General features: G+C 41.4%; 2 protein-coding genes, 1 long non-coding RNA gene and 1 other non-coding gene across 9 annotated transcripts; 2 read left to right on the top strand and 2 right to left on the bottom strand.

Moving 5' to 3' along the window:
* Positions 1–614: 614 nt before the first annotated feature.
* TP53INP1 (tumor protein p53 inducible nuclear protein 1) lies at positions 615–10141 on the bottom strand. 2 transcript variants are annotated; one of them, XM_031691171.2, is made up of 4 exons: positions 10010–10141; positions 9107–9467; positions 6634–6671; positions 5384–5518 (listed from the first exon to the last, which is right to left on the bottom strand). In XM_031691171.2, the coding sequence occupies exons 1-3, from the start codon at positions 10119–10121 to the stop codon at positions 6650–6652; spliced, it is 495 nt and encodes a 164-aa protein (XP_031547031.2). In that variant the 5' UTR covers positions 10122–10141; the 3' UTR covers positions 5384–5518; positions 6634–6649. The 2 variants fall into 2 exon arrangements, with proteins under 2 accessions (XP_031547030.2, XP_031547031.2); XM_031691170.2 differs by lacking the exon at positions 6634–6671 and having other exon boundaries at positions 615–5518.
* Positions 10142–49077: 38936 nt separating this feature from the next.
* Positions 49078–84145, bottom strand: LOC107034104 (uncharacterized). Its single transcript, XR_001459633.3, has 3 exons — positions 83950–84145; positions 52278–52351; positions 49078–50538 (listed from the first exon to the last, which is right to left on the bottom strand). It is a non-coding gene; the product is annotated as an uncharacterized lncRNA (long non-coding RNA).
* An 80-nt stretch (positions 84146–84225) lies between these two features.
* Positions 84226–114593, top strand: NDUFAF6 (NADH:ubiquinone oxidoreductase complex assembly factor 6). Of its 5 annotated transcripts, none has more exons than XM_031691173.2 (9): positions 84226–84442; positions 88627–88730; positions 96246–96368; positions 100389–100445; positions 101999–102101; positions 104017–104150; positions 104786–104887; positions 107773–107829; positions 110064–114593. In XM_031691173.2, exons 2-9 carry the CDS (start codon positions 88710–88712, stop codon positions 110190–110192), a joined length of 726 nt encoding a protein of 241 aa, XP_031547033.1. In that variant the 5' UTR covers positions 84226–84442; positions 88627–88709; the 3' UTR covers positions 110193–114593. The 5 variants fall into 5 exon arrangements, with proteins under 5 accessions (XP_031547033.1, XP_006209740.1, XP_072805582.1 ...); XM_006209678.4 differs by having other exon boundaries at positions 88627–88726; XM_072949481.1 differs by lacking the exon at positions 88627–88730.
* On the top strand, positions 105769–105902 carry LOC116285637 (small nucleolar RNA SNORA14). Its single transcript, XR_004195329.1, has one exon. It is a non-coding gene; the product is annotated as a small nucleolar RNA SNORA14 (small nucleolar RNA).
* Positions 114594–144179: the final 29586 nt, after the last annotated feature.

Genomic DNA, 144179 nt, shown 5'->3' on the forward strand with positions numbered 1-144179 from the left:
GGTGACCCCTCTTCACCCCTTTCCCCAATCTTTTCATCTCAGCCCAAAGTCTCAGAGGTGATATAAATGTGTCTTGAAATAAGCTACAGTTCTTCTACAGAAGGCTGCTCTTCCTCAAGGATCCATTAACACAGGAGTTATTCTCTGTGCTCCTGTTCAAGTGCTCTGAAGGTTTACTGGCCTGTTTAAACTGCAGCGCCCCAACAGGGCATCAGGGGACCGCAGGGATGCCCGAGGTGTCCTAAAATGTTTATGTAAGATTGTGTCTGCATTTATCTGGCAGAGGAGCCATCAAGAATTCACCAAGCTTGCTTTAAAAAGGCTAAGAATCAGTGTATTAAATTCTATATTTGTTTTTTAACAAGGATTGGCTGGAGGGAAAAGGTCCCGGCTGGGAGTCACCCTCCAACTCATGTTCACGCAAATGATTATTGATTTTAGGTGAAAATTTAAATATACTAATTCTACACAAGTTTTTTGTACAGTATTTATTTTAAAGTGCATCTTAAACATATCTTTTGGACAAGTAAAACTAAAAAGCAAGTATTTAAGTTAGCTGTACCTAGTTTTAAGACTAATGACTATAAAGATAAAATAAGAGAATTTGACAAATGTGAAGTTAAAGAACATTTTATTTACTGACAGATTAAAAACCGTGACTCCAGGTAGTGCAAAATACACCACTGAACCCAATTACAAAGAAATGGTGTTAATATACAATATTTAAGCGATGCTACACTTATTTTTGGCAAAGTGCTGTATTGTTTAGTCTGTGTATAAAACTGACCATCTGTGAAACAATCAGTATAAAAATTTTCTATAAAAACAGAAAAAAAATTTAGACAGTGGCTCAAGAAGACGAGCTGCCATTTATGCATAGATTGATGTACAGTATAGAACCTAATTAGACATCCCTTTTGAGTTTTCAAGTTGTCAAAAAAAAAATTGTGTCCAGAAACACAACAAGAAGGCACATGGTACAACCTGCAATACGCTTCAGTCTCTAGTACTGATGCCCTGCCCTTGAAAAGCAAATGTGTTCACAATTTTACTTGAGGAAAAAAACAAAGCCGCTTTAAAAATATATATATATAACACACACAATTATTGATTAAAGTTCCAAACCTCTGGAGGGAAATACAACCAAAAAGCAAGCAAAACCACTCACACACACCAAGCCTGGAAACACACACATCTAACCTCACCAAGTACTGGTTCAGTTTTTGGAAGTCCACCTAGAAAACAAATACTAAAACTTCAGGCAAATACAGAGCAAAACTGGACATTTAACAATTACACTATTAAAAAAATGTTTTAAGGAAAATCCTCAATGATACACAAAACATTATCCACTTAAGCTGCCTTCCTTCTAACAGTAACTTCTCCTCCCACATAACGGATACTGTTGCAAATAGAAAAAGATACCCTTATCTGTATGCTTTCCAGGACCGCATTCTCCGTCCCAAACCACTGTAACTGGTGTCAAATTTCAAGTGAAACTGGTACATGGCAAGGCAAGGCTGACACCATTGTATTAAATGTAAGTTTTCTAAATAAAGCATTTTATATAAAACTTTAAGCATTAAAATAAGTAGCTAAGGATGCCATTTCTAATACATCAAGATGGCTGATGGCGGTGAAACCATCCATGATAGTAGCCCAACTTCTTAAAGACTTTAACCAGTGGGCATGAGACTTGTAAAATAAAAAGATGATTTTAAGTAACATTACAAACATATGCTAGTCTCTCCAGGACAAGGAGCAGTCTCTGAACTGATTCTAGGAACGAAAGCTAATACTTGGAACCTCTTACAACTCTCTCCACTAATCTATTTAAACTTAAATGTCTATCTTCTAGTTGGATTCCTTCATTTTTTTGTTTGTTTCCAACTCAAAGAAAACGAGAATAAGAAAGATACCCTTCTTTGCTCTTTTTTCTTAAGAGTATATAAAGAATATATTTTCTTGAGGAAGAGAAATAGCAAAGACATTCAGATTCAACGAAGACATAAAGATTATAAACCAGTGTACTACACAGATTTGAGAAGTAAAAACATTAGGCAATGCTGAATGGCCCTCTCACGTTTTAAGTAAACTGTCATCTCAACTAGAATCAAAGCACTGATACAACACAGAAGGTATGTAAACAGGAAGTTTGCCTGGGAACTGGAAAAATGCGCAGGAAATGAATACAAAAAAAGCTCCCTGGAACAGTAAGTAAAAAAATCCAATCACTTTGCACCTTCTGCAAAAAATTCCCTACCCATTCAACCATATAAATTGCCAGAGAAGATAAACAATGGATGGTTAATCTTCAACTTTACGGTACAGTTCACAAACAAATTAGTTGAGAAAGAAAAAGTAATAAACATAGGATATACATTATAAAATGTTTTATTAACGAAAAACACAAACTTTGAGAAACTGGTGCATTATAAAAACGAAGAAACTCATTCATGAAGCAGTGCTGCGTGCACCACGTATTCCAGACTTTTTCCAAGTAACATTCTATATTATCAGTTTAGAAACAGTCAGAGCACTAAGTTCAGATGGGTCTTATTTCTCACTGCTTGAATTTTTAAGGGATATGCTTTGAAGCACATTGTAAACCACTACTATTTACAACAGCAAAAATAATAATTAACTTATAATAAGTTGCATTTCAGCCATGCTTCAAAGAACACTTATCAGGTCAGCATCACTCTGTTATTCCTGGTCTCGTGTCTTGCACGTAGAAGATCCCTAACAAGCGTTGAATGACCAAGAACTTCAACTGCCGTATGCAACTGCTTTCTTCAATCCTTACATGTGCCAATTTTAGACAGAAACCTTAGATACTGATACAGAAACCACAGTATATCACAGACGGTGTGTGGTAACCCTTCCCCTGGAAAAATATCCCCAAGGCTGAAATCGTTTGTTTTCCAGGTCTAACGCATTAAAAACTTGGCCCAAGTAAGGCAAACAAAAAGTCAATAACTGATAGAGATGTAAATGTATTTAAGGTATCAGGAAATCTGAAAAAAATAATAGTAAAAAAAGACCATTGCAGTTTTATACACAAATCTGTTCATGCTGCCAAACAAACTCTCATGGCTGAACTTCTGCAGCGCGTGAGGTACTAACAACTTGCATTTAATATATGGAAAAGGAGAGCCCCGTGTATTCAGAGGCTTACACCCAGAAAGCACTGAGCTGGTCTATGCTCAAGTTAGCAACACACGGCCCTTTAACAGTCGGTGCGCGAAACGAACACACTGTCACGAAAACTCTACCTTAGCTCCCAACTGCCGTAAACACAAATGGTAACGAAAGGACACCCAGCTGTTTGACAAGACTTCACAGACTTGGCCCCGAATCAGAAAACAAATAAATAAAGGGGCGGTCGAAATGGAGGGGGAATAATGAGGAAAGAAGGGGCACCCAGACTCCTGTTCTGAAGAGACATTCCCGGCCTTCATCACGGCCAGTGGAGGAGCAACCTGACGGCCACCATCTGACTAAGCTATTTGACCTCTTCCGACCCCACACATCGCAGTCTAGACAGGAAAGAGCACAGCTCTTCACTTAAAAAAGCAAAAAGTCTCCCATGCTTCCCTGCATCCAACTGCTACAGGGTTACTGAAGAATATAATACTTCACATAACTGTACGCTGCTTTCTCCCTTGACAACATTGTACAGACGTGTACTTATGTAACTGGGGTTGCAGAGGAGATGGAAAAGTAAGCTATTTGATTATGAAGGTGACACTACCGCTCTGTCAGTAGAATGTGCTTTGGACTGTAAATGTGTTTAACTTAATTTCAGAGGAACTCAGTGAGAGTGGATGGCTCAGCAAAACCCATCACAACTGCTGAAAGATAAAGTGACTGGCTAGAGGTAAGGAAATCGATTTTCTCTGTGTCGAGTTAACTGGCCTCTGTGTGACTCGAACCTTGCACCCTGGCCTCATTAGCACCAACGGTCTGAAGAACGGCTGCGGTGGGCCGGTCACCCCCGGCCCCACCCCATCACTCGATTCAGTAGAGAGGCCCTGGGAACTTCACGCAGGGCTCAGTTCGGGACAGCCCCACTTCAGATCAGCACGCAGGCCTCCCAGCGCCCGTGAGGGAGGTCCGTGCTGCTCCCCCCACCCGCCCCGCTGGTGGAGGGAACAGAGGCCAAAGTGGTTAAAGATTTTGCCTGAAGCCCGAGTTAAAACAAGGAAATGAAAACTCAAGGAAGCCAACCTGTCCCTCTTCACTTAGATGCTATGAAAAGATGTCATCAGGAACCCCCCTCACCCGCGCTGGCCACTTGGCAGGACAGGCTCCACGGCAGAGGATCTGTCCCTGTATCAGATGCAGCCCAGCTCCTTTCCCTTGGGCAGATGATATAAACGTGAAGTCACTCAGGTGCCAGGACCAGGACTTCTGAATTTACAGCTGACGCGAGGTGGCGAGTGGGCAGAGCTGGCAGGAAAGAATCCAGGCCACTTAAGCAGTGGACTACTGGGTTATAGACATACATTTTTCCAAATACAATTTCACAGGTTTAATTTAATCCCTCTGCACGTGAGACGAGTGCTTCTGTCCTACGATACCTGTAATGTCTGTACCACGTCACACAGTCACATCGGAATTACTGAATGCACTGTTCACTAACACTTAATGTACCTGAATTCCAAAATGAACTGCATGGCTAATCTGGGAAATAAAAAACCCATACACACAGAAATATATCAAGTTTTCTTCCAAAAGAAAGTTCAGCCATAATTCCATTATATCCATGGCAACCATCACTTGTTAATGCTCATGTTAGTGTGTAAAAATGTATCCGTTATATACAGAAAAGAGTATCAAGTACTGGTCAATAAAGTGTATGGCTGACCCTGAGAATACATTTCTGCTTACTCAGAAGATTAATACCAAATCAAATGAAATCAAAAGATGCCTATTCTCGTACTTGGGAAGAAGTCTTTAAACTGCTAACTCATGTACACTCTAATAGATTTAAAGACATCCCCAAACACCAAACACTGTAACTGTATTGATATGTTTCCAAAAAGAGTCTGAAAAATTTACAAAAAAAGTAAATGTTAAGAGCAAGGCATTACGTGATACACAGCATGTAAATCTGGTTTTCAAGATAGTGTCTAAACACACTGATAAAACTATGTGATTGGTCAACAGTTGGCTGTAAAGAGACAGCATCTTCATCGTCCACACACACACATCCACACACATATGCACAAACCAAGAGAAACCAACCAACTGAACTTGAAATTCTTAGTAATTGTACTGACGTGGGCAGGGCTGATGGACAGCCCAGCCGCTGTGCTTGACTTGCCGAGAGTGGCAATCCCTGGTAAGGTTTTGGCGACGAAGGCTATTTCTGTTCAGAGACTGTCTCTCACTGTGTTCTTTTATCCACTGGGAAGGGCGAAAGCTCTTGGGTTGTTCCAGAAAAGCTGTATGAGCAGCGAGAGCTGCAACATAGCAATGAATGTGCTGCCCCACTTCATTCTCCGCTTCCACTCTGAAACAGAGATGAGGAGCATTAAGTGACAGAGCACGTCATTAATGAAACTGAAAAGAGTTACTCAGCAATTTACTTTGGCCACACTAATTTGTTTATGGTTGACGTTTATGCTTTGTGACCACCTTGACTGACAATGGCAGAAAAGAGAAGCCAACTTACAATCGAAATATGCCTTATGATCCACAGGTGGTTAATTAAGTGGACTGTATTTTTTAAAAAAACGCTTTACACTTGGAGTGAATTTCAGTTACGTAGCAAACACATTTATATACGCTTTCCTGGGAGGGGAACTAACATTTTTTGAGTATCTGCATTTGCCAGCTATTTTGCAAATTTTATGTATTTTCATTGTCACCATGACTTAAAAGGGAACTATTTTAATTCCCAAGTTTTACTGATCAGAAAACTCAGGCTCAGAAATATTAAGGTCACAGTTATTAACTGATTCAGCCAAGATTCTAACACAGGTCCTGCCCTGAAGACCACGGTTAAGAGGCGGTGTTCACACTCATGCGTTGTGCCAACAGCACCTTCACAGCCTTGTTGTGCCTATAAATCAAATGTTCTAGGAAACTAGTTTTAAGTCTATATTTAATAAAAATATGCATACAGAAATTCTACTCATTGACAATTTTTCTCGGTAAAAAGTTACTTGCTTATTATACAAGACAACACTAAGATTTAATTTATATCACAACAGGGCACATTTTGGAATGGCATTTGCAGAGCAATGTTATAAAGACCCCTGGAGAACACATAATCTTAAAACAGGGCTACAAATCATGTAGTTATTATATGTTTTCTATGTTAAAAGCTAATCAAATAGATCTAAACTATATTAACACAGAACATGAAGAACTAAGATTTTCAAGGGTTATTTTATAGAGGAAGGCAGTTACATACTCTGCCTATACTTACTGGAGGAAAACGCTATTATTTTTTAATATATTGTTTTTATTAAATAGTAGAATTAAAGCCTGTCACTTTAAGAAACTTCATTAAGAGAGAGCAGTTAAAGACAGTAGTTTTGAAAAGGTCAGAGCCTTGAGTCCTTAGCCTCCCTGCTCAGACTGGTAACATACACCACACGGTCTCAAAGAGGACATACTTACTCTGCGCCAGGGAGTCTTATAAGCAGCTTTTCCTGGCCCTACAAACGTTAAATGGCGAACTATTAAATCACTAGTAAGGTTTAAAGTGCTCTTTAATTTTACTGTTAGGATGTGGTCAACTTCTCTTCATTATAACTGGTTTAGCAAGTGTCATTAACAGCACATGTATTACTTAAAACTCTGATAGCATGTAAACCTTCACAAACAGCATTCATAAAGGCTAAATGCAAAAAAGTACCTACTGCAAAGCCCCGCTGTAATTACGAAGCATCTCACTTTAATGTGCTTTATGGGAATATCTCCAAGGACAGACAGGATGGAAACTAGCTTTTGAAAAATATATGCTTCATTTCCTACTCAGAAAATACAGACGTTTACTATATAGCCACTCTCCTAATTTTGGCAACACCTGATTGCTGTCTTGATTTAGTGGGCCTTTCTTAGAAGAATTTCAAATTCAAAAATAAAGACGTTAAAATTTTTTTAGTTACTATAAAACTATAATAATTTATAGTACTTTCTTATGTTCAGAAGAATTCATATAAAATTGTGTTTTTTTGATCCTTTGCCCTGCATGCTTAACTATCCTATGTGTTACATCAAAACATACAACCAGATACAAAAACAAACAAAATACTAAAAAAACAAACATTTTCACTGCATCAAAACTGCAAACACATAACCGGATGCAGTGCAAGGTCTGGAACTGGATGCTGGTTTGGAAAAACTAGACAAAATATTCTGGGCTCTAGTGGGCAAATCTGAGTATAGCTTGTGTAGCTGATTAAGTGAAATTTCACTGCAAAAAAAAAAAGGTAGAGATCATTGCCTAAGGAGGCAGATTATAAAACAGTATATACAGCTTGGCCCCATTTAGGTAAAACGTGGTACAGTGCGTGTGTGGGGGCACATCTCGAAAAAACAATCTTGAAGGACATGCCCAAGGGTATTAACAGCGTTCATCTCTCAGTAGTGACAGCGTCATTTGAAAGGTTTTAATTTCTGCATTTTCTCATTTTCTGCAGTGCATATGTACTGCTTCTGTTATAATAAGTTGTTTTACAAAGCTGCTGAATATATATATATATGTGTGTGTGTGTGTGTGTGTGTACACGCACTTAAATACTGAAAAGTAAACACACACATGCCAGTAAGTTTAAAGTGGCTTTTGATCATGCTAAATTCTTGAGTGGAATTTCTCAAAGATGAGATCAAAATCAGGCAGGAACAATTTCTAAGAACTGAAGAAATTAATCTGAACCAACTGTAAAGCAATTAAATCGAAACCACCCCCAAAAGACTGTATTTTAAACTTTGTCGCAATGACTGAAACATTAACCTCTTGATAAATTTATAGTGCTGAATAAAGTGCCAGTTAAAGTAACATTTCCCATCAAAGATCTTAACCAGTATAAAGCCTAGGTAATTACAAAAGCAAATTGCTCTTCAATTTGGTACAAGCATATGTTTATCCTCATTCAAGATCACCTACAACACTGAGACTTGGGAGTGTAGCAGACTCTGGTAAAGTTAACAAATTCATGAGCTGCCTGAGCTTCGTTTATGTTTGGCAAACAGGAAACAGTAGAAGAAAAACACAAAAGAGGCCTTTGGATGACAGCACTAACCAGAGGAATCCTGTGAAACGCTGCAGAGACCCCAGTTCACCTGCACCCCTCACAGGTGTAAGGGAATTAAGTCAGTGCCAGCATCTTTCAAATACTTTAATACCATAAGGAACTTTCCACTAACATGCGTCATGGTGAGCTGGACTCTGAGCTAACTGACCTGGCCGTGGGCTTTATTTCAGTGGGAGGGAGCAGTCTTGAAGGCAGTCCCCGGGTAAAGGCCACAGGCTGTAAGTCTGTTTTGGGGCATATCACTGACCAGGCACCTCCCTGAACCCTCCCGGGTTCTCAGCTCATCTGCTTCAAGCAGAGCCTTCCGGACTGCTTGTGACACCCATGTAACAGCAAAACACTGTTTGGGTGTGAGATCTTTCCTTTGCAAGGCGGGAAATGACTCTTTGAGAAACACGTGTTTTGGTAAAACTGCCGCTTTACTTCATGCTCAAGATTTCTTCGGTTTTCAAGGTTCAGCATCATTCGATGTGACCTAGCTAGGACTACGTGCAAGAAAGTAAGAGATTTATTTCCAGGTATACTATTCTTGTCAAATTCGATACCCCAACTAATCCAGCCTATAAAGCGTAGAGTTCTGTTCTAAGGTAGTAGAATATTATAAACGAGGCGGCTCTCCATTACTTAACCAGGGCCCATGCTATAACTAACTTATTTGAAAATCTAAAATGAACACGTTTTTTCATACTATCAACCGCCCAGTACACCAGGCACATACTCTCATAAATCTGTAACAATACTACTTTGCATCTTCTAATACCTTAGCTTTGAATTGTACTAGAATAAATAAAATGCATGCTAAATAGACGATGCCTGTGGAGACAGGGACATACCTGGGACTACTTGGGTTATGAAATTCCTCGGTCCCACAGCGGGCCTCACTGAGGCTGGGGCAGGAGTTATGCACAGCGTAGACAGACATGCTGGGATGTTCGATGAGAAGGTTTTCCATTGGACTGGTTTCCACCTTGATAGTGGTTAATCCACCTGCAGTAAAACACGGGGGAGGGGTGATAAACCAGCTCTCCTCCATTGGGCAGGACTCAAACTGGAGGAAGCAGGAATCACTTGTATCAGCTAAGCAGTCAAGGGACGCAGGTAAACAGGAAAAGACTGAAGAGTGCTCGGCGGGTGACTCTTCACTGGTATCTTCTTCTTCCTCGTCTTCCACTGCTGAGAAACCAGTGCAAGTGTCTAGATCGTGGTCCACGTGTGTTGTTGAAATCCCACGGGACATTAAGTATCCCATTGATAGCACATCAGAGCACAGAAAAAGAAGAGATGACACTGTTAGCTGATACATTCCTCTCTTTATTTAGGTCAGAAACAAAACCGTTTATATTCACTCATAATGATTATAAAATAATTTCTGAGCATCTAGTATCTGTATGTGTGTGGCAGGGTTGAGGGATGTATCACTATATGGGATGGATTATGTTGGTTTTGCAGGAATGGTTTTAAGACTGTTTCTGAGCCAAATGGGTTACGGTTTCTCTAGTATGAGTTTCCTCTTAAAGTGCCTCTGATTTGATCAGGGTGTCAAGAGTTGCAAAACTGGAAAGTCTGACGTCAATCAGTTTCACCAGTCATCTGGCACAGAATGTTTCCTGCAATTTTTTTTGAGATAAATTCTTGTTTATTTACTTTTAAGGCTTAAAAACCTTCAGAGTTACTGGTAACTAGATGCAAGAGCTTCTACTTTTGCTGTGACGATTAATGGCTAAGAATAACCTTACCTATGAAGTCAACAAGGATCCATTCATCATCTTCTTTCTCACTGAACTCTGGTTCTTGGTTGGAAGAAGTACTGACTTCACCCACAAACATTTTATTCAGTCTCTGGAACATTGTTAAGGCAAGATTGAGACTTTGGCTGGATGTCTTTATAGCTGAGATCTCAAAAACCTGTCTTCAGTCAGCCCGATGGCACTGACAGGGGATTAAAGTGCACAAGGTGCTTATTCAACTTAGGCGAGAAGCAAGAAGAGTCATGATCCCTAAAATAAAACAGAAAAAAAAGGTTATTTTAAATCAGCAGATGTTTATATGTGTATGCGGGTTTAAAATACAGACACACATCCCCACCCTGAGAAAAAAGCACATCCCTTCCTGCAGGCGTCAAACACAAGAAATGCAGTATCTCTTTTCTACAGCCACTATGAATTGAGTACTCAGATGCAACCAGCAGAAGGGAAGGAGTTGGTTCTTTTTCACATCTGTGATTTTATAGTAAGGGATAAATCTGAATAACGTACTTCAAGCTGAAACACTGCTCTTCTGTAAGTAAAGCAAATACTAGATATTCGCAGTCAACTGCCCAGAAGCTGCCAAGTGAACCCAGCAACGGTGGCCAGTGACCGCGACTGCACCAGGCCCTCACCATTCCCTGGCACCTTTTCTTCTGCTCTGTTCTGGTTGGACTGTAAGCATACCTGATTACACTGAAAATCTCTAAGTACAGCATACTTCGACCTTCAAAGCAATTCCAACTGCTGGCGTGGAGAAAGCCACACTGGAAAATTGAGGGCACCTAGAACTGGAGACAATCAGTGTGCCTGGGTTCAAGTGCTGGCTGTGTAGCAGGTGCCCTGAAACAGGAAGGAAGTCACACGACCTCAGTTGCTCTACTTCATGGAGTTCTGGGAAGTTCTAAATGGGGAACTCCAGCCTCATCTGATCTTATTCCAGAGTTCCCCATTTATATATCCATTTCTGCCTCGCTACCTGATGGGCATATGAAACCTAACCCATAGCAAAGAGATCTTTTAAACACCTCCCCTCGCTCCCCAAACACACCCAGGCACACCGCCCTTCATCCTCTGCTCAGGAAGGAGAGGCAGGAGCATCCAGTAGTTACTCCAGCCAAAAACCTAGCCCTTATCCTTGACTCCTTTTGATTCTCGCCTTCCCTGCTCCTCTTCCCTAGACCCGTCAGTCAAACTATCAGCAAAGTCCTGCTGACTCTGGCTGTATTCGGGGCTCAAATCTGCCCACTTCTCTCCACCACTCTCATCCTAGTTGAAGCCAACTGGTGTCCCTCCAGACTTTGACAGTCATCACGTCCTAGACGGTCTCCCAGATCCTACTCTTGTGAAATGAGGTCGTGCAGGCAACCTACTGAGCAAGGCACTTGGTGCAAAGTTCTCTGTCAATGTCAACCATTATTCTGCAAATATTTACTGAGCACCTATTATCCATCAGGCATAGTGCTAAGTGCAGGGGAGATGGTACTGGATGGGGCCCTCCCAGGACAAGGGCAACAAGCCAGTGTGATGAGTACCATGTTAGTACTGGATGTTCCTCAGATCCACATGGGCAGAGGTCGGGGGAGGACTCCTGCAATCAATGCCTTTAACCTTGAATGGTTGAGAGGATCAAGAATGGAGGAAGGAACACTGTGGAAACCTGCAGATGAGTGGGAATGTGGTGCTTTCCATATGGCTCAAGATCCAGGTGTATGGTTGTGAGCGCATGCTCGGGGGCTAAGCGGGAGCCAGATCCTGCAGGACTTTGTAAGTCAGAAGCAGAGGGGAGGGAAAAGTCACAAATGCCCCAGACTTTCAGCTTGGTCATCTCGGGGTGGGGGGGATTGTTTAGTGGAACAGCAACACTGCAGAGGGGCAGGTTGCGGATTCTGGTCAGGTGGAAGTGGGGAAACCTGCAAGTCCTGCACTGGGATATCAGGAAGGCAGCTGAATACAGGGCTCTGCACTTCAAGAGCACAGTGTCAGCACAGGGAACTATATTCACTATCTTGTAACAACCTTTAATGAAAAAAAATATGAAAACAAATATATGTTATGTATATGCATGACTGGGCCACTATGCTGTACACCAGACACTGACATATTGTAATTGACAATACTTCAGTTAAAAAAAAGAGCACAGTGTCCACTGGGGGCACAGATTTGGGGGCTGTCAACAAACACAGGAACCACAAGAGGGTGAGACCATCCAGGGAGCATCAGCCTTGAATCCCTAACTTCTGACTCTTGACATCTTGCTTTCCAAACAATCATCTTTAGCTGTAAATGGACTTAGAATCTGTGGCTGCTGCGACTCCTGGTTCAATCCTTTGTGTGCAAATTGGACCGCTAGAGTTGTCTGGCGTGCTACTACCCACGTGAGTACTACAAATGTGGGCTCAAAGGAATGACATTTGAACACTTTTGCGGTCACAATCTGTCATCCTCAGCCATTAATTATGAAAAGCGGGTAAACAGGAAGTTTCACTTGCATAACCAGTGTTCCTGAAACCCTTCTGAAAAGCACCAGGGCCAAATCATGAAGGCTGGAGCTCTACTATGGGAACTCAAAGTCAGCTCTATGTTCCATGTAAGAGAGTTTAGAAGGGAAGTGGGCTGTGTAGTTGGCTTGGCTTATATCCCAAGATGAGCTATCACAAGGGCTGATGTAAATAAAGGTTTTGAGCATACGAGCTAAGGAGGGAAAAGGGGTATTTTCAAAATCTATTCCCCATTTCTCTTAAATTATGGAGGCAGATATTGGCCTCAAATACAATTCTGTGTTTGCTGACCCATTTGGGAGAACGATCCCAATTCTCCTTAGAACAGGGCTGGACTCAGGCCCTGCACCAGCGAGGAAGCTGGAGCTGCTGCGTGGGGAGGAAGCACTCCACAGGGGAACCCTTGCCTGCCCTGAATAAGCACCTTGTCCCCCCAGCTGTGCTGGGACATGAGGTCGGTCACTGGGGCCCAGGCCAATTAAGGGGCAGCAACACGGCAGGAAACACTGCTGGGGCCCCTGTGGCTGGGCAGCTGCGGGTTCCCAACTGCAAACTGCACCCCCTGGCTGCAGCTCCAAAACCACAGGATGGAAGCCAGCTCCTGCCTGGAACATACACAGCGCTGCACCAGGGAAGGTGTCTCAGGAGGAGCTTTCCACAGGGATCACAAGTCAATCTTCTTTTTGGTTCCCCGAAATGAGGTTGGTCTAACTTGGCAAAATTCCTCTGGCCCTGCTTTCTGTATTAGTCACAAAGGACGAGGAGCTGTTGGAAAGACCCCAATACACTAAAACACACTAAAATATCAGTGGGGTGGCTGCCAGGCACATCAGGCGAATGAACAGTCTGATTGAGAAAGTAAATTTTTAATCTTACCTAATTTGGGATATATTAGGCTCAATTAAATACATTAATAAAATTAATTTCACCTGTTTTTCCTTTTTTTAAAATGTGGCTACTAAAAAATTTAAATGTACATATAGCTTACATTATATTTCTCTGGACAATGCTGTTCTAAAAAAGTCTCTCCAATGCCTTGATAGCATATCCTCCCAAAGACCCAGAGACTGTCCCTATCAAGTCACTCTGCTGCTCTTGACCTTGGCTCCCGCCCAGGAATGGAGGCTCTGCATGGGGCTGGTTCTATGTGGGGCTAAAAGGCAAAACAGAACTTTAGACTTCACACCTCACCACATGTCACTGACTTTTTGATATTTACAATCCTGGTACAATGATAAAACTAAAGTGAAAAGTCCAGAGAAAGCAAGTGTCCTGAGAGGACAAATGTGCAAATACAGCTGTGGAACTGAGCAGAGGTAGGGAATGAAGGCTAGGTGGGGTGATGCTGTGTTTCCAGGACACCAGCCATCCCTGCAGTCTCACCCCAGCGGAGAAAAGAAACAAAGTGTCTGGGCCCCAGCATTTCAAGCAGGCAGCTCTTCTGCTTGGCTTAAAATACTTCCCTCCCTCCCTTAAAAAAATGTCTTTTTCATTATAAAATGAATCAAACCACATTATAGAAAGTTTGGAAAATAAGGAAAATAGTTACTATTCTGTGCTTTGTTGCAATCATTGTTAGTATATTGTGGATCTTCTCCTACAAGTATGCTTTCTTTCTATAACTGCTAGTGAATACAAAATTTTGTATTCTGCTTTTCTAACATTTTATCATCAATGTTTTTCATATTACATGAGTAGAAATGCTCTGTGGGCAGACAAAGGTGGCTGAGTTTAATGCTTATGGGGTAGAGCATTCCAGTTTGAGAACTCAGGAGTTACTCATCTGGAAGGGCTGGTATGATTTGTTTTTGAGACAGGTAACCAACCTAGAGGCAGCATGGCTCTGGAGTTAGCCAGCTCTGTTTGAAATCTTGATTCTGCTCCTTGCAACTTAGGTGAATTGAGGATCCTTAGTAACTTCTGGATGCCTCAGCTTTCTCATCCCTAAAATGGGGAGGGTAGTGTCAATGTGAGGATGAGGTATGTATCACTCGGACGAGTGCCTGACATACAGCAGACACCCAGTAAGTATTAATCATAAGTTCACTTCAAACCAGTTGTGTGACTGTGAGCAAGTCACCTAGCATATTTGGGTCTCAGTGTCTTTATCTGCAAAATATTTATGTAATAATTAGAGCTACAATTTACTGTGCTTATTGTATGTGACAGATTTGAGGTAGTTATTTCTCTCATTTGACTAATACGGAAATTGAGGTTCAGAAATTAAGTAACTTGCTCAGAAGCGACAGAACTGGTCAGGGTTGGAGTCAGCATTAGAGCTTAAGTCTGTCTGGTTCCAAAGACCATGCTCCCTACCTACCTCCACCCCGGGGTGTCTCAGGCTCCTTTCAGCCTCAGCTCTGGCTCTATGAACTTCAGAGAACAGCACTTTTCAGTTAGTTTTGGCTGCCAGTAGGCGGCTCCAAAAACAACATTTTAAATTAAAAAAAAAAATCCCACAACTTTGATGATCTAACTTCTAACTATGTGTACAATTGTGGCTTCTTGACAGTTTCGAAATATCAGGTGACTAAACACATCATCATCAAAAAGCGGCCTCAGAATGATCTTTCTCTTAGATCCCACCCTTTCTCACTAGTTTAGAAAAATAAATACGCTGATTCAAGTAATTTAAAATCGACTTTCAACTGCAAAAAACCAAGCCAAGAAAGTTGTCTTTGCTTGTGCCACTCTCCCCACCCTACTCAGCTGGCTACCAGGGGGTTCTTCTCCCAGGGATGGATCCACCAGGATCGGATCTAAAGGCTGTGACAGTGGACAGTGACGGCAGTAAGTGATAATTCATAGCCTGTTAACCTTGAATTTTGAAAGTGGGGCCATTCCCAAGAGAACTATAAGAGAGAAATCGATGGCGCATTCACAGAAAAGAACAAAAGACAGGATGAAAAAACAAACGAGACCTTGGTTATGGAAATTAGTTAAGGTCCTGTTTCCAGGCAGGAGCCTTTGAAAATTATGCTGCCAGTTCAGGATTATAGTGGCTGTGACTTAGAAGCAAAAGCTTCCCAGTGCTTTTCACATCTCAATGAAAACTATACTTCAACTACCAAACAAGTGATTTCAAGATCTTGGGGCACCTCATTATCACCTCTGTTCAATGACCCCATGGGTCACTTTGCACCTCCCTTTCCCAAAACTTACTTTGTATTCAGAAAAGGCTCTTTTCTGAATGATGGGGGTAGAGGGGGTGGTACTTCCTTAACCTACTCTAAATTGGAATTTACATAGACGCCAGTGAGCAGACGTAATTAGGAAATAACAATAAAAACGAGGACTCCCCATGTAAAATTCATCTCCAACTTTTAAAGAGGAAATACAGGTTTCCTTTTAACCGGCTGTGCGGCCTTGAGTAAGTTACTTAACCTCTCTGGGCCTCAAGTTTCCTACCCATAAGATAATAAAGCCTACTTCATAGGGTTATTGCGGGGATCAACTGGGAGAACGCATGTAAAGCCCTCGCATAGTACACGGCACATAGTTAGCACTCAGCTTGAGTGATCAAGATGATGAGGATTTTCATCATGACGGGCAAGAACACTGCTCTTTCCACAGGTGCAAACCCAAACAGGGTAAGATCAAGCAGGGTCAAGCAACATGCAACGGACAGGCGGACACTTGGGTCAGCGCGGGTCTCCGGGTAACAGAGCCAGCCAGACTCCCGGGAGCCGCCGCGCTACCGGGCGCGACCCTGAGCGGGGCGCGCTGCCGGAGGAGCAGCGGCGGCGCCGCGGGCCTGGAAGGATGCGGCCCGGGGCCGCGGGCGCGGTCCTCCTCCGGAGCCCGGGGCCCCGACGCCGCGCCCCCAGGGGGCAGCCCCAGTCCGACGGCGGAGGGCAGTGAGGAGGAGGAGAGAGGAGGACGTCCCGCCGCGGCCAAGAAAACAGGCCACGCTCGGGGGAGGAGGCAGAAACCAAACACCCAACCGCCGCCCCGCGTCCGCCCCGCCCGCACCCCGGGGCCGCGAGAGTCCGCCGAGCGGGTGGGCGGCTGCCCCGCGACGGCGAGCGGAGGCAGCGGAGGTCGGGGCGCGCAGCGGCGGCGGCTCGCGGGCCGGCCCGAGGGCAGGGAGCGCGGGCCGGGCAGCGCCGCGGGGCGGCCGGGGGCGAGCGGCCCCGGACGCCGGCCCCGCCCGCACTTACGTGGGCCCGACCTGCGGCGGCACGGGCGGCGAAGGCGGCGGGGACCGGCGCGGGGCGGCGCGCGGGGCGGCTGAGGTAGCTGCGGCTCCCAGACGGCGGGCTCGGGGCTCGGGGCTCGGGGCCGGTCCAGCACTCCTGGGGCCGCGCCGCTGGCCGCCGCCGGCCCGTCTCGCTCCTTTTGTTGTTGTGCAGCCTCGGAACAGCTGATCGGCCGCTGCGCCCGCCCGTCGGGCCCGCCCGCCCGGCCGCCCCGCCCCGGGGCCGCGCCAGGCCCGGCGCACCAATCGGCGGCGCGGGGGCCCCGGGGCCGCCCTGCGAGAGGTTGTCACTAACGCACGTGACCTGGCGCCGAGCCGGGCGACGCTCTCGAGTTAGAAACAAGCCCGGGCAACAAAGCGGAGAGAAGAGAGGCGAACGGAAGGCGGGGAGGGGCGGGGGCGGGAGTGGGGGCGGGAGTGGGGGGACTGGGGCAAGTGGCGAGAGGAAGGCTGGGGGCGAGCAGAAATGGGAACCCCCAGGAGTGTGAGGACGAACTGGACCAGGAGCGGCGAGAGGAAAAGCCCTGACCCCAGGTGTCCCTTTGGCCTAATTCGGGGCCCAGGGTTTGGGGTACAAAGAGACACAAAGCCGTTTTTTGCTGTGCGATGAAAATTGAGGGCATTGAGAGTGATGGAGGCCAAAGACCCCGAGAGGCCCATTCAGGCCAATGCAGGGGTAAAACCATAGACGAGGTGCTGTAAGGCAGGCCCGCTTAACTTCTTGACCTTCTTGGGAGGAAAAGTCTGGGCTCCAGATACAGGGATGCCGTCCACCCAACGTCCTTTTTAAAACAAGGAGCCAGGGCGCACCTCGCTGTGGGAGCTAACCTGGGAGCTGACTGAACGGTCCCACGGGCTCAGCATTCCACCTACAGGCCGGCGAGGCAGAAAAGGCCGTCTCTCTAGACCTGAAGCGAGGAAGTCAGGAGCCTGGGGGACCCTCTGCTCCAGCAGCCCAGGAAAACCCTGGAGGAAGGAGATACAGGAGAGCTGCGTCTTCCCCAGGCTCTGCTTCCGAGCTCTCGTGTGACCGAGGGAGGTTATGACCTCTCTTCTGTACACGTAGTGCATAGTGGGGGCATTCACACGGGGCCTACCTACCGACCCGGGTACTTATAGTGAGCGGCACATAAGACAGTGGGCTTTAAAATGTTTCCAAACCAAAGCTCTGGACAGGTATAGACGAAGTAGCTGTCTGGCGAAGGCAAGGGAGTCATTTGGATGTATCTCCACTCTTATGTGGCTCTTCTTTGGACTGAGATGCAGTTCTCTGGCCTAAGATGAAATTTATCGCAGCCCTGACAAGTGTATCATACATTACAGTATATGAAAGATTCACATTCTGGCCCTCAGAAGTATCCTGTGGTCAGTCTGCTGCTAACAATACCGGTTTTAAAGGGTGTAAATCAAAGTGCAGGGATTGTCTGACACACCCAGGAGTAACAGCCAAAATACAGAGACCGTTTGACTTTTTCTTAGGAGGTAGACCAAGTGTGTACCTTGTAGACTGGACAATCTCACAGAATCAGGCTCATCTCCTGTTTTCTCTCAGATGTCATTACTGTGTTAGGGGCCCCATAATCTGTTTCTTCTTAGGAATTCATGAAGAGGCTGTCTTCCCCCTCAGGACCAAGGCATAATGATAATTTTGTGTCTAATTTTTGAAAGGTCACATTGAGACCTACCTTTTCCAAACTTGATAAGATTTATCACCATTGAAGGCCAAGTGTGAAAGCATACAATACCTTGTCATGATAGTGAAAACAGTGTGAAATATCTCCTTCATGATGTAGTGAAGTCTGTTTATTCTTCCTTTTGAACCTGAGCTGGCCCTTTGACTGCTTTGACCAACAGAATGTGGCAGAAATAATGTTCTAGGTCTTCGAAGACCACATGTTAAGCAAGCCTGACAGCTTCTGCTTCGTACTCTGGGGAAGGCCAGCCACCACTTAAGAGGAGACCACCATGCTGTGAGGAAGTCCAAGGTATGTGGAGAGGCCACATGGAAGGAGAGATGCTTGGCCAGCCCCAGGATGTTGGGCTTACTTCAGCTGAGGTACCAGCCTGAAGAAGCCCTCTAGGAAGGTCCAAGCCCAGCAGACACCACATGGGACAGAGATGAACCATCCTCACTGAGCCCTGTCAAAGTGGCAGAATCGTAAGCAAATAATGATTGTTGATTTAAGGCACTAAATGTTGGGGTGGGTTTAAAAGCAGCAACAGGTAACCGAAACACAAAGCTAAATAAGAGAAAGGCCCAGAACAAACAGATCAACCTTCTCTAACCTCCACAAAGCAGAGTTTTGGGGATACTTTTTAAAAATCTTAGGAGTTATTTGCTTTCTGTTTACTCTCTTGCTGAGTGTAATCTTCCCACCTGGTGCTTGTTTATTCCATGTTAAGGGTGGGGGAGGGGGTGTGGGAGAAGTCTGCCCCTACAAGGGAGGGGTATTTTATTGTTATTGCACATTGTTGGTAACTGTTGGAGCATGAAAATAATAATAAAAAAATGACTTTTAGTCAGTTTTATTATTGTTTTAAAATTCCCTACAGGCACACACACACAGAGAAATTGACCGTTTACTGTCTGCACCCAGAGTGGATGGATAGTACCACTGCCCACCTCCTTGATGTGCCACTGGTTTACATGCATACATGCAGGGAGACTCAGGAGCAATGTCATCTCCACAACACAGAGCTGTCTGAACACAACCAAACTGTCAAATTACACAGCTGCAAACCAGCCTCTGGTCTGTTAGCCGACAAAGACCCAGCCAGGTTCCCTGCCTGGGCAGACCCGGTGAATCCAAGCATCCCTTAATTCACAGTATAATTCTCAGTGGGTTGCTATAGTACCCACTTCCAGGCTGACCTCCTGCCGTAGGGGTGACCCTTTCCCCATCTGTCAGCGTCCTCCTGTCCGTTTTCCACGGAGCTCAATACACTGCCTTATCCATCCCAACAAAAGGGATTCAACCTCGTTTTGTTCCAAAGGAACACAGAGCAGGACCACATTTCTGCCAACATCCACAAACAATACGGCTAATGCCTCTGCCTCCTGTTGACAAAGGCAGGCTGTGGCCATTGCCCTGCCAGTTGCATCAAGGCTGCTAAAGAATGTTGTTTCCTACCAACATGCTGCAGATGGGGAACCCCAGAGGGTGGCTACTCAGGGCAACCTCCAAACAAAGCAACAAGTCCTCCAGTCTGTACTAAGGAGACTCCAAAAGTGACGTCTGCCTGGGCAATTTTCTATCTACCCATCAACAAATACGGTCGGCTGGGCTTCTGCGACCCATCCAGCATGCTGTCAAGTGTCTGGGAAAGACAGAATTTTTTTTTTTTTGCACATTTTAGAAGAACAATCACTTGAAATCTCAGTGAAATCTACTGCCCTAAGAGAAGGAAAGAAAAGCTCTGTCCTGATCTCCAGAAAGCCTGGAACAGAAGGAAGCGAGGTTTGATGAACTCCACTTTCTGACGTAAAAACAGAAAACACATTTTTTTTACTTCCAAATAATTTATTAATAAATACCAGGGAATCAACTATATGGTATTCTGAATTACAACTACAAGTGATTTTCTTTTTCTTTTTTTAAAATTAAAAAAAATGTTTTTATTGAAGTGCAGTCAGTTACAGTGTGTCAGTTTCTGGTGTACAGCACAATGTCCCAGTCATGCACATACATATATATATATATATATATATATATATATATATAGAGAGAGAGAGAGAGAGAGAGAGAGAGAGAGAGAGAGAGAGAACAGAAATTTATCTGGGCTTATTTATGAAACCAACGCAATAGTGTACTTGTTTTTCACGATTCTGGAACCTTTGTTAACTCTAGCAGATTAGTTTTTAATCTAATCATGATGATTAGAAATAAAATCCTTAAAATGCAAAGGGTCTGTGTTCTGGCTGACGCACCAGAAAGGAGAAGGGAGGTGGGACCAGACCACCTCATTCAGCTCCCAGTGTGTGGGGAGAAGAGCCCTCAAGAGCTGTGGTTGCATTTGCTGGATTGTGAGTGGTTGATGATAGTCCCCCGGACTTAGTGTGGTTTCTTTAGTTTCTGTGAAGTCCTGACTTTAAAGGCTTTTTAGTTTCTAGGTGAATGCACAGGTAAGTATCCAATTATTTTAAATTATATTAAAATTAAATTATATCCTTACAGCAGAGCAGAAAACAAGTCATCCCTAAATGGATGTGGCCTAGATCCATGATGTCGGATGGCCCCCATGCACCACCACACACCCCAGGGAGCCACGAAGCTCCAAGAGACCCCCTGGGTGGGGCAGACGCGACTGGTCCTGGGGCAGTGGCAGCCGTTATATGGTGTGTGAGCAAAGGTCTCTCATGGCTCCTGCTACTTAAGCTACCTCTTCACTCACATGGCTCCTTCTGGGTCATTGCCCAACAGCCCGCATGTGTTAGAGGCAGCCCCAGGGGGGTCTGTAACCGTGATTCGCTCTGTTATGGGGACAGCTTGAGCAGAACGTGTCTTGCTGCCTTTCTTAAAAGGATGACGCAGACAATATGGTTGCTGCCTTTGTAAACTGCACGCTACCTACATAATCTGCCTATTGAAGGAAACCTTGTTTATTGGGTTATTCTTTCTGGTGGACTTACCTACCTTGAATAGCTATTACATTTTGCAAGATTAACTTGTGTTCTTAAATGTCCAACTTTTTCATGGCTTTGGCCATGGAAGTCTTGATGGTCAGAGGTGGGAGAGTTTTTGACTTCTGTTCTTTTGGGCCTCTACTCCTGTTTACTCCTCTGATAGGAGTAGTCAGTTCTCTCTCTCCGTAGCTCAGACAGAGGAGAGATGTGAACAGTCAGCCTCATAAAGACTGAACATCATTCACCCATTCACCAACACAGGCCTACTGCGTTTGTGTTCACAGCATCCATTCATTCATTCAGTGATTATTTAATGAGCACCTACTGTACGCCAAGCACTGGAGACACTGCAGTGAACAAAACAAAGTCTCAGAGCTTAAGAAGCTTCCCTCTAGTGGAGGGGAGACAAGCAGATAAACAGAACGTAATGAGTGCTGGGAAGAAAAACAAAGCTGGAAAAAGACTTCGAGAGAGGCTGGCGGGGGAGGCAGGATGGTCAGGAGGGCTTCTCTGAGGACAGAAGAATAAGAGGGGAAGAGGCGCCCAGGCAGCCAGCAGAGCCAGTGCACAGGCTGGAAAGAAGAGTCCATGTGCTCAAGGACTAGCGCCATCTTGTGCTGAAGGGAACTGGGCCCCCTCTGGTACCTGACGCTTACCTGAGCAGACCCGTAGGTCGAGGGTTGGAGAAGACTGGCCCAGAAACTTAAATTCCTTTGTAGTCTTTTGGGTTTTGGCCACACTTCCAGAAAGGCATATAGGTCCCTGAGAAGTAACTTTTCAGGTTTACCATGGTATCATGGAACTAAATTTCAGAGCCCTGGAAACAGGTGTCACAGAATAGCTCCCAGGTAGTCAATCGTGTAGCGTGCTGGGGAGGCAAAAGCTGTCGGGGCACGTGCTGTCTGGTAAAGAAGGAGGGAACAGGAGCCTGCAGGTCTCCTGTGCTGTAGTGCGGACACTTATTTATCTTCTGAGCCCCTCAGTTTCCTCAGATGTAAAAGAGGGAAAATGATACCAACTCAGAGAGACAGTCAAAGCAGAGAAGTGCCCGGGACTCGCAAGGATTCCATAAATGTTTGTTCTCACCAGCACACTGGCCTTTTTCTAAGGATTCTATTTTAAGAATTTTATTTCTAATCACCTTGTGGAAATAGGATTTTTTTTAAAAGAAAAAAATGGAAGCTTAAAAGCATTAATAGCTTCTGAGAACTTCAGCCCCAAGAAACAACTAAGTTAAGAGCAAAATACCCTCCTCTTCTTTAATAAATCTATAAGCAAGAACCACAGAGGTGGTCTAGACCCATGTTTGAATTTGTCCCTACAAGACCTGCATTTTGTATTATCTGAATGTTTAAAACCAGAGTTTGGAAAATGAGCCCCGCCCTAGTACACACTGACACACCTGAGCTACTTTACCTGCTCAAACACAAGTGCAATTGAAACTAGTTAATCCTGGAAAGTAAACTCCTGGAAGTCATATTGTCCATAATTAAGAATAGCATTTAAAGAGAGAAGCAGCTGAATTTAATGGTTAAGAGCACTAGTTTTGAAGTCAGACCTTAGTGCAAGCTATATGACCTTGGGTTTGACCTCTCTTAGCCTCGGTTTCCTCTCATGTAAAATGGGGATGGTAAGAAAGTCTCATTAGATGGTTCTAAGGATTAAGTGAGATCATGCATATCAAGCATATACTATAATGTTTGGCATTATAGTATGAGCTTATTAAAATGTTATGGGTGTACCCTGAGTGTACTGAGGTCTACAACCTTCAAGAGAGTCACATGAGACAGTGGGTCAAGAAAAGTCTTTCTAGAGGGTGAATTTTGAGCCAAGCCCTGAGTGATGTAAAGAAGCAAGTAGGCTCTGTGAAGCTCTAACTGGTGACTCACAGTAGAGGCAGAAGGGACAGTAAGTCTAAGGGCCACCACAGGTGTGCACAGAGGACTAGCTGTCCGGCTGGAGGGCTGGGGGAGGGGCGGGCAGTGGAAGATGAGATAAGAAAGGTATGAGAAACTTGCAAGCAGGGATGAGAAATTTGGGTGTCATTTTAAATGTGATGGGAAATTAGAGCCTGGAGTTTCTGACGTGTTGAGTTTGGAATGCTCTCGGATATCTAGGGGAAATGTTCTGAGCAATTGAATATTTGACCCTGGAGCTCTAGAGACAGGTGGGGGCTGGTGATGCAAATGTGTGACTTATCAGCTTTTTAGTAATGTTTAAAGCCATAGACCTGCATGGAATGCCTAGGGAAAGACTATGGACAGCGAAGAGGGCTGAGGCCTGGGCCTGGGTCCCGGGGGCCCTGACTTTTGCAAGACAGAAGGATAAGGAATATTCAGCCAAGAAGACTGAGAAGCAGCAGCCAATGAGGTGAGTGAAAACTTAGAGTGAAGTGACTTGGAACCCAAGTGCTGCAAATGCTGTCAGAAGGCAAGTGTGACCTCCTGCAGAGAGGCTGAATCTGATACAGACAGTGAAGTGGCCTCTGGATCCAGCAAGGTGGCGGTCAGCAGTAGCCTTGGCTGAACAAGTCTGGTGGATTGAGGGCGACAGAATCCTGGTTAACAAGAGAATAGATTAACAAGAGAGAGGAAAATCATGAGGGGACTCGGAGAGGAGGAAGCAGAGACAGAAAGTCTAAGCGTATTAGTTTGCTAGGGCCCCCATAAAAAGTGCCACCGACAGGGAGGCTTAAACACCAGACATTTATTTTCTCACAGGCTAGAAGTCCAAGATCAAGGTGTCAGCAGGCAGGACTGGTTTTGAGAATGGAGGGAAGGGGGAAAGGCACAGACATTAAAAGAATGACACAACAGTTAGCACTGAGATGGTGGAAGATTCAACTCCCTGTAGACCTTGGGCTTCAATAAACTCTCATTAAAATGCAGTCGCGTGCTCAATGGCGCTCCCACGGGCGCCATGACAGTCACAAGGCTGACCATAAAAGGTCAAAAAGTGGGTAATGGTCTAATTCCTGGGAATCCGGCCCCTTCCCCAAAGTAGTTGGAATACTCCTCCCACTTGATAGCATATGAAGTTCTCTGTCTCTCTTTTGAGATGGCCCGCACCCTGTCTATGGAGTGTGTACCTACTTTTACTTCAACCACCTCCACGCCTCGTGGCCTCTCTGGCCTCTGAGACAACCTAACCTCTGCCTACGGAGTGTGCATCTCTCTGACTAAATCCACTTTTACTCGACCATGGCTTGCTCTTGAATTCTTTCCTGTGAGAAGCCAAGGATCCTCAATTGTCAGGGTGCATCCTAGGGACTCACCTAGGACCTGGGACATGGCCATCCTCTTGCGACCCATTTTTCCTGTACCAGTTTCTCCTGAGGCCCCTCTTCTTGACTTACAGATTCCCCTGTCTTACATGGTCTTCCCTCTGTGTTGTCTGTGCCCTAATATTTTCTTCCAGTAAAGACACCAGTCATATTAGAATGGCACCCCCTCAGACCACCTCAGTTGAACCTAATCACCCCTCTAAAGGCTCTGTTCCCAAATACAGTCACATTCTGGGGTGCTGGGAGTTATGGCTTCAACATATGAATTTCAGGGAGGGAGACGCATAACACTAAGCAATTCTCTTTTTTTAAGAATTTGGCTGTGAAGAAGATCAAAGGGTTGAGGTGGAACCAGAGGTGATGGGGGAGAGAGGGAGGTTTTGTCCTTATTTTGGATTTTTACTCTGGGAGCAGTTCTGGACACGGGTGCCGCTGGAGATTGGCTGTAGGAGAGAGTGGGCTGTTACAGAGGCAAAGTCCTTGCCTACCTTGAGCAGGGATGGGACCAAGAGAGGTGCAATGACTTACCCAGTCACCAGCTTGTGTGTGGTAGGGCTTGCACCTGACCCTGGGAACGTAAGCCCTGAGACTCACTGTCTTGCCAATTACATTTCAATACCAGCAAAACTGTAATAATTCTCCAAGAAAGCAGCAGAGGGACATAGTGGTGGAAACATGCTCATGTCTGGAATTACAGCTGTCCTGGCTCCCTACTCCCACTGCACTCGGGGCTCGGCTGGGGTGAGGGCGGTTTTAGGTCCATGGAAGGGGAAGGAGGAGAAATAGGTGAGGCTCTGTCTGACTGATCGATGACCTGAAATACCCCCACGAATCCAGTTCCAAAAGTGCCTGAACCTTTGGAACCTGTGACCCACGTTGGCCTGCTTATTTGACCTGAGCTGGGCTTCAGGTCACCGCCAGTTTCAGACAGTTGCATCATCAGCTTCTCCCGTGCAGATTGCTGCCCTCTTTCACCAGCCCCAAGGAGCACGTGGCTTTGTGATTTTGCTTCGACAAGCTCTCTTATCAGAGCACAGTGTGTGTTGGAGCCCAGATGTTAAACAAATCAGTCAGTAAACAAACCTTGGCTTCACATTTTGTACAAAGTGAACTGACACACATACGCACTGTCTCTGACCTGCTCACGGCCTCAGTGTCATGGTGTCTCTGACTGCAAACACTTCTTGTTTAAAAACAGCTTTATTGAGATAGAATTCAGCTGTCATAGAATCCACTCATTTAAACTGTGCACCCGTTGGTTTTTAGCGTATTCACCTTTCCTTCTTGACACTGTGGTTTTCACCTGAGTAGACAGGTCAAGCCTCCAGCGTCAGCACAGCTTTGCTATTTCAGTCACGGCCAGTCCCTAACCTGACAAGGTTATCTGAAGGCAAATGTAGATCTGACCGTGACTTCCCTGGTGCCTAGTGAGCAGCTGATGAACTGGCCAATGAAAACCACTCAGTGACCGTGACTGTTGTGGAATAAGTAGATACACCTGAGTGAGCAGGTTTTAATACAGCGAGGGATGGACACTCTACTTGGAGCTCAGACAATGGGGTCTCAGTATATTTAATGGCAAAGCACCAAGTCCCTTACGTTTGTTCCACATCTTCTTACCAACCCTAAATGCTCCACTTCATTATCCTCCAAAGTATTTGTTTTGAAACCACGCATGTCCTCCTTCCTCTCATGGAAACCACCTGTAGCAGCAACCACTGGGGCTGCTGCAAACATTTGTTTTTGATAACAGTGTATTTTGAACATCTGTGGTTTCAATTTCTATTTTTGTCCCTTACTGTCATAACTTTTCGGTCTCTTCATACCTTTTATGGCTGATTTTGCTTTTTCCAGGCATTTGCAGTCTGCTGTCTATGTCAGCTACATAAACTGCGCACTGAGAAATTTTACAATTTCAAAATCAGTCTAATTGTCCAATGACTTACAGCTCTTAATATGTTTTCATCTACCATATTTAATTGGTCCTCTCAACAATTCAGTGATCAGAAAATCAAGGTTTCCTGGCTAACCAGTAACAAAAGTTATAGTAACAAATGAGTGATTTGAATTTTAGTCTAGGGTTTTCCCTACCAGAACACTGGCCAACATGTATAACTGTGGTTCTTCGACTTCAGGTGAATTAGAATTGTTTAGGGGGCTTGATACAACGCATCTGTGAGCTCCACCCCCAGCATTTCTGATTCAGTAGGTCTGGGCTGGGGCTCAAGAATGTCCTCATTCACACTCAGGCTCCTCCGCTTTCTCCCTTGCCTTCCCCGTCTCAGCCTCCCTTGCAGCTAGGGGTGGTCATGTGATGTATTCTGGCCAGTGAGAGGTAAGCAGGAGTCTGGGGAAGCCCGTGCTTTCCTGAGGAAAGGGGACATACTTGGCTCTTCAACCTTCCCATTTCTTCCTGCTTAGAACTTACGGGTAATGCTTGGAAATACAAGAGTCATCTGAGACTGACACATTAAAACTAGCACATACAAACTACTGTATATAAATAGATAAACAACAAGTTCCTCCTGTATAGCACAAGGAACTATAGTCAATATTCTGTAATAAACCATAATGGAAAATAATACAAAAAAGAATATATATATATGTATAACTGAATCACTATGCTGTACACCAGAAACTAACACAACATTGTAAATCAATTATACTTGAATTAAAAAAAAAAACTGGCAGGATAGGAAGGCTGGGTCTCTGATAGCCCTAGGTTGCTTACCACCAGACTTGCGTGAGAAAAATAAATCTCTATTTAAGCTGCTGTAGTCAGGTTCTCTGTTACTTGCAGCTGAATGCATGCCCACCTGATATAGAGAAAAAGAAGGATAGAATGGTGTGTCAGAGTTTGGAGGGCTGCATGAGAAATGGCATTTAACAAACACTTGTGAGGCCCTATTCTGTAGGTGACATTGTGCAAGGTGAATGAGATGAGGTTTCTGTCCCCAAGGTGTTCAACAGTTGGTGAAAAGACCACCATGTAAATACACAACAGTACATTGTGAAAAGCACAGAAGTATAAGCAAAATGTTGTGGTGACCCAGAGAAGGAACACTGCCCAGAGGGGTCAGGGAAGGTTTCCAGGAGGTGACATTTGAGCAAGGTCCTGAGGATGAATAAAGTTGTCAGGTAGAGAAGAAGGGGAAAAAAATGCCTTCCGCACTATGTCCTTCCTCACCTCTACCCTTGGGGGCCACAGGCTGGACTTGCTGGTTGGCATATTGGGACAAGGTGTCAGCAGAGTCAACAGCTATACAGGAAACTCAAAGTCCAAAGAACCAGGAGGAAACTTGTCAGGACTGGCAAAAACTCCTGCCAGCAGTCTACGGAGCCAGCAACCTGGGGCTGAAAGACAATAGCAAGAGATCAGAGAGCACGTAGGAAGGAGAGCAGGGCAGGAGCTGGAGAAGATGAGTGGAGACTTGCTTCTCAAGCAATAAGAAACTCAGGGCACTAAGTACCCCATTTCATGATTTCTTATCATTCAGCTTCATTTTCACTCTCAGCCCCCATCCTGTTAGACTAGTAGGAAATTCAGTCTTCGTCCTTCCTGGGGCTTTCCCCTTACACCCAAGGCTGTGCTAAAATCCTGGTGTGTTACTCAGCCTGTGGGGGCCTGCGGTCCCCTGTGCTGCTCTTCTGTGACACAGGAACCCTGGCTGTAGGATTCCATCTCCCTGATGCATCATGGGTATTTCCACAGAGTGCCTGGTACAACCTCTGATGCTTCTAGAGAGCGGGGCACAGGTCCCTGCTGCTGGTGGGCCCCAGTGACCACTCTTTCCTCTCCCCAGGTCCAGGCATCTCTTCTTCATTTGAGGGAAATATCTCCCTCTGGCCCTGTTTCCACCAGGGACAGACCCTCTCACCTCAAGCCCTATTCAGATCAGGGGGCGTGGGATATACAAGCCAGGAAGGGAAGTGTCTCCGATCCAACACCGCTCTCCACCTTCCCCAGGACTAAGAACAGATCGTTTCAGAATGGGTGTAGGAAAAGGGAAGTGCAGGAAGAAAAGTTTAAACTCTCAAACAATGATTGGGCCACAGATTGATGATGATGATGTGATTTAACGGCTCAGGGAGAGAAGACGCACATCCAACAGGTGTGGAGACGCAGTCAGGGAAGGCCTGACCCTGGAGAATGGTGGGTGCCTGGGGAGGGAGAGCAAGGGGCTGCAGGGGACACCTTGGTGACTGCAGAACTGGGCTTTATTCTGTGGGCAACAATTCAAGAAAGATCAATATGCTATGTTGAGGCAAGGTCCTGTTTTGTTCTGTTTTGCTTTGTTTTGTTTTAAAGGGACAACTCGGATAGAAGATAAGCTGTGAAGAGCCTGTGGTTGGCTATGGGAATAAGCCGGGCAACAGCCAGTAGGAGTTTAGACCAGGGAGCAATAATGGAGATAGAAAAGCATGGTCACAATTCCGGGATAAAAGCAACAGAATTCGGTCATTGACTGGCTGTGAGGGGATAATGAGGAGTGACAGACAGAGAAGCTGAAGGGGATGCCCAGATTTCTAGCTTGGGACACGAGGGTGTTGGTAAAGCCATTTACCTGAAGGTGAGAGGACAGAAGGCAGCAGGGAAGGTGGGGAGGGGTGATGGGGAGGAAACAACTGAACAGATCTAATACTGGTTACATGCCAGGCACTGTTTCACATGTATTTTTGTCATAAAAATCCTATGAAGTAGCATTATTATGTTCGTATCACAGACAAGAAAACTGAGGCTCAGAGGTGCAGCTGTTTACCCAAGGTTGGAGCAGGATTGGAAACTGTATCTCCCTGACTTCACAGTCCATGCTATCTTCCAACATGCTTCTAAGTGCCCCCTAGCTGGGATCTCTTGGAGACACTGGGAGGTTAGGAGATAGGCAGGAGATGTAGACACCAATTTGGGAGTCTGTATTATGCAGACAGTTCCTGAAGTCATGGGAGCAGATGAGATCAGCTGGGAGAAGTGTGTGGCATAAATGGAGAAGGATGGACCCTGGGGAAGTTCATGTTTAAGGGTTACATCAGTTACATTACAGATAACAGAAAAAAAAACAACAAAACAGGACTAAGATTAGGATTTGTCACTTCTTATCACGGAAGTTCTGAGGTGGGGTTCTCAGGGTAAGTGTGTTGGCTTCATCAGAGAGCCAGGCTCTCTCTTTTTCTTCCACCATATTTAGCGTGTGTATTTCACACCAAATGGCCACTTTAGGTCCTACCATCCCATTTCAGGCAGCGGGAAAGTGGAAGAGGCCAAGGAAACTGTATCTGCAGTGCCAAGTGTGCCTGCTTTTAAGGAAGTCTTTCCAGAAAACCCACTCCATAATTTCTTGCTTACATTGGTCAGAAATTAGTCACATGACCTACGTTCAAGGAAGGCTGGGAGATGTAGTTCTTTAGCTAGCACCCTTACTGCTCCAACCAAACCAAGGTTCTCTCAGTAGAGAAGGGAGAACAGAAACTGGTGAAGAGGATTGAGAAGGAGCACCAATGAGAAAGAGTGGATGATGCTAGGGAGGCAGTCAACAGGGTCCACCTTGGAGACCAGGGGAGAGAGGTGCTCTCCACTTTCCAGATACCTCCAGGGGATCTGGTGGGGCCACGGGACTTGAAAGATGGTAGAAGGTCATGGTGATGTTAGAGAGGGCAGCTTGCAAAGAGTCCTGGCATCAACAACTGGAAGGTGGTGGATTTGGAGAGAGTGAAGTTTAGAAAGAGACCTACTGGGTATGGGCCTCTCTTTCAAGAATTTCGATGTTAGAAACAATAGAAGCATGAGGGAAAAACACTTACTGAGTTATAAAAAGTTGGTAAATATCCATGTTAATAAACAAACACTGTAACATTAAAACCCAGACCACAGAAAGAGGGAGGCTGTTACTAGTAAATATGACAAGGGTTAGAATCTTTTTAACGGGAAAAAAAGCTCATGCAGATTGGTAAGAAAAATAGTAAGACTTGAATAGGTAAGTGGACAAAGGATGTGAACAGGCAATTCACAAAAAGGAACTGTAACTAGTAAACAAAGATAAAGAAAAATGTTTGGCACCATTAGCCAGGAAAGAAACTCAGGTTAAAACCACAAGATGACGTGTTTTAAACTATCAAATAAGCAAAAAGCTGTTCATACCCTTTAACCCAGTAACTCCAGCTCAGGGAATCCTAAGAAACGAAGCCAAAATGCAGATGAAAGAGCTGGCCATAGTTTTATTTACAATAGTTAGCAAGAGGAAATAATCCAAATGCTGAACATCAAAAGAATGGCTTAGGAAATTCTGGTACCTTCATACAATGGAATATTAATCAACCACATATATATATACCCCAAAATGGGAAGAATTTATGGTAAACGTGTCTTCGCCCATTCGGACTGTTACAACAAAATACCAGACACTAAGGAGTTTATAAACAACGGAAATTTAATTCCCACAGCTCTGGAGGCTTGGAAACCTGAGATTGGCCTGGCTAGGTGAGGGCCTTCTGGGTCTCAGACTTCCTGTAGCATCCTCACATGGTGGAAGGGGGCAAGCCACTCTTTGAGACCTTCTGTAAGAGCACTAAGTCCATTCATGAGGGCTTTACCGTCGGGGCCTAATCACCTCCCAGATCAATCGCTTCACCTCCTACTGCCATCACTTTGGAAATAGGTTTTCAACATATGGATTTTGAGGAGGGGGAAACAAACATTCAGACTATAGCTCACAGGATAATGCCCACACCATGTTAATTGGAAAAAAAAAAGTAGAATTGTAAATTTTATCTACCTTATAGTCTCACTCAGGAGAAAAGTACTTCTAGAATAAAGGAAACGCATCACAGTGTGGCCCGCAGGTCACACAGGAAGACTGGCGACCCTCTTTCCTGCAGCGCGCCTTTGTTGAGCTCTGTGCTGACCTCCCTGTGCAAAGTTCTGGGATTGCAAAGATATTCAGAAAGTTCTGCCCTCAAGGCGTTTGCATTTAACTAAAATTTGAAAAACTCTTCTGTGGGAGGAAACAATACAGTCTCAGAAGATATAAAAATAATTGGGACCCCAAAACATCACAGCAAAAATGAGCCCGACCACAAGTGAATGTCAGCCACACAGCTGGGTTTTTGGTGGCCCCTCTCCAGATCTGAGGTCCCAGGGTCAAAGGTCAGAGGGCATTGGGTGGGCAGATTTAGATGTCAGTTGATTGAGACCCCAGTACTGGAGCTGAAGTGGCCTTGACTCCGAAGGAGTGAAAGTCAAGGACAGCTAATGGAATTAGAAAAGGAAGCTGATGCATCTAGACAGAATGTGCTCTCCAACTTCCTGCTGTAAGAGGTTTGGTGCCTGTTGTGTCTAATGCACGTTTTAATGTGATAGACGCAATGCATTGTGTAGCTACAGTTTTCTGGAAAAGTCAATCTTTTAGAAATTGTTTTTCAGATCTTCAATAAATTTTTTCTTTAAAAGAGTACCAGAAGCAAAGGGTGGGTCACTTTTTTTCCCCTTCCCTATGGGGCTGCTTCTCCATCCCATCTACTTGGCAAAGACTGGCTTGGAGGTTCCTGCTGTGCCATCAGGTTCATGCTTCTGTTGAACAGAATGCTTCTGTTTTCAGGTTTGCTTCTGTTTTCAGATTTCTCATGGATGGAGAAGACAGAGAACCACACCTTCCATTTTTAGAGTCCTTTACCATATTAAAAAAAAAAAATTCTGACTCACCAGCAAATTGAAGAACGGTGTCATTGACTGTGAAACCAACCGTGTTATTTATTTTCTAGCAGTGCCACCTCGACCTTGATTCCTTCACCTATCAAATTGCAGCAGCCTGACAAAGGCTAAAACAAAAATAATGGCTCTGATAGCATCGGAGAGAAAGCTCTCCTGGAAAGCTGCTTTCTGAAAAGTTGAAAGAGGTTATTTCAAAATGGGTAAGTGTTTTAGTCAGTGGCATAGCAAGACAAATTTAGAGAGGAAAGGTGTGATCTTTAAAAGAGATCCTAAAAATCAACCGAAAGGAAAATGAATTTCTGATGGTAAAAATAAGTTACATTGAAAACATTCATTTCTTGAAAGGAACTCCTAGTAATTACCACATAATCAGGACTGCAAGGTCTAGAGACAAACTGCGTGGGTTCAAATCCTGGCTCTACCACTTAATAGCTGTGTGACCTTGAGAAAGTTACTTAATTTCTCTGTCTCAGTTTTTCCCTCATCTGTAAAATGGGGACAATGATAGGATCTACCTCATAAGGTTGTTGTGAGAACTAAATGAATTAGTATTTGTACAAAACAGAAACAGAATCATAGACATAGAATACAAACTTGTGGTTGCCAAGCGGGTCGGGAGTGGGAAGGGACAGACTGGAGTTCAAAATTTGTAGATACTGACAGGCACATGCAGAATAGATAAACAAGATTATACTGTATAGCACAGGGAAATATATACAAGATCTTGTGGTAGCTCACAGAGAAAAAGATGTGACAATGAATATATATATGTTCATGTATAACTGAAAAATTGTGCTCTACACTGGAATTTGACACAACATTGTAAAATGACTATAATTCAAAAAAAAATGTTAAAAAAATGAATTAGTATTTGTAAACAGCTCCCAGCAGTACCTGGTATGTGACACCCACTGTATGAGTGCTTGTTAAATAAAACCATTAAAATAAAAGTAAATGCTAATTTTCCTTATGATCACTTGTTAAAAAAGCACTCATCACAAGTAAAAACAAGCACATAAAATAGTTCTGTGACAACGCACTGAAGTAGTCATCTGGCCTTCTTCCTCCTCTGGCTGTCCTGCTCTCCCCCTTTTTAAACAGATAGCCGTGCTTTCCTGTCACCGTGGCTTGAAGGATTCTTTCGAGGGATTTCCACTGACGTGATGGTTGATGCTGACTGTCCCAGGAGGGGTGGAGCTGGGTGAGGCCTGTGGGTGTAAGAAGAGAGGAGATGGGGGGAGAGTTCCCGGAGGAGGCCCCCAGCGGTGGCACCACCATGGGGGAGGGCTGTGCTGTGTGCTAAGGAAGGCAGCACCCATCTTCCCAGGCCCTGTGGCCCAGAAGCAAGGAGCTTCAGTCTCCTGGGGTCTTGGACTAAGACGATGTCAGCCTTGATGATGCAATTGTAATGGTTAGAGCAGTGCTGACCAGTAAAATACAATCCGAGCCACATATGTAATTTCACATTTTCTAGGTACTAGAATTTCGTAGCCACATTAAAAGCCATAAAGGACACAGATGAAATTAATTTTAATAATCTATTTTATTATCATTTCAACATGTAATCAATATAAAAACATTACAGCACCAATTTACATTCCCACCAACCGTGTAGAAGTGTTTCCTTTCATCACACCCTCCGTAGCATTTATTATTTGTACACTTTTTGATGATATTTACGTAACATTCTCCAAGTGACAAGAATGAATGAAATTATAAATACGGAGAACAGATAAGCGGTTGCCAGGGGTTAAGGAGGGGATGAAGGTGGGTATGGATTTAAAAGGGCAACAAGAGGGATCCTTGTGGTGATGGAAAAATTCTGTTTTTTGACTGTCTCAGCATCAATATCCCAGTTCTGATACACTGATGTACTACAGTTTTGTAAGATGTTACCATTGGGGGAAACTGGTCAAGGATATCTGAGATCTCTCTGTATTATAAACTGCATGTGATCTCAAAATTTAAAAGTTTAAGTAAAAGATTATTGCAAGGGATGTCTGCTATACTTCCAGATAGAAGTTTTATGCAGATTAATAAGTTATCAGCCCTCGTCCTGGCCCAGGATCCCTCAGGTGCAAGTTTACTGGTGGATGGAACTACCTTTTTCAGAAGGTCTTGGTAGATGAAAAGTGCTAATAGTCTTCCAAAACTAAATTTACTCTCTCTATCACTGCCAAATGAAATCCAATGTATGTAAAAATATCTGGAGAAATAGTATAAATCCAGATGTTCTTACAGTGCTAAAAATGGATATCAAGAGTATTGTAAATATGCAAAACATATGCATGTAGCAAGGGCGCATGCTTATAAAGTCGTCTGGAGAATGCCCCACCTGTGCGTTTCAGCTCTCAGTTCCCAGAAAGAGAGCAACATCCAGTTAGTAACCGAGACGTGGTTGCAGTGGTTGGTTCCTTTAGGAGGGCAGATTGAGTGACCATCTGTTGAGCACCTCCCCTGCACTAGGGGCTTTATATTATCCAGTTTAATCTTTAGCTCTGAACTAAGGAGGTGGGTAATATTAACCCCAGAACAGACACTATGTCTTTGAGTGCCTCAGTGAGGACTTTTGCCTCAAGCATTGACCCGGAATTCAAACCCAAGGCATGATAGGCTAAAAAGGAGGAAGTGCCAGCCAGGACGTCAAATGCAGGTCTGTCTCCAAAATGCCAGCTCCTTGCTGCTACCCCTCCTGGCCTACTGAGGTCACCACTCGTGGGCTTTGCCAGCCCCAGCTGTGTCAGCCAAATGCCGAGTCGCCCCACGACAGGGCAAGTCTTTCTCTGTCCTTCCTGAAGCCGCTGGGGTCAGGCAGAGACAGAGAGGTGGGTGGGATGGAGGGCCCCCTCTCATTCACATCCTGCAGGTGGCTTTCTTGAGTCTATTTTTCCTGGTAAAGCTGTTCTAATTGGTCCTTTTGGCCAGACTGTACCTTCCTAGGAGGGAGGTAGGGGAGGGGAGAGAAGGTGAAGGCACAGTGAGGTGTCTACTCAACTATTCCTTCTTCCAAGGCCTCTCACTAAAGTTCCAGGTGTCCCTTCCAGGCCCAGAGTTCAAATCCTGCCAAGGCTCAGGCAGAGGTGAGCCAGGGCCGTCAGGAAGAGCGCGTGCACAGAACCCCTGTGACCCACAGCTGCTGGTCTCCCGGAAACTTTCTTCTTTGCTCTTGCCTGCTAGCCTTCTGTATGGTGCTCTCTGACTACATTTACAGGGTGTAGGGCCGGGAATAGAGAGAGAGGGAGAAAGGGCAGGTGGGAGAAAAGAGGCTGAATGAACTCCGGGAAGTGACTTACCTGAAGAGACTGTCTTCAAGGTCATGTCCAGTCTGATATTCAGGTCATTATTATTTCTCTTTCTGTCAACAATGATTTGTGTTTTATTTTCAACATCTTTAGCTGATTCTTCCCTATGGTCATGTGTTGTCTTACAGCCTCCCATTTTCATGTCATGGAAACGATTCATGATTGAACAGCTGAGATCAACCTTGGTTGCACACTGGAATCACCTAGGAACTTTACAACTGCTGATGCTTGGGTCCCATCCCCCAGAATTCTGACTTCTCTGTGGGGCTGTGAAGTCTGCAGAGCAGCAAAGTCTGGTCTGGGGGGTTGAGAGCATCCGACCTGTAAAAGCTTCCTGGTGATTCCAGCTCACAGCTGAGACTGAGAACGTTGTCTAAGAGGATCTGAAATATCCCATTTTCAAGTTCTCGTTGGTGTGGTAACTGTTTTCTCAGGTGCAAGTTCTTCCCTGTGTTGAGGTTTTCAGATGGTGTTGGCCTTTTTGAGAGGCTGGGTGAGCTCACCTACTGTGACCTGGGCTACACCTCTGCCTGTGAACACCCGGGGCTCCCCCTGTGCCTGGCGCACTAACTCCTACGTGGAAGTTACGAGAGGGGCTGACTTGCTTACCACGTGGTTTCCTGCTCCACGTCCTTAAGGGATGCGCTCAGCCATTTTGGAGAGGGCTCTTTCTCATTTTCAACAGTGCCTACTTTATCTTTCACTTCCGCACCCCTTCCTCCCTCCCTCCCTTCCTTCTTTCCTTCCTTCCTTTTCATAGCTTCAAAAATCTCTTCTCAGTGTCTCATAAGGAAGTGGAGATTTCAGCATGAGTTTCATCCACATTCTTAAACTCCGGTTGATTTTACTTTTTAATTGTATGCACTTCTGTGTTATTTGAATTATTTCCCCAGGAATATATTCCTTTTGTAATAACCCTTTAAAAAATTTCTATGGAAAGGTATTATATTCATAAAGTCTATGTAATAATCTGGAAAAATGTTTATGATATAATGCTAAGAAAAAGTAGGAATATGTGCAGGGTGAAGACAACATGGTAAAATAAGATGGTGACAAAAAACAGACTTTATCCATGGAGGGCAGACTGGGATGAAATACATAAGAAATAGTGATTTTGTTTACATGGTGAGACTATGGAGAGTAAGTATTTTGTTCTTCATATGTTTTTATATTTTTATAAATATATAATTTATATATATATATATATTTAAGGGGTATATTCTTTTTTCATAATGGATGGGGAAATTGAACCACTCATGTTAAAGGAGTTGCTCATGGTAAGAAGTGATTTGTGGGGGACACCCAAAGAAGCTGACTGGGGTGTATCCTGAAGAAGGTGTGCCTGAAATGAGGTTAAATTGTCAGAAGAAAACAAACACTGTCAACTATACTTTACTATATTGAGCATGAAACCCTAGTTTAGGGGACATTTGTTTGCCTCTATTCCCCGTTTTTCCAGCAAGAGTGCCTTTTATGGCTGTTCGGGCATCCTCAACAGCCCATGATATATCTGGGCTCCACCTGTGCATCGTGAGTAACAGCACAAGAACCAGGCCCATGGCAGTCAGCACGTCACATTCTGCCTCATGATTGGCCAAAACTGAGCAAGTAAATTACGCCAGTTAAATTGAAGCCACTACAAAGGGGCTCTTTTTCTTTCTTGTTGCACTTGAACTTTACCCTTGTGGCCGCAGGAGCTGCAACCATCTTACTTCCGCGTGGAGCCTGAGAATTAAGCAACACATGGAGAGGCGACATCATTTGAACCCCAGTCTGGCCTTGGTGAGGCCAGGTCTTCTGCCTTGGGATTTTTCATTTATGTGAGCCAATACATTTCCTAAGTCAGGCTGAGCTGGCCTAATAGACACTTAAAACCAAAATGGTTCTACAAACTGTCCTTATGGAGATTCACTTTAAAAGGAGGACTAGAGAGGAAGAATGTGTTGCCTTTTATCCAGTGCTTTAAAAAGAAAATTGGGGGGGTTGGGGGCTAATTAGGTTTGTTTATTATTATTATTATTTTTTAAAGTTTTACATTTTATTGTGTTTCTTATCATCTCAACAGTAATTGTGACCTTTTTGTTTATTATTTTTAATGGAGGTACTGGGGATTAAACCCAGGGCCTTATGAATGCTAAGAAAGTACTGTGCCACTGAGCTGTGCCCTCCTCTCAGTGCTTCCTTGAGAGAGTGATGCTCTGAGTCCTGGCCTCTACCCCTACTCCTTGGGCAGCTCTCTCTCTCCCCTGGAGAAACAGTCACACTTGGTTTGCCTAGCTTAATGGAAATATCTCACCATGGCACCCAACTCCTATTTCTGATTCCAGATTTACCAAACTGTCCTCTGACCTGTCATTTGGCCCCTGGACTGGGTTGATGACCAGGAAGGCACCCTCCCACTGCCAATGAAAACACTAGCATTAGGTGTGCTCGGTCAGCCTCCTGTGAGGATGGTGAAGCAATTAGTTGCTTAACCTTGAGATTCTGGCTACAAAGCTGAGCACAGTCCCAGCTCCCTGCTGTCTCACCGTGATACAGAGAAGCCAATCAGCTTAAGCCTCTTTATATCTCTCTATAACTTTGACAAGGTCATTCTCATGAAAAGAGGATTAATAAAGGAAGAGCCTGCATATCCAGCATGTGGTCCTGACAACACTCGTGGGCTCTGGGATATGGTAGACCCGGGTTTGCATTGCCGCTGTTTTTGGTACAGTCTCGGTGCAGATGGGCAGGACTCCATCCCCCTCAGCCTCTGTTTTGATTCCTCTACTACAGAGATAATAATACCCTTCTCGCAGAGCCATTGCAAAACCTAAATGGAACAATACACACAAAGCCTGAGCACAACAAAACAACAGCTACTTTGCAGGAGACTGTCCGTGAAGCTCGTAAAACCTCAGGGCCCCGGGAGGGGCCCCAGTAATGTGTTCACACGGTTTTGTGAAATTTGCAAATTTAAGATAGTTTTGCAATTATTTATCTTAATTTGGGTCCCCCAAATCTTGTACTGGTTTTATCCTGTTTAAACCTCACCACAATGCCGTGAGCTAGGTACTGTTATTATTATTTTACAAATGAGAAAACGGAGACTTATGGATGTAAGTAACTTTTCTAAGACCACACTGTGAGTGGTGGAGCCAAGATTCAGATGTAGACAGTCTGCATCCAGGGGGTGTCCGGGGCCCATGGCTTAACCATTCTATCTGGTTTCCCAGACTTACCTGGGCTGAAGAATCACCAGCAGAATCTATTAAAGTTCAGATTCAGGGCTCACCACACAACTACCAAAATAGGATCTCTAGGGGAGGGACTTGGGAATCTATTTTTAATATTTCTCCCAAATGAATCTGGTGAGTAGGCAGATAATTGCTTTTCAACCTATTGCTTCCATATAATAAGGGTTCAATACAAGTTGGCTAAGATTGTAATAAAAATAGTTTTTATTGTAACAGCAACCTCAGTCTTGAAGGTTTCACAGAGGAGGCAGAATTTAAACCAAGCCTGGAGAACAGACAGAACTTTTCAAGGAGGAAACAAGGAAGGAAGCTCCACTGTGTATATCTTGTACCAAAAAATGTGATAAAATGCAGTCTCTCTAGTTCCTTGTTTATGAACTGAAACAGACATTTACTGAGATCACTTGAGCAGTAAACTTATTATCTCAACTGAAAGAATTTTGCTTAATTTTGCTCTTAGTTACTGTTGTTGCCAAATTTTGATGTCAGCTGAGTCAAAGTTATTTGTTTTAAATAAAAGTTCTCTAGGGGGTGGGTATAGCTCAGTGGTAGAGTGCACGCTTAGCATTAGGTCCTGGGTTCAATCCCCAGTACCTCCATTAAATTTGTTTTTCAAAACTAAAATAAAATATAAACAGAAAAAGAAAAAGAAAAAAAGAGAAATCGCTCTGGTTTGTTTGAGCAAATGTGGAACCAGACTGACAAAGACCCCAAATGGCCCAGGAAGTATGTAACTGAAAGAAAATAAGTGCATATAAAAAGTGATGAACTTTAACATCACTGATGAGCTGGCATATGTTCACAAACTACACTAGTACTCTTTTCGCAAAAGTAAATGGAAGAATAACTAAGCAAAACAAAACAACAACCTACAGAATGGGAGAAAATATTTGCAAAAGATGTGACTGACAAAGGCTTAATTTCCAGAATATATAAACAGCTCATACAACTTAATAATAACAACAAAAAAACCCCCAAAAAACCCAATCCAAAAATGGGCAGAAGACCTAAACAAGCAATTCTCCAATGAAGACATACGAATGGCCAACAGGCACATGAAAAAATGCTCAATATCGCTAATTATCAGAAAAATGAAAAACAAAATTACAATGAGGTATCACCTCACACCAGTCAGAATGGCCATCTTTAAAAAGTCCATGAACAATAAATTGCTGGAGAGAGTGTGGAGAAAATGGAACACTCCTACACTGTTTGTAGGAATGTAAATTGGTGCAGCCATTATGGAAAACATGATGGAGATTCCTCAAAAAACTAAAAATAGATTTAGCCTATGATCCAGAAATCCTACTCCTAGGCATATATCCAGAGGGAACTCTAATTGAAAAGATACATGCACCCCAATGTTCATAGCAGCACTATATACAATAGTCAAGACATGGAAACAACCTAAATGTATATTGACAGATGACTGGATGAAGAAGCTGTGGTATATTTATACAACGGAATACTACTCAGCCATTACAAAAGAATAAAATAATGCCATTTGCAGCAACATGGATGGACCTGGAGATCATCATTCTAAGACAAGTAACCAGAAAGAGAAAGAAAAATACTGTATGATATCACTCATATGTGGAATCTAAAAAAGAGAAAAGAACACACTAGTGAACTTATCTACAGAAGAGAAACAGACTCACAGACATAGTAAACAAACCTATGGTTACTGGTGGGTAAGAGGGTAGGAAGGGATAAATTGGGAGTTCGAGATTTGCAAATATTAACCACTATATATAAAATAGATAAGTAACAAGTTTCTGTATAGCACAGGGAACTATATTCAATATCTTGTAGTAACCTATAATGAAAAAGAATATGAAAATGAATATATGTATGTGTATATATGACTGAAGCATTATGCTGTACACCAGAAATTGACACGTTGTAAACTGAGTACACTTCAGTTAAAAAAAAAAAGTAAACAGGAGAATAAAGCTTCATGACTCATTGAGTCTGGGGAAGCAAAGAAGAAAACTCTACTAAAGGGCCTGCAGATTTTGTGTTTGAATTGAGTGGAAATTAATTTCCCATATGTAACATCCAATTTCAATGTCTACTATTCTACTAAATACAAAGCCATAGGATTCAAAGGTTCTGAACATGGAGAACCAATTCATTTTTTATTTTACACATGGAAATTCTAAACATAGACAAAAATTGAGTAGTGTAATGAATTTTCATGCTTTCACCCAGCTTCAATGATTATTAACATTTTACTAACTTTGAGAAGCAGTTTAAAAATCCATAAAAATCACTGCTTGGAAGTTAAAAGAATTTGAAAGGGTTAAAATAGTCATTCAAATAATTTGGGAGAGGAAAATAACTACTTTGGGGTAAACTTCCTACATGATTTGGGTAAGAAATCTTTTTTTTTTAATAGTTAAAACACAGTGTAAAACAGAATAAAGGTAATGTTAATCTTCAGGGTGGCTCTTTTGTGTAATAGTACTTCATTGAAATCCCCCCAAACACTATTCCATGTGAACCCGTTTTCTATTATACCTTCTTCTGCAGCCCAGAGGCCAAAACGGTGCAATTCAATTCACCAGACTTAAGCATTTGCAGACACTGTGCTAGACCCCATGGGGGAGTTTCCTAGCTATAGGAGACTGAAAGAAGAGCTTCAAAGTTTGATCAGTTATTGGGAAGGCATTATGGAGACAGTGGTATTTGAGTGGCATCTTTAAGAGTGAACTCTATGTCTAAATGCAGATATGGAAGGAGACAGAATCCCAGGCTAAGGGAACAGCATGTACAAAGATGGGAGGCAGGAAGGTACAGGGTAAGTTTGAGGGTGTGGTTATATTATAGTGTTTGCGATGGAACACAACTTAAGAGCTGGAAGACTTTTAGAGGTGACATCATGGAGCAGAGGTTAAAGGCATAAGTGCTGTCTGCAGACAGACTTGTTTGGTTGGTTACCTACTGCCTTAGCTGACAGTGCTGGATGACAACCCAAGAGTCATTCCCAACGTGTTTTCCTTGCTGGTAGAGCTGCCTCCCTCTTAAAGGCTAAAATTGCCAGGTATTCATTTACCAGACTCTCTTGCAGCTAGGGCATGGCCATGTAATCCAACTCTGGCCAAAGGGACCTAAAGGGAAATCTGCAGGGGAACTTCTGGAAAGAGTTTTCTCCCTAATAAAAAAAAAAAAAAAGACTCTAAAGCAAAAACTTCTTTTTGCCTTTGAACATACTTGTGTGGCAGTGTGAGCTTTGGAGCTGTGGCAGCCATCTTGTGACCATGAGGAAACAAACTGAGGGTGAGAACCAAGGTGCTGAGGATGGCAGAGAAGAAAGATGGAAAGTAATTCAGTCCTTGAAAACATCATTATGCCACTCTACATATGCCACCGTATGTTTGGAACTTGATACATACTGTGAAATTGATACATTTTCCTTATTGTTTAAGCCATTTGATTTGCTTAGCCCCTGGATTAACATCAGCCCAGAAAGCAAGAAAGAAAATACAGCTGTCCTTTGTACCTGCGTGGGATTGGTTCAGGACCTCGCCCCCTACCATTGCCCACCAAACTCTGGGATGTTCAAGTCTGTTATACAAAAAGGTGTAGTATTTGTATATAACCTATGCACATCCTCCTGTACACTGTAAATCATCTCTAGATTCCTTATATTACTTAACACAATGTAAATGCCAGTTCATGGGAAATTCAAGTTTCACTTTTTGTAATTCTCTCCAATTTTTGTTTTCATATATTTTTGCTCCACAGTTGGTTGAAATCCGTGGATACAGAACAGTGGATATGGAAGGCTGACTATAAATAATTCCCCTACTTAGGTTATTTCTCCTTCACAGCCTTTTCTTAATTTTTTTAAATCAAGTATTTAGAACATATAAGTGTATGTAGAGAGTAACAAAAATTCTTTAGTATTTTTGAAACATTTCATGTCTAGGCAAATCATGCACTAAAAGTCAAAGGGGTTATGCAAAAAACAGAGTTGGGAACAGGTCACTCAAAATCTTCAGAAGTTTGTAAGCAGAGCCCTGATAAAAAGGCTAACCATCCCGACAAATACCCCGGCACAGTTCACCCTCCACCGGCACCAGCAGCCAACCACATGGCCGGGCCTTTCTTGGCAGCCTTATATCCTGGCACTCCTGCTTCCTCCTTAGAGGTGAGAGTCCTCAAAGACATTTGTTTCCAAAGAGACTATTTTCACGAAAATGAAAAATACAATCTAGAGGTGGCTTTCCTAAGGTACTTTATTTGAACATGAGAAGTGTCTTCATAATTTGTCATCTGTACTCTCAGCCTCCCCAGAGAGATTAATAGAGTGAAAAACATAGAGGTTCTTGAAGCCACTAGATCAGCCACTAAATGTGGAAGGCACTCCTGTGGGATTCTCAGCTTTCTGCTACGATCTTCAAATATGAAGAAAGCTTTCTCTTCGGGAGGAAGCTTGCCCTGATGCTTCAAAATATTAACATACTGGAAAAATGGCATATACACCAACCTGGTTTCTGTGTTACGTTGATACCATTCCCTATTCATCTATCCAATGTCAGCCAGTAGCATTAAAAGAATACCAATGTGGTTAAAATCGTAAATTTTATGTCATGTATATTCTACCACAATTAAAAAAAAAAAAAAGACTACCCAGCCACAGGAAACAGAGGACTGAAAAGAGCTTTTGTTTGCGTAGCTTGTCTCTATCAGTGTTTACTTTATTAGTCATTAAAACCGAGAAATTAAAATAAAACAAACACTGTTGTGAACAAACGGTGCTACTAACACTTGTGTACCCACCACTCAGTTTCAAAACTAAAACGCCTTGAATGAAAACTCCTTCTGTGTCTGTCCCTGAATGCATTGCTTCTCTGCCACCCAGAACTAACAGTTATTCAGGATTTAATGTTTTATTATTCTTCATTTTTTTTTAATTTAGATACATCTCTGAGAACATACAGTTTAAAATTCTGAAGCCAGTGCAATCATACTATATGTAGTATTATGCAACTTTTGTTGGTTATTCTTGGTTCGTTCACCCTTACAGGTGCCCTTGGTCACGCACCCCTCCCAGATCTGGGGTGCAGTTCTTACCAGTACTTGATTAGTTTGCCTTGATGTCTTGCTTCTAGTTCCTTTCACTGTGAGATAATGGGAAATACACAACGGTCTGTGCTCCTGGTTTCTGACACAGAGCTCCTGAAAGCTCTGCAACTTCCTGGGTGACAGGAGTGTTGTTTATTCTAATGAGGCTCCTCTGGGTGGGCTCCTGGATGGCTCCTGGTTCAGGGCTGGTCACCAGAAAGACTAAGCCATGATTAGAAGCTTGGAATTTTCAGCCCGGCTCCCCATTCTCTTTAGAAAGGAGAAGAGCTGAAAATGGAGTTAATGATCTGTCACCCCTACATGATGAAACCTCCATAAAATCCCCACAGCGCAGGGCTCAGAGAGGGTGACACACTCTCACTCAGCAGGGACAGAAGCTCCTCACCCTCTGTATCTCTTTATCTGGCTGTTCCTCTGCATCTTTTATCATATCCTTTCACAAACTGGTGAATATAGCATTTCTGAATTCTGAGTTGCTCTAGCAAATTAACTGAACTCAAGGAGTAGGTTGTTGAACCCTCCAATCTATAACTGGTTGGTCAGAAGCACAGAAAGCACCTGGGCTTTCAACTGCTTTCAGCTGAAGTGTGCCTGTGTGCGTGTGCATGCGTGTGTATGTGTGCGTGTGTGTCTGTGTGTGTGTGTGTGTGTGGTGGGGAGTCGGGGGCAGTGTTGTGGGATGGAGCCCTTACCCTGTGGGATCTGATGCTATCTCTGGGTAGACAGTGTCAGAATTGAGTTAAACTGTAGGACTCCCAGCTGGTGCTGGAGACTTGCTCGTTGTTGTGGAGAAAATGCCCCCTCCCCACATTTGGTGACTAGAAGTGTCAGAAGTGAAGTGTTTTGCACAAGTAGTAAAATAAATACACAGGAGATAGACTGAACTGAGGCTTTCCCTTAAAATAGGAGGAAAAGACTGGGTTTTCCACTGCAGACACACACAGACCTTTCCCCACAACCCCACCCATATATACCCTTCTCTCCTCTCCCTTGGAGCTGCACCCCCTGGAAGAGGTCCACTGTCCAGAGATGCTTATCTGTGGGGGGCGGTATGTCCCTAGCCATGCCGGGACAGAGCATTACATTAGGAGATGCACTAGAACCAGAACAGGTTTAGAATTAGATCTTAGCACCCACATTTCATAAAAGGAGCAGCAGCCACTGTTGACTGGAACAGGTCTAGCTAGTAGATTCGCCCAGTTTCAGCTGGTTAGCTAACTGAGGTCCTGGAAGAGGAAGCCCCAGTCCTGTTCATGAAGAGAGGAAAGCTGGAGACAACAGAGAAGTGAGAGGTGAACTGCATAAAACTCACTGAGGTTGAAACCTCAACCTGGTATTCTGCATAATAGGGTCTGACAATGTTTTCTTGTTTAATTTATCAGCCTCCTTCTCTGAGCCTGGCTATCTCGGCTGGTACTTAATTTTGAATCCTCTGAGTTAATTTATTCACTTTGTTATCCTTAGTATATGGTATAGGCTGAATGTTTTGTGTCCCCGCAAGTTCTTATGTTAAATTCTAATCCCCAATGTGATGTTATTTGGGGGTGGGGACTTTGGGAGGTGATTATGTCATGAGGATGGAGACCTCGTGAATGGAATCAATGCTCTTATAAAAGAGACCCTGAGAGCTCCCTTGCCCTCTTCTGCCATCTGAGGGCACGAGAAGATGGCCATCCACGAACCGTGGGGTGGATCCTTGTCACTGAATCTGCCAGAGCCTTGATGTCAGCCTTCCTAGACTCCAGAACTGTGAAAAGTACGTTTCTGTTATTTACAAGCCACCAGCCTCTGGTATGCTATTACAGTGGCCTGAACACGTCTTGGTGCTGTGATTGTTGCAACCAGATTGTTTTCCTAACATTTCCAGGTTAAAACCTGTGGACTGCTTCATTTGCATATAGACTGATTTCCATAACGTAGAACACTGGTAGACTGTTCACAGAAGACTCACCACCAGGCCCAGCACTGCTGCACGTTACAGTAAAGCTATCTGGAGAGAACACAAAGGTGATTTTGGCATACCATTAGAGAAACCATCTGTGAAACTCAAATGACCACATAAAGCTTATCAATGAGCGTGAATTGGTTTTGTTCTATATTGTATGGGATGAAGAAAAGAGAAATGTCAACAGAGCTCATTAAGGGTGCCCTTGCCAGCTGCTGAAAATAGAAGTTGGCTGCTCTTGGGATTTGGCTTAAAGCTGGACAGATTTGCTTGTTATAAGGTCAAAGTTTTGTCTAAAGCCATCATTTCTTTTAAAATTGGAAAAAAAAACCCTCTACATACAAAAAAACCCCTTGTTCTATTACAGTACTTTTCATTAGGCTATCCCCCCCCCTACCAGGGGCCTCATCTAAGTGTATAAAACTATTAGGGAGGCAAGAGTGATCAGGATGAATTTCATAATATTTGCATATGGCCTGTGGCTTTTGGAGCCCATATGTTGGCAACTGAGGTTGAGTGGTGATGGCTGTCCACTTTGGACGCGCTCCTTCTTAATGAGGAACTTATCCTTCCTCTCTCAGCCCCACAGGCCTGTTCCAGTGACTGACGACTTGTGCTCAGACAACAACAGAGAAGAGAGACATAGAGTCAGAGAAAGAGACAGGAGCAACGGTGAAGGCAAGGTCCTATGAAGAACTGTTTCTTATTGTCTTCTTTTTCACCCTCAAAATTTTCCCCTGCAAAGTGGGAAAACCCCTAAAATAGCAACAGCAAACAATAAGGAAGCCTCCAAGACTTCCTAGGCGGCGGTCCTAGAAGGTAAGTTGAATTTTTTAGCTTCATTCCTTATTTTAGATTTTCTTACATAAATGTGTTTTGAAAGTAGAAATGAACATGTACTTTTAAATTAGGGGACCCAGTGGATTGAATAGAATGAACACTGGATCAGGAGCCAGGAGACTTGGCTTTGAATGGTTTCAACCCAGCCATTTATTTGCTTTAGTTTCTTCACTTATAAAGTAAAATATACCACCTAATGATGCATGGATAAATACAATGTGAAATATCCACATAATAAAATATTATTCAGCCATAAAAAGGAAGGAGGTACTGACACATTCTACAGCATGGATGAGCTGTAAAAACACTATACTAAGTGAACGAAGCCAGACACAAAAGATTATGTGTCATATGAGTCCATTTATGTGAAATGTACAAAAGAGCTAAACCTATAAGGACAGAAAGTAGATTAGTATATTAGCTAATGAGTATGGCAGGGTGATGAAAGTGTTCTAAAATTAACTGTGGTGATGTCTGTATTCACAACTCTGTGAATGTACTAAAAACCATTGAATTGTACCCTTTAAATGGTAAGTTGTATGGTATGTGAATTATATCTCAATAAAGCTATCATTAAACAAAGAAGAAAGCGAACAATAATTTCTACCCACCTCAGATATGTTGTGAGGCTCAGAGGAGTTGTTTTATAAGTAAGAAAAGTAGTTCAAACTATGCAATAATAATTATTTTTAGACTTAATTATTTCCTTAAGTTAGAAGCTGATATACTAAATGAGTTCTCCAATGATAACTGGTATTTACGGAGATCAGAGAGGCAGAGCTGCTTACTGCTCTGTGCGTAAAGGTCAAATAAAAGGGAGCAGTGGGGGAGGGTTTAGCTCAAGTGGCAGATAGAGCACATGTTTAAAATGCACGAGGTCCTGGGTTCAATCCCCAATACCTCCTCTAAAAATAAGCAAACCTAATTACCACCCCCAACCAAAATAAAATATTTAAATAATACAATAATAAATAAAATACATTTTTTAAAGGGAGCAGCTCATGAGAGTGACGAGGGGAGGGAACAAGAGCTGGACTGTAAGCTCCCTGAGGTCAGGCATTGTTTCTTGTTCTCTTTTTAATCCCAGTGCCTAATACAATGTTTTCTCAATAAGCGTAAACAAGTGAATATATGAATAATGAATGAATAAACAGTGAAACTAATGAATGAAAATGATGAGACACTGTCTTCTAGCCAGCCAGTAAACATTTTACCAGTCAGCACATTCAGGCGCTTGCCCTGAGGCTGACAGTGACTGGGGGATTTCGGTATTGCAGTCATCCCACTGCCAAGGAAGCAGTAATTCTCTTTCAGGTGCTACAGATCAAAACGGTTCTTGTTTCTCCTCCAGTCTGCAGACAGGGGAAAGTTTTACTCTATAAAGAGTTTACCAGTGTCATGGCTAAGATTTGTTTCTTCTTCTGTTAGCTGTGATGAGCCAAGAAGAGGGTTGGTCTCCAGAATAAAAGATCATAAGGTCTGGTCTAGTATGCTTGGAGCACTGAGGGCTCGGGGGCAAGCTTGGAGGCCTGCTTTGCTACAAGATGAGGGCAAAGCATTCATAAGGTTGTCTGCAGTTAGGGCAACAAGTTTGGGTGGTCCTGGCATTGTGACTCACTGTGATGGGGACAGGAGTCAGCAGCCTTGGGGAGAAGCAACTATTCTATTTTTCCATTTTTACCCGTTGGGAAAGGAGTCATGGGTTTGGCCCAAGTTGGCATCAAGGCAAACCTGTATCACTTGCAGCTGAAATCAAGGGGAAAGTAATCTAAGGAAAGAACTCTTAATTTCCTACTATGTGTTCTTGGGGTTTCCCTTTCACTTTCTAATTTGAACCCCCAAAGCTCTATTGAGAACCCCTCTGAAGGACCATTCAGGTCTTACATGTAAGTAACAGCCATTAGTACATAACTGAAGGACTTTAGGATCTGGACTGCTCAGAGCAAGAGCTATTTCATTTAAGGCCTGGATATCCTATTTAGAAAATAAATCTAGTTTAAGAGACATTTCCTCATAACAGGGCAAAAAAGACAAAATGAGTTAAGAAAAGATCTAGAACACACAGTTAACTTAACTGGGTGCCAGAGCCTTCTTGTGCATGAACAAACTCCAGAGTTTTCCATTTATTCTCAGACAGATCCAGGAGACTTGGCAGCAGAGGTGGCAGACTTACCCAGGAAGGGACTTTTCTTCATCTTTCATTTCCCTTCCTATACCTCTAGTCACTTTCTTGGACAACATGTCCAGGAACTAAACAGCATAAACCCTGAACTTCAAAAGCCTCAACAAAAAATTACTTGCCTGAGGAAACTTATGTACCACATAAAGTAGATCAACTTTCCACCCCCTCCTCCACTTATTTATTCCAAAATAGACATCTGAAAAGCCAGGAAGTCAACAAAGGAACAAATACAGAAATACAAACTGCCAGTAAAACCAGTCCACTTGATAAAAAATGTCTCCTGATCTCTAGTCCCTTGTATTTGTATAAACACCTTAAAATGTGTTTGCCTCTGACCTTTGATTATTCTGCCTTTGATGTCATTTACTTCAGATCATAAATCTGAAGACAAGGGGCCCACGTTTATTCAGGGCACAGTGTGAACGATGTTGCAGCATGGACTTTGGAGTTAGGCAGAGCTATGCTGGAACTGGGCTCCATGTTCACCAGCTGTGTAAGTTGGTAACCGGGCAAGTAAGTGACTTAGTCTTTCCAGTCTTCTTCTGTAAAATCAGGAGAATAATACTTGCCTCAGATTTGCTTTAAGGATCTAATGACACTGTGTACATAAATGAGAAAGTGATCTAGAATAATCCCACCTGTCTCCGTCTACACCCTTCACTCCAGATAAACAATTCCATTTGTTTCTTATCACTCTAGAGTTTCTTTATGCAAACATATGTAAATTAAAATATATTACACTACTATGTATAAGCGTATTCTTCTTCTGCCTCCTTGCTTACATAAAAGGAGCATACAACTGCTCTGTATCTTGTTTTTTTCATTTAATCTATTTTGGAAATCTTTCCATATCACTATAGGGAGAGCTTCCTTCTCTCTTTTTTTCTTTTTTCTTTTAGTAGTAGCATGAGATTCCATTGTGTGACTGTAGCACAGTTTATTTAACTATCCCTTATTGGAAGACACAGATTATTCCTAGACTCTTCCTGTAACAAATAAAGTTACAGTGAATATCTTTGTACACAGTATCATTTCGCATGTTTGTGAATGTATCTAGAGGGTTTATGCATTTGTAACTTTTTAAAAGAACTTTATTGAGGTATCATTTAAATGTTTTTTTCTTTTTTGTTGCCAAATTGCCCTCCCTGGGGCTGTGCCATTTTGCACTCCTAGCCGTGTACAAGCATGTGCTCTAAACTCCCAGAAGTGGGTACTTGCAGAAAGCAGGGGTGGAAGGCCCAGAGAGGATTCTGACTTTTTTCTTTAAAAATTACTATATGTTAAAAATTTTTACATGAGGATATATTCTTATGGTAAAATATTTCAAGAAGTAGAAATAGATGGTAAGAATATAAAGTTCTCCTTGGCCAACACTTCCCTGCCAGCAATCCCAGCTCCTCCCACCTTGTGAACTGTTTGGTGTGCGGTTACTGACTTAACTCCAGTGGCCATTTCTCAGTCCCCATCCTCCTTGAGATTTCCAAAGATCTCTTTCCAAGATTCTCTCTCCCTTTGGCTTCCATGACACAAACATTCTTCTGGGTCTCTCATATTTCTCTGATCTTTCACCATCTTGTCTGGCTTCTCTCTCTTCTCTTGCCTTGAAAAACAGCCTAAAAACAAGGGACATTTATCGAAGCTGATGATGCACAAGAATAACAGAACCCCAAACCACAGGGAGCTTAAGGTCTCGGGCGTGTGGCAGAAAAGATAGCTGCAGCAGTTCCTCCTGTCCCTCTCAGTGTGTGAGTTGGCTAAAGCTGCCGTAACAAAATACCACAGACTGAGTGGCTTACAAAACAGGAATTTATTTTCTCACAATCACAGAGGCTAGAAGTCTGGGATCCAGGTGTCAGCCGTGCTGGTCTCTTCGGAGGCCTTTCTCCTTGGCATGTAGATGGCTGTCTTCGTGTTCATGAATGTTCTTCATGACATGACATGCCTTCATGTTCATATGACTTTCTCTCTCTATGTATGTCTGTGTCCTAATCCCTTCTTTTAACAAGGGCACCAGTCATACTGGGTAGAGCCTACTTTGATGGAAAGGACAGCAAAGTCACATTGTGAACAAGCATGCTTAGTGTCACGAGCTGAACTGCGTCCCCTACAATTCATATGTTGCAGTCCTAATCCCCAGTACTGCAGAATGTAACTGTATTTGGAGACAGTCTTTAAGGAGCTAATGAAGTTAAAGTGAGGTCTCTGCAGAGGGGTGGGGGGGCTGACCCAGGATGACTCATGTCCTTATAAGAAGAGGAGATCAGCACACAGACTCACACAGAGGGAACACCATGTGCAGGTGTCCATCTACAAGCTGAGGAGAGAGACCTCAGAAGAAACAACTGTGCCTCCACCTTGCTCTGGGACTTCCAGCCTCCAGAATTGTCAGAAAGTAAGTGTTTGCTGTTTTAGGCAACCATTCTGTGGCAGTCATTATAGCAGCCCTAGCGAACTAACACAAAGGGTCACGCCGTCTGCTTTACAGTAAATCAACAGAAGAACTTATTTCAGAAAAAAACTAATGTTCAAAAACATGAACCAGGTAGGGCCCATCTCAGGGACACTGTTTGAAGCTGAACTCTGCCTGGAGTTCATCCCCCATTCTGAGGAGAGGAACATGGCAGAGGCAGCAGAGCGGAGGATGTTCCCTGTGCTTTCACACCCGGCCACAGGGCAGGCCCCAACCTGGGGCCAAGATCGCCCCTGCCAGGAACTCAGCAAGCACTGAAGCAAAAAATAAATAAATAAATAAAAAAGAGAGAAAAAATGCGAGATGATATGCTAGAGAGAAACATGATAGATTTTTGAGCATATACTGTAAAAGGGAAAATGATCTTTTCTTCCACTAACAGATACACTTGGAACATATATTTTGATTCAGAATCATTTCAGTGACTTTACAGTGGATGTTTTGCTGGGTTTCAAAAAGTTTGCAGATCTCGGCAGCCATTCTCGTTTCAACATGTAGAGTAGCTGACTCTCAATTAGTTGTCATATTAAAAGGATTCACAGGGCTACCTATTATTAGTGTATATTATTTTTCTCAATGCTTCAGACACTGTGGCGTTTATTTTTACAGTTGCCATAGAAACCCAAGTCTGTAATAAGCAGCTCTTTTAATTCTAACAATTAGGCTTATATAAAAGAATATTTTAAAGAGATGAAATTTGGAAAGCCCAGCCAGAGGACTGGCAGAAGAACCTTGTTCTTCAAAGGGTTACAAAATTAGCTTAGATTATCCCTTGTTACAACTGCCTTTTTTGACAACTGCTAGAATGCTCATTAGTCAGGCCTTCCTAGGATCTGCATTTTCCACAAAGACTGGAGGTTTGCTTATTTCACAGAAACTTACTTTCATCCGCCCCAATCTCCCTCTTACACCTGGGCTGCTCTCTTGGTTATGGGAGATGCCAATTCTCCTTTTTGCTGTAAAACAGAAAATGTTACTTGAAGCTTCACAAAAGAATAAAGGCCTTAAAAGAATCAGTCAAGAAAAACCAATTATGCCTTTTTACATTATGGGATGTTTGGAAGCCATAAATTTTGCCTTTCTTATATTCATTGCCTATAAAAGTATTTTGGAGTAATATATATTAGTTCATTTTAGTGATTAGTAATGCATGCACCTGGCACAAAAATCAAGAGGCAGATAGTTAAATATTAGTCTCGTTTCTATGCCTGTCCCCGGGGGGCAACCATTGTTACCACTTTCCTTTGTATTCTTTCTATTCTTCCAAAGCTGTTCTCTGCAATCAAATGGGTGCATGCGCGCGCGTCCGTGCACACACACACACACACACACACACGCAGTATATTGTGCATGTTGTACTGCACCATGCTTTTTTTCACTTACTACTGAAAATTTGGATGCTATTCTATTTCATTACATAAAGAGTCATCTTGGTCCTCATAAAGGTCTGTCCCTGTAATTATTTAACAGTCATGTACTGAGTGTTACAGGCATTGTGTGGGGCCCTGGCAATACTGAGGGGAAGATCACAAAGTCCCCAGTCTCAGGAGCCCACACTAGGAGAAGAGGCGGCCACCTGGGAAGTGACCACCACCCAGAGCGCAGCACTGCGATGCCTCAGGTGGAAGTGGGGGTGGAAGCACGTAGGAGGGAGTCTGGCTTTGCTCACAAGGGGGACAGAGCACATTCAGGCAAGATACTTGAGAAGCATCTTGAAAAATAAGCCAGGGGCCTCAGGTAGACAAGGAGGGCAAGTCCATTTCAGGTACAGTAAGTGCCATGTCCTCTGGAGTAGAAAACGGCCTGGTGTTTTGGGGAACTGACAGTGGTTTGTTATGGCTGGACAGCAGGGCGTGTCTGTGTTAAGACTAGATCAGTGGCTCTCAAACTTTTTGACCACGATCCAGAGTTAAGAAATATGTTTTACAACATCACACAGTGTGTGCAAAACGGAAACAAAATTTTATGAAACAATACCCTCATTAAATGCACTGTTTTTTTCCTATTGAATTCTAGGCTATTTTTTTAAATGCCAGTGATGACTCACTACACTGATTTCACAAACCACTAACAGGCACTATCCTTCAAGTTGGGAAATTATGAAGTATTCAGTGTCTAAAGATCTAATAGTCTATACAGTTATCAGCCTTCCTCTGATTTACACGACTGTGATCATTTTTTAAATAAGACTAGATTGACAAGAGTCAAGGAGCTTATTTGCTCCCACACACCATACAAACAAATAAACTCAAAATGGTTTAAACAGCTGAACATTAGATAGGACACCATAAATCTCCTAGAAGAGAACATAGTCAAAACATTCTCTGACATAAATCATAGCAATGTTCTCCTAGGGCAGTCTACCCAGGCAACAGAAATAAAAGCAAAAATAAACAAATAGGACCTAATCAACATTATAAACTTCTACACAGAAAAGAAAACTATAAACAAAATGAAAAGACAACCTATGGAAACATCTGCAAACAATGTGACAGACAAGGGCTTAATTTTCAGAACATAAACTGCTCATACAATTCAATAACAAGAAAACAAAGAACCCTATCAAAGAATGCTGAGAAGAAGACCTAAACAGATATATCTCTAATGAAGATATACAGATGGCCAACAGGCACATGAAAGATGCCCAATATCATTAATATTCAGAGAAATGCAAATCAAAACTACATTGCACATGGGTCACAATGACCATCATTAAAAAGTCCACAAACGATAAATGCTGGAGAAGGTGTAGATAAAAGGGAACTCTCCTACACTGTTGGTGGGAATGCAATTTGGTACAGCCGTTATGGAAAACAGTATGGAGATTCCTCAAAAAACTAAAAATAGACTTATCATGAGATCCAGCAATCCCACTCCTGGGTGTATATTCAGAGAGAACTCTAATTTGACAAGACACATGCACCCCAATGTTCACAGCAGCACTATTTACAATAACCAAGACACAGAAATAACCTAAATATCCATCGACAGATGACTGCATAAAGAAGCTGTGGTATATTTATACAACAGAATATTACTCAGCCATAAAAAAGAATAAAATAATGCCATTTGCAGCAACACGGATGGACCTGGAGATCATCATACTAAGTAAAGTAAGCCAGAAAAAGAAAGAAAAATACCATATGATATCACTTATATGTGGAATCTAAAACAACACAAATGAACTTATTTACAAAACAGAAACAGACTCACAGACATAGAAAACAAACTTATGGTTACAGGGGGTAAGGGGATGGGATGGGGATAAATCGAGAGTTTGGGATTTGCAGATACTAACTAACATATATAAAAAAGATAAACAACAAGGACTTACTGTATAGCACAAGGAATCACAGTCAATATCTTGTAGTAACCTCTAATGAGAAAGAATATGAAAGGGAATGTATATTTAAGTGAGTCATTCTGCTGTACACCAGAAACTAACACAACATTGTAAATCAACTATACTTCAAATAAAGAAAGGAGGAAGGAAAGAGAGAGAAAGAGAGAAAGAGAGAAAGAGAGAAAGAAAGAAAGAAAGAAAGAAAGAAAGAAAGAAGGAAGGAAAGAAGGAAAGAAGGAAAGAAGGAAAGAAGGAAAGAAGGAAAGAAAGAAAGACATTTAAAAATATATATATATAACAGCTCCTGGGCATATATCCAGAAGGAACCCTACTTCAAAAAGACACCTGCACCCCAATGTTCATAGCAGCACTATTTACAATAGCCAAGACATGGAAGCAGCCTAAATGTCCATCAACAGATGACTGGATAAAGAAGCCACGGTATATTTATATAATGGAATACTATTCAGCCACAAAAATGACTACTTAACGCCATTTTCAGCAACATGGATGTCCCTGGAGAACGTCATTCTAAGTGAAAAAAGCCAGAAAGAGAAAGAAAAATACCGTATGAGATCTCTCATATGTGGAATCTAAACAAAAAAAAATTGAAAGAACATAAATACAAAAGAGAAACAGACTCATAGACATAGAATACAAACTTGTGGTTGCCAAGGTGGGGTGGGTGGGAAGGGATAGACTGGGAGTTCAAAATTTGTAGGTACTGACAGGCATATGTAGAATAGATAAACAAGATTATACTGTATAGCACAGGGAAACATATACAAGATCTTGTGGTAGCTCACAGTGAAAAAAAATGTGACAATGAATATATGTATGTTCATGTATAACTGAAAAATTGTGCTCTACACTGGAATTTGACACAACATTGTAAAATCACTATAACTCAATAAAAAATGTTAAAAAAATAAAAAATATATAAATAACATAAAATTTGTGTTTTTAACTATTTTTAAGTGTACAATTCAATGACATTAATTACATTCATGATGTTGTACAATAATCACCACTAACACTTTCTGTAACTTTTTAATAGAAACTCTGTACCCACTAAGCAATAACTCCCATCTCGCTCTCCCCCAGCCCCCGGTAACTTTTCATTTACTTTCTATCTCTATGAACTTGCCTATTCTAGACACCTCATGTAAGTGGAATTGTGCAATATTTGTCCTTTGTAGCTAGCATATTTCACTTATCATGATGCTTTCAAGGTTCATCCATGATGTAGCATGTAATAAAAATCCATTTCTTTTTACGGCTGAATAATATTCCATTGTATGCATATATCACATCTGTTGATGACCACTTGGGTTGTTTCCATCTTTTGGCTACTGCAAATAACACTGCAAAGAACATTGGCATGCAAGTATCTGTTTGAGTCTTTCTTTGCAATTATCTTAGATATACACCTGGGAGTGGAAATGCTGGGTCATGTGATAATTATATTTTTAGCTTTTTGAGGACACCACATAATGCATTCCACAGTGGCTGCACCATTTTACAATCCAACCAGCAATGCATGAAGGTTCCAATTTCTCCACATTCTCACCAACACTTACTACGTTCTACTCTTTAAATTATAGCCAAAATTAATTTGCTTGGGCTGCCATAACAGAATGCAAGACTAGTGGCTTAAACAACAGAATTTTATTTTCTCCCAGTTCTGCCAGCAGTGTTGGTTTCTGATTAGGCCTCTCTTCCTGGCTTGCAGACAGAACCTTCTTACCGTGTCCACAAATGGACTTTTCTCTGTGTATGTGGGTAGAAAGAGAGATTTCTGGTGTCTCTTCCTCTTCTTATAAGAACATTAGTGCTATTGGACTAAGGCCCCACCCTTATTACTTCATTTAAGTTAATTACCTCCTTAAAGGCCCTATCTCCAAATACAGTTACATTGGAAGTTAGGGCTTCAACACATGAAGTCTTGGGGACATAAGTCAGTCCCTAACAACCATTCTGGTAGCCGTGAGATGGTATCTCACTGTGGTTTTTCTTTCATCATTTTTCTGTCTCCTTTGATGATTCAATCTCCTCTACCCAGCCATTAAATGTTGGAGATGTCAAGACTTGGCCAGAAGCCCTAATCTCTGTTCATCCCACACTCTCTCTCTAGGCCACTGTGTACTTCCCGACAGTGTCAGTTACATGCCAGTGACCCCCAATTTTAAAGTGCAGAACTCTCTTCTGAATTCAACTCCTAACCAACTCTGTTCAATACTTGGGTGCTTTATGTATTTGTCTACACCTAAATAAACTCTTCTATAGTGCTTACTATGTGCCAGGCACTGTTTTAAGTGCTTTATAACCAGTTCATTCGCTTCTCGTAACTCCATGAGAAAGGTAGTAGTATTCCTGGTTACAGATGAGGAGACTGATGGATGTTAACTTGAGTGTGCTCCCACAGCAGGTAAACAGCAGAGCTAGGTTTACAACCAAGCAGATGGCTCCCTAGTCCATGCTTTCAACCATTTTGCTATACTGCTTCTCAAATAGCCCCTTAAACTCAGTTTGTATAGGGACAAATTCTTGATTTCCATTCCTGTATCAGTTTGCTAGAGCTGCTATAACAAAGTACCACAAACGGGGTGGCTTCAACAACAGAAATTTATTGTCTCACAGTTCTGAAGGCTAGAAGCCCAAAACTAAGGTATTGGCAGGGTTGGTCCCATCCGAGAGTGATGAGTCCCATGCCTCTCTCCTAACTTCTGGTAGTCTCAGACATTCCTTGACTTGTTTCCACATGGTGTTTTCCTTGTGTTTTCACATGGTCTACCCTCTGCACATTCTCTATGTCCAAATTTCCCCTTTTTAAAAGGACATCAGACATTCTGGATTAGGGCTCACCCTAATGCCCTCATTTTAACTTGGTCATCTCTGGAAAGTCCCTATTTCCAAATAAGGTCACACTCTGAGGTACTGGGGTTAGGACTTTAACATACCTTTTTGAGGGGACACAATTCAACTGACAACAATCCCCAAACCCGGCCTACTATGTTTTCCTAGCTCAGTGAATATCTTAGTATTTGTACCAGGTGGAGACCCAGGAGTCATCCTGGCACTTTATTTACATCCAGCCGCATGCACAATGCACTGCCAAGTCCTCCTGGGGCTCCTGAATCACTCTTTTTTAACTGAAGTATAGTTGATTAATGTTGTGTTAGTTTCTGGTGTACAGCAGAATGATTCAATTATACATTAATATATATATATATTCCTTTTCATATTCTTTTCCAATGTAGGTTATTAGAAGATATTAAGTATAGTTCCCTGTGCTATATAGTAGGACCTTGTTGTTTATCTATAGTAGTTAGTTTCTGTAAATCCCAAACTCCCAATTTATCCCTCCCCACCCCCTTTCCCCCTGGTAAACAAATAAGTCTGTGAGTCTGTTTCTATTTTGTAAATAAGTTCATTTATGTCATTTTTCTTTTTTTTTTTTTGATTCCACATATAAGTGGTAGCATATAGTATTTTTCTTTCCTTTTCTGGCTTACTTCACATAGTATGATGATCTCTAAGTCCATCCATGTTGCTGCAAACAACATTATTTAATTTTTTTATGGCTGAGAAATATATATGTGTGTGTGTGTGTATATGTATATGTGTGTGTGTGTGTGTGTGTGTATACACACACCCCACAACTTCTTTATCCATTCATCTGTTGATGGACATTTGGGTTGCTTCCATGTCTTGGCTATTGTAATTAGTGCTGCTATGAATATTAGGGTGCATGTATCTTTTCGAATTTGAGTTCCCTCCTATATGCCCAGGAGTGGGATTGCTGGATCACAGGGTAGTCTATTTTCTGTTTTTTAAGGACTCTCCATACTGGTTTCCTTGGTGATTGCACCAAACTACATTCCCTCCCGAATCACTCTTAACACCTTCACTGCCCTCCATCTCCATTGCCACCATCATAGGTTGTGCCCTCCTTCTCTACCCACTGGACTTTCACAATAGCCTAGAGCTGGTCTCTATCTCCCTCCACTTTAGTCTCCGTATTGCAGCCAGAGTGATCTCCCCAAACAGTTCTGACATCTGACTGTGTCCGCTTCCCATCCTTATTCCCTCTCTGAACGAAAACTGTTGGTTTCCCACTTGCTGTTAAGATATAAACCCAAATCCTTAACCTGGCCCACAAAGCCTCCCCTGATCTGCCCTAGCTCTGGCTCCTAGCTTCACTAAGGCCACTGTCCTTCCAGCATTCCTGTTTCTCACACCACATTTCTCTTTGTTCCTCAGATGAGCCTTGCTCCCTCCTACCACAGGCAGACACTTTGACCTATGCTGCCCTCTGCTTAAATGAGCTCTCCAGTTCTTTCTTTCCTCTCTAATGTCCTCCTTCATCTCTTAGTTACTGTCCCTTACTTGAGGAAGCCTTCCTGGCTCTCAAAGTTGATTCAGTTTCCTTCATTATACTCTCTTATTGAACTGGGTTCCGTTCCTTCATAGCTCTACTTCCATTTGAATCAGGCTCATTAGTGTTTTATTTGATTTTTCTTGGTGGCCATCACCAAACTATAAGCTCCGTGAAGGAAAGATCCATTCTGCTCACTATAGTGATGGTGCCTGTCATGAAATACACATTCAGTATGTATTTTTTGATGAATGAATAGATAGAGAGCTGGTTATTCTCCATTTGCTGCTCCTTCATTCATTCCGCACTTCTCTGCACAGGGAGGCTGACCTCTGCAGACTGCAGACCTGGATCATCTGGCTTCTGAGTTTAAGCAGAGGGCAGCACCAGCAACTCAGAGGGCAAGAGAAGAGAGGCTTCTTAGCTGCCTCCCTCCGTGACTATAGCTCCGAAGGGGTGGCAGCTCCGGAACAGTCTGGCTCTAGGCGTGGTCACTGCTTCCCACCACTGCTAGTTTCTGAATGTCTCCTCATTACTTTAAAAAAATTCTCCACATTGCTCACAACTCTGTGAGTGGTTCTCCTGTGACCTCTGCTAATAACAGATAGAGACCAGTATGGGACTACAGTCCACGCAGCAGGGAGTGAGGTCCTGAACAGGGGGAGACATTCAGAAAAGAAAGACAGGAACAGCTGTGTGATAAACGAACCCTACAGGGTTAAGTAACTGATTCCATGTATGAGCTGTATACTTTCTGAAAGCAGGCATTATATTTCATCCATTCTTTAACCCTAATGCCTAACTTGTAGTAGGTATTCAATAAATACTTGTGGGATAATTGATTCGAAGGGTCAAAGACGATTCCAAGGTTCAAGCCTGGGTGATTCCCATTGAAGAAAGGGGAAGTCAGGTTAATTTCTGAGCAGTCCTTAAAGTAACAGTAAGAATGACACAGAGTAATATTGAAGATACAGCATCATTTTTAGGGTCAGAAGGATCTAAAGCCCAACTTTCCCACCCAGTCTTCGGCAAATGACTTGACATTTCTCTTTGAGACCATTTCATTACCTGTAAAATGGGAATAAAAATCCCCAACTCATAGTGCTGCTATGAGGAATACCTGAAATCACTTATGTAGAGCATACCCCGACCCTGAGACCCTCACCAAGCTAGACGCGTTGAGCTGTGACGCAGAGACCCAGGGACATCGGAGGCCATTCACAGAGCTTTCCTTTTAAGTATAGTTCTTGTCACCATAAAACAAGTCATTAGTTACCTGTGACTGTTACACTCTTTCCTGGACTATCACTGTGGATTTTTACATCTTCTTTCCACCTGCCTTTTGTGGAATACTAGAAAGTTACAACTTGTACCATCTTTACTCAATTTTAGTATGTAGAGCTCTGGGCTCCCCAGGGTCTCGCTAATGATATGAGCCTTTCTCCTTTCATCTGCTTTTACTTTAAGCACTTGAGTTAAGACCATCAGGGATATGTTAACCCTGTAGCAGAAATGGAATTCAGACTCAAATCCTCCTTTCACAGTTGGTGCTGTTTGTATCTTTTTCTCCCCTATTCCTCTTTAAATGTCCATAGAACAATCCCCATTGGTCTCAAAGATGTAATTTCCCCACCCCAGTTGGACAGCTGGCTTCATATTTCAGTTCCCAAACGGTTGTCTGCAGCACTCTGTACTGGATTTGCTGAAATAACCATGACTGCTTCCCCAGGAGACAATGCAGTTGCGGGAACGGGGCAGACAAGAGGAAGAAGTTCCCTTTCAAGATATTTATAATTCAAACAGTGACCTCGGTTGACCTGCTACCCAGAATTAACCTTCCCTTCTAATTCATGAGAGTTGACTTTCCTATTGTTTTAACTGTCATTCCTTCCTCCTTTAAGACATCTCTGTAAGACTTGTCTTTCAAAGAACCTTACGTATCAGGTTTTATTAGCACTCCAGGCCTCAGTGTCCAAGAACCCTTGTTCATCATGCTGTTTACTCTGGCTGAACACTCACGACTTCACAAACATGTTATTTCTACAAGATCACCATGGTGAGTTAGTGACTTCAGACTGAGAAAGCACACTTTAAAGGTGCAAATACTGTGTATTTTAAATATGTATTAGTAGGTTAGAGTAGTAAGACTTGTTGATGTCCACAAAATTCAGTGTAGAGGAAAAACAAAAACATATGCATTTCATTTGAAACATGCAACTCATTCTTTTCTATAATTTTCTTATTTTCAGATTTCTTAGTCACAGTTTCTTAGGCTTACATGAAAATGTTCCTGCCACCTCACGGAAATATTTGCATTCTAATGTCAGGGCTTCTCAAAGGCTGACAGAGATTCAAGCCGCCTCCGTTATTTTTGAGGTTCCTAGTGTACTAAACTTTTTTTAAATGCTAAAATACAGTTTAAAAACTGGTGGTGCTTTGAATGTTTACATTTTAATTATTGATACCTTTAACACACACTAAAAATGTAACAAAACAGCTTTGCTAGTTAAAGAAGATAATTAAAAGGTTTAATTTTTATTTTTAAAATTAAATTTTATTTTTGATTAATATAATTAAATTTTATTTTTAAATTAAATAACTAAAATTTAATGTTTAAAATCAATTTTTAAATTTAATTTAAAATTTTAATTTTAAAAATCTATAGTACACAAAAGGTGATGTAGCTTAGTCAGGGAATCTCAATTTTAAATTTGGATGGGGGTGTCTGTTTTCAATCCCATCAAAATACCTTTGTGTAGCCTCCTCTGGAGGTAATTCCAGGCCCTTTATAAATGTGGGCCCTGAGCCAGTTAGCCTTCCGGCTCTGTGCCCTCTCATCCTCCTCCTTGCGCTCACATTATTATTTAGTAATACATCATGAATTAAAGATGACCATCATCAAGTCTCATCTATTTCGGTGGTGAAAAGAAAAACTCTGAATAATCCTAGCTTGGGTAAATGCAACCAAGGGCAAATTCTAAGGCCAGTTTCTTCCCTAAACGTTGAAGACTCGATTTTTCTGAGCTAATTTTATAGTTGTTGGTTTGTTATGTCTTGTTTAGCTTATAAGCTCCTTACAAAGAATCTCTACCTTGAGCTATTACTAAAAATGGTAATTAATATTATTGGGTAATTCCCACTTAAACTACTATTTTAAGATTTAAATAGAAAAGCAAATTTCCATTTATGATATAGACAACATGAACATTTACACATATACGTTTAGAGATGTGGAAATATCCTGAACTCCATGCTTCTGAACACAGACACCATCGCTGTTAGCCAACATACAATATATATATATATATACATACATACATCAGTAAATACCAATCACTCATGTGATTGCTTCTGATTTGGAAAATCCTGTCTCACTTTTAGTAGCACAGAAAAGATATTCAACCATCTGTATGTAATTTGTAGCTGAAACCACGCTTTTGTGTATACAAGTCGGCTGTTCCACGGTGTTGAAAGAAACCAGATATAGTTGGACTCAGATCAACAGCCACCTTGCGCTGGGCACTACTGGGTCAGTGGGTCACAGACGAGAGAGGGTGGATGGTGCAGCAAGATCCCCAAAGGAGCAACAGAGAAGTGTAGGCACTGTGGTCTTCTTAAAAGCCTGAGAAATCTCACCACAACCTCATCTGCTCTAGGCCAGCACCAGCAGACAGTAGATTAATGAAGGTTAAGCAGCCTGGGTCTGAAGGTGAGCTTCTCCTGTTTGTAAAGGAGAAAGAGCCAAGTGGAGATGTAATTTCAGCAGAGATCGCAAAAGAGGGCAGAGAAAGGAGTGTTTAGAATAAAGGGGATGGACAAGTGTATTCCACTATTAAGCACACAAAGCCATTTTGAAAGTCAACTTCATTTAAAAGTTTATTAAACAAGTAATAATTATCTGTTAATGTTTCCTTTAAAAGTTACACAATTTTAAAGCTTTTTCGTTCTTCTTAACCAAACACAGAATGCCCTTCCCTCAGTAAATACACTGCACTGAACTCACATGATTGCAATTTCCCCGGCACATAGACCAGAAAGGCCAAGTGGTCTCATGTGTTGCTTTTCTGAAAATGAAAATGGAATTGTCCTTTGAAGAAACACAACGGGTAAGTTGAAAACAATGAAAAGAAAAACACATCCAACTGAAAAAAAAATTGGATCCTAAACACTGAACTAAAAATCATCTACTCTAACAACATAAATTCTAGTTTATCTAGATGGGCGTTACCACCTAGTATTACGGTAATTCTGAACAATGCAAACACAAGTTATAATTACTGGAATGGTTAACTGTTTTTATTAAGATGGTTGCAGAATTGTTTTTTGTTGTTCGTTTGTTTGCTTTTGTAACTGGAGATCTAGATTAGAATTTTCAAGGGCTCCACGGGCCAACCTTCTGATGCAAAGTGAGGGGTTTTAATTAGAATAAATTTGGGGGTCTTTTCTTATTCTAAAACTAGGACTCTGTAGTTTATAAAAGTTAGATTTTTTTTTTTATCAATAGTTGCAGGTTTTCTCCCCCCGGAATGTCTTTCATTTCTCTTTAACAACAAGAAAGAAAAGGAGTATGTTCCCGAGGGACTCTGCTATTGTTCACTTGGACAAAGCCAGTCAGCATCTACAGTTAAGCGTGACTGTGTGGCAGAGAAAAAACTGGCATTATTTGGTTTTAATTCTCAAACTTGAAATTAAAATGAGAAATAGTTCCTTTCAGAGTCTTAAAAAAAAATCCCACTGGTGTGAAACTTGGGCAGTGGCCAACGAGGGGTCTCTGGCTGTGCCAGTCAAGGCTTTCCGAGGCGAGCAGGTGCTGACACAGCGAAGGGGTAGGAGAGGTTTCTGGGGAGCAGAAGTTAAGAAGACAAAGGGGAGGGAAGCGGCCTGGGCAGGGGAGTCATCTGACCCAGACGAACTTGACAAAAGCTTTGTCAAAACAAGGGGCGCTCGAGCACAGCTTGTACAGTAAAGGAGTCCTCTATTTGGCGGAAATATCTGGGCCCTGTCCACCACCGACCTGTCACTGCTGGGGGCTGCCCAGGAAAGAGCTGATCTCCTCTCAAAAGTGGGAGCATTTCTGGGAGGGGCAGTTAGCTGGAGGCTGTCAGCCAACCGTGCTGCTCTGGGCAGGGAGCAGGGAGCACCCCCAGGGTCCCCGCTGGGCCCACTTTCATCACACGTCTAAGGGAGCCTTTCCTGTCACTCCCCAGACCCCTCAGAGCTCACTCATTTCCCTGACCCTCACCTTCTCCCTATCCCTAGGAAAAGTCTAGTTCTTACTTCGTCACACAGAGCACTTCAGCGCGATAAGAATAACTTGTCTTTCTTAGTGGGAGGAGTCATCTGTTTTATTCAAAGAGGCCTATGCGGCATTTTCCCTGGATGTAAATATAAAATATTAAGCCACTCCCTCGGTATGAGAAAAGGGCTATGGCAATTCTTCCTCTAAGTTGCACTTTCCCCTTCTTATTACAAACAGAAATAACTAGGGATGGTGAGAGTACAGAGTGAAATTTGGGAGCAAAAGCTTAGAATTTTACTGCCTAGGTGCATGCCCTTCTAACCTTCTAAGGGTAAATTTCACAGCTTCTAAGCTCATCCTTGGGGTTTAATGGCTTATGTACATCAGAGACTGGTTTAGGGTGGAAGTGGTAGACGCTGAGAAGTTATTTTCTTAACTATTAATGACTAACCTCTGAAAACAGAATTGTAGGGAGTGAGACAACATCCCTGTGCCTCCAGCTGACATTTGATAAATGCTGCTTGTGCTATTTAATTGATAATTAATTCTACAGAGAGCAGGAATTTTACTCTAAAAACTCAGAAGCACAAAAAACATCATATTCTTGATTTTTTTTTTAAAACTAAGTGGGCACCTCTATGTCTTTTCTATATTCAAATTCTGGAGACTTTTTTATTTATATGTATTATTTTGAAGGCTGTCTTTTTTTTGGAGGATAGACTCCTAAAGGTAGGATTTTTAGGTCAAAAGGTCAGTGTATTTTAAATTTGAACATGTAGTTCCACACAGTGTCCCACAACCAGAAGTATGAGAGTGACTGATTACCCAAACACTCACAAGCCTGGAAGTTATCGATCCTTTCAACTTTTGCCAAGTAGATGGGCAAAAATTCAATTTTGCCATTATTTTAATTTGCATTTTCCTGGCTGCTGGCAAGATTGAGCAACTTGTTCTGTTTATATGGCATCAGCACTTCCTTTGATCCACTGGGTCAACTGTCTTACTGATTTCTAAAAGTCTAATGTAAGTAACAGCTCTTTAACTCTTCTTTTGTATCTGTGTATACTGCACACCCATATATATATATTTAATTTTTCACTTGTCTTTCGACTGCTTGTGGTTTAGCAAAGATGCAGTCCCCTACCCCTCAGCTCATACTGCAGTGGGGCCATCTGATGAAAGACAGACAATGATAATACAACTTGATAAAGACATGCACAGACAGTACATCTCAGTAGATGCCAGAGGGGGCACTTCTAATACCTGCAGCAGGCAAAATTTGTTTTCACATTAAAATTACTTTTCAATGGGTGATGAAAACAATGTAACTCCACTGAAGGCCACGGGCATACGTTCATCATGAAGTCAGGCAAAAAGATCACTACTTTTAGATTCTGCAGGAGCTGGACCACTCAGCCTTATTCAACTTCCACCACTTCTCACATGTCCCCTCTCAACCTACCACTCCCAAATTCCATTCCTCCTCTGAGTGTTTCTATCCTACCCACCCTTCTATTTTCAGAGGAATTGTATTTGTTAGCTTGTGACAGATTTTTTATAGATCTCCAGTGAATCTCAGATTCTTAATACGCACATTCAAGACATCTGAGAAGCCTTAGTTTCTTCAAATAGTTGACTATGCAGAAAGAAGTTTCAGACTTTATATCTTAAAATAGGAGAGCCCGTTTTCTTGTTTAGTATTCACTCATTTGACAAATTTTAATTGCACACCTCCTATATACGAGGCACTGGGTTTAAAACTGTGGCTATAACATTACATCTCAATGTTCATGGAACTTACATCCTAGTTGAGGGAGAGAAGACATTAAATCGGTAAGAACATAAGTTTATAACATGTCAGGTGGTGATATATACTATAAAAAAAATCAGACAGCATAAGACGAGTGTTGTGGGTTGAACTGTGTCCCCCTAAAAGATGCTGAAGCCCCAGTATCTGTGAATGTGACCTTATCTGGAAACAGGATCTTCACAGATGATCAAGTCAACATCAGGTCATTAGAGTGGGCCCTAACCCAATATGCCTGGTGTCCTTATGAAAAGGAGAAATTAGGACACAGTAACAGACACACACACAGGGAGAATGCCATGTGAAGATGAAGGCCGAGATCTGGATGATGCTTCTACAACCCAAGGAATGCCCACTATTGCCAGCAAACCACCAGAATCTAGGAGCAAGGCATGGAACAGAATCTTCTTCACAGTCTTCAGAACCAACAAAATCTGCCCGCATCCCGATCTCAGACTTCTAGCCTCCAGAACTGTGAAACAATGAATTTCTGTTGAATCAGCCACCCAGTTTGTGGTACTCTGCTGTGGTACCCCAAGGAAACTAATACAGGGAGGGGAAGTAAGATTTTTAGATGGGGTGATGAGGGAAGTTCACATATAAGCCGACAACAGAATACAGTCAGGGAGACACCTGGGAGAAGCACATACCAGGCAGAGGAGCAGCAAGTACAAACGCCCTCCGGGGGGAGAAGGCTTGGCAAGTACAAGGATCACCAAGGTCAGGATTCCTGATGCACAGTGAGCAAAGTGGGGGGAAGTGGGAGGAGATAAGGTCACACCATGTAGGACCTACTGGCCATGTGTGGACAGTGGGCTTTTTCTCTGGGAAAATGAGAAGCCACCAGAAAGCTGTAGGTGCAGAAATGACATCATTATTGTCACAAGTAGCATATTCAGTTTTCAAAGTTCCTAACTCATGGTTTCACTTATGCATCTGTATTACCTAGGACTCTTGGGGTTCCAAGTGACAGGGGTCCAATTTAAACCATCCTAAGCAAGGGAGGGAACTTACTAGCTCACATAACCAAAAAGCCCCTGAGTAGCTTAGGCAGAGCAACTCCTATCATCAAAAATCTGTTTTCTTTTCTCCTTCTCTCAGTTCTGCTTTCCTTTATGTTTTCTTCATTGCAGGAGGGTTTTTTGTTATATGGCAAAAGAAGCCCTACCAGCTCTATACGTTCATGCTTCTTAGTACTGGAAATCTCAGGAGGGAGGCTGAGGTCCACATAATCCCCCAAAGGGTGCTGGTCGGCTTCCTTGGGTCATGTGCCTCGTCCCACAGTAATCAATGGTGATTTCTAGAGATAGTTCTCTGATTGACTGTCCTGGATCACATGGCCGCTTCTTTGGCAAGGGAGCCACCCTATAGGTTGGACAATCTGGTGAAGGAGGAACGTTTACCAACAGAACAAGTTATGTCAGGGCCACCATGCTGCACAGCTTCAGAACTCTGATACAGTTACAGTGTATGTGAATGGGACCCCCTAGAGTTGGGGAGCGCACAGCCCCAGAGAGGCCATACATGGCGGTCCTCGGTTCTGTAACTTAAGGAAGGCGGAAAAGAAGTTGTGCGGGCAAAAAGAGCAGGCATCCCCTAGTACATCTAATTATAACTTTAAGAAAGGACTTATCTTTTGTTTGTTTGTTTAAGGACTTATTTTTTTAAAGGCTATTTACGGCAAGGTCTTGGCTGGGCTTTTGCTTTCCTGGAACAAAATATGACTCATAAAATGCAAATCTACAGTAGATATAGCAATAGATTTATTTTAATTTATCTAGAGAACAATATTCAATAGCCCTATCTGAGACATACTCTTAAACTTAAGGGGAATGAATAATTCACATTTGATAACAGTAGTATAAATGGAGTTATAGTTCATAAATGCAATGGTTCTTCCTTTCTAAGAACTTTGTGCATTCATTTGTTTTATGACTATTGGCTGGGACCCTAACATTGATAGGCACTGTGTTAGGAATTGTGAATATAGTGGGTAACCAAACAAATCTGGTTTCTGTCCTCATGGGTGACACGGACATTGGACAATGAACATATATATAAATATATACTTTATATTGTGATAAGGATGGTAAGTTTTCTATTAAAGAAAACTGACCAGAGGTGGGGGGTTAATTTAGATTGGGACCAGGGATTTATGTGAGGCTGTGACATTGCTTCAGAGCGCTGAAGGATAAATAGGAATTAGCCAGATGAAGAGTGGGAGAGGGAGGGAGAGTGTTCCTGGCAGAAGGAATAATATGTGCAAAGGCTTTAAGTAGCTTTGGATATCACCAGACATCCTTGGCCAGGCCCAGGGACATTATCCCAGACACTTCCATTTCTATTGTTTGTTCTTTCCATAATATTGCAAATTAACTAAGTCACACAAATTATCTTTTCATCATTGCATGATTGATAGAATGAATGTTTAGATTTCCCCCTCTGATTATTACTTGCATATATTAATAAATGAAGGTCACAAAATGACCAAAAGTGATCAGAAGGTGGAATTTCTTAAAGCATGATTGCAATTATTTCATGCCAACAATGTTTTCAACTGTTTCGCAGTAATTTAACATTTCTGTTTCTGTAAGTTCATGGTAGGAAAGAAGAAGACAAAAGGATTTAGAAAGAGCTGAAGATGCCAGGTATAGATAGGAGTTTAGTATTTAAAGACAATTCTCTGAAGTTAAGTTAAGCTAAGTGAAGGACAGAAACCTGGGTGCTAACTACTGGTGAGGAGGTAAAACTTGGATGTCATGTTCCAAGCTTTTGATTAATCCAAGTCTCAATAGAAAGCAGATGGCACACGCAGAAGAGGCTAACTTGGGGTGTTTTATATACAAATGGACTGTTTTCAAAGGTGTATACGTGCAGACATCTCATGCTTCTTAATGAGCCCTAAATACCCAGGCACAAAGCGGTGAGGAGAAGAGATGGTTCTTGGACCACAGAGAGAGAGAGAGAGGCAGAGTCATGTGGAATTTCTACTGTATATGAAAAGATCAATGACCTTTAGTGGAGGGACACAGCCAGCTGGAGGCAACTTTACAGGAAGCGAACAAAGGGATTAAAAACTTGATCTTCCTCTCCTTCTTTCCTCCCTTTGACTTCTAGCTGAACCCAACTAGAAGGCAGAGTCATGAGCATCCACTGATATGGTCCATACAGGGTAATATTCCAGGAAGAGAGGAGGATGGAGAAGAAGAGTGATCTGGCTTGAAGGAGCAGACAGAGATATTTTGCAACAGTTTTCAACAGGCTTTCTACCAACACCCCCCCCCCCCCAGTATTTAGCTAGCCAATACTGATGCAGGAAAAAACGGATGTGGGCGTGAGGTGGGCCAAGTCCCAGGTCTTGGCTGAGCTCCTGGGGCTTGCCCTGCCAACTGTGGGTCCTTGGCTTCGTGCAGGAAAGAATTCAAGAGTGAGCCACAGTTGAATAAAGATAGATTTATTTAGAGAGATACACATTGCATAGAATGTAGGCTGTTTCAAAAGGCAAGAGAAAAGCAAGGAAAGAGGTGTGGGGGTTGGATGCTCAGGTTACAGTAAAAGTAGGTACACACTCCATAGGCAGAGTGCAGGCCGTCTCTAAAGAGGAGAGAGTGAAAAAGGGCGGCCAGGCGTGGTGTTGCCAGGTTTTTATGGGCTCAGTAGCTTCACACGCCTACAGGTGGGACCATTACAACTACCCTGGGGAGGGGACTGGGATTCCCAGGAACTTGGCCACTGCCCACTCTGACCTTTTGTGGCTAGCCTTGGGACTGTCATGGTGCCTGCGGGCATGTTATCTATCACACTGATACATTACAATGAGCATATAATGAAGCTCAAGGTCTACTAGAAGTCAAATCTCCCGCTATCTTAATCCTGAAGGCCAACTGGGAGTTGAATCTTCCACCACGCTGGTGTTAATTGCTGTCATTCCTTGAATGGCCGTGCCCTGCCCCTTTCCATCCTGTTTCAACACATGTAGCCTAGGTCCATCCAGTTCTTGACCACATTTCATAGTTCACAGAGGCTGGGTATGTGTTAAAAATACCAGAAGTGCTTATCTGCTGATTCACAGGATATCCTGCAAACTGGACAAGCAGTGTCAACTCCTGCTTTTCTAGGTTTAGAGTTATTTGCTGCTTTTTTTCTTTAACAGCTTGCCAGTCAAGTCCTAAAAATGTACAGTCCAACAGGCTTCTGCAATCACATGCCCTTGGAACAACTCCCTGACTGAGTGGTGAGACCCCTGAAGAGAGGCATTACTTGTCATACCGCTACCACCTTCATTTGTCAGCTTGGTTTTCAAATATTACAGAAACTTTCAAATATGAAAAATAGTATGGAGAGTAAGATAAATGTATACTCAAATCTACAACCTTGGTTTAGAAAATGTTAATGTTTTGACATATTTGTTTTGGAGTTTTTAAGCAAACAAAATATCACAGAAGAGACAATTTCTTGTCACATATTATCTCCATTTATCCATTAATGCCTTCATTCTTTAACTGTCATTTTAAAAAGATGTATTGAGCAACTACGTACTCTACTATAAATCCAGAGAGTAAAAACAAACAAGAATTGAGATTTGTTTCCTAAAGAAAGAAGACAAGAAGAAAGAGAAGTGATATCAGAAGCCCTTGAGCTTCTAACCATATTCACACAGTGAGTGATGCTCACAGAGACGCCACTCCCCCCAGGGCACTTGACGCAGGGGCTGTGGCTTAGATAAGGCATTTACAAAACTCTAATTCCACCCTTTTCTCTCCCATATTGGAATGACATTATCATAGGGATAACCTGGAACCATCTCTAACATATATGAAAAGGAATCTATTTTCAAGCTTTGGTTCTTTAATTCTGATTCAAAACAATCTGTGCAGAGGCAGCCCTCCACAACCACAAGACAACCACGACAGGTCTTGTCTGTGTCTTGTGCAGGGACCACCATCAATCTTCATTCTTCACAGACATGATTTTGTGGAGCATTTAGCAGTGTGATCCCCAGAATGGCTGATGGTCTACTTGTGGTAGATGGGTGGGAACAGACAGAGAAACAAACAGAAAAACTGAAAAAAATAACAGCTTCTGCGTTGAATAATTGGCCATGTAAGAGCACAGTGGAAACTGAAGAGCGAAATGGATGAGACTCCATCTGCACTAACACAGTGACCACTTTGCTTCTTCTTGGTTCTGACAGAAATGACAGACACCCTTTTAGCAAATGAGAAACCCGCCACCCATGAGGTATGTGACATCAGCCAATTTTATTCGTTTCTAGTGCCTATTCCATACTAAGCTTACAGCCAGTATTAAATGCTCTCAAAAAAAATCAATAGATAACTTTCTTTCAAGTCTAAAACTGCACACTTGTGTATTTTATAAAATAGTAACTGAGGATAAATACATTACACTGAGAAGCATGATGCATTCAAGTTCTTCTTACTCATAATTGAGAACAAGTTCTCCAAAATCAGGTAACCGGAAGGCTTGACTATTAAATGAGTAGTGGAAACTTTTCACAAGGGGAACTGTTCCTTTCAAGTCTGAATTTCTTCATACTCTGCCATCCTTAGAGTGGCTGGTTTGCTCTTCCAATAGGGAGGAGTGCGAGTCTATACAGTGTCTTGGTGCAAATTAGGAGGTGCCCCCTCAGGGCTCATGCAGCCTTACCGACTTGTGCCTCTATGAGAAGAGGAAGGCTCCCCTCGCTCTGGGCAGCTCCAGACCACGGTACACCTGCCCCACTCACCCCCACACCTGGGCAGGTTTGTGCAGTGTACAAACTGCACAACCAGGTGTCTTGATTTCAGTGCCAAAAAACTATGGCTTCCAGAACAATATACTGAACACCTCCCAGTGCTGGGCACTCAGCCAGGTACTGGAAATAAAAAGGGGAATAAAACTTCTGGAGCCTGGGAAGAGGGCCATGTAAACAGGTTACCACAGTAAGACCTAGTCAAGCAATCAAAGAGAAACACACAGATCGCTGTTGAATCACAAACGAAAGAACAACTCATTTCTCTCAGATCAGGCTGTGGTCAAGGAAAATTCAGAAAGGAAGAGGCATTTGAATTGGGGTTCAGTGGGTGATGAGTATAAGTTTATGAGGTGGGAAAAGGGCGCTGCGGACTTTCGCTGACAAGGACAAGCTTTCTGATATCCCAGGCTTTCAGGAAAGCCTCAGCTACAGTTTTATCACTTTGATCAACATCGTGTGCCCCACCGTTTTTGTTAGGTTTGTCTACGTCTCTTTCTGCCTTTGAAGTGATCCAGACAAGCTCAGCAGTGGGGCTTGTACAAACAGGGTATTAATAAACAGTGTCCACTTGCCAGGACTGTCCCCATGCATAGCTCTCTCGGGAGTCTGAGGAGGCAGGAGGTGACTGGTCAAAGGCTGGGGATTTGGGAGCGTGGCCAAATGGCCTCTCTGAAGATACAGCACACAAGGACATTCCAGGAAGAGGGAACAGCACAATCCCACAGTGTTTTGTTTGCCAAATGGAAATATCCTTAGTGACAAACATTTAATTTGCTTGCAGGTGTGACCTTTGGTTATGCAACAGAACTGTGGATTAGCTAGAATGTAATTTTTGAAAGACCTAGGCTGCTTATGTCCCTAGAAGGATCAGTTAGTTTTGCCTGGAACAGCTGTTCCAAGACCACAGACTACATTTCTAACTCTAGCAAAACTTTTCCCTTGTTGGCACATGTTACCGGTTGCTGGAAGACTCAGAAGGGAGCATGTGCATAGCATAGCTCTACACAAGCCACCTTCACTCTCAGAGAAGCAACTCAGGGTGTGTCCTTTTGGCAGAAAGCCAGAGACATCTTTTCTGGGTCATTAAGGGAGAGAAGTCATACACAGGCATCAGGCTGATTGTACTGGATGACTCTGTACAAGAGTCAGAGGCAATGAACTTAATTTCTTCCCCTATGTAGGCGCTCTGACATTGCTGTGATGTTCTGAAATGACCGTGTGCTCTGAACCTCTTTGTGAAGTTCAAGGCAGACTCAAAGCTTCACAGGGCACTGTTCTGCACAACAGCAACATCAACAACAAATCCGCAGACTACGCTTTTACTCATTAGTTCCAACTAGCTATTCCAGGCCACACACTCATAAATCAAGTTCTCCTCTGATGACCCTGATGTTGAAATACAAGGTGGTGTTGAGTTATACAGCACGAAAGCTCAGGAACTGCCCAAGGGCCCTCATTGCAACAATCTGATAATCCATAGAAAGCACTGAGGAGTGCCTCCCACCTGTGTTTGTGATCCTCTGGTGCCCAAGACACTCCTTCTCAAGCTCCCACTGACTGGGGAAGGTAAAAGTCTAGCCCATATTTAATATCTAGGAAGAAGTCATCAAAGAGAATGCGTGACAAACACAAGAACACTTTGTAAACACAAAAAGAACATTCCTACAAAGTAGGCAGGCACATTAAAACATGGCAGGTCAAAGAATAAAGACCAAGGGCAGCCACAGGGAGCCAAGGGGTGTGCCGGCCATACTTCAGGATCCTGCTAAAGGGGATCACATGCTGGTGAGTATTACTGGGAAAGTATCATGTACCAAAGTATCCTCAGTCACCCATAAAGACTTCACATTCTTCAGCTCACAAACATGAAAAAGATACCTTCATTCTACCATTCACTAATGCTAAAAATCTAGGCCACCATTTATTTTTCTCTTTTCTCCATCAATCTTTCTGTAAGTCAACCTCCAAATTATACATTGATCTATCCACCTCTTTTTATCTCTGTGCCACAGTCCCAGTCCAAGCCATGATAATCTCTTGCCCAGATAACCCTCCTGGTTTCTCTATAATCACTCTGGCTCCCTTCCACCTGATTTTTGTATGGGAAGGTGTTACTAAGTATAAACAAATGAAGTAAATTAACAAAGGAAAAGTTCTGTAGATTTGACAAGATAAAAAGCTTAAAATTTTGAATGTCTAAAAAATCACCACACTTACTCTTAGCAGTATGAGTGAGACAGTTTAGTATATATATATATATATATATATATATATATATATATATAGTTATTTAGTATATATGGTTCTGTATTATTTAACTTATTCAGTGACTATACACAACTTTTAAACAAAAAAATTACATGCAATAAAATATGTTATAAACAACTAAAAGTAAACAACAAGCCAGAAAAGTATTTGGCACAAATATGATAAACACTTAAAATAGATTTGATAGGCTTAACACATAAAAGCTCATACAGATCAAAAAGAGAAAATATTAAAGACCATCATCAGTAAAATGCATAAGGGAAAAAACTCTACTTTGAAATAAACTACCAAATAATGCGTAATTATGTTAATAATTAATCACTGAGAATTAAATACAAATATGTAGCAAAGAAAAAATGCTCTATCTCATTAATAATCAGATAAGCAAAAATTAAGTGAGATATCACTTTTCACCTACTAGAGGAGAAAGACTTTTTAAAAATTTAATAACCCTATCATTTTCCTCCATAGTTTGTGGGAGTACAAAATTTCTTCGGTAAGACTTTTGACAATGACAGATATCTCAAAAGCTCCCATTTTACTGTTAGGAATTTATCATAAGGTAATAATCATAGCTATAGAAAAAGCTCCAACTATAATGGTTTATCTAAGAATTATTTATAAAATCAAAAATTGGAGAAAATATAAGGATTGAATAATGAGAGCACAGTTAAACTGATGGTGTTACATCTGTCAGTAAGATGAATTATTATGTTGTCATCAAAAATGTTCATGAAAGTTCAATATAAAAGTAACTGTTTTCCATAGGTTAGCTATAAATTTAACATAATTCCAATAAAAATACCTTCAGAGTTTTTTTTAATAGAAAAAATTGATCCAAAAAGTCAAATGAAAAGAAAAAACCAACAGGAATGGTCAGGTACAATCTACAGATTTAATGTGATCGCTACAAATTACCCACGTCATTTTTCACAGAACTAGAACAAATAATCCTAAAATGTATATGGAATCACAAAAGACCCAGAACTGCCAAAGCAATACTGAAGAAAAAGAACGAAGCTGAAGGAATAACCCTCCCAGACTTCAGACAATACTACAGAGCTACAGTAATCAAAACAGCATGGTATTGGCACAAAAACAGACATATGGATCAATGGAACAGAATAGAGAGCCCAGAAATAAAACCACAGGCCTACAGTCAATTAATCTTTGACGAAGGAGGCAAGAATATACAATGGAGAAAAGACAGTCTCTTCAGCAAGTGATGTTGGGGAAACTGGACAGCCTCATGTAAATTAATGAAGTTAAAACATTCCCTCACACCATACACAGAAATAAATTCAAAATGCCTTAAAGACTTAAATATAAGACAAGACACTATAAACCTCCTAGAATAAAATAAAGGCAAAACATTCTCTGACATAAATCTTAGCAATGTTTTCCTAGGGCAGTCTACCCAGGCAATAGAAATAAAAGCAAAAATAAACAAATGGGACCTAATTAAACTTACAAGCTTTTGTACAGTACTGGAAACCATAGCGAAACAAAACAACAACCTACAGAATGGGAGAAAATATTTGCAAAAGATGTGACTGACAAAGGCTTAATTTCCAGAATATATAAACAGTTCATACCACTTCATAACAAAAAAACCCCCCAAAAACCCAATTCAGAAATGGGCAGAAGACCTAAACAAGCAATTCTCCAATGAAGACATACAAATGGCAACAGGCACATGAAAAAATGCTCAATATTGCTAATCATCAGAGAAATGAAAATCAAAATTACAATGAGGTATCACCTAACACCAATCATTCAAAAGTCCATGAATGATAAATGCTGGAGAGGCTGTGGAGAAAAGGGAACCCTCCTACACTGCTGGTGGGAATGTAGTTTGGTGCAGTCATTATGGAAAACAGTAAGGAGATTCCTCAAAAAATTAAAAATAGGCTTACCATATGATCCAGTAATCCCACTCCTGGGCATATATCTGGAGAAACTCTGATTCGAAAAGATACGTGCACCTCAATGTTCATAGCAGCACTATATACAATAGACAAGACATGGAAACAACCTAAATGTCCATCGACAGATGACTGGATAAAGAAGCTGTGTTATATTTATACATGGAATACTACTCAGCCATAAAAAAGAATAAAATAGTGCCATTTGCAGCAACATGGATAAACCTAGAGACTGTCATTCTAAGTGACAGAGAGAGAAAGAAAAATGCCACATGTTATCACTCATATGTGGAATTAAAAAAAAAAAAAGAAAAAAGATGACACTAATGAAGTCATCTACAGAACAGAAACAGACTCACAGACATAGTAAACTATCTTATGGTTACTAGGTGAAAGGGGGTGGGAAGGGTAAACTTGGGAGTTTGAGATTTGCAAATGTTAACCACTATATATATATTTTTTTTCACTGTATATAAAGATAGATAAAAAATTTTCTTCTGTAGAGCACAGGGAATTATATTCAATATCTTGTAATAACCTTTAATGAAGCAGAATATGAAAATGAATATATGTATATTATATATATGCATAACTTGGACATTATGCTGTACACCAGAAATTGATACATTGTAACTGATTATACTTCCAAAAAAAAAAAAAAAGAGAGCAAGATAATGAGAAAAAAAAAGAAAGAGATGGCCAGGTAAACTCTGGGAGGGGATGAGAGCAATGAGGACTGACTAATACTACCAGATACAGATCAAAATATTTGAAACCCTCAATAGTTGAAAGTGCAGCACTAGAATGGTAATAGACAAATGGAACAGTATAGACACAAAATACATACATCTGTTTATTCTGTGAAAAAGGAAGTATCTCAAGTCAAAGGAGGAAAACGTGGGCTATTGAATAAATGATGGTAAGACAATTAGATAGACAAATGAAAAAAGTTAGATCCACGCCTTTGTAAAAGAAAGAAATATAAAAACTGAACCTACAGAAGTACTAAAGTACTACAGAAGAAAGCAGAAGTACTAGAAGAAAACAAGAGGGAAAAACTCTTTAAAATTTCTTCTTAAATCAGGAAGACTTTTCTAATAATGACATAAAAGAAGCCATAAAAGTAAATATTGGTAAGTTTGACTATATAAACATATATTATGAAATTTCTATATGTCAAGATTCTACAAGAAAAGTCAAAACAAAAACAACCTGGGAAAGAGTTGTGATCTACCATCTTAATCATTTTTAAGCACACAGTTCTTTGGCACTAAGTACATTCACAATGTTGTGCAACCTTTACCACCATCCATCTCCAGAATTCTTTTCATTTTGCAAAACAAACTCTGTACCCACTAAACAATTACGCCCCATTCCTCCCTCTCCGTTCCACTTACTATCACTATGAATTCGACTACTCCAGGTACCTCATGTAAGAGGAATCATATAGCATGCGTCCTTCTGTGACAGGCTTATTTCACTTAACATAATGCCCTCAAGGTTCATCCATGCTGTAGCATGTGTCAGAATTTCCTTTCTTTTTAAGGCGTAATAACATTCCATTGTATGCATATATACCACATCTTTAATCCATCCATCAGTCATTGAACATGTGGGTTGCTTCCACCTCTTGGCAATTTTGAAAAATGCAGCTCTGAACATGGGTGTAAAAATATCTCTTCACGTCCTCACTTGTATATTTTTATATTTAAAGTTGTTTGTACCATGGAAATTACATTAGTAATACAATTGCATTAGTAATACTAATTGCATTAGTAAACAAACCACTCCAAAACTGGATGACTTATAACAAAAATTTATGATTTGTCCCAGTTCTGTGGGTTGGCTGGGTTGTTCTGCTTGTTTCCCTGGCCTCAGTCACACGAGAGAATTCAACTGGGAGAACTGGTGGGCCCAAAGGTCCAAGCTGACCTCATTCACACGTCTGGCAGTTGGTCTTGGCTCTTTCCTGGTTTTCTACCGTGTGACCTCTTACCTGTAGGTTAGACCAGCTGCCTTCATGGCAGACTCAGAGAAGTGCTCAAGAGGGGATAGCAGCAGCGGCGAGGTTTCTGTAGTGCAGGCTCTGGAACTTGCACCATGTCACTTCTGTTATCTTCTATTGGTCAAAGCAAATGTCAAAGACGGCTTAGACTCAAGGGGTGGGAAACAGAAAGACTCCACCTCTTGATGAGAGTAGCTGCATAAAAATCTATGGCCACATTTACTCTACCACAGGAATATATTACCTGTGCAAACATATCAAATAAAAATGTTTACAAATAAACTATAATGGTATGGGAGAATTCACATGACAATACTTTTAAAAGCAGAGGGCAAAACTGCATGTGAATTAGGATTTGTATCTGTAACATCACTTCTCCTGGCTTCTGGGCTACCTCCTTGGCTTCTCTACTTTCAGTCTTTTTTCCTGCCTCCACAGAGATCATGGCTCAACTTAAAATGGCTTAAGTAGTAAGGAATATGGATTATTTCACATAATAAAAAGTTCTGAGGAAGGGCAGCTCCAGGGGTTGAAAATGCATCTACTGGCTGATGTCAGCAGGGACCCAGAGCCACATCAGCATCTCCGCTCGATCCTCAGACTCGTCTCCCTCATGGCTACAAGACGGCTGCTTCAGTTACAGGGGTCATGTTCAGAAGTCCAGAGGAAAAGGAGGTATTATTTTGAAAAATTGCAAACATATTGAAAAGTTGAGGGTGGTACAATGACTAACCATACGCTCTCCACCTAGATTCAGCAATTGGTAACATTTCGCCACATGCCACAATTACTTAATCTCTCTCCTTCACTTGGTGATTAATATATGTATATGTGTTCATACTTTTTTCCTGTATCATTTGAAAATAAGTTGCAGATATTACACTTTACAATTCAGCCTGTATTTCCTAAGAGTAAAGATATCTCCTGTAGAACCACATATCATCATACTTGAGAAACATTAACAGAAATTCTCTTACACCACTTAATGTTCAGCCTTAAGTTCAAATTTCCTCAGTTGTCCCTAAAACATGTCTTATAGCTTATCCTTTTCAAGCCAGAATCCAACCAAGTTTCCCACATTGCATTTGGTTTTATATTTCTTTGGTCCTTTTATTACATTTAGAACAGTCCCCCATTTGTTTTCTCCTTGAATTTTTCTTTTGAATTATTCTGATATGCTTCCCCATGGTGTCATTTATCTTGTTCCTCTCGTCTTTGTATTTCTTGTAAACTTCAAAATTCGATTTAGAAGCTTAATTAGACTTATGCTAAACCTTCTTGGCAAGAATGTTTCATAAGTAGTAGACTGCACCTTGTGTCTCCTTTCGTTGGTGAGGGAGTTTTCTCAGAAGCCCCAGAGTGGACTTTGCCACAAGTGTCCTTGGCCAGAGTTGGGAAACACGCATGGTCCTGGACCAGTCACTGGCGATGGAAGTGGAAACACCGTGCTCTGGTTTGTTTGCTCACTGAATGGACCTCTGTGGGCTGAGGATGGGGCCCAGCTCCTCTGATACATACACAAAAAGGGTTCTCCCAGGTGGAGGAGGCAGGCAGTATCTTTCTCCTGACAACTTCTGTGCATCAGCAAGTTCCGTTGTTGCTACCTGCACCAAATGTCTAATATCCACCCACTTTTCTCCATCTCCACTACTACACCTGTCCAAGTCACCAACAATTCTGCCTCAGTCTGCAGTCATAAACTCCTAACCCATCTCTCTGCTTCACATCTATTCTCCAAACAGTCATCAGAGTTGTCTTTTAAAATCCAAGTCGCATTATGTCAAACCCTTGCTTTAATTCTTTCAGTGGCTCCCCAGGGCACTTCAACCTAGGCTACAAAATGGCACATCATTTGGCTCCTGTTTACCTCTCCAGCCTCAGACAGTCCACTCAACAAAAGCTTTCACTTTGTTCTTTGAGTGCGCTGAACCCTTTACTGATTCAGGAATTGGGTACATGCAATTCCCTCTTGCAGAACACTGCCCCACCCCCACCCCTTTGCCTGGCAGTAGAATATAGTGGTTGTTACGGGCTGAACTGAGTCCTCCCCAAAATTCGTATATTGAGGCCCTAACCTCCAGTACCTCAGAATGTGACTGCTACTTCAAGAGAGGGTCTTTAATGAGGTAATTCAAGGTAAAATGGGATCATTAGGGTTCCAGTATGACTGGTGTCCTTATAAAAGATGAGATGAGGACACAGACACACATGGAGGGAAGACCATGTAAAGACACAGGAGAAGGTGGCCATCTAGAAGCCAAGGAGAGAGACCTCAGAAGAAACCAACTCTGGTAACACTTTGACCTTGGACATCCAGCCTCCAGAATTGTGCGAAAATCAATTTCTGCTGTTTAAGCCACCCCATCTGTAGTACTTTGTTAAGGCCGCCCTAGTAAACCAACACAGTAGTTAAGCAGGTGAGTTCTGGAGCAGCCTTCCTAGGTATAAACCCTGCCTCTGCCAATTACTAGCAAATTACTTAACCTTTTCATGCCTTAGTTTCCTTTTCTGTAAAATGGGGGTGATAACAAGAGTATCAACAGAGTGACAGTCATCTGGTTTGCCCCAGACCAAGCGATTTACTGGGTTGCAGGACTTCCAATGCTATAACCGAACGGTCACTCTAAACTGAATATGGCTGCTGTGAGACTGAATTAATACCGGCAGCATACCAGAAGAATGCCGAGCACGTGGTAGGCACTCGATAGGTAACAGGTATCCTTACTATTTTTATTAATTATACTTCAGATTTCAGCTTAACTGTCACCTCCTCAGAGATACTTTTCCTGTCCATGATCTGGATTAGGACTCACTGTTAAAAATTCTTTCATAGTATCTGGTTCTTTTTGGTTAGTGGTTCCCCAATATCCATTCTCCTCATTTTCAGTAATAATAGGACCCCTGATTTCTAACTGGGCACATGGCTCCCTGGAATAAAGACTATTTCCAGATGCAGTTGTGGAAAACTAAGTTCTGACCAATGGGATATGAGCAGATATGATATGTTCAAATCCAGGGTTTTTCCCCTAAAGCAGGAGATTCTTAACCCAGGGAAGCTATGGATAGAGTTCACAGGGGTCTGTGAATTTGAATAGGAAAAAAAAACTACACCTGTATTTTCATTAACTGCTAACTAAAATTTAGCATTGCCTTCAATTATGAATCTAGGCAACAAAGCCCAAAAGTGTTAGGAGTAACCGTGGTCTCGTCACCAGCTGAAATCACAAATAACTTTTCAGTATTGTTTATGTTCATCACCACTATGAAACTTGAAATTAGACTCATTTCTAGATCTTATTATTTAAAGCTCAAAATAGCACATACACTGTGAAATGTCATGGCACAAAAATGATTAAGGAACTCCTGTCTTAAAGAGAAGAGTTTCTAGCCCTTCACCCTTTCACGCTCGCTGCTGGCTGGCATAGGGAACTAGCAGTGGGAAATCCTGGACACGCAGGTGAGGGCAATACCCCTCAAGTGGCGGAACAATCAGACTGAAGGAGCCTAGGTCTCCAGGACCTGAGAACCTCCATGCAACCCTAAATCGCTTTCACCGAACTGCTCCTCCGAAAAGGAATAAACGTCTACTTTGTTTACAACAGTGTTATTTCGTGTCTTTATTTGAGCAGCTGAACCTATCTCCTTACTATACTAATACAACATAAGTTATCACATTTTGTAATTACATACTTATATGTGATGATTTTTGTTTGTTTAAATGTCTTTACCACTAAAGAATAAGTTCTTTGAGGACATAGACCACATGCACTTGTTTACTCTTGAATCCAAAAAATGTATGTATATTTCAAATATATTGATTTGGATATCAAGAAATTGCTCATAATTGTACAAGAAAATTAACTTCAAGATTAGCAAATTATAGATGTTCAAAAAATGTTAGTTGGTGGGGAGGGGAGAGCTCAGTGGTAGAGTACATGCCTAGTATGCACGAGGTCGTGGTTCAATCACCCGTACCTCCTTCAAAATAACTAAATAAATAAACCTAATTACCCTGCCCCCCCCAAAACCCACCAACAAAATAAAATAAAATATTAAAAACAAACAAACAAAAAACAAAAAATGTTAGATGGTGACAGTGAACACCTATAGAATAATTTTAAAAGTTCTTAATTTTTCCTCTATTGCCATAAATTGGAATTCTGCTTTCAGGTTTACATACCTAAAGGCTCATAATACTTCTAGTATGCATCTAGAATTACTAGAATTACTAGAAGTGGTTGTATTTTTTTATATAGATTGATCGGCCTGGAGACAGGAAAACAAATAAATAGGTCCATCAGAAAGATGTGAAACTGGGGTACTGGAAATAAAACAAATGAAAAGCTAATAATAATTAACGATACTTGTTAAAAATAATTTTTAACAAAACTGTATAATCATGGCTTTCATACAGACGTAAAGTCAACATCAACACATGTCAAAAATTTCACTTAGCTCATTAATTAGTGAGGGAACCAGCAAAATGTTGCAACCAATTCAAAGAAGTAATCGAACTACCAGACATATAGGGAGTCAGGAATGCCGAAGTAAATCTGCTCCATAGATATGAAACTGGTAAAACTGGTCGGTATCCACAGAACATAATCAACTGAATCTCCCATGGGTGTAACTTGCATATTTATGGACAAGAATCACTTGCATTATTGTCAATATTCTGCGATTTACAGAATTGTAAAATATTTCAAAGACAATGAAAGACACAAACACCCCATAATCAGGACAATGTCTAACTTTTCACTGCGCAGACCGAGCAGTCTTCTTTAATGTTTTCCCTACATAGCTGACTTGTTTTGAGTGCTACTTATGAGCCAGGCACTGCCCTAGGTGCCTTAAATGTATTAACTCATTGAATTCTCACAAGAACCTTCATCAGTAGGTTCTATTCTTATTTCCATTTCATAGGGGAGGAATCGGAGGCAAGAGAAACGGTAAGTCTGTCACCCAAGGTCACAGAGGTAGTAGTAGGTAAAGCCAGGACCTGAATTGACGTAGTTTTGCACCAGCTCTGCCGCCATGGATGTGAGTTTGTGAAGGAAAAAGAATTGCTAGGACCTGTCCAGCTAGATTACATTAGATACAGAAGAGGGAAGAGGTAAGGATGACTTCAAAGTGTTTACCCTGGTAGTTAAGAAGGCAGACACCGTCATTGTCCAAACAGATAAAGAGACTAAGAAGAGGAGTTATTTTGATGTGGTTTTTAGGCATATGGACTTTGAAGTAATGGCATCAGGGAACAGTTCAGCTAGGCACGAGACCAGAACTAGAGATGTAGATGAGGGATTTTTTTTTTTTAACAGAGCAGGTTTAAATTGTTGTATCCAAAACACTAGCGTGTGTCTGTCAGAGCTAAAGGACAGAAACCCAGAGCCGAAAGAGAGCTATGCACGAGAGCCTGCGGGCCTGCCAGGCTGAAGACAGGCAGTCTTAGGGAGTAACACCAAAGCGAGGTGAATTGGCTGGAGTTACCAGGTCGAGACAACACAGTACTCTCCCTTTTGTTCAAGGAGAAACATTAAGCTGAGCCACAAATGCAAACACAGTTGAGGCTGCAAGGTAAAGAGAGGCTACTATCCTGGAGGGGCTTTACTGCAGCTCGAAAAGTCTGGGCAATTCTGGAGCTAAGAGGTGTCACTGGATCCAGATGTAGGCAGCTGCTGGCTTGGACCAGGTCAGGTCGTGGTAACTAGACCCAACTGTAATATCTGAGGGATCTGAGGGGAGTACCAAAAGAGGCTCACACACCAAGTGAATAAATATTTAAAAGTTTAAAAAATCAAGCTAGTAAACTGTCAAATTATTCTCTATCCTCCTACCTTGATAAATAATACATCTTCAGAAGGACCTGGAAGGGAGGAGAGCATGGGTGGGATTCGCCGGATTTAGGCAGGGCTTTCCTGGCACCTACGAGGCCCAAGAGCGCGGCGGCGGCCTACATGCAGAGGACCACAGCGACCCCTGGCTCTTCTCTGGGCGGCGCTCGGCGGTCCCTTCCCGCCGCTGAGAGGTGCGCAGAAGGACCTGCCGGGGGCGTGGCGGGGCGTGGCGGGGCGTGGCGGGGCGTGGCCGCGCACCAACTGCGCGGGGTCGAAGGGCACGCGGCGTCTGTGTCATGGCGGCCTCCACGCTGGGCTCGGCATGGGGCCCGCTACGGCTTGGCGTCCCCGGCCTGTGCAGCCGCAGGCCGCCCCAAGGCCTATGGATCCGCGCACGGCGGCTCCCGGAGCCCGCGGGGTCCGGGCGGAGCGTGGCTGCAGCCAGCGGACCGGGCGCCTCGGGCACTGACCGCTACTGCTTGGAGCTGCTGCGGTGAGTGAGCCGGGCCTGCCGGGCGGCAGGTCGGAGAGCAGTTCAAAGGGCCTCGGGGCAGGCCGGGACATGCGGACCTGCACCTTCCTCGCGTCCCTTTGCATGTGCTCTCGGGTTGGCGCGGAGTACCGGTGCGGGGGGCAGTGAGGCAATTTTTCACACCGATCTCGAAATTGTGGTCAATCAGGTCACCTGGCATGTCTGAACAGGGGCCTAACTTGGAATCCAGGCCTAACTGCGGGATCTTAACCCTACGCTGCCCTTCTGCTGCCCTTGATTCGTAACAGTGGTAAAAAGACCCGGAATACCTGGTCTCGAGGACTGTTGAGAAGTGCTAGAATAATTTAACTACCTTGGATTTAATTGGGCTAGTAAATCCAACTTTTTTTGAATTCCGTTGTAGCAAAATGTAGCGTAGGGACAAAATTCCCATGCATTTGTGTATTTTGTTTTGTTTTTAATCACTTTTTAAAATAGCTCTTAAATATGTATTTATTATTATTTTTAATTGATAATCAATTTTTTTTTAATAGTGTTCCTACCCCACCTTATTTACTTGTTGATTACTTCCAGGAGAAACAAGGTAACATTGATTGGAGATCAAGGGCATTAAGAATTGTAAAACGCCAAAAAAGATTATAAATTTTTTTTAAATTATCATTTTTTTGTTGATAAGTTCAAGTTACCAAAACGTATACCACCCATATCCACTTGTTCAGTTTAGTTTTTCTTTGACACCGTTAGTGTCCTAACTTTCCTATCCAGGTTGAATTATCACTCTTACTAATTTCTTTCGTATTCTTCTAGTAATAGTCTGTGGATATCACATGACAGTTTTTCTCAAATATGTATTTATGAATGGCCAGATACTTATTCTGTCCATTTTAGTATTTAAGTGAAATGGAGGCTGCTGTTGCTAGTGATTTATTTAATTTGGCAGGCAGACCTTATCTGAGTTTATTAATGCTAGCTCTGTCACCTGGGAAAGTGAGTTTCTTTAAGATTCAGCCATTTCCTCTTTTGTAGATTCCTACTCGTACTTTATAGCATGGTTGTGATGAGTAAATTACATGATGTATATAAAAATGCTGGTTCATAACAAACGCTCAATAAATAGTCAAGAATAAGAACAAAATGAAACTTGAAAGGAAGATTAGAACTTTTAGCTTTTAGTTGTCCTTTAATCTTTGCAAGATTTGGCCTCTGAAATTATGTATGCGGGGTTTTAAACATGTATCTCATGCAAGGCATCCAAATATCAAAAAAGATACCAGACCATAACTTCAGGTTAGGCAGCCGGAGTTCTTCTGGAAATCCAGGTTCCTGGGAAGATCTCAGGCCTACTTTACATAGGCCTCTTGGGGTTTGGTTTTGGGGAACGCTGCCTCAGGCCTTGGGAGTGCTAAAATAAGGAGATGGAGAGGTACTGGTGGTGACATCTGGAAGCACACTTGTCCTCCAGCCTCACTGAGGAACCACTTCTTCCCCTGTGCCTTGATGGCTCAGGTCCATGGAAATAGCACAGCAGCCCTAGATATGCTACCAGATACGCTTATTTCTCATATGTTCGTTTCTCCCTGCTAGACCAAAGTCTATACCTATCTTCTGTGTCTAATGCAGTGCCTGTATAAAACCATCATAGTATTGCATTTCTGTCTGGAACTGTTCCCAGGTAACTGGACCTTGGTTAGCTGCTTGAAGGATATCCTTATATACCAATAAGCAACATTTATAATAATGATCCTGATTAATGAAATGGTTAAATAGTATATCCTATTTAATATAAAGAAGTGGGTAATATTGTTTAGAAAAACTTCCAGCCAAAATAATTTTAAAAAATTAACAGAGCAGACTCTTAGCTGTGTAGAATATCTTATTTCCCAAAGATTGTTAGACTTCTGTTACGTCTTCATTTCATTTTTTGTTTTCCTTTAAGAAACTTGAAGTACTTCACATATTGGTTATTTTTAGGAGATATGAGGCGGGTAAGTTATCAAGCCTCGTTTTGCAAATTAGGAAATAGACGTGACTGGTGTCATTTCTGTCGATACCTAGTTGAATGATGGAAATTAACATTGTAGTTTTGAATCCTATTCAGTGTTTTATCACAGTTTCATGTTAACTTTAAAGTGTTTTAAACACTTGAAATTCAGAGACTTTCTATAATAAAATAAAATTTAGAAATATTTACATCTCTATATATTTCAAAGTATAAGCTATGAAGCTGTTTACCTGAACTGTCCATTTTGTGGCTGAAACCACATATGGTGAGATTCTTTTTTTTTGGTAGAGCTGTATTGTGATAGAAAGGTACTACTCCATCTTCTCTTCCTTTCGTTCATGTGGAAGTTGGGGGAAATTGTGAAGGTTTGTCTGTTAGCCACATGACAAAGTGTGAATCAGTTGAAAAGTGGGAGTAGTCTGAATTTCGGAATCTAAACTTCATGGAATGAGGTTGGACCCATTTTATATCGAATACTGTTTTGTAGAGGGTAATGTTACAGTAAAATTCTAGTGTATTACAGTGAAGGTGGCCTTGTTGATAGGCAGTCTGATAAGTCTGAAGACTTTATACTTAGATCGTCCTAGAATGAATATAGTAAGGACTTTATTTTTTAACTTTTAATTTTAAAGTAATTTTAAATTCATATAAAAATTACAGAAGTAGTACATAGAGCTCCAATATATTCTTCACCCAAGTTCTCTCATTGTCAACATTCGGAACCATTTGAGGATAAGATGTATATGTGGTGCCCTGTTACCCTGCTTAATATTTTGGTGTGTACTTCTTAACACCAGTATTCCCTCCCATCTAACATAGTACAGCCATGAAAATCAGGATATTAAAATTGATCCAATATTACCATCTAATTCAGACTCCATTCAAATTTTACTAATTATTTTATTATGGATTTCATAAATCCAGGACCATGTGCTACTTTTAGCTGTCATATGTCTTTAGTCTTCTCCAGTCTGGAACAGTTTCTCAGTCTTATCTTTTATGAGCTTGACAATTTTTTTTAAGGGAACAGGCCAGATTACTTTGTAAACTCTCAATTTGGCTTTATTTAGTATTTCCTCATGGTTTATACAGTTTTTGCAGGAATATTACACAAATTACGCTGTGCTTTTCACAGTATCATGATGTTGATTTATCCTATTACCATGGGGTAAACTTTTTGTTACTTGGTTGAGAAGGTGTCTTTCAGGTTTCTCCCTTGTAAATTTAATTAATAAGAATGTTAAATTAGCAAATACTTATTTTGTGAGGAGATACTTTAATACCATGTAAATACTCTTTTTTCTGTCACTTTCACCTATGTAACATTTTCAGACATTTATTGATATTTGCCTGAATTAGTTATGACTTTGATAGTTATCAAATGGTGATTTTAAAAAAATTCAATCATGTCTTCTAGGTTTATCAGTTGGCATTGTACTGGTTAAGTGTTTCCTTCTCTTTATTTATTTATTCATTCATTTATATTAGTATGGGCTCGTGGAGTCCTGTTACAATCTCTTACTGTCATTATTTTTTTGGTGCTCAGTTGTCCCAGACTTGGTCAGTGAAAACTTTGTCAAGCCAATTTCTTTGTCCTTTTGGCAAGTCCCTCCATTCTTTGAATATTTCTTTACTTTCTGCTTAAGATGTTTCAAGCTTATCTTGTATTTTCCCTGCACCAGCCCTGAAGCCAGTTATTCCTCCAAAGAGCCCTCATTTCTTTCAGTGGAGGAACCGAGATCTAGGTGTTAGGTCTGACACTAGGGGTATTGGAGGGGGATATCATTGCTTCTAGGCTCTCTCAGCAGACGCTGTAACAACCACCCCCCTCCCCCCGCCGCCCATATTGTTCTCTGTTTTTACATCTATGCATTCAAAACCATGAGTTCATGTGTCTGTAGCTCATTTGAATTCTTACTAAAAGCAAAGTGATTCTGAAACAGGTAAATGTGTACATATTATGTAAGTCAGAATAAATTAATAGAGATTGATTTCTTTTTCACTGGGCTAGGATTGGGGGCAGATACATTTTTCGTAATTGTAGAGAAACAGATATAAAATATAAGAAATTTTAGGCCTATTTTGAATTGAAGCCTTGTTTTCAGTTCATTTTGGTCAGCATTTTTTTGTGTGCAGTTTGAAAAGTGAAAAGTAATTATCTTTTTTTGCTTATTTGTTATAGGAAACGAGATTATGAAGGCTATTTATGTTCCCTGCTGCTCCCTGCAGAATCCAGAGGCTCTGCGTTTGCACTGAGAGCCTTTAATGTGGAACTGGCTCAGGCTGGTATTAAAATAACTTAAAAATTATTTGCAAAAAATCGTGATGCAATATGTTTAATGCTGAACAATAAAGAAATGTAGTTGTAATTTATATGTTAGATGTGTTTAAGGTCTCTCCTGATGATTTCTTTCTCCTGCTGCTTAGGCTTAACAGTTCAATTCCAAAAATGAAACTAGCTGATGAACTTAATGTTTCTGGAAATGCCATTCTGGAATTTTAAATTTCTTTTTCTAAGGATATTATAAAACTGTGCAATGCTAATTTGTTAATTGAATAGGTTGATCAGAGTATTACTGCTTATCTTCTCCAACATTTGCATGATTTACATGTATTTAGCAGTTTTTCAAAGCACTTTTTAAATTGAGTTTTAGCTTTAATGGAAAATGGAAGCAATTACAGCAAATAGATCTTATGTCATACTAACACACTTTTGTCTAAAGGGTAACAAAGGAAGGAGAGACCCTTTTTCTTAGAATGGAAAGAATGTGTGCTGGTATAAACCGAAATGGAGGATGGAAATGAGGGAATTGAAATAGAATAACCTTGATCTTCTTGGTAAATTAAATGGAGAGGTCAGTTATTGAGAGTCAGGGAGCATGGGAGGATTTGGAGTCTTCAAGAGAATGGCAAGTTTTGACACAGCCTCTCTGGTGATTATTGATAGGAAGTGAACTACGAATGCATAAAAGGATGTGAGTATAGTACTGAGGCACGATTGAAGCTAGATACTGTGAATCTGCAGAGTATAATACAGTCTGGCTATTTGTCCTTGGTGTATTTTCAGGTGTGTGCAAAAGCTTTTAAGTTTAATTAGGCCCCATTTGTTTATTTGTGCTTTTGTTTTCTTTGCCCAAGGAGAAAGATTAAAAAAAATACTGCTGTGACTTATGTCAGAGAATGATCTGCCTGTGTTCTCTTCTAGGAGTTTATGGTTTCTGGTCTTACATTTATTTATTTATTTATTTTTTAATCAAGTTTTTTTTTTGGCATGGGGAGGTAATTAGGTTTATTTATTTATTTTTAGAGGAAGTGCTGGGGATTGAACCCAGGACTTTGAGCATGCTAAGTATGTGTTCTACTGCTTGAGCTACACCCTCCCTCCTTGGTCTTACATTTAGGTTTTTAATCCATTTCAAGTTTATTTCTGTATATGGTGTGAGAGAGTGTTCTAATTTCATTTTTTTATATGTAGCTGTCCAATTTTTCCAGCATTACTTAACTGAAGAGATTTTCTTTTCCCCACTGTATATTTTTGCTTTCTTTGTCATAAATTAATTGACCATAAGTGCTTGAGTTTATTCCTAGGCTTTCTATTCTGTTTCACTGATCTATGTGTCTGTTTTAGTGCCAGTGCCATACTGTTTTGACTATTGTACCTTTGTAGTATAGCCTGAAGCCAGGAAGCATGATACCTCCAGCTTTATCCTTTTTTATCAAAATTGCTTTGGCTGTTCAGGGTCTTTTGTGGTTCCCTATAAATTTTAGGATTGTTCCAGTTCTGTGAAAAAGGTCATGGATGTTTTGATAGGGATTACATTAAATCTGTAGATTGTTTTGGGTAGTATGGACATTTTAACAATATTGATTCTTATAATCCATGAACATGGGATATCTTTCAGTTTTTTTGTATCTTCAATTTTCTTCATTGCTATTTTTAGTTTTCAGAATATAAGTCTTTTTTTTTACCTCCTTGGTTAAGTTTATACCTAGGTATTTTATTCTTTTTGATGTGATTTTAAACAGGATTTTTTCTTGCTCTCTCTTTCTTATAGTTCATTATTGGTGCATAGAAAAGCAAAAGATTTCTGTATACTAATTTTATATCCTGTAATTTTGTTGAATTCATTTATTAGTTCTAATAGTTTTTTGGTAGAGACTTTAGAGTTTTCTATATGTAGTATCATGTTATCTGAAAATAGTTAACAGTTTTACTTCTTCAGTCCCAATTTGGATTCCTTTTATTTCTTTTTCTTGTCTGCCATGGCTAGGACTTCTAGTACTATGTTAAGTACAAGTGGTCAGAGTGGGTATCCTTGTCTTGTTCCTGATTTTAGAAAAAAAGCTTTTCACCAATGAGTATGTTAGCTATGGGTTTGTCATAATTGGCCTTTATTATGTTGAGATATGTCCCCTCTATATCAACTTTGATGAGAGTTTTTGTCATGAATGAATATTGAATTTTGTCAGATGCTTTTTCTGAGTTTATTGAGATGATCGTGTGATTTTTATACCTTGTTTTATTATTGTGGTATATCACATTAATTGATTTGTGGTTATTGAACCATCCTTTCATCATTTGAATCAATCTAACTTGGCTATGATATATGATCCTTTTTATATATTGTTGAATTTGGCTTACCAGTACTTTGTTGAGGATTTTTACATCTATATTCATCGGAGATATTGGCTTGTAATTTTCTTTTTTTGTAGTGTCTTTGTCTAGTTTTGGTATCAGGGTAATGGTGGCCTCAGAATAATATGGAAATGTTCCCTCTTCTTTAGTGTTTTGGAATAGTTTGAGAAGGATAGGTATTAACTCCTCTTTATATATTCGATAGAATTTCTTTGTGAAGCTGTCCAATCCTGGACTTTTGTTTGCTGGGAGTTTTTTAATTACTGATTGAACTTCATGATCAGTCTGTTCAGATTATCTATTTCTCTTGATCCAGTTTTAGAAGAGTATAGTTTCTAGGAATTCGTCCTTTTTTAATTTTTTGGTTGTACAATTTGTTGGCATGTAACTGTTCATAGTATTCCCTTCTGCTTTTTTTGTACTGTGATAGCAATTGTAATTTCTCGTTTTGTTTATTTGCATCCTCTCTTTTTCTTAATAAGCTTGGCCAAAGGCTTATCAACTTGTTTATCTTTTCAAAAAAACAGCTCTTGGTTTCTTTGATCCTTCCCCCTTCCCTCCCCTCCCCTCCCTTTCTCTGCCCTTCTCTCTATTTTATTTATTTCCACTCTGATCTTTATTATTTCCTTTCTTCTGACTTTGGGCTTTGTTCTTCTTTTTCTAATTCATTTAGATCATTGGTTAGGTTTTGAGATTTTTCTGGTTTCTTGAGGTGAGCCTGTATCACTACACAGTTTCTTAGAACTTCTTTTGTTGTGCCCTATAGATTTCAGAAAGTTGGACATTTATTTTCATTTGTCTTGGGGTATTTTCTGATTTCTGCATTGATCCATTGGTTTTTTTAGTCTTGATGTTTGTATTTTTCCTAATTTTCTTCCTGTAATTGACCTCTAGTTTCATACTGTTGTGATTCGGAAAGATGCTTGATATAATTTCTGTCCTCTTAAATTTGTTGAGACTCATTTTGTGGCCTAGCATGTGATCTGTCCTGGAGAATGTTCCATGTGCACTTGAAAAGAATTTGTATCCTGCTGTTTTGGGATGGAATGTCCTAGAGATACCTAGTAATTCTAACTGGTCTAATGTGTCATTCAAGGCCACTGTTTCCTTAGTGATTTTCTGTCTGCATGATCTGTCCATTGACATAAATGGGGTGTTAAAAGTCTCCTACTGTTGTTGTGCTTTTGGCAATTTCTGCCTTTATGTCCGTTGATATTTGCTTTATATATTTAGATGCTCCTATATTATGTATATGTATTAATTAATCTTATGTCCTCTTCCTGTATTGTTCCTTTTATCATTATATAATGGTCTTTTTTTTGTCATAGCCTTTGTTTTAAGGTCTTTTTTATCTAATATGTATTACTACTCCCACTTTCTTGTCGTTTCTGTTTGCGTAAAATATCTTTTTCCATCCCCTCACTGTCACTCTGTTTGTGTCTTTAGCCCTGAAGTGAGTCTCTGTAGGCAGCATATTTAAAGGTCTTGTTTTTTTTTTATCCAGTCAGCCATCTATGTCTTTTGATTGGAGCATTTAGTCCATTGACATTTAAAGTAATTATTGATAGGTATGTACTTAGTGCCATTTTATTACTTGTTTTCCAGTTGTTTTTGTAATTCTTCTCTGTTCATTTCTTCTCCTTGTTGTTTCTTCTGTTGTGGTTTGATGATTTTCTTTTGTAAAATGCTGGGGTTCCTTTTGTACCGGTTTTTGTGTATCTATTCTGGGTTTTTGATTTGTGGTTACCATGGGGTTCATATACGTTGTCCCATAATTATATCTACTTGATTTAAACTGATGTGTTATAAGTTCAGATATGTTTCAAAAGATATACATTTTTGCTCCCCTCTCCCGTGTTTTGTGTTTTTGATATCATATTTTGCATCTTCATGTCTCCCTTTACTGTGTGTTGTAGTTATGGTTGCTTTTATAGTGTTTTTGGTTTTTGTTCCTCATACTAGCTTATTTAAGTGATTGATCCACAGCCTTTAGTATATGTTTGCCTTTACTAGTGGGATTTTTTCCCCTATAAATTCTTCTTGTATCCTTCTCTTTTCCACTTAAGGAAGACCTTTTTAAATTTCCTGTAAGGTTGGTTTAGTATTGATGAACCTTTTTCATTTTTGCTTGTCTGAGAAGTTCTTTATCTGTACTTCACTTCTGAATGATAACCTTGCTTGATAGAGCATCCCAGGTTGTGGGTTTTTTCCTTTCAGCACTTTAAATATATCATGCCACTCCCTTCTGGCCTGTAAAGTGTCTGCAGAAAAGGCAGCTGGTAGCCTTATGGGGATTCCCTTGTATGTGACTGTCTGGTTTTCTCTTGCAGCCTTTAAATTTTTCGTCTTTAACTTTGACATTTTAATATGTCTTGGTGTGGGTCTATTTGGACTCATCTTGTTTGAGACTCTCTGTACTCTCTGTACTTCCTGTACTTGGAAATCTGTTTCTTTCATCAGTTTCAGGAAGTTTTCAGCCATAATTTCATCAGATATATTTTTTACCCCTTTCTCACTCTCTTCTCCTTCTAGGACCTGTGTGATGTGAATGTTAGTACACTTGATGTTTCAGAGGTCTCTTAAACTATCATTATTTTTTAAAATGTGTTTTTCTTTTTGCTGTTTGATTGAGTGATCTTTATTGTTCTGTCTTCCAGATCACTTATGTGTTTTCTATCACCTAATCTGCTGTTCATTCCTTCTAGTGTATTTTTCATTTCAGTTTTTGTGTTCTTCAGTTCTGACTAGTTCTTTTCTATATTTTCTTGTTCCTTGTTAAAATTCTCAGTGTGTTCATCTATTCTTTCCCCAGGTTCAGTTAGCATTCTTTTTACTATTGCTTTGAACACTTACTTAATCTGATAAGTTATTTATCTCTGTTTCATTAGAGTTTGTTTCAGGTTTTTTTCTTATTCTTTCATTTGAAAAATATTCGTCTTCTCATTTTGTTTAACTTTCTCTTTCTTTATGAAATTATGTGAAACAGTTACCTATCACAATCTTGAAGGAGTGTCCTTGTGTGGGACCATCCCTATACAGTCTGCTTGTGCCCAGTTGCTTTGATGGGAGAGCTAGATCTGAAGTGAACACAGGTCATGACTTTTCCTGGGGCGTGCTGGCAGCTACCACCTTGATGGGAGGTAGGGCTGGAGGTGAAGGGGCTACAGCCAGAGCCAGGTGTGAGCTGGGGCTTTTCCTGTGTTCCTTCAAAGGCAGTCACTACTCTATCTAAGGTGCCGGAGCACAAGCCCTGAGGGTCAGTCTGAGCTAGCTCCTATCCCTGTAGGTGTGTGCAGTCCCCTGACAACAGCATCTCAGCCCTAGTAAAAGGCAAAGCTGGAGCAAGAGGTGCTGGAACGGGCAGCTGGTCAGAGTCCCAGGATGGACTTTGAGGGTTTGATGCCAAGTAAGAAAAGTTAGATAGAGAAAGACAAATACCATATGATCTGACTATATGTGGAATCCCAACCAAAACCAAAACCAAAACCAAAAAACCCGCCACACTCATAGGTGCAGAGAACAGATTTGTAGTTGCCAGAGACAGGAGGTGGGAAATGAATGAAATGGGTGAGGGTGATCAGAAGGTACAAACTTCCAGTTATAAAATAAATAAAATAAGCCTTGAGAATGTAACATACAGTATAGTGACTGTAGCTACTAATACTGTATTCTGTATTTGAACGTAGCTAATACAGTAGATCTTAAAAGTTCTCAACACACACAGAAATTTCTAATGATGTGTGGTGACAGATGTTGACTACTGATTGTTTCATAATATATACATAATATCAAATCATGTTGTACATTTGAAACTAAGATACTATTATGTGTCAATTATAGCGCAATTAAAAATAAAAAATTTATCTTCTAGATTTAGCATGCATTGCTGATTCTTGCCTGAATCTAACAAGGCCATTTTTAATCAGTAGTAAATGAGGGAGATAGTCTAGTAATCTTCTTTTAAAAAATTACTTGATGAATGAATGAGTTTATTTAAATGTACATACAGTAAAATTCAGTTTTTGTGGTGTACAGTTCTATAGGTTTTGAAAAATGCTTAGAGTCATGTGTTCACCACCACAGTCATGATACACAACAATTCTGTCAACCCAAGAGATGCTCTCATCCACAATCTTTTACCTGTCCTCCAATTCCATTGTAAGAGTTGTGAGTATACAGAGCATGGGATAAACTTCTACATTTTTGAGCCATAATTTCTGTATTTGTAAAATGGGTGTTGATAAGGACCCTGTGAGTTTGTTGTAAGGATTGTGATCAGGTAATCTCTGGAACAGTACCTAGCACAGGGCTGGTACTTGTAGACATTTGATAAATGTCTACTTCCTTCCCTGTTTCCTCTAAAAATCCTTTGGTTCTATTTCCTAGGTTTATCTTCAGCCTTAAAAATACTTTTACTATCACTAACGAAGTGAAGATTGTTTTTCTTCTCTTCCAACTTTTTAAAAAAATTTATTGGAAAATTTTAGTCATATACAGAATTAGAGAGAGTAGTATAATGGACCTCCATATAACCCTGTCCCCGAGCTCCAACTGTTGCTAACTCATGGTCAGTCTTGTTTTTCATCTTTATTCCCTATCCACCTCATCCTCACCTTCAGGTTATTTTGAAGTAAGTCTCGGATAAATTTTTCCATCTGCAAATATTTCAGTATGTATCTCTAAAAGATAACTCACTAAAAAAAAATAACCACAATACCATTATTATAGATGAAAAATTTAACAGTAATTCCTTAATATCATTAAACACCTGGTATTCATATTTTCCTAATATTTTCTCTCTCTTTATAAATTAGGATTCAAATAGGTCTGCATGTTGTGACTGATTGATCTCTCTCTTAAATTTCTTTTAAACTAAATATCCCCCCCTTTGTTTTTTCTTGCAATTTTTATTTTTCTAGAAGAATGTCTCCTATTTTTAAATGCAGATCTTAGAAATACTTTTGAATAAGCACCAAGTGCTTTGCAGCTTTTACTTAGGGAACTCATGATGGTGACAATTTAACCAATATTTATCAAAGGAAAAAGAAAACAAGTGTATAGAATTAAACTTACTTCTTGGCTGAATTATATGGCTGTACAGTTACAAATACTGATTTTTGAGACTATGAATTACATTTATTAAAGGTTTTAAACCTCATTTACAGGTTAAGGACTCAGTCTCTGAGAAAACGATTGGACTGATGCGAATGCAGTTTTGGAAGAAAACTGTGGACGATATTTACTGTGACAATCCACCACACCAGCCTGTGGCCATTGAACTATGGAAGGTAAAAAAAAAAAGAAAGAAAGAAAGAGAAAGCTACTTTTCACTTGTAAGAATGTTATTTGAGCATACTTTTTGTTATGTACAATTTGGATAATGGCAATGGGGAATCTATTCTGAAACTATTCTTAGGCTCATGTAGTGTTCAGACATATGTTAGTTTTGACAGAAGAGTTAAAAATCATCCACTAATAATTTGCACTAATCTTCGGTGTATTTTTTTATTAAAAGAAGAAAGAGGAATCTGGTCTCTTTATCTTATAAATTATTTTCCACATATTTGGTTGCAGAATTTAAACCCTGTAAATTTTGAAGCAATGGCAGGTACATTTTCTGTTCTGTCTACCCTGCACTCTGGGCTGTAGAAAAACATGCATTGATCTTTTGTGAAGGGAGACCTGCTCTCATCATTGTCCAGACATAAATCTGACACTATCTTGTCTAATTTGATAAAGTTGCCTATTTGTTGATTAATTTTAGACATTCAAGAATGGAAACCTTTGGGCTAGAGTATTATTTGTAAGCTAGATGTACGTAGTAATTAGTTTTACGTTAAAGCAGCTGTATGGATTCCTCATTCGTAAACAGCCATGCAATTTGGAAATACGCTGAACTATGAACAGACTAAGGGAATTAGGTGCCTTTCATCCCTGAGCTGCGTCCCCACTGTACTACGATGAGTGCCAGAAGACAGTTCTGTAACAGGAGCCACTGACAGACCTGACAGTGGAGCACCTCTTCTCAGGTCTGCGCACCAGCAGAGGCAGGCCCCGTTTCTGGGCCCCACATTGACTTCACAGAGCCTCAGTAAGGATGGAAAGCCAGGTCCCTCCCCCGGGGGCTGAGAAGAAAGAATGGATGGGAAGCTTGTGAGTATTAGATTAGTTGTTTACCTTTATTCATCCCGCACAAGAACTTCAACCTACGTGGCTGTGTTTAGAGAAAACTTTCTCAAAAATCCAGAAACTCATTTTTTTATATACAAACACAACTGCACTAGATAGAGGTTTATGTTAAGACTTGCATTGAATATTCTAGCCTTTTTCAGGAAATAACGTGGAAGATCAGAGATTTCCTTAACACAAATTTATCTTGCCTTGGCTTCTTTAAAAAAAAAAAAACCAGGAAGACATACCTGAATTACAGAATGTTTGCATGTGTGCCTATTCATCCAGTCTTAATCGCTCCTTAAATTTTGATGCTTAATGTTGGGCAGCTTTCTGATAGGACAGGTACTGAAGGTTAATATGAATGTTTGAAAAAGTAGGTAGTGTTCAGGGCAGCTGTCCTGACTGCACATTCTCTGTCCCTCCCTGTTCTGCTGAGGCATATGCTCACTGTACATTGTGCCGTCACGCTTGCCATTGGTTCTTTGAAGGGTGCCGGGTTCTTGAGAAGATTAAATAGGGAAACAGTGACATGTATTTTCTAGAATGCATTCCTACTGCACTGTTTCATTAGTGCTTTTAGAGTACAGAATAGTTGCATATCTATAATTTCTGTTATTTATAGCCAGGGTCTTTGTTCTATTTGGCTTTTGTTTCCAAAGTTTTGATACTTTATTCAGCAGGTTTTCAGCTTTCTTATAAATGTTTATTTTTTATCTTGATCTCTGATTTCCTTCAGAATCAGAAGAACTATATTTTGTGGTTGAGAAACTGCAGCTGTTACAGCATCAGTCTTGAGTAAATAGGAACCTGACTTTTCAGTGGTTAAATATTTATTGAGTGCTTTTATGTGCCAGGAATGGTGCTTGATGGTGTGGAAACAAGGATCAGACAAGCCCCACCCCCTCAGATGTGGACAGAGTGAAATAAGAGCAGGGCTCTGTAATGCCTGAGGTGTCCCAGGCTGATTGCTGGGACTGGGGAGAGAGGCATGTGGGGAGTCCTGCTATGTAATTGCACCAGTGCTCAGAGCACTTGGGAATCAGCTCCATGCAGTCCTTTTAGCTTCTGTTAGGTTACTGCCAGGCAGAATGAGCTCCATTCTCCTCACTTCCACCCTTTGTCACATGAATGTGTATTGAGGAGCATGTCAGCCTTTACATTTTCGTATCAGTGACATCTTGGAGTCTCAGTTGAAATATAGGATATTCCTAAGACTTGATGTTTCACTACTATTTTTGTTTATTGTGAAAGTAATTATACTTAATGTTAACTTGGAGAAAACAGGGTTTTAAAAAACTTATTTGGAAATAACTTCAAATTTTCAGAAAGGTTACAAAATTTAAAACAGCATAAGAACACCTCTGTATCCTTTACCTAGATTTATCTGTGTTAACGTTTTATCTCATTTGTTAATCATTTGTGTGTACTAGTGTGCTCTCTCTCTATATATATATTCTCACACATATAATTTCTTTTTAATTATCTGAGTGTAGGTTGCATGCATCATGGCACTTTATCCCTAAATACTTTAGTATTTCCTAAGAATAGGGCCACTCTCTTATGTAATTACAACAGTTACTGACTTTAGTAAATATAACTTTGATATTACACTTTTTCCATTCATATTTCAATTTTGTCAGTTGACCAAATAATATCCACTAGTGAAATTTTCCCCTCCAGTGTAGGATCAGTCTAGGTTCATGTGTTTTTTGTCATGTCTGTTTAGCTTGCTTTAATCTGGAACATTTCCATAACTTTTCTTTGTCATTGATATTTTTGAAGAAGTGTATACTCCCCTCCCTTTTTTTTTTTCCTTTTTTTTTTTGGTAGTAGAGCATTCCTCATTTTGGATTTGTCTGATGTTTTCTCATGATTAGATTCAGGTTATGCATTCTTGGCCAGAACACTGCATTGATGGTGATGTGTTCTCAGGGCATCATGTCCATACATAGACATAGTTTGTCCATCTGTCCTTTATTGGCATTGTTAATTTTCATCACCCAGTCAAAATGTTTCCTGGTTTTCCCAATATGTAATCCACTGTATGATTATAACTCCCATTGCAACTAATCAACTTCAAGACAATGCAGGTATACTGTTCCTCATCAATTTCCTGTGCAACTTAACATTCATTGATGGTTCTTGTCTTATTCAGTCTTTGCTATTATGATTGCAGAATGATAATTTCCCAACTCTAATGTTTTTTCCACATTTACCACTTGGCACTCTACTATAAGCAGGAGTTCTCACCCATCTGTATTATTTATTTGTTTATTAATTATTGATATAGACTCATGTATTCCTATTTTTTTTCAGTAGTTTATAACTCATTGCTATACTTAATTATTTTGGTGTTCAAATAGTCCCAGATTTGGACAGTGGGAGTCCCTTCAGACTGACTTCTGTGTTCTAACATGCCCCCCATCATTTTTTTGAGCACTTTCTATTTTCTGGCACAGTAAAGTAGCCTAGGATCATCTTGATTCTCCCTTGCCCCAGCTCTGGAATCACCCATTTCTCTAGAGTCCTGTTTCCTTTGGAGGGAATGGTACTGGAGACCAAGATTTGAGTACTAGGTGTCCTCTTTCCTACTGGAGTATCTTTACTTGTGAAATAACACTGTACCCTGCAGATAATTTTCTTTGGAGCTTTAGTTACTCTTCTTATTTGGATAAGTGGTCATTTTCATTAAGTAGAATCTTCATTTTGTGGAGAAAAGTTTGTGTTTAATGAGTGCACATTGAAGTTAGGGCATATCACATAGAGAAGCTCAATATATAATTTTTTTTAACATTTTTTATTGATTTATAATCATTTTACATCAATATATAATTCTTGCTTTTGTTTTGAAAGTAGAATTGTTAAATTACTAATAGTGTAAGGGAAAAAGGACAAATTAGTAGAAAAGTTTTGGATAAATTATGTTTACTTGGAAATATTTTGAAATATTTTCTAGGGACATGTTCTTTTTCTCTAGTTTTTGAACATAGCTTGCTATCCAGTGATAAGTTATTATAATTTCCCTTACTTAGTTTTATGTTTGATTTGTTTATGTGTGATTTGTTTATGTTATTCATGTCTGCAGAAGCCATTTCTAGTACACTGTAAAAACTTACAACTCTTATTTGTTTTAGGCTGTCAGAAGACATAATCTGACTAAAAGATGGCTTATGAAAATCATTGATGAAAGAGTAAGTTGAAATTGCTCAAGTCTAAAGTTCTTTTCCTTTTTAATCCTTAAGCTAATTCTTCATAGAGGAACTGTTTTAATATGTATATTAATATTTTGGAGGAGGGAAACTTTTAGAGAACTATGCCTTTTTATCCATTCTCCATCACTACTTGCTACCCACCTCAGCCCCCCACCCCCACAACCTGAGACAGGCAAAGCCAGGCACCCGGGCAGAGGTGTGCATGTGCACACCGTGATCTATTTCTTTAAAACAGAAATGTTCAGACATATAAAAGTAGAGAGAATAGTGTAATAACTTTCATATATCTATCACCCAGCTTTCATAGTTACAAACAAGTGTCCAATTGTTTCCTCTATATTCTACCAGCTTCCCTCACTAAACTCTATTGGGTTGTTTTAAACTAAACCCCAGGCATCTTGATCTGCAAATATACATGTATCTTGGAAAAATAAAAACTTGTATAAAATATAACTACAATATGATTATCATACCTTTAAAAAAAAAGACAGTTCCTTAATATCATCAAAACTTGATTAATTGTACACATCATTATGTACACCCAGTGCTTGGATCTCTGTCCAAGTGGAGGGACTAAGGAAAGTCTGATGGTTCTGGTGAATAGAATCCTATCCTGAGTTCTTAGAACTGAGTTCTAGTCCAGCCAAGCGGACAAATTGCTTGATGACCTGGACTAACTTGTGTAATCTTTCTGAAACATTTTTGGCTAAAATCCTCATTGGCCTGATATTTATCACTTACTGTTGTCATGAAAATGTAAGTTTACTTAGTTTATTTGGATACAATCTATTAATAACCACAGGTTATAATAATAATAATACAAGCCAAAGTGAGATAGATAATGATTTTAACATTTTAAAAATTGCTCAGTTGGCCTGTAGAGTTAATTAGCACTAAGAAGATCTGTTTTTCGGGTGTTTTCTGTTTTCATAAGGTAAAGAAAATTAGAGAACTCAAGATAGATAATGGAAAATATCTTTTTAAAAAATTTTTAATGGAAAATAACATTTGGCATTTGTGTGGAGGGATATTTAAAAGTAAAGGACTGGGATTGGGGGAGAGTATAACTCAAGGGGTAGAGCCCATGCTTAGCATGCACAAGGTCTTGAGTTCAATCCCCAGTACCTCCTCTAAAAATAAATAAATAAATAAAAGTAAAGGACTGGGATCAATTCTTTGCATTAATCTAAAGATTCAGTGCAATTCCTATAAAAATTCCAGTTGCCTTTTTTTGTAGAAATTGACAAGCTGATCCTAAAGTTCATACGGAAAAGCAAAGGACCCAGAATCACCAAAACAATCTTGAAAAAGTAGAACAAAATTGGAGGAATCACATTTCCCAATTTTGAGACTTCACTGCAAAGTTACAATAATCAAACTGTATAGTATTGGCATAGCATAGACATATAGATCAGTATATATTGATCGTATAGATCATATATATTGGCATGGAATGGAATTGAGAGTCCAGAAATATTAAAATAAAATACTGACAATTCATCTAGCAAATAAAGCACTTTGTTTGACTGTAGGAAAAGAATTTGGATGACAAACCATATCGTAATATCCAGGAACTGGAAGATTATGGTGAGAACACACAGAGCTCTCTTCTTTATTTAACATTAGAAATATTGGGTAAGTTTTTTTTTTTTTTTCCCTATTTTATACTTCTCTTTTTTTTTTTTAAAGAAAACACCTTTTAAAAAAAGACTGAAGTATAGTTGATTTACAATATTGTGTTAGTTTCAGGTGTACAGCAAAGTGATTTGGGGGTGTGTGTGTATGTGTGTGTGTGTATATATATATAATTTTTTCAGATCCTTTTGCATTATAGGTTATTAGAAGGTAATGAATATAGTTCCCTGTGCTGTACAGTAAATCCTTGTTTATCTATTTTATATATAGTAGTATCTGTTAATCCCATACTCCTAATTTATCCCTCCTTCTTTCTTTCCCTTTTGACAAGTTTGTTTTCTATGTCTGTGAGTCTGTTTCTGTTTTGTAAATAAGTTCATTTGTATTATTTTTTAGATTCCTTATATAAGTGATATCATGTAATATTTGCCTTTCTCTGTCTGATTTACTTCAGTCAGTGTGATAATCTCTAGGTCCATCCATGTTGCTGCAAATGTCAATATCTCATTCTTTCTTATGGTTGAATAGTATTCCACTGTATACACATACTACGTCTTCTTTATTCATTCCTCTGTTGTGGACACTTAGGTTGCTTCCATATCTTCGCTATTGTGAATAGTGCTGCTGTGAACATTGGGGTGCATGTATTTTTTTAATTTACTTTATTTGGGGGGGTTAGTTAAGTTTATTTAATTAATTTATTATTTTTAGTGGAGGTGCCAGGGATTGAACCTAGGACCTCCTGAATGCTAAGCACGTACTCTAACACTGAGCTATACCCTCCCCTTGCATGTATCTTTTCGAATTGAGTTTCATCTTTTTCGGGTATGTACCCTGGAGTGGGATTGCTGGATTATATGGTAACTCTATTTTTAGTTTTTAAGAAATGTCCAAACTGTTAAAAAAAACACCTTTTGGACTTTACTCTTTCATAATATGACAGTCTAACCAGTTTAACACTGAAGCTTTTCTTCATACTAACTATAAAGAAACAGCTGCTTTTTTCTTTTTCTTTTCTTTTCTTTTTTTTTTTTTTTTGAGTAAGAAGGGGAATATAATATATACCTTTCTTTGGAATGGAATGCAGACCAATCAAAATACTTCAGCTCTCATAAAAGTTCTTTAGCTACCTCATGAGACTGCTGTAATTAATAATCTGGTAATTGCAGATGACCTTATTTTTTTAAGCATCTCCTGCCATTTGGAAGGCCTCCCTTTTCCTTCTCTGTCCATACTTCCCCATGTTTAAAAAAGAAGAAGAAGAAATAAAACTACAAGTCTAAAAGTTTTTATGAGATTTTTCTTTAAAGAAAACTATGCAATTTAGATGATAATTGTCCTCCTTTGACTGTGCTAAGTTGGTGAGGTCTTGTTACAATGAGTATTGTAATGAGGAAATTATTTGGGACAAGGGGAATAGCATCCATTTAGAGAAGTTAATGTGTCTTTATGTCACCCTAAAATAGTAAAGCAAGTCCCTACCAGATTTCCCAGGGCTGTTGTGCCTGCACATTCAGTGACATGTTTGCGAACACAATACAAGGAGGGCACAAAGTGCAGAATGTTTGTTAAGCATATACTTAAAATGAGGTCATATGGAAATTGCACTGAGGAGGAGAAATGCAAGACTTGCGGTGTTTTTCCGATAGCTGATGAAAATTCCAAATGTGTTCTTGGTGTGCTGGAGTCTGAGGAGAACTCTTATTCAAAAGCTGAAGTTCAGAAACCTGTTCGTGGTAAATGGTCAGTTTGTCTGTGCCCAGTTTTGTTCACATAAATCCTGTTTTTCAGATATAAAACTTAAGATGAAACACCTTTTACATGTTTAGGTGATTTTTCAATGCTGCTTCTGTTGACTTGTTACGTATTTAAAGAGGAAAGAGCAGCCCCTATTGTTTAATTTCTAAAATCCTAGGTATAAAGGATCTTCACGCAGATCATGCCGCAAGTCACATTGGAAAAGCACAAGGCATTGTCACCTGCTTGAGAGCAACGCCCTATCACGGTAGCAGAAGGAGGGTGTTCCTTCCCATGGATGTTTGTGTGCTGGTAAGGCCGTCATTTGTGCCCTCGAGTAATTCACCTCCAGAATATGGAGAGGGATGTTCCTTGGTTCTTTGTGTTGTCTGTTCAAGTATCTGCTTTGAAATGAATGCTTATTGCTTTTTGACTTCAGAGTTACCAAGTCCGAGTTGTGTCATTCAGGCACTGGGGGTCTGGTGGAGCTGTAAGAAGGTGCAGGGAACTCACTTGGTATAGCTTCATGTTGATGCCTTGCTCCCTCCCAGGCAGTTAAGTGATTGTTCCTAGTGTTCATCTTGGCCTGCTCTTTGTTTTATTTTAAAGGAAGAGGTAATCCATTGTAAAACAATAGTGTTTATGAGAACTTTTGTTTTCTAGTTGAGATTGTGTGTTCTTTTAAACTTCTTCCCTATTTGTTTCTTTTTTTGTTTATTTTGTCCCACCTTTAACTGTCATTACTTAGCATCTTGTTGCGTGTTCTTCCAGGACAGAGAGAGAGAGTGTGTGTGTGTGTCTGTACACACACACTTACATATAGGTATATTTTAAAAACCAAAATAGGCATTATATTGTACATACTGTTCTATCACCTGTTTTCTTGAGCTAAGTTAGTTTTAAGTGTGCTTTTCAGTTCCTAATGTTATGTATATTTCTCCACACAGCATGGTGTTTCGCAAGAGGATTTTCTACGGAAGAGCCAAGATAAAAATGTGCGAGACGTGGTGTATGACGTTGCCAGCCAGGCACACTTGCACCTGAAGCATGTAAGTAGCCTCTTTCTGCCAGTGACTTTGGAAACTCTCATTTCTGGCTGGGGCTCTCCTAGAACACAGTTCTGCTCTTCTCTGTTCGGCTGTCCATTTTCCGTCTCTCACTGAAATCCCAGTCAGTTTACCTCAGGGACTACTGAAAACTCTTCCTGCTTTTTCACAACCCCCCTTTCTCCCTCTCAGCTTCCTCAGGGAGGCCCCTCACTGACCCATGCGCTCAGTGTGCTCTGTCTCCCAGGGGATGGTGTGACTTTCTGCCTGGTCAGCGCTGACGCTGCCCCGCCTCTTCCAGGGCCTTGTGGCCTCAGCAGTTCCCAGCTGGTGTTTTCAGTTGGTCCTTGTGATAACTTGTCCCTTTTACCTTCTCGTTTTTTGCTACTGCCTTCTGAGGTTACAGGCAGCCCATCGGACCCTTCTGTTTCTTATTTTTCCCTCCCTGTTAACCTTTTTTTTTTTTTCAAACTGGCGAGATGGGTGTATTATAAGGTGATCAACATAGTTTGATAAGTTCGTATTTTAAAACTGATTCAGGACCTGCTGAATGCCTTTTAGAACCTCACTTCTTTTTTAACATTTTTAAAATTATTTTTTGGGGGGGAAGGTAATTAGGTTTATTCATCTGTTTATTTAATGGAGGTACTGGGGCTTGAACCAAGGACCTTGTGCACGCTAGGCATGCACTCTGCCACTGACTTATATGTTCCCCCCACCCCCATTAACCTTTTTTGAATAAGTATTCTACATTTATGTTTACCTCAAGGCCCTCACTACCCTGGCACTGTTCACCATGCTGTAATTCATCTTCCATCCTGCTTACTCTAATAATCTCCAGTAAATAATCTCCCTATTGCCATATTTAAAGAGTGTCTGATTTATTGCATTCTTAAACCCTCTTGGTAGCTTTGCTCTAAGTACTTCCAAGATATGAGTGAATGCTATAAAAATTGCAGGGGAGTCCAAAGGGCTGCGCTTCTCTGTTGCTCAGTCTTATTTCATACCTGCAACATCTTTTGAGAGAGATTTACAAGAGGGAAATCGTGTCACCAAAACCATTGTGGTCTTTGAATTTTGGAGATACACTCATTTGCAACAATAGAAGAGCAAGTTTGTTGCAATAAGAAATGCTTTTGAAACATATGTCTAGGTTGCTCAGTCAAAATAGTTTCTGAGATTAAAATTTATAGGTGAGTTGTTGAAGCCTGGAAGGTACAAAGAAGTGATGATCGTATTTAATACTTACCACTTAATTAAGCTATAATAAGTCATTAAAAAAAAGTCTGATTTAGAGAAGGTAGATGTTTATATATGTATGTATGTGAATGTACAAATATTCTTTCATATATATATATATATATATATACACATACATACATACACACACACACATATGACAGAGGTAGAATCAACTAGACTTGGTGACTGTTTAGGTTGTGACAGGATCAGGGAGCATGAAAATCGAAGGCTGCACACAGTTCAGATATAGATGGTGGCAGTGCCAGGCAGAGACTACAGTAAAAAAGCAGTGGTGTGCTAGGTGCTGGTGGGTAGACTTTGGACTAGTTGCTGGACGTTGTTGACTTTAAGGGCTTAGAGGGCATTTAGGGAGGTGGGCTACAATGCAGATTGTAAGATTGTGACTCTAAAAGGAAGTCAGAACTGGAGATTGGGGAGTCATCCAGTTGGAAGACATATAGTTAAAGCTCTAAGTGTGGACATGGTGTTGTTCAAGGAGACTGTACATTTAGATTAAGAAGACCAAAGGCAGAACCTTGAGCCCACCTCCATTTCTCAGGTAGGAGGAGACAGGGCCATTTACTAGGAAGAAGAAGAAGGAAGGCCTGATCAAAGAAGTAGGAGAACGCAAAGTCAGTGTCACAGAATCCGAGGCAGGAGCAAATTCTAAGGACGGGGAATACTGAAGTTTTGCATTCTGCAGTGAATCGAGGAGGTGGGTATGGTGAATTGTGGATGATCTTGGAGAGAGCAATTTTAGTAGATGAGGTAAAACCATAGTACAGCAGGTTAAGAAGTGAGTCAGGAAGTAGAGATGGTATCTGGCAATATAAACAAAGACCTATGACAGAAGTGGGCTTGGTGAGAGCAGGATGGTGGGTAGTCAGCCTGACCGGATCAGGGCTCTGTTGTCCAGGGTGGTAGGGAGTTAGGTTGGAAAGATGAGATTAGAGGTGGAGCCTTTGAATTCCAGGATGAATAGTTGAGACATGATCTGTTGGGGAGTTAAAGTAAAAATAAAACAATGGCTTAAGGACATGAATTTGGCTGACTGTGTGGAACGAATTAAAGGTTGGTGGTCCGAGGCAGAAAGACTAGCTATGAGGATCTTATATTCATCTGGACCAGAGACAATGACGATCTAAACTGGAGAGGTGCTGGGGCTTGTAATGCCGTACAGAGGACCCTTGAACAGCCGCAGGCGTTAAGGGCTCCAACCCTCTGTGCAGTTGAAAATCCACGTATAATTTATAGATGGCCCTCCATATCCAAGGTTCTTCTGTATGGGCAGATTCAACCAACAAAGAATCGGGTAGTACTGTAGAATTTACTGTTGGAAAAAAGCCTGCGTGTAAGTGAACCCACGTTCACCTGGATTTCATTTACTCCTTACCACAGAGCTAGAGGGGTCAGAGTTATAAGGCAGCTGGAGATGCCAAAGATAGTACTTTTTCCTGACTCCTTTTGGTTTGGCAAATTAGTCTCAACTGGCAGGAGATGAGAGTTACTTTCCTGCTTCTGAGAGAGACCCTCGCTGTGCTGTTGCAAGCTGCTAGTGTTGCTCTGTGTTCACTTTCAGAGGGAGAGTGTTTATTTCCAGAAATATTTATATTTCAAACCAGTTTCCTTTTGTCTTCCTTTTTTAGGCTAGGTCTTTCCACAAAAGTGTTCCTGTGAAAGCATTTCCTGCTTTTCTTCAGACAGTAAGTAGATTAACAGAAAAGACTGTTTAATTAATGAAGCAGATGTGTGTAATCTCTTTTTCTATTTTATAAAGGTCCCAGGGCAGTTCTTTACTTTGGAGTCTTTGTTTTCCTCCCTTATGGTGGGTTTTGTTAGTTACATTCTGCCTTTGGTGAAGGTCGTGCCAGTGTTCCCCAGAGGCAGGTGAGAATTGTCATTAGTGTGACTGCAGCCAGACTGCATTGTTTTGAATCTGCTTTGCCTCTTACTAGCTGTGGAACCTTAACTTCCTTAATCACTGTGTTCCTCAGTTTACACCTAGGGAAAGTGGGAATCATAGGAGAAACCGCCTCGTTGGAGTGTTAGGCTATTTATAGCCTTACGAGTATGACTTAATAGTCTATTAATTTCTTCTCCATAGTGACCATATTGTAGAGATTTGGACAATATAAAAATAATATTAGAAGAAAATACCTGTAATTCCTGGGCCCAGAGAGCAATGCTATTTATTTACTCTGTTCTTTTTTAAATGAATTTTTGTGTATAGTTAAAATCACACTTATATGCCAGTGTCCTATTTATCAAGCATTTAACCACATCATTAAAAATACTTCTTGATACAATATTTAACTGCTGTATAATATTCTATCATGTGCTTGTACCTTAGTTTCATTAATTATTCCGTATAATTGGATATTATAAAACTATTAAAATGAACATAATAAAATTCTTAGAGATAGTAAATTAATCACAATATATTAAGTGATAAAAGAGCGGGTTACTGAACATTATGAAAAACATGAGCTTTTTATCAAAAAAAGAGAGCATATGAAAAAATGTACACTAAAATGTCTTCAAAATTTTTAAATTCTCTTTTGAAGTTTTTTTATTTGATATCTACAGATGACTATGTCTGTATATGAATGCATGTATTATAAAGTGCAGCGTAGTGAACATCCATGAACTCACTCCTCCACCCAGGAACTAGAGGATCACTATTAAATTGCACTCGTGTGCTTCCCCTTCTCCTCCCTTTGCACTGCCTTCCTCCTTCAAGTAGCTATCCTGAATTATGTACTTGTTATTCTCTTGCTTTTATTCTTAAAAAGCTTTTTCCGTTTTATGTAGTCCTAACCAATATATTGCATAATTTTGTTATTGAGTTTTATAAAAGTGAATTATTTCCTGTTTATGTCTTCTAGGTTACTTGTGTGTGCACACACACATGTTTCTAAGATTTATCCGTATTACCGCATCTAGCTATATTCATTTCACATTTTATTTATTTATTTTTGTCAAAGAACTTCTGGGCTGTTTCCAGGTTTTTTGATGCTGTGCACGTTAATGCACATATCTCCTGCCATACAGAAGTTTAGGGTTCAAAAAGTAGAGACTGAACTGAATGTGCACTCATCTGTTTATAGTGTATAGAAGAAAAGTCTGGGAGGAAACACAGTCCTCTGGACAAGCGTGATCTCTGTGGGGTCACACAGGTTGTGCTGTAGAACTCTAGAGGGAGCTGTGCACACGGGCCGAGAAGACAGCGGTGCCTCTTAGAATTGTGCGGTGCAAAACTAAGTGGCTTCTCTGTTTAATAAAAAAGTTGCTGAAGTAAAGTAAAAATTTACAAGTTAATAAAATAATTGAAACCCATCAAGAGCACTGCCCATCATCAGTGTTTTCTGTCCTGCCCCCCAACCCCAGTGAAAGCTTTGCCAAGCTTGTGTGATTGGGGCGGGGTGGGGGCATGAGGTGACATTGATGAGGACCTGTGATTGTTCTCCCTGGTTGCAAATTGTTTTCTGGCAAGAACATGGAAACCCATTAAACTGTTTCACAAAATAATTTTTTAAACAAACAACTCCCCGTCATGGCACAGTGCATTTCCGTGGGTTGTTCATTTTCCTTCATTGAAACACCCCTTTTGTAGTCTACAGAATCTAGTAATAAGACCTGGCAAACAATTTCTCTTTTACGTTTTGAACAGAACACTATAAATTATGATCAAAATTGGCTAGATATTTCTAGTACTATCTCTGTGATACTGTTTTACTGTTTCAGTAGAAACTTCTCAGAAGATGTCTTTCTCTTCTCTCTCCCTTTTAAAATTCTCACTTACATTCTTAGTATGTAGAAGACCATCTTAGGAAAATTAAAATAGTTTCAACACTTGTTTTTTGTCTTTGTTTGTTTGTGGTTTCTTGGAAAGTCTTAATCATTCTGTGATCTAGTGACTGTTACTCTCTTCTTCCAGGTTGCTCTGGAGGACTACTTAAAGAAAATACAAAAAGTGGATTTTGATATATTCCACCCATCTTTACAGCAGAAGAATGCATTACTTCCCTTATCTTTGTACATTCAGTCATGGAGAAAAAGATACTAAAATAATTTCCTGGCACTGTTTTATTAGTTTTACAAAAGTGTACTAGTTTAGGGTTCCTGTTTACAAACAGCAGGAGAAAGTGAATTTATCAGGTGAGTGTATGTAGCTCACAGAATTGGTGAGAAGTTACCGTGGGGCCCGGGTGCCAAAATTCCGCCGCAGGCTCCACCGTTGTCACCGTAGCCCAGGTAGTGTGTGCTGTGCCATCCTGTGAAGTTGAAGCTCCCAGGGAGCATTGTCTCAGCTGTGCTTAGGCCGCAGGCTGTGCTTCAGCCACCAGAGGGCGAGGGAAAGGCATGTCTCCTCCCTCCCTCACCCTCAGAGCAGAAAGGGGAAAGGGCTCAGGTAGGTTTGCGTGCTGAGCAGCCAAGCCCCTGGCACCCAGTACAGTTGGGAAATGAGTTTATTTAGGGGTCATGAAGAGCGAGGTTAATATTTGAGGAGTGTCAGTCGCCTACCCTGTGAAAACTTGTCCATGGTGATAAAATAACTTCTTTAAGGAAAGACAGCTGTCTGTCAAGTGCTGGAACACTGTTTGACTTTAGGTCTGGCTGACTTGAAAGCTTAACTTGTTACCCCTCTGCTTCACTCTGGCATTATCGTCATCATGAACAGAATTGTATTAACAAAATGTGTATTTATGTAAATTAAATTAGCAAAATTGTATTGAACATTCATTACGGGGATCCTACAGTTTGTTTATTTATTTATATACTACAGTTTTAAGAACTAGTATGCTAGTTGAGTTTCCCAGTAATAAGCTCTGTGCTATATACTTCCATCAGTGTTCTCATTTGATCTTTAAAACTATGAAATAAGGAATTTTTTTCAGTTAAAAAAAATACAGACTAATTGCAAAAAGCAAAATTGTTTGCATTGCTGGTAATTGGCAGATCTGGACTCTGAATCTCTGATTCCCAAGACCAGGATTTTGTCCCCGTTTCCTTTTCCTGTCTTTTTAGTGATCTTGTCTCCTGTCCACTCCCACCTGTGTTGTACCATTTCTCTGTCCCATCTCTCTTAAACCTTTGGTTTCAGTTGTGAATTTGTGCCTACTTCAATTGTGAATTAATGACAGCTTAAAATATTACGTTTTTGTAAGTTAAACTCAAACTGAGAGCTGCTTGAGGGCAAGAATACATTGTTTTATTCATCGTGGGATCCCTCAGCACCTAGAATGGCTTCTGATTTACAGTAAGTAGAGATTAATAAATGTATAAGTGAATGGATATTCAGTGCAGTTATATACGTTAGTATACTGTTGGTTTATGCTGATGCTGAAAGGATATCTTCTTGTTTAATTCTGTGGCTTTCGAGAGCTAAAGCTTGTCTAAAAGAGGCAAGTTCAAGGAAATGGGACACGTTTCCTTTTGAGATTCTGAATGGTCCAGAGTCGAAAAGTTCATTGGAGGCAGCATTTATTAGTAAGCACTGTGGGTCTTACCAGGTTAAGTCTGGCAGCAGTCAGCTGCTAAGCATCTTAGTTCCTGCCTAAGGGTCTTAAAAAGAAGGGTTTAAACACTCAACTGGATTACTGGATTTTTTTTTTTTTTACTGGCTCAGAAGCCAATTTACTATTAAGTAAATAATTTCAAAATACTTTCTAAGTCGTTTTAAATTTGATGCTTGTAGCGATTTGGTGAACTGAAGTTTCCAGGCTCTTGGAGATTAAGATAGAGTCTTATTCAGTGACCTTTACTGTACTCTTATTTAATTTCCTGGCATAAAAGATACTCCCTTAAATGGTGCCAACATTGTTTTTCCCTTTTCAGATCTCTTCTTTTTCATTAGAGCATTTAAAGGAGATGCATTTTCAAACCATTTAAAATGTATCTTGATATTGAATAGGTAGAGAGCAACAGATAACAACTGCTGAGTATTAATCTCCCTGTAGGTGAAGCTGCATATCATGAAACACATTTGAGTAGTTTCCAATCAGATGGCAATATTTTTTCTCTCCTTTTGATGCAATTAAATGACTCTTAAGGGATATAGCAGCAGGTAACACTTAGCACGAACTTGGACAGATCATGTGCTCTGGGCTCTCATGCTTCAATCTTCACAAAGAAGTAGGTCCTTATTTTTCAAATGATAAAACTGCCTCAGAGATGTTAAGTTCAAGGTCACACAGCCATTAGAACTAAAGCTGGATGCCAAACCCACATTAGTTCAATGCCAAAGCCCGAGACCCATGTGTTTTTACCATTCTTGAGAGTGTAAAATAAACAGCCAGGTGCTCAAGGGCACAACTTTTTTCAGAAGTAAGTATTACTACATAAATTTTAGGTACAAATTAGGTTAAAAAGTATAATTACTACATAAATTCCAACTACAAATTAGAAGAGAGAAATAAATAAGCAACTGAAATAGATGGCAGGTGCTGGTCACTGGGTATATATACAGGAGGGACACGTAACCACTTCAGAGGTCAAGGGTTTCCCAGAGGAGGTGGCGGGTGAGGAGTGTCAGGAAGGTTGGGGAGGGGGCACAGGTGTGTGGGGAGGTTCTAGCTGAGGGAGCAGTAGAAACAAGGGCCAGGAGGCAGGACCCATAGCCTCTGTGAAGTCTCTTCATTTTTTTGGCTTCAACTTACTTAAGTAAAAAGAACATAATGCAATATCCAGAGTTCTTAGCAAAGTTTGTGAATAAAAAGTGACTACATCTCCTGGTCTAGTGAAACATTTTGAATTAAGATCAAAGATTTGGGAGTTTACACTTTCCCCCCAAATACATAGATGTCCTTGGATTTGTTCTAGCTCATATAAGTAGGCCTTCTCTGGAGACACTGGCCTGATCGATGCCTTGTCCAGAAAGATCCATAAGGTTATAAACGTTACTCAAAACAAAACAGCAAAACATCCTACTGCTTGGAGGACTAATAAGCTCCTGAGGAGGATGTCCGAGGTGGGTTGGAAGAAGGGGAGAGGAGATGGGGAGTGACTGTGAGAACACCGTAAGTAACTTGAACTCCTCACTCTACATGCTTTCTCCTATAATGAACATATACTTCTTGGGTATAACTGCAAAGTTATTTCTAAAGAATTCAGATCCTTCAAATGAGAACGATGGTAGTAAGCAGGGAGAGTAATGAAATTTATGAAACAATGAATAGAAGGGCATAAATTTTTACATCACAAATCTACCAATTGAAAGAATTTGTTCAAGAACAAAAAGGCATAATATTTGGCTCATTATTAAATATGTAACTCATTCTGTAGTATAAGATGAATAAAAATTTTTAAAGTTTAGAAACAGAGCAGTATTGTCCTGTGAAGTTATTTTAAGAGCGTGCCCTGAAGGAGCCTGACTGTCTGGGTTCAAGTCCCAGTTCCACCACCCAAATAGCTGTGTAACTGGCAAGTTGTGTGAACCCCCTGTGCCTCAGTTGTTCCATTTGCAAAATGGGCAAAATCAGGATAACCTCAGTGGTTGTTGTGAGAAGTGAGTTAATAGTGTGAAGTGCCTAGAAGAGTGACCTACATGTAGCAAACATTAAATGATGTTAATCTTGGTATGCAGAAGTCACCAATTAGCAGCCTGAACCAAATCAGGCCTGCAGACATATTTTGTTTTTCAGGACTGGCATTTGAAAAAGTGAGAAATTGAATGCCTTTAGACAGGACAAGTACTCTCCATTGGGCTACAGGTCTCAGCATGAGCTGTGACCTCACACCCAATGTGATTCATGTTACCTACTTACTCTGTAAGAATTTGAGTTTGCAAGCAGTGGTTTAGGAGAATTTATGGATGACCAATTAGTGACAAGTGATTGCCAACCTGAGGCTGGCGTCACTAAACAGAGCCATGCTTTCTCCCTACAAGCCAACTGTATTTAAACTGTTGTTTACACGTCTGTCCCTCGCTCAGCCAGAGTTCTCTGAGCGTGAGGCAATGCTCTATTCATCTTTGTATCCCCAGAACCTATCATGGATCCTGATGCTTCTCCGTAAGCTTTTCTGGTCTGAATGAACATGCCATAGTGTCAGGTGGGGTCATGGGCTCTGAGGAAATGTTAATGGGTTGGAGCTGATACGTAAAGGACAAACTGGAAGGTCAGGGCAAAAATGTGCTGGGTAGACAGTGTATGGCATTCAAGAAACTAGATTGCTGGGTACGATTGGAAAGCAGGTTATGAGGAAGGAAAAGAGGCTGGAAAGCTAAATAAATCATAGACACATAAGGTGTTTGGATTTGAAGAGTGGCATGAGATTTGAAAGTAAATAACTTCACAAATGGTCCATAATACATGTATTTTGTGTCTATGCTCATGAAAATATTACCTGCATTATTTCTAATGTAATCATATCTTTGGATAAGCAGTACCTTTTGAATCAAATATGACATAGAATATTTTTACTCCTGTTTGATACTTAGCAAATAAATCTGTGGGTTGACTTTTTACCACCCTGTACAAACACTGTTTTCCTTTGAGTCGCCCTTCTCTCCTTAAACAGCCCTGCCTTGGTGTACTGTGTGTTTTCCCTTTTATTTTTAATCACAATTAATCTTCCCAGCTGCTTAGTTGTATAATAATATCCTGTGTGCTTAAACACGGGCCTACAGATTGAATTTCTCAGAGAGCAAGTTCAAGAGCTTTTGAAAACCACAAAATCTCTTTTATGGATGCTGCGAAGATTCTTCAGGAACACAACGTTAATAATTTGAGAAGCTGTTTTACTCAATCTTACATTTGTTTCTTGTTGCAGTGGTTTTATCCTACGTTAATCTTCTAAGTGGACTAATGAGTTGAGAAGGTTCTCATGTAATCAACATTCAGACACCTCCTCCACCGCTTTCTTGTAAACTACTCCACGTGGTGGTTAGAAATAGGTCTGTGTGGATCTTGGATTGGGGGGAATGTATAATGCTCTCTTCCCTTAGAGATCATTTTCTAAAATTAATGTGTTTATTTTCTTTTTATACAAGTTAACTTACACATGCTCATTGCAGAAATCTTGGGGGAAAAAATAAATACAAAAGCACAAAGGAAAAACATTTTAAAGTTCAACTATAATTTTATCAGGTAGGAGATAACCACTATTAATATTTTGGTCTATGTTCCAATTTTTTCCTTGGCCTACATACAATGTATGAAATTGTCCTCTGTATAGTGTTTTTCAGTCTGCATTTTAGCTTAGTAATACAATTTGGAAAAGATTATACTAGAAAAATATTCTTAATTTTTATTCTATAGAACATTATTTTAATTTAGTGGGAATATGTTATCTTTCTTATTTTGGAATTGTAATCTAAATGTACCGAAGGCCTCCAGCCTTCTGAAGTCAAACTTTCCTTTAATAACCAGATCAAGTTGTTTAAGCCACCACTCCAGGTAATGCTCTATAAAGCCAGCATAATAACCTTGGTCAGTATTTATAAGGGTTTCCTGAGTAGGACAGAACACAGGAAACCTTTATGTACTTACATCACTTCTCAGAATAGTCTTGGGGGAGGGTATGGCTCAGTGGTAGAGCATGTGCTTAGCATGCACAAGGTCCTGGGTTCAGTTCCCAGTACCCCCATTAAAATAAATAAGTTAAAAAAAAAAACCCTCAGAATAGTTTCATTTGCTTTTGTCTTGTTATGGATGAATTTGAACATCTTTTCATAGATGTAAAAGCCATTTGATTATTCTTTGATTTAATTCTTTATATTCTTTGCCCACTTGAAGATTCTAAAAAATTTTCCTCCCATGACTTCTTTTAGTACTTTGTGTGGATTTCTTACTTTTAGGTCCACGTAGAGTGAGTTTGAAGCAGGATGTGAAGTATAGATCCAGGTGAGCAATACCATCAGCCATCTTGAGCGTGTGTTCAGTTCCCATCTGTGTTTGAATCTAAAGTATATTTTAAATAAATTAGAGGGGGTCACTTTTTGAAGAAGTGTTGTCGTACCTCGCTTTTATTAAAAATAGAAGGCTCTTTGACAAGTGGATAGTCACACTTGATTATTTTTCATAAATCTATTTTCTTTTTAAAATTACTGTTTGTCCAAAGTGGCATATTCTGGAGTATCAATGAAATGTCAGTCCACCCCATCAGCTTCTCTTTCACGTCTTGGTTTCCCTTTTTTCCCTTCTCTTGTTCGCTCCTCAGACAGTGAGAAGACAACAGAAGAGAGGAGCATGCAGGTTGGCATGCCTCTGAGCCAAAACTTGAAACACAGTTCCAAACCATCTTCACTGGTTTTCTTTTTTTCTCTTGGTTTCGGACAGGTATGAAATAAAACAAGATTTCCATTTTGTTTTCTGATTGGTTAGCTCAGCTATAAGCTATAATGAAAGAAGTGGGCACTTGAACTTGACCAAGGAGTATGAGGTCGACTAATAATTTAGCCCATCCAAACTGATACTCATTTAAATGAATTTTCAAGATTCATTTAGTGTGGATAAGAGTGGTCCTGGTGAGGCCTATTTTCCCCCACTCAAAGCACTGTCACCTGTGGATGTGGAACCAATTCACATTTACTAGTTATGTGAGGAATTGCTTGTGGAAATGTGTCTCTGAGTTAGTCCAGTGATGTTTAGTGTCCTGTTTGGACTGACGTCCCACCCTGCTGCTCTGCTCACCTCTTAAACTTGCCCCGGGGAGCTAGTTCTTACTCACTCCGACTTTTTCATGTCTATGCCTGTGCGTGAGAGTGAGGATGGATGAGTATTAGATGAAATTGTTATGCCTGAATGTCAGAGGGAAAATTAAGCCAGTATAAGCCGCAGGGTGTATGGGGTCTGACGGACCAATCCAGCTGGGTTCTGGTGGAAAACTGGACGTCAAAGATATGTGTTTTGCTCCCACCAGGGAAGATTTACTATTGCAGCTAATCCCCAGTGCAGCTGTACTGGCTCATAGAACGTTCCTAGAAAATACATTGAGTAGATGGAGAAACAGGAGGGAAAAGGAAACTGGGGCAGGTGTGGCTCTGAGGGATGACCGCTTTGCTGCAAGGCCACTCTCCTGTCTTGTCCTCAGAGCAGTCCACAGGTCACTGGGAGGCCTGCGCTTGGTTCTGCAATTGTCCAGAGGGCCTAAGGTGTGGAGCCCTTGTTATCTGGGGCAAAGGGCATTTTCTTGGCACTGGGAAATTTCCTCCCACTATTAAAGAATAAAAATTCACTTAGCTCTTCATCTTTTTCCCTCTTTGTTCAAGGGAGAGAAAGGGGAAGTGTTCTTTTTGCCTTGTGTGTGTGTGTGTGTGTGTGTGTGTGTCTTGATTTTTACATTTTTTAATCCTGATGCAAACTGCCCAGATGGGAATTTTTTTCCAGTGACATTTCTGGGATATAACTCCTTAGATATTTAGTAGTGATTTAAGTCACTATTTAGGTTGATATGACACTTTGTGTTTGGTGTTTTCTCTCTCCTGAACCAAGGAAAGCACACTAGGGAGCGGAGAATGCAGTTAAATGTTAAGTGTGACCTTATCCTGGGGCAGGACTCCTTGTTCTTCCTGGGCAGATGTCAGCAATTTCTTCTGCTACTGTAGTCACTACTTCATGCACATTAATGAGCGGATTAGTAGTTCCAACCCCTCATTGTCTACACTTGGAATGAGTTGCCCAGTGAGTTTTGTTTTTAAAAAATTTACCATCAGTCATTCAGCAAACTGGCTGCCCTGTGAGGGGCTGGGGAAACAAAGATGCCTATGATGCCAGGGTCTAGTGGAAAGAGCTGTAAACGAGTAAGCAAAATAAAGCAGCAGAGGATCCATGAGAATGTGTAGGGATCCAAAAACAGTGTTAGAACTCTACTGTGAGGAGAAGACTAGTAAAGAATTCTTACAGGAAATGATGCTTAAATGGAATCTTTAAAATAAAACAAGTGTTCACCAGGAGGGTGCAGGTTTGAAGAGGTGTTTGTGGTGGATGGAGCCATGTTTGACTATAGCACATATCTACCGCCTGCTGCCTATGAAACCAATATGTCTCTCATTCTTGAAGGTATTTGAGCTAGAGTTAGGAAGAGAGACAGAGATGGCAAGAGATGAGTCTCAAGAGCCACTGGTGACCATGTTTGTAGCCATGTGGAGAGCTGAGAAATGAAATTTGTATTTAGAAAGAGGTAGAAATTTAAAAAGAGAGTGGAAGAGAGTCCTAAAGACTTCTCATTCATGGTTCCATTGTCCCTGATTTCCACTGGTACCCCTTGTCCTGCCAGCAGTTTGGTTTTATGAGCCTTCCAGGAAATTCTACTCTTTTGCTTAAGCAAGTTTAAGTTGAATTTCTGTCACTCGTAACCAGAACATTCTGGTCAACTGAGAGGCCGAGAGCTTGAAGAAGTGTATGTGCATGTCTCCTTTGCTGAATAACAGGCTCAGGTTTCATCTTGAGGCTGTGTGACAATAGTGATCGAGTGTATGCTTGTGAGTTTGTTTGTGTGCCCAGAGAAAGTAAATGGCAAACCTTCATCGGAGCTGCTGTATGTGTGCTTTAGTGAATATTAGAAATTGCCTGTAGACGTGGAATGTAAACGGTATTATTCAGTTAGGAAAGAGAATTTAGGCTTAAATTGGGGAGCTTCTAAATGAACAATATTTTGGCCAATTTTTGTGAAAACAATCTTCTCTGTAAATCCAGATTTTCATAACTTCAGTTTTCCTAAAGTGAGTGCCTCCCCAGCCTTGGTTTGCTGTGCTCCATCTGGGAAAGGAAGAAAGGAGTTACCAGTTACGGCAGATGTGGTCAACATCAATCCCAATGAACATGAAATAAATTTCATTTGAAATCTTTGTTTTTGATAAACTAACTCCAGTAAAACCCAGTATTTATATATAAATATTTAAAGTATCAGTGGTCTTATTAGTGGATTTTTTTAAATTGTGAAATTTGGACTTAACCCTATCTTTGCGTGTGTTCTACAGGCAGTTGGAAAGAATATGTATTCTGCCGCCGTTGGGGAAGTGTCTTATAAATGTCAGTTAAATTGTGTTGCTTGATGATGTTCTGTACCCTTGCTGATTCTTTGTCTAGTTATTTTGTCAGTAGTGGAGAGGATGTTGACTTCCTCAACTGTAATGTATTTGTTTATTTATTTTAATTCTGTCAGCTTTTGCTTCACATATATTATATGTCTATTGACTGGTGCTTCCATCATATTTAATATTGGTATGTCTCCTTGGTGCATTAATCTTTTTGTTATTATGTCATGTCCCTCTCTCACTCTGGTAAATTTCTTTGCTCTAAAGTGTACTTTATTGATATTATAGCCACTCCTGCTTTCTTTTCATTAAAATTTGCATGAAATGTCTTTTTCTATCCTTTTACTTTCAGTCTACCTATAGAGTCATATTTAGGTGAGTTTCTTGTAGACAGCATTCATTTGGGTCATATTTTCTAATCCATTTTGCCAACCTTTCACTTGATGTATTTGGATCATTTACATTTATTGATTATAATTATTGATGTTAGAACTTAAATATGTCATTTTATTGTTCTCTGTTTTATTTCTTATTCTTCTGTTTTATTTTTCTTGCTTTTTTATGGATTACTTGAAAGTTTTTTGGATTCTATTTTTATTTATACTGTTTTATTTTTAATTTTTATTTTATAATTATATTATTCTGTACATTCTTGTATGGCTACAGTGTTTTTGAGTTATCATTTTGTAGCTTTTTTAGGGGTTGCTCCAGGTATTACTCTACATGTGTATAATTTCTTACAGTCTAATGGTGTCAGTATTTTGTCAGTTCAAGTCAGATGTAGAAACCTTACTTCCTTGTACATCTCTTTGCCTTCCCCTACTTATAATTGTCTTAAATATTTCCTCTACATACATTTAGAACCACATCATACAGTGCTGTAATTTTTGTTTCAATCATCAAACATAATTTAGAAATCTTAAGAGCAGGAATGTGTATTTATTCATATTATTTACTCTTTCTGTTCTTTCTTTGTTATATCAAAGACTTCTTTTTCGTCTTCTTTCTGTTAAAATTTCCTTTAGCCATTTTCTTAAGGTAAGTCGGCTAATGATGAATTTTCTTAGTTTTTCTTCAGCCAATGTCTTGATTCCCCCTTCATTCTTGTAGGATAGTTTCACTGGTTATAGAATTCTGGGTTGACAGTTCTTTTATTTCAGCATTTCAGAAATGTTATGCCACTTCCATCTGGCTTCCACAGTTTCTGATGAGAAATCTGCTATTATTCAAGTTGTTTTTCTTCTTTATGTAAGATACTGTTTTTCTTAGCTTTCAAGATTTTTTGTCTAGGATTTTTTTGTTGTTCAAATTCTATTATTATCTTCAGTGGCATAAAATTGTACTTAAATATAAGAACAAATACTGTGTTTAGTTTTGAGAAGCTTAACTTGGTATGCGGTTTCTTTGGGTTTATCCTGTTTGTGATATACTTACATCTTGAATCTGTCAATTTATATCTTTTGCCAAATTTGGAAAGTTTTCAGCCATTATTTCTTAATTATTTTTTCAGCCCTGCTCTCCTACTGGGCTTCAAACAACATAAATGTTAGATTTTTGTTATGCGTCCACAGGTCCCTGAGGCTCTGTTCATTTTTTTCCCAGTTTGCTTTCTCTTTATGGTTTAAATTGGGCAATTACTATTGCTCTGTTTTCTGGTTCACAGATTTTTTTTTCCCTCTGACCCCTCCATTCTGCTGTTGACCCCATCTGCTGAGTTTTTAACTTTAGTTATATTTTTATTACATTTCTACTTTGTCCTTCTTTGTATCTTATGTTTCTGTGCTGAGACTTTCTGTTTCTTTGCTCGGACTTCCTATTTTTCCATGTTTCAGGTACGTTCATTATTGTTTGTTGAAGCATTGTTAAGATGGCTGCCTGAGAATCTGTCAGATAATTCTAGCATCTCTGTCGTTCTAGTGCTGGCACCTACTGATGGTCTTTTCTCTTTCAAGCTGAGATTTTCCTGACTCTTGATGTGATGAGTAATTTTCAGTTGCAACCTGGGCATTTTGGATATTATGTTATGAGACTCTGGATCTTACTTAACCTTTCTGATTAGACTGACTCTTCTGATTCCTAGCAGAGGAAGGGAGGGGCACCGCCTTGTCACTGCCAGGTTGGGGTAGAAGTCTAGATTCACCACTTGACCTCTGGTGACACTGGAGAGGAGAGGTGTTCCTAGTGACTGCCGGGCAGGGGCAAGAGGTCAGGATCCCATGAGGCATCCCCCTTGCTGGGAGGGGTAGGGGTGCCTTGTTGTTGTTTCCCATGTGGCCCCTAACTGACACCAGAGGAGGGTGGCCTCATTATCTCTAGGCAGTGGTGAAAGTCCTGACTCCACTAGGCCTCCTTTGACACCACCCCGGCGGGGGTGGGGGGGCTTGTTACTGCAGCCATGGGTGGAGTTCAGATGCCCCATGTGGTCTCCACGAACACCATGGGGGCGGGGGCCTTGTTACTATCAGGTGGGGATGAAAGTCCGGCTCCCTACGGGTTTCTCAGCTACCACCTCAGTGTGTGTGTGGGTGGTGGGGATGGGTGCAGTTGGTGACCTTTGGTACAGCCTGCTGAGCAGGACGTCTAGGCTCCCAATTCCCCTTTGCTGGTGTGGGTGGGAGTGGAGCCACCATTTTTTCTGTGGTTTTTGGCTGGTGTAAGTGGTTACTGTTTGAAAGTTTTCACTCTTGTTAGGCTGCCTCTTTCCTGGTCTTTTGACTTTTATTGGGGACTTTTTGCTTGTTTGCTTCTATTGGCATTTCTAGGATGCCAGCTTCTTCAGCTCCAAGTCTGGGACACATGAAGAAGACCCAGGGAACTCAGCACCGAGTTGTGCCTTGGATCCCACAGTCTGACCTGAATGCCTTTGCTTTCCGCCTTTCAGAGTCTTCTCATGTCTTAAATACATTGTCCACGGTTTTAAGTGGGGGTAACAGGGGAAAGCACATCCACTCCATCTTCCTGGAAGCAGAAGTCAAGATACAATTTTAAAATAGTTGCCTTAGTGCTTTTGGAATTGTACAGAGATCTGTTTATCTCTGGTATGATACGTCTCCCACTAGAATTGTGTCTGGCACATGGTAGGAACTTGATATTCAGTGACTGAATCTCTACCGATGAGAAAACTTAGGGAGTAAAGTAATTTTTTCTAAGTCGTGTAACTGGTAATAGGAAGAAGTAGGATTTGAACTTGGGCAGTCTGACTCCAAAGCCTGAGCTCTCAGAAGCGTCACTGGGGCACTTGTGAATTCAAGGCCCTTTTTGTTCTTTTAGGACAAAGGATGAGTGAGAGGGAGCCCCCACTTGAGACAGTGACAAAGTGACAACATGACATATTTTTACTGAATTAACAATGTCCTTGCATTCTGCAGGCAAATGCCCAACATTGTCAACTCTCTTTCCTTCTATTCACTGCCAAGCTTCCTGCCTAGTGTCCTAATTACTCCCTAATTCCTGTGTGAATGGGGTTCCACTCCAGTTTTTCTTCTGCAGCTGCCTTTTTTCCAGCCCCAAAGACCAAATGCAATAGTGTGTTCCCAATGATCATCCTTTAAAATTTTTCTGCAGTGTTTCCTAATGTTATTCACCACTTCCCAAACTTCCCACACTTCTTCCTACTCTTGACTTTCATGATCCTTCATTTTCTTGATTTGCCCTCCATCCCACTAAAAACTTTCTGACTCCTCTTTTTACCCCCATCCTCTGAATGGCAGAATTCCTCAAGATTCTTCGTTTCTTGTCATTGTCCACAGTCTCAGTCTCAGAGAGCTTATCCAAGCTCACAGCCTCAACAAGGCTGACAAATTCATTCATTCATTTAGTGTTCATTTATTGAGCACCTGCTGTGTACCAGGCATTGTTCTACAGCAGGGAAACAGGGTGAAGAAGGTGGTTATTCTCATGCAGCTTATACCCTGGTGGGAGACACAGAGAGCAAACAAACAACAACAAATCAGTTACTTATGGAGCCAGATAACATTTCAATAATGTTCAGCAAACTTGTAAACTTTCTTGAACATAGTCTCAATTACCTATTAACGCTAAAATTACTGAGGCTGAGAATTCTGCCATAAAATTACTGAGGCTGAGAATTCTGCCATATGGCAGTCCTATCTGCCATAGGACTGAGGCTATGACCTTACATTGATGCATGAGGTTTACTTTAAAGATGTGCCTTCACATCATTAATGGTTTTAAAAACCTGTTGATTTATTAAATGTTAAATTTTTTCCAAGAATCTTGTTTACAAATATCTCAAAGCAGTTTCCTATGGTCTTGATGTGGGACAATGCCTTTGAGACCTGATCCAGCCACATTCCAGCCACACAGTCTGGGGCAGGTTACTTAACCTCTCTGCACCTTCGTCATTCTTGCCTCCAGGAGCTCCTCAACTCATGAACCTCATATCCAGACAAGGAACCTCAGGGTTCAGGGCAGCTCCCTTGAGGGACCTCTGTGTCCTAAGGGAAGGCCTGTTTTGTTTTGTTTTCTTTTTAAGGCATAGACTGTGGGATGAGAATGTGGCTCTGCAACCAGGCAGCTTGGATTTATGTGCTGGCTCCTCTACTTCCTAATGTTTGATTCTTAGCAAGTTATCTAACCTCTCTGTGCCTCATTTCTTTCATCCATAAAATGAGGTAATGATAGTGCTTACTGCCTAGAATTTTCATGGCTATTAAGTGAGTTAATACCTATGAAATGCTTAGAACAGCACCTGGTACTTAATAAGTACTACATGTGTTTTATTATTTTTATTTATTTATATACCCACTTCTGTCACTTTAAGAGAAAACCAGGTCACTGGATTTTATCTGTTGGAATCTTGTTGCCAAAAAGTCTTTTACATGTTGGAAGCTTTAATGAATTCAGGTTATCAAACAAATAACCTTAAGAGAAGAAATACATTTTTGTCTCTTCCAACTTTAGAGAATGAGCTTCTAAAAATGAAAGCAGAGTTTCTTTCCAGCTTGGATTATTTTTTAAAAAGATTAATATGAACAAAATAAAAAGCACATAAAAACCCATTAATTCAGAGCTATATTTAAAATAAATAGGGCAGATGGCACGTAATTAATACGCACTAAAACTGTTAATGTTACACAGAAGAATCAAAAATGTATCAACAACCAGAAGCTGGGCAGAGAATTTCTGGTGTCATAATTCACTTCTACAGCACTTTGGTGTGCAATTAAAAACAGAAAAGCCCTCTCTCCCACGCTTCCGCTTGTCCTCAGGTTGGTGGTTTTTTGGCATAGCTCCCATGATTTTTTCCCATTTCTTCCCCTCTATTCACCTTCCCTATATTATTTGTCTAAGTTAGAGGGAAAAAATTATTTTAGAAAACAACAAGCAGTAAAAGGCAATTTCTATAACAGGGAAACAACACTGGTGCTAATCCAGATCACTTAGAAGTTCAATCTGCCCGCCGTGCCCAGTAAAACCGAGCTTTGCATCTGTTGGTACCACGTGGTCGTTATCTGAGAGCCTAAGGCAGGCTTCAGAGCGCATCGCCCAGTCAGTCAGCCAGCCAGCCTCGCAGGCTTGCACGGCACCCAGGGCTGCCCTGGGGGCTCCCGGGCCTGCAGGGGGATTTAAGACATTGGCCCTTTATCAGACCTGACCCAGCAACCTTTGCTTGCTTCTCTGGGAGGGCTTCAGGGAACTTGCATCACATTCAGTGGGCACAGGGTGAGCAGTTCCTGTTCTGGAAATGCCTAGCTGGGGCCCGATGGCCAACATGTAGTTCTGGGCAGAATTCCTCCAGAGGTGAGTCTGGATGGTGGTGAGACACGTCCCTCCTGCTTTAAGAGATGGTAACTAAGTGGCCTGTGGGAATCTTCAGAGCATCGGGCTGAAGTCATTCCTGACCCAGTTCTCAGCTCCAGCAATGCCCCAGGGCCCCTCCGAGCCAGCTGTGTCAACAGCGCCACCACTCCGTCCTGTGCTGTCTGGGGCTGAGATCCTGTCCTAGCAGGGGCTTTTGGGGAGGAAGTGAGCTGCGTTGGCAGAGGAGTCGGTGCCAGACAGAGGGGCTTCCTGCTGCAGGCATCCACTTTCTTACAAGACTTCTTTTGCTCTGCACAGACTGGCTTTATCTTAGGGTGAGGGAAGGAACCAAAAAAAAAAAAAAGACCAGTTTCCACCTCTATAATTAAAAACAAATGAACAAAAAGTCTCCACAGAAGTTGGTCTTTGCATGTATCCCAGCACCAGCATAACACCTGTCTCAGTGTTCAATAAAATGATAATTTCCTTTCTTTCCATGTCTCCTACCTCCCCGTGTCCTGGCCATTTATTAAGACCCAGAGCCTTCGCTCTGGGGCACCGTACTTTGCAGACCCACCCAGACCCATGCAGGGTTGCTCCCCATGCCAGAACCCTCTCTGGCCCATCAGAGCCATGCTTTCCTTTTTTCCATTCCCTGGAAGTCTAGGCGTTCATGGTTGGGGCTATCGTAGCCTTTATTATTAATTTACACTTCAGGGTTAACGAGCGCCATCAGGGATCCGCTGGTACTGAGCTGACCTTGTCACACAGGCCTTAGGTGCGAAGCGAAGCAGTGACCGATGCTGATAATTGGTGGCCCCTGGGCAGTCAGACAGGGGAAGCTGAATTAACTGCTTGGCGGCTCACAGGCTTCCTGCTACAGCTCAGAAGCCCTGACTAGCGTTTCCCTCTGAAGAGAGACCTTGGTGGTGAGCCCAGCCTCTTCCAGGGCTTTCCAAGGCAGAGAAGGACTTGTTGCTCCTGGCTCTCCTGAGAGGCTGGGCACAGTAGCCAAATGGGCGTTTCTGGGGCACAGGTGGCCAAAGAGGTCTGAGCCACGGACCCCAGACCAGGTGCCTGTCTGGTGGTGCATTACTTCATTGGAAGCCTTGCTCAAGAGTGACTATAAATAAGTGACCTCCATGGCCAGCAAGAAAGTGGTATGGGCGGCAGAGAGGATAGTGGGTGGTGGACCCTCTGAAGGAGAGCAGGGCCCCTGCTTAGTGAGGGAGAGCAGGCGAATCACCCGATCTCCAGCACCTGAAAAAGGAGCCCGGCACCAGCTGGAGAAGCATGAGCCCTCTGCAGGGAGGTGCCAGGCCGGCCAGCGGGCAAGGGTGTAATTGCAATGGCCGCTGCAGGGACTGTTGCAAGAGGTGGACACACTAAGGGCCAGGAGAATACCGCCTGGCCTCGTTCAAATGGAGGGGCATCCGGCATTGAGTCACCCCTGTCTCCTGGGGGCCAAGGGATGCTGACCGAAGCCAGGAGCTGTGTGCGTTGGGTCATCCCCGGCAGGGTTTCTGTGCTTCCAGAGGCCAAGCAGGTTTCTGTCCATTTTCTCTCTAGAGCTGCCAGAAGCACCTTCAGAAGAACGGCTGGTTGCCAGATTCTGCTGCAGGTAAGGCGGGGTTAGCAACACCTCCAGCTGCCGGGGTCTGGGACTCAGCACCCCTGTGCGGGCTGGGACTGGGGAGGCGCTGGGGTGAAGACACCTGTGCGCTCCCCAGGGATCACCCGATCTGAGCCCCGTGATCCCACCTCACCCTGGCTGCCCCTCTACCCCTCCTTCCCAGGAGTCCCCCCCCCCCCCCGCCTGTCCCTTAAATGTCACCCTTCCTCAGGGGTCTGTCCTCAGACCCCCCTCACTTTACACCCTTCCCTGCTAATCCCGTGCACTGCCGTGGCTCCCCCCAACATCTTCACTAGGCATCTTTTTGCATAACGTTTATAATAAAAATGGGTCTGCATCTGATCAGGGCTTCCAATTTATAGGACATACAGAGGATAGAGGAACATGCCAACATGCACCAAGGGAATGCAGCCAGCAAGGTCCAGAGTGGGAACTCCATGGGCAAACAAATTCATTTCTTCAAAAATAAATTGGAATGGAGGTGGAGAGAGGGGATGGGAGAGAGAGAATCCATAGAGTAAAAGAGATTTAAGAATATATCAGTCAATCCCAATCTGTGTTCTCATTTGGATCCCAATTCAAATAAACTGTTTTTTAAAAAATGAAAATTTCAACCCAACTGGATATTTGATGAGAAATCATTGTTAGTTTTTAAGGCATGTTTTTAGGTTTTTAAATATAATGGCGGTGTGTTTTTAAGGTAATGGTGTTGTGCTTATTTTTTTAAGAGTCCTTATCTTTTGAAATTCATACTGAAACATTTACTGTGAAAGCTGCGACACACAGAAATTTGCTTTGAAATACTAATGCAGGGAGAAGTGGCTGAGGGTTGGGAATGAAACAGTGTTAACCACAATTTGATCCTTGTTGAGGCTGGGCGATGGGAACGTGGGGTTCATTATATTATTTCCACTTTTGTTTAAGAATTTTCCGTAGTAAAAAAAAATAAAAGGAAGAGAAAAGGAAAGAAAAAAGTGGATCTGTTTGAGCTGATTAGCCTCAGCACTTTCAGGGCCACATACAAGTACGTGAAGTTCCCCGGGAGTCCCTTTTGGTACCGACTTGTGCAGCTCCTCTGGTGCCCTCTGACCCCTAACTGGGCTGGTCTTTGACTTGGGGTTGGGGAGTCTACCTCCCTGCCCTTCCCTCCTGAACATTAACTGGAAGTGAGCCTGGGGTTCCAACCACCTGATGGTAGTTTTCTGTCTCCTCCAGTCTCAGTGTCTTGCAGCACGTGCGCTCGCTCCCAGCTTCTGTGTTGCTCCTAATGGCTGGGTGTGGCCCTTGCCTGTGTCACAGATGAAAGCCATATAGTCGTCTCTGACTCCCCTCCTCTTCTCTCTGTAGGTCCATTTAGTTGCCACGTTCTGTGGATTCTGCTTTCATAGTTTCTCAGGTTCGTCTCTTCCTCTCCCCTCTCATAGTTGGCGTCCAAGCCCGGTGTGGTTTCCTCCTGTGTGCACTTGCCTCCTTGCCCCTTGCCTGCCCTTAGGGTCCTCCTTCCAGCCTCCCCCCCTGCTCTCCACCATTAGAGAGAGCGGTTAGATCAGGGCCTTGTACTGAGTCTCAGCCTAAGAGGGGGATCATGATTTAGGCTTTGTAAACCCCAAATTCCTGCCCTCACAATTGTAAAAGTCTCATTCAAAGAAAGTTGGAATAATGATCCTCAGGCAGCCAGCACTTCTCAAATAGAGTCTAATGTGGAAACCATTATTTCTCAACTGCCGCGCAAACATCCTTCACCAATTTTTGGTAGGTCAGCAACACCTAGACCTGGACAATCCCAAGCAGAATCTAAGGTCACCAGGATCCCGTTCAAGTGGGTCAGGAGACAGATGAAAATCTCACATGACAAGTAAAGATGAAAGATTCAGAGATTCTTGCTAACTTCTCTAGTGTGCTCAACAGTAGAGCAACACACACGAGGTTTTTACATTAAGGACACAAGACTTGACAAATGACTTTCAGATTTTGCCATTCATTTGTTCATATGAAGTTGTACAAAGGTGTACAAAAACAAGTCATATTTAGTTATATACTTAAAAATAATCTTCACTGAGAAAAATTATATTAAATAAAATTGGGACTGTCTGGGAAAATTTAACCTGTCAGGTCACCAGGACCAAACATACAGCGTCAAAATGCTTGGAAATAAAAACAATTTCTTTGAGGCCTCAAAACGGACTATTACTTTATCCGCCTAGATCAGCACCCCCTTTTCTGAGGAGTGATTTTTCTCCCCAGGTCGACCTTAGGCATCTCCTTGGGCAGGAGTGGGTAGATGACCTGATCAGTGTTTCCCTGGAATTTTCCAGTTGGTTCTGGTAAGGAAGGTCCCTCTTCAATATTATTTCACTCCAAACCTCACCCAGTTCTCCCTGCATTACTATTTTGAAGCAAATTCCCAACGTCATAGCTTTCACAAGAAATATTTCAGTATTTACAATGAGCCAAGGAGAGAGGCCTCAGGGGAACCCACCCTGTCCATGCTTTGATACTCGACATCTAACTTCCAAAATTATGGAAAAATAAACGTGTCGTGTAAGCCACCTAGTCTGTGGTGCTTTGTTATGGCCTCCTTAGCAAACTAGCACACTCTGGGGCTGGTGGTGGGGAGGCCAGGGAGAAAAGAGGCAGGTACAGTCCAGCCTTGTAAGTGCTATGATGGGGGAGGCATCTGCCCCACTTGTGGGAGACGACGGGGAGTTACTTCGGGTTGTAAAGCTCTTGAGAAGTGCCTGCTCTCCGCATGAGCAAGGATGCCCAGAGACAGCGCTCCAGGACAAGGGGTCTTGATGTGCAGCTCCGTTTCCTGCTCCCACCTGATCTAAAGGGAGCCGGCGACAGCCAGGCCACGGGCGCAGACCCGATCTAGGGAGAAGCGCTTATGGAGTGGTCAGCTGAGCCGAGCACACCGCTCTTAGCAGGTGGAGCTGTTAGCGGATGGAGGGACCCCTCAATTAGGAGACCCACCAAAGTGTGGGTTCTTGCCACCGACTGTGAAAGAATTCACACAGCAGAGGCAAAGGGACAAAGTGAACAGCTGCTTTATTGCTCAGAAGGGGAAAAGGAAGGGAAGTGCTTGAGCAGGAAGGGAAGAGAAAGCTCTCAAGTGGGGAAAAGGCGCTCGAGAGGGGAGCGGTCAGCTAAGATGGGTGGTGGAACTGTTCTGGTCCCGATTAGGCCGCCACGTGGACCTTTATAAGAGGCTTCCACCATCATGTCCTCGTTCTGGATGTGATGGAGCCAATCAGTCCTTGTTTGAATTTTTCAGTCCTTTTATGGCTTTGCCGGTTGTTGTCATGGCAATTGTCAACTGTCATGGTGCTGGTGGTATGTCACTTAGCATGCTATTATTTTACAGTGAGTGTATAATAAGGCTCAAGGTCCACTGGAAGTCAAATCCTCCACCATCCTGGACTGGGTTCTGACCAATTCTTGTTTCTTCTCAGCAGCTGCCTCCTGATACTTAGATAAGAGTAATTGGTTTCCATTTGAGGGAGGGGCAGAGGTATGATCCTGGGGGCAACAGCCTTAGTAACAAAAAAAAAGTGGTGCAATCTGATGGACTCAGCATCCCCCAGAAAGCCATCTCCAAAGATCCTGTTCAGTCATGAAAATTTTAAAGGGAAATGAAGGAATAATCTTAGCTAATCATTGAGACAAGTGGCCAGAGTCATTGCCAACTCCCAGTGCCTGCAGGCTTGTCCTGATCAATTGCTTAAGCCTGCTCTTCTGTGAGTCAAGGAGGCCTGGGAGGCTTTTCCATAAGCAAGGGCGGGGGGTGGGGTGGGGGCCCACAAGGTCCTGCTCCCTTTCAGAGCCAACAAGGCAGAAGCAGCTGGGAGCCACTGAAAGATGGCAGCGAGCAACAGCCCTGGGACCACAGAGGCCACTCATAAACCAAAGCCACATGGTGCAGAAGAGATCAGAGTAAGCAGTCAGTAGGGGCAGAAGGAGCCGGAGGAGGGACTCCGAGGTGGAGGGGCAGCCGCAGGCACCCCAGGGCTGCTGGAGCCGGCAGAGCTCGGAGGGTTCCTGCTGGGCCCAGGGCCCATCAGGCTGGCTCTGCTGAGTCTTTGTTTCTTTTCCTCAAAATGGTAGGGAGGGGATGTCAAGTGTGGCTAATTAAGCTCGAGACACTTGTCCCTCTTCGTGTCCTTCCCAGACTCAGCACATCAGACAAACTACCTGGATGACTGGAGAACTGGAGGGGAGGCAGACGCCCGGGCATTTGCTCACCATGCTCCCTGGGCTCTGGGCCTCCTGTGCCTCCCCTGGCAGGCCTTTCTTCCCCTCCCATCCCTTGGATCTGAGCCTCACCTCCCCCAGGGCAGCACACGCCCTCCTCGGTACCTTGGTGGTGTGTGTTGCAATTGTGAAGATTCTGCTTTCCCTTAGGAGATAATCTGATTCATTATCAGTAATATTAGTTATTATAGACCATAAACTCCATGGGGGACAGAGCCCACTTTGCCCTCTGTGTATTCCCAGGACTTGGCATGGTGCCTGTCACACAGTTGGTTCTCAGTATGTGTGCACTGAGTGAAGGACGAGATTCCAATTAGCCGTATAAGACGAAGTTAGGTAATTTGCTCAAAGTCACTTATTTAACAAGTGACCTGAAGTCAGATGAATGCTATTTAACCAGCACTTAGACAAACACACGGGCACACACCCCCCCCAACCCAAACCCCCAGGCTCCCCTAAACCCCACTATGGATCTTTTCTCAAGGGAATGGAATATACTATGAGTAAAGTAATTAACTGACAGATGGAGGTGGAGGGACCCATTTATTGCAAAAGCACTACTGAATCATTAACTAAGGACAATATAAAGCTTTGACAGTTTAATTATATAAGCCCTAGAAGAATATGTTCTAAGCTGAAATTAATCGAGAGAAAACTGTCCTCAAAGGTCCCCGTGGAAATGAAGTAAATAGAGGTTCTCAGCCTTTTTTTTTTTTTGGAGGGGAGGGGTCGAAACACTCCCCGCTTTTGAAAAAAACTTAATTACCTTATTACTAACTGAAGTCCATAGATGATTCAAATTTCCTTAGTTTTTACCTCATGTCCTTTTTCGGTTCCAGGATCCCATCCAGGTCCCATGTTACATTCAGTCATCACGTCCCCTGAGGCTCCTCTTGGCTGAGACAGTTTCTCAAACTTTCTTTGCTTTTGGTGACTTTGACAGTTTTGGAGGAGTGGTGTATTTTGTAGAATGTCTGATGTTTTTCTCATGATTAGATTAGGGTTATGGGTTTTCCGGAGGAAGATCAAAGGAGTAAAGTAACACTCTCTTCACATCTTATCAAGGGTACATCAGTGTGACTTACCACCACTGATGAGAGTCTTGATTACCTGGCTGAGGCTGTTTTGTTGGGTTTCTCCACTGTAAAGTTACTTTTTCCCCTGTCTTTTCATACTGTGCTCTTTGGAAAGAAGCCACTATGCTTACATTTCAGGAGTGGGTGTTATGAGCCACCACTTGAGGGCAAAGTATCTATGCAAACGCTTTGAAATCCTTCTGCTTGGGAGATCTGTCTGCTTTCTCTCATTTTCTTATTTATTCAATCATTTATTTATCTCGGCATGGACTCATGGATATTTATTTTATACTTTGAGTTATAACCCAATAGTACTTTATTTTCTTGCTCAAATTCTTCCAGCTTTGGCCATTGGGAACTCGCTCAGTTGACCTGTGTCCCTTCATGGTGCGTGCATGTGCGTTGTCTTTCTCTTTCCTCCCCCCTCCTTCCTTATTCCCTCTCTTTCTGGAGCACTTATTCACTTTCTGGCATTGCAAGCTGCTCCAGGCTTATCTTGTATTTTTTGCCCCAGTTCTAGAATCAGCTATTTCTCCAAAGAGCCCTGGTTTCTTTTACTGGAGAATGGTATTAGACACCCAGATCTGGGCAACAGGTGTCCTCATGGCTAGTGGAGTGTTGTTGACTCTAGGTCCACTCAGTTGACAGAGTGGAGAAAAATAAGTGTGTCTAATGAGCCATGTATATATTTATATATGCAAATATTTCTACATATAAACTTCTGTATCTCTATTAAGCTAAACATGAGTTCATGTTAAGCTAATATCCCTGTATCTGATTCTACAGGCTCTGCAGAATGGGGATGGAACCTGTTCTTAGTACAATTTTGAGTAAAGTTGGCTCATCATTTAGAAATAGACTATAAGCCCTGATCATAATCTGTCCTGCTAGTATTCGTCTGTGTTGCAGTTCAAATGTGTGGCTGCAGAGTCCAAGTGCTAATGCACAGCCATTGTCCTATCAGATGAGCTACAGTTTATCCAACAACAGAGGGACGAGAGGCTTCCTTTCATCTGACCATACACGATGTTCTCTGAACTGCCTTTGGATCAACTCGGATTCTGGGGAAGATCTAGATTTCACAGAACAATGTCCTAAGGGCTGACACTGTTTACCCTCGGCCAAGACAGGACCAGAAGAGAAAAACCCAACAGATACTGAAAGAATACAAATCAGCTCAAACTGAGAAAGGAAAAAGCAGCCCTGCCTGTAACTAGGCTGGGAGGATAGAGACAGATAAAGCCAGCTGCAGAGCTGACAGAAAACATCTTTTTTTTCAAGGTTGTAAAATGCCATAATCACCCTCTCTGGGAGTGATTATTGATTCACACCAATGACGTCCCAAACCTGCTTTCCTATTTTCACGTCTTAGCATGGATGGCCCATTGCTTAGCCGCAAATAGCACTCAATCTCTAGTTAATCCCTGCTTCTCCTAGTCTGAGAAACAGCAACCAATCCAGAAAGGGCCCCTTCCCTTAGACCCTCCTCAGAGTCCTTCGGTGGGAATGCAAGCCTGACAAAAGATGCTGCCCTCCATCCTCGGGTCCTCTGGAATGCCCTCCCTGCCTGCAGTCAGGGCGATACATTCCGAAGTGCCCAGAGGAAGTCTACAGCTGATGTGGCTGTCCTTCCTGGCGGGAGGGGTGCGCTGTCCACACGGCTCGCCAGTAGCAGTTTCTGGGAGCTACCAGGAGCCAAATAAAACTTTTCATTCTTGAACTTTCACCTTACATATATATATGTATGTACACACACACACACACACACACATATACACTTCTATTTCCAGCTGCTGCTTGTACATTTCTGCTATCAAAACATTCTTCATCTCTGTACATGTGATTCTTTGCACATTTTTCTTTCTTGCGGTAAGACACACCGTACCCCTTCACATTTTCCCTGTGGTTCCCTGGACCTCTGTCTCGTTGCCTCATTCGGCTCTGACAGTTGTTCTTTGCATTTTCTACTGCCCTTGTTTCCTTGGCCCATGCTTCCATTTAAACTTCTGTGCAGCCAGAAATCTATTTGCCGTTTAAAAACCTTTCTTTGACTTTCTTAACACTTTGCTTAACACTTATATTTTATTTTTAAAAATACATAAATACACCTTATTTCAGATAGTGATAAATTCTGTCAATATCATAAATGAAGATGTTAAGTTGGAGAGTCATAAATGGATGGGCTATTTTAAATTGAGTGCTCAGGGAAGGCACTTAGAGGAGATGTTTCAGCTGAAATGTGACTCTTTCCTAGTCAAGCATAATAACTTGAAAATATATGCATTTTGCACTGAATGTTCTTAATTTATTAGACATAAAAATAAGTTTGGAGCTTTTCACATTTATAGTTTTGTTGTTTATTAGCATTTTATTTTAAAACATTAAAAAAAATATTTCTCAGGAGGGGAGGGTCTAGCTCAGTGGTAGAGTGTACGCTTAGCACGCACAAGGTCCTGGGTTCCATCCCCAATACCACCATTAAAAATAAATAAATATATAAACCTAATTACCTCCCCCCTAAAAAACCAAATTATTGAATAATATAAAATAAAAAACAACATTAAAAAAAGAAAGACAAAATACGTCTCATCATTCTGTGCCTCCTTGAAGAGTGATTCCCCAATTCTTTCCCTCATCCTTTTATTTTACTTTGCATTTCTGTCTTACACACAGTTGCTAATTGCTCCATAGAGCTGACCCATCACCCGGCTTTTCAGACCTTCATTTCCACTCTTACCACAGAATCACAGTGTCGGCAGGCAGTGACTTCCGACTTGCATTTCACAACCTCCAGTCTTTCTTGCACATTCGATTCAGGGTTAGGGAGTGGCACACGAAGGATGACAGCAAAGCTTACTGTTTCTTAAGACTCCCCTCCCCCTTGTTAGCCCTGGGAGAGGAGGATAGCTGATCATCAAAGATCATCAACTCTCTGTGGCAGTGCTGAGTTGTTAACATCAAAGATCATCAACTGTCTGTGGCAGTGCTGAGTTGCTAACCCTGCAGGTGCTGTGTGGGCTTGGCGCCTCGGGCCAGCTGCCATCCACCACCAAGGGGGCTCCACTCAGGTGCCTGCACTTGGGTCCCTGCCGTCTGCAGTGCCACCTGCAGCCCTCATTACTGCAAGGATGCTGGAGTCCAGGACGCCCACCTGGCTTAACAGCTTCACAGCTGCTACCGCTTCCCCCACCTCCGCAGCACCCTTGCCCATCTTGGACCCCCAGTGCCCAGCAGGACCAGAGAGGGACAGGCATGCCCATCACATGGGGTCCTAATGTGAGGCTGCCCTTGCCCAATCCAGGTATTTTCCAGATTCCCTCTGGAAACTGGAATAGGCAGGATCAAAGTCATTACCTCCCCCAAGCTGTGCAAGAGTGAATGTTCTTCCACTGTGCAGCATCCTCTGGCAGGATTCTGCTCCTTTCTACGTTGGCTTCACTTATTCCCACCCCAAAACATGCCTGCTCCGGGGGCAGTCTCCCGCACTTTGTAAGCCCACCGGGACAGGCTTGCAGGGGCAGCTCCTCTCTGCCAATTTCCCTTTTTGATATGTGCCCTGTGATACGAGCCCAGTATTCTCACATAGTGACCTAAGTCTTCGCCTCAAAAATCAGCTCTAGGTTATAGCCGAGTTAGTTTCCTAACAATTGCTTTGAAATTCCCTTCCAGTATCACTTTATACAGAAGAAACGTATGTACAGCATAAACTGTGTTTAGAAGAAACAGGGAGGGGAGTTCGTTGATATTCTTGCACATTTCATAATGGAATTTTGCACTCCACAATTTATACCTCCAACCATCCTCTTAAACCTTATAACTTTAGCGCATTTACAGTGGGTGGAAATAGGAAGTTATTGCGTGGTGGTGCCAGCCGCTCACTCCCTCAAACCCAGTGAAACCCTCCATGAAGTGAACTGGGGTGAGCCACGGTGGGCAACGGGTACCTCTCTCCCAAGCGGCCAAAGCTCCACCTGGCGGGAGGGGCGAGGTAGTAGCCCATCACCTGGGGGTCAGTTGCGCATGCTCAGTTCAGCGCAGGGGTCAGCTGGGCTTGGAATTAGCTTCTCTATCTTGTGTGCTTTTTGCAAAAAATATTTTGAAAAGTGTTACTCTTAATTAACTTCATAACAGTGGGGCCCATTTTTGGCGGTTCCATATTGGCCCCCACTTACTGCATTATCGTGTAGTTTTATTGCCCTTTCCTGCCGGTTGTGTGAATACCTGCCACCCGCAGGGTCCCGCTACCCTGGGCTCTTCCAAGCCCTTCCCCGGAACACCTTCCCCCAGCTCCTTGCCCTGTGCAGCCTGAGGAATCCAGGACTTGTGGCTCAGCCATGCCCATTCCGTTTGGTGTGGGTGTTGCTCCCTGTTAAATGTTCCAGATTGCACCAGCTTCTGCCCAGCGTAGCCCCCTTTCCCAAACAACCGGTTGTGGGGAGAACCCCTCAGCTGTCTCTGTGTCCTCTGTGTATGGCATGGGAGTTTTCCCCTCTTGAAACTCAGTCTCTAGAATTTCCCTTTCCTAAGCCACGTGGGTAGCATGGCCCCATCAGCTACTTGAGTGTTCTAACATTACACTCTGTATGATTGTATTTGCTTTGTTATTTAGTCCATGCTCTGGAGTTCCCTTCTCCTCCTGCATTTGACTTACCCTGCTCTGCCTTTATCTCGGGTTCTACTGGTGTCTCCAGCTTTATGCTCTAACACCGCTTTTCTTGGAGACTTGAGATTCCTACAGTGAATCGCTTCCTCTTGGCCTCCCTCACCTCTCTCTTATTAATTCCTCCCCTCTCCCTTCTCCTCTTCTGCAGACTTGAGACAAAGTATAGTCATGGTCCTCTCATTTCCTCTCAAGAGCTATTTTCTGCTACTTACCATTTCTTGCTGCCACTCTTGTTCATTACTTAATATTATGAAAGTCATCTGTTCCATTCTTCAAACACCCACCACAAGCTGAAGTCTGTCATCTTTATTTTCTTCTGGAAGCTCTTCCAGAAAACCTCTCCGCTTTCATATCACCCCTCTACCCACACCAGCCCCGAAAAAAACAAACCTCTTCCTTGCCGTCTCCAGACAAATGAAAATAGCTCACTTGTTCCTCTTCCCCTTTCTTCTGTAAGCCCATAAAGTGAGCCCACCTCTGCCCACTTCCTTGCTACGTCATGCTCAGGCAATCTGGCTGACTGTATGTTATTGGTAAACAGGCAGTGGTGTTCAGCTTTCTTATTCACACCTGGACCAGCATTCCCAACTTCACATTGCACTCAAGAGTTTTGAATCACACCAGTGTATCTTCCACTGCGTCTAAATGGAATTGTCTTGCATGTGGTTAGCCCCAAGTTCCCCTCTGGCACAGTTTGATTCCATACTAATCATCTCCAGCGAGACCCCAAACCGGTCAGCATCTTTTATTAGGGTTATTTAATACCTCATGAAGCCTTTTACTTTACTTATTAATTTTTAAAATTGGAGTATAGTTGATTTACAATGTTGTGTTAGTTTCTGGTGTACAACAAAGTGATTCAGTTATACATACATATTCTTTTCCAGATTCTTTTCTATTATAGTTAATTATAAGATAACGAATATAGTTCCCTGTGCTGTACAATAGGATCTTGTTGTTTATCTGTTTTATATATAATAGTTTGTATCTGCAAATCCCAAATCCTAATTTATCCAACCCCCTTCCCCTCTGGTGACCATAACGTTTATTTTCTATGTTGGTGAGTCTGTTCTCGTGTAGGCTTTTAAGTAAATAACATAGTTTCCTATATCCACCCTTACATGCAGAATTGGTATCCACGATAAGTCCACTGTCTCTGCTGATCTGCGATTTCATGAGAACATTTGCTCTTAAAGATTCTGAATTATAGAAAACACATGTTGAGTTTACTGAGTTTGTCCTCACTGACGTCAGGATCACAGTGCCCTTCCTGTGTGTCTCACTGGGTCCTGATCCCAGGTACAGCCAACTGGGGGCTATGGTGGAGGGTACGAGTGTGGAGGGCAGACGTGGCTCGGGTTCTAGTCAGCCTTGGGGTGTGTCCCAGCCCCACCGGCCTCACCAGTAGCTGTGGGACCTTGAACAATCGGCTTCGTCTATGCCTCAGTTTCCTCATCAGCAAAACCCCCCAAATAACCTGTCTTTGGGGGTTGTTGGAAGGTTTAAATGAGATAATACTTGCAATGTTCTTAAAGCAATTCTTAACACATACAAAGGGTTGAGTAAATGTTCTCTAGAGTCATTATCACCGAGCATCTTCCCTAAAGGGTCCACCCACTGTTCCCCTCACTTAATTAGCCTAAGCTATTCTCTTTTGTTTTCCCTTCCTCAAGTTCTTCTTTAGACCTTGAAGAAATACCTTATTTTCTCCCCTTCCTCCTCTGCTTCCTTCTGGCCTCCCTGCCTTTACTTTTTCCACATCTTTCTATGACTCCTTTCCTAAGTTTGTTTGCACCTGACAGGTGACAACTATCATCTAATGAGAGTCGGGGGAGAAGAAAAAAAAATGTGACTCCACAGGACTGAGTTTGGCCTGTGATTGTAGAGGATTCTCTCTGTCTTGCACACAGGCATCTATGTTTAGTTTGCTCAGCACGCCTCCACGGGTGACCGAGGAGCCAGGTGGTTTGGGCAAACCCAGAGATGTGGGGTAGATATCCGTGGGAAGACGGTCACCTCTGTGTGGTGACAGAAGGACATCCAGGTTGGGTTGGGCCCGGGTCATCCCGATGAGGAGAGGAATCAGAGCCAGTAACCTGCAGCCACTCCCTGTGCCTCGTGGCCTCATTCTCTTAACAAAGTGACAGTCTAAAGGCAACTGACCCTTGAGCCCCAGAGTGGAGTGCCAGAGCAGGCCGGGCCTAGAAATTTCCACCAGGATGTCCTGGCTCTGGCCCAAAGCAGATAAATCCCTGGGGACTGACTGCTCCCCAGCCCCTCCTCTATTCCTTCCAAGTTCTGTGTGACCCATGTCCTCCCCTACCCAGGTGAGTCAGTGTCAGGGTTTCTTGTGTGTCTGTTAAAAGCCCTTTGAGTCTTTACATTTAAAATGGATATTCTGTTTATTATAGTAACAACTTCAAAAACCTAACTCCAACTTAAGTTTTTCAGTTCAGCTTACAAATCATTTTTATAAGGGTAGCAGGTTTGAGCCATCACTTTTAAGGGGTGTTTGATATTCGGCCCAATTTACAAATAATTTAATTGCTGATTAGGGGTCAAATCAGAGTGCAAGTGCTCCTTATTCAGAAGAGTGTGCGCATGTAGGAGCTGGGGAGCAGGCACAGAAATGTGCGGTGGGAGAGAGTCAGACGGCAGAGAATGATGGCGGAGGGGTACCGCAGCCACGACAGAAGAATTTCCAGGAACTTGCTGGGGGTTGGGCTGAGAAGTTCTGTTTCTCAGCCACCTGCAGCACCACATCCCCAGGCACTGGCCCCAGGCACTGACCCCAGGCACTGACCCCACATGTGCAGATCTGAAACCACCTGCAAGTTTTTAAACAATTCAAGTGACCAAAATGAATAGGGATGAAAAGGAGTTCTTAGTTAACAGACCAAGAAACGATCAAAGAGACATATTAAAAGACCTGAGAAAAGAGAGCTGGGTTTGGAAACTGCATTTCAAAACTACACAGCTAGTAAGTAGTGGAGACTAGATTCATCCTGTAAATTTTAAACTACGTGCGTCTTGAATCACTTTGCCATATACTTGAAACTAACACGACATTGTACACTAACTTTACTTCAATTAAAAAAAATGGTTAAAATACACGTGTCTTGTTAAAAAACTATTTATAAACATCTTGCAAAAGTGCTGGAACTATCTAATCCAAACTGGATCTTATTGCAACCTTTTCACCCTTATCATCTTCTCTCAGCCCCTCATCCACACTTTCCAAAACTGCCGTCTCAGGCTCATTACCTGTGTCTCCATGGACTGAAAGCAGGCAAGTCTAATTCTGAGAATTTCATGTGAGGAAAACTGCGGGAAGGAGCTGATCCTGCTGTTATTAGTGTTACTGCAGTTGCCAAAGTGGAAGCAGAGATCTTGCACACTTGGAATAGGAGGCGGCTCTGGTGGCTGAGCTGGGAAGCCTGGCAGCTGGTCAGCAGCAGTGCTGGTAGAATCTCACCTAATCAGCTGACAGGGAGGTAAGGGAACACCTAAGCTTTGCACATCCTAGAACTCCTGGGTCCAAGAACAAACTCATTTGTCCATTTTTACCTCTCACTGGGTATGTTGCCCCTTTTAAAAGCATGTTATGGGCTTAGAATCTTCTTTTCCAGCATCCCTGGGAAATTACCAAAATATATGCTGCACTAGGTCTCAGATTTCCAAACGGAAATTATATAGGCCACGTTCCTTGACTGCACGCGAAATGGAACTAAGAATGAGTACCAAAAGATTGAGTTATGACATCTCAATTTGAAAAATTGAAAGGACTTCCCTTATTGGGAATGGCATAATTGGTAAAAGGAAAAAAAAAATGAGAAACAACTGAAATGTTCAACAACAGAAGATGTAGAATGCTCCGCAGTTTTTAAAATAATGTTGTAGGATTCATCTTCTGCCTTACATGGTTGATGCCTGGGTTGAAAATTAAGCTTTCAGGAGTTGGTGTGTTCACGAAAGAACTTCTAAAACTCATTCACTAAAATGGTAAGAGGACGTCCTTTATTTTCTCCAGCGACTTGTTTGTTAAAAAAGGTTCAAGTGAGAGCAACTTATGCCTTAGTGGTGATATTCTGATCTGGAGTTTCTCCTTGCTTCCCCAAGGTGAATTTTCTTAACAGATGAAAACAATGAATGTCTATGACTACGTCTTGAGAGCTCAGAATTGAGGAGAGATGTACAGAGCACCGAACAGTGAAATGGCGAACTGACTGCAATCATGGGAAAAAGTGTGAAACCTCATGTACCATCTGTTACCACAGACTCCTATGCCACAGAAGGAAGAAGTGAGAAAATGCAGAGCAAACAAGTGGGCAACAACGGTGGGGGAGCTGAGAAACTTCACAGGTACAGTGACCACATTTTCTGAATTAAATATTGGCGTTCCAAGTATGAGGATGAAACTGGAATCTCTTGTAATATTGGGGATATGGGTTTTCCTCATTCTATGAAATCTTAATGGGAAATTAGACAGATTGTGTCCCAAGAGGAAAAAAAACCTAGTAGCTGTGCTTGGGGAAATCTTGAAGAAGTTGAAAAGTAGACTGGTGATTTGAGAAAGCTAAGAAAACTGGAGGTTCAAGAGACATGTTTAAACATTTTTTAAATTAAAAAGTGTTGTGGAAAATTTGGAAAATTATAAAGAAAATAAACGATCTGTAATTTTACTACTCTGAAGTCACAACTTCTGGTATTTTGTTGTATTTTTTGTCTAGTCTTTTAAAATTAAATAAATAATTTTTAAAATTAAATAAATAATTTTTAAAATTATAGTAAAATATACACAACATAACATTTATCATTTCCCCCCATTTTTAAGTGTAAGTGCAGTGGCACTATGTGGATTCACATTGTTGGGCAGACGTCACCACCATGCATCTCTGAAACTCTTTCGTCTTGTGAAACAGGAGCTCTGTACTTATTGATCACTAACACCTCATTCTCCTGTCCCCCCAGCCCCTGGAAACCACCATTCTACTTTCTGTTTCTATGATTTTTAATGGAATGCATATTTATTTAAAATTGAGATTATGCTATATACTATAGAGCTGTGTGCTCTGCTCTCTTTAATTCATATTAGGTCCCTTGTATCACTAGTCTTGGAGGCATAATTTTGCAATATATCCTATATGGCTGTTTCTTCTGTTTTTCTCTCTTTGTCTTCTAAAATTTTCTGTAAGCCTATTTATATATAAAGTTTTATAGGTGAACAACATTCTGTAGAATGTTTTAAATAACTCCATGAAATTAACATCTGTTGAAACCTGTTTGACAAAACAAGTTAAATGCTGTCACATGGTTTCTTATTTTTCCATTTTGGTAGAGAAGCTATACATGTTAGACTATAAACAAAAGAAAAATACTTAACTAATCTATAATTTAGTCCATTTTCTGAGACCGTCCTAACATGATAAACATGTGTGCCAACTTTCTACACTTTTTCCTACTGTGATTGTTCACATGGTAAAACAGAGGATTATAAAACACAAAATAACCCACAGGTGTGAATACTATTTTTCCTAAGACAGTTATAGGATTTCTGGCTTAATTCTCACCATTTCTTATTTGGACCAAATGTAGGCTAAATGTGGAAAAACCCGGGTGGTGGCTGCTTTGAACCTAAAAATACCTCCCGAGAGGAAAACTTGACCCTTGTGACTTGAGAACAGGACAACAGGACCATCTTCCTTTGCTGACTCTGGCACAAGGCAGAGGCCTGGTCTGGGCCCCCTGTTACCCCTTGCCTCGTCTGTGATGGTGTTAACATGAGTTCTGCGTGGTGTCAGGATCCTAGTGTGGCAGGCACTGAGCCAGTTTGTACCTGGGACTCGGTCATGCCCTTCCCTGGGGCTGACATGCTCCTTGTGTTCCAGAAGGAAAGAGCCAGACTTGTTAGTCGTGGCTTAGTTGTGGTGACGGTGGAGTAGAATCCCTGAATCCTAAAAGCCTTTTTCCTCCTGGGGGCTCATTTCCCAGCAAACCCTTCCTTAGGACCACGCACGAGGGAAATAACAGAATCTTTGTCCTTTAGACCTTAGAAAATGCACCCATGCTTCATCAGCCCCATTCCAAGCACATTCAAACAGGCCAGGGCTAATGGTGAATTTCAGCTAGAGACATCCCCCAACGGGGCGACCCCACGTCTTTAGTACCACTGCGGCCTCTCTTCATTTGTCAATGCCACCACATTGCCAGTGGTGCGGGGGCGACTCTCCAATCTGGAGAGATCCATTTTCCCTGAAACCTAGCCTCCTTCTCAAGGCGTGTTCTTATGGGCCACCACCAGCCACCACCAGCCACCACAGTACTCCTGGGCTCCAGGCTGGCCCACAAAAATGGCTGTGCTGGGTGATGCCTGCCTCCCCATTCTTTGCACATCTGCCCTTCACTGCCTGGCTAAAGCTTCCTCAGTTCATGCAGGGTGTTGACTGTGATAAGTTCCTAGTTCTTTCCTGGTGCTAAGCAGAGTGGAGGGCTCCTCTGGCGATGACCTCTGGAGATCAGACTCTTGACTGTTCCATCTCTTCACTCTGGGATACAGAGCCCAAGCCTTCTCACGAGGGCTTGCTGGAGGCGCACCCCATCCCAGGGGTTCAGTGCTCCTCGTTCCTAACCACCCCGCTTCGACTGGTCTCTAAAACATTTCCTGTAACAGAACATCTGCCAGTGGCTATAAAATAAAATCTGTTAGTGGAAGTTTGGCCTCTAATGCTTTCTCTGGTGCCCCCTTCATTGCTCCAGGCTTCAGGAGAACATCTGCAAATGTGCTTTCCCAAACCCCTTTCCTCCGAAACAAAGCGTGCTGAGGTTCTTTTGCGCTGATCTGGGCTGCAGGTAATGATCCCTAAATCGTACATGAGGCTTTGGAGTGAATTGAACGTGGATGGGTCTATCTGATCTAGGAACTGATTTTCACTGATCAGAGAAGCCGAATGGTAAGCACTCCATCCAGGAGTTGTCCCCACTTCTCTTGGTGCCTAATCAATTCCTGCCTTCCCTCAGTCTGTGTAAGGAATAAATAAGCAGTCACAGAATGTCCCTGAAATGAGGATATCCGTAAGAATTAGGTTTTAAAATGATTTCCTGCTCAGGATGCGGTCTGCATGCAAAAAATAAATGTAAGAACAAAGTAAAGTAATTGAACTTGAAAGCAGACTTTGCTCCACAAAAACTGTGAAGGAACTGTGGTTGGATTTTTTGTTTTTTCTCTTAAAGAAAAGGAAAAAAAATATCGCTAGTATAAAGGGAGTGATCTGATTTGCTGACCTGTTTGATCTAGAGGACTACTGCATACATAGCCAGATGCAAAGTTGCCTCTGACTTCCAGAATATATTATGTCTTTGAGTGCACTGTGTGATTGATTTTTTATATATTTTAGTTTCACTTTCTTTCTTTTTTTTTTTCTTTAATGTTAAACCAACTTGTCCTCCATGCTGGAACTAGCTAGATTGGGATCAGCTATCTTTAGAAGTTACATTTATTCAGAGGGTTTTGGGAAATACTGGCGAAATAATGCAGCGTTCAGGATAACGTATGCCCAGAAACCTTTGCATTAAGATTCTGACTCAAAGTATCCATTATGTTCATAGACAAATACATTGTTTTCTATTTTTGGAGGCATTTCCTGCTTAACTTTCACATGCTCTGTGATGTGATGTAGGTGTGACTCTTG

Source organism: Vicugna pacos, chromosome 25 (assembly GCF_048564905.1).
Source record: "Vicugna pacos chromosome 25, VicPac4, whole genome shotgun sequence".
NCBI lineage: Eukaryota > Metazoa > Chordata > Mammalia > Artiodactyla > Camelidae > Vicugna > Vicugna pacos.

Bases quoted from the DNA above. Each gene is read 5' to 3' on its own strand.
- NDUFAF6 (XM_006209678.4), top strand. From the start codon at position 84,246: ATGGCGGCCTCCACGCTGGGCTCGGCATGGGGCCCGCTACGGCTTGGC. The intron at 84,443-88,626 runs GTGAGTGAGCCG...TATTTGTTATAG, and splicing joins TACTGCTTGGAGCTGCTGCG to GAAACGAGATTATGAAGGCT. The intron at 96,369-100,388 runs GTAAAAAAAAAA...TATTTGTTTTAG, and splicing joins TGGCCATTGAACTATGGAAG to GCTGTCAGAAGACATAATCT.
- TP53INP1 (XM_031691170.2), bottom strand. From the start codon at position 10,121: ATGTTCCAGAGACTGAATAAAATGTTTGTGGGTGAAGTCAGTACTTCT. The intron at 9,468-10,009 runs GTAAGGTTATTC...ACCACGATCTAG, and splicing joins GATCCTTGTTGACTTCATAG to ACACTTGCACTGGTTTCTCA. The intron at 5,519-9,106 runs GTATGTCCCTGT...TCTCTGTTTCAG, and splicing joins CATAACCCAAGTAGTCCCAG to AGTGGAAGCGGAGAATGAAG.